This window comes from Molothrus ater, chromosome 14 (genome assembly GCF_012460135.2).
Source record: "Molothrus ater isolate BHLD 08-10-18 breed brown headed cowbird chromosome 14, BPBGC_Mater_1.1, whole genome shotgun sequence".
Taxonomy (NCBI): Eukaryota; Metazoa; Chordata; class Aves; order Passeriformes; family Icteridae; genus Molothrus; species Molothrus ater.
Window position 1 is genome coordinate 10,434,676 of NC_050491.2, and position 144,179 is coordinate 10,578,854.

Genomic DNA, 144,179 nt, shown 5'->3' on the forward strand with positions numbered 1-144,179 from the left:
GAAGCTTTGCTTTGACTCTCACACCTGTCCTTTGATCTCCCCCTGCGAGGTGCTGCCTTCTCTGTCAGGAGCAGCGTTCCAAGGCTCACATGACCACTGAGAAGCAGGAAAATGCTGCTCCCCTGGAGCTTTGAGCTCTCCCAGGTGAGCCTCTCAGGACTGTGCCTCTGCTTCTCATTTTGTACACAGCCAAGAGCTATGGTAGCTCAGGCAGGATCCCTTCCAGGGTCAAGGGCATGGCTTCACTAGGAAGGATTTCCATTCTTGCAAATTGCTGTTGTTTTCTACATTGCATATCTATTTTAAATACATTTTCATTTTTTCCATCACAGTTTTATGCAGTCTTTTATACAAGAAGGACAGACAAATGTTACTGAAGGAATACCTGCACAAGCAATCTGGTTTTTATAGTAAAATGAACCTGCAGATTGGCTCTGGAGGCTAAGAATGGAATATCTCTCCCATGCCAATCTCTCTGACACAGCTTGTGACAGATTCTGCCCAATGATTTTTAGGTGTTTACTTACTCTCAAGGAATTCATTTCCCATGACTCGGTGCTTACATTAGACACAGAAATACTGTATTTTTATTTAGGGAAGTTGAATTTTTCAACCTGAAAAGAGGCCAAACCATGTTTACAAATGTGCTAAAATCTTCTTTCAAAGGGTGTTATCCACTTTTGAAAACAGGCTTCTTCAGTTAGAAATATATTTGTATTTAAAAGAAAACAAAGCCTGAAAAATTTTAACTTGAAGGCCCACAATTCTGATATTGTCAGAAAAAGAGCAAGACTTGATCAAAGGCATGAATTGAAGGAGTCCCTGGTTCTCTCTCTTTAGGAAGACAATCAAGGAAACAAAAGTAAATACAGCAGAGCAGCACACACTCTCACTTTCAGTCAAATGGAATACTTAAATGAAGCAAATGGGGGAAAAGTGTTAAAAAAGCATTATTCTGCATTTTTTAGCCCCCCCCCCTTCCAAATATTACATTTAATAAAATCTTCAACAAATGGATTTTTTTTTAAAAAAGAAAATCCCCTTGAAACAAGAGGTGTGTAACCAAATCTTCTACTCAAAAAGCATTTTTGGTAATGTTCAAATGCTCACTTCTTCCTTGGGTAACGGCAGGCATACTAACAAGCTTTTTCACTCATTCCTCTGAATTTCTGTTTGTCAGCTCAGTTCTGGACTTATGCTGACAACAGCAATATTGTTACATTTCTACCTAGTGTAGGTTCAAGCTGCAAACATCAAACGAATATTGATTTTCTTTTTACAACTGAGAAAGCTTTAACAGACACAGCAGTAGTAATTCCTGGTAGATAAATCTGAATTTGGGACCAAAAGTACTGTTGTATTATCATTGTCAGCAGTGCTGGGAATGAGAACTGCAGAAAAGCTGAATAGGCAAGTGATTCACAGTATTCTTTCATGTGCATACATGGATTGAAATCATTTGGGTGGCAACTAAAGTGAAATCTTTTCCAGAGAGTTCCCACATCTCAAAACCACCAAAATGATGCTTGGCAGGCAGATCTATCTAGTAGGAGCAAATGAGAACTGGAATTAGGGTGCAGACCAGAGGAAGGCATTTTCATTGACTGATTATCTCCATCTCAAAACAAATTAAGTCATTCTAAACAGACCCAGAAATTCTGATCGTACCAGGACTTCATAAAAAAAAGTTTTTATTCATTGTGGTTTGCGAAAGAAAGTCAGAATTCCCACATAACCTTACCTTTGTTTTGTATCTAAAGGAATTCTAAAAATCAAATGAAAGAAACCCCCAGCTAGAAGCACTCCAAAACTTTTATTTCATCCCAGCCATAGACATTGTTTAAGGGAACTGCAGGAAGATTTATGCAAATGTTTTAGGCAGTACAGCTCCACTGTGCACCAGGCCTCCACAGACATCTTATTCAACTCCTTGGGGATGTGTGTTCTTTTGTACCATCTGGTCCAGGCTCCAGAGAGGAGCTAAACAAGAACTCTTTGGTTCTGAACTTACCCAGCTCCTGCAGGGAGCACAGGAGAAGAAAAAATCAGAAAACTTGTGCTGAGATTAGAGAGAGAAAAAGAAATAGAGGTGGGTGGGGGAACAAGGATACATATGCTTGAAAATATTGTAGCTTTACTGATTTAAAAAGGAATCGTAATTGTTGCTAATGACTTGATGTGACACGCTGAAACAAAATATGTGAAATGTCCTCTGATGTCACATAACCAAATTGCCATTTAGTCACACAAGCAGCCTTGTTTTCAGAGCAACTGTGCAATTTCGTTCCTCACTCATATCAGTTGCATTTACAGGTACTGAGTCATACAAATAATGACATGAAACACATATTTTTATCACTCTTACTATAAAGCTGTAGACTGATGTTGGAAAGTGAACAAATAAAATGTAATAAAGAGTATATGTGCAAAACTGTGCAAATTAGTCCCCTAGTACTTATCTATAGCACTTCACAAATATTTGAGATACTGGAATGGAATACTTTTATTATTAAAATTTTAGGATAAATAACAGTGAAAATGTATACTATAAAACCGTATCTCTGTGACTGAAGCACTGTCTGGCACTGAAACAATCTGGGATTGCACTGTAGCACTGCTCCTGCTCCAACCAGGTACAGAGCACCAGGCTGGACCTTCTGCATTGTGTTTTACATGCAGAAATACTGTTTTCTGACTGGCACACATCTCTGCATCTGTCTAACTTACTGTAGTTTTAGTAGATTTACAAATCTCGAGTTTTTCTCTTACTTTATTGTTCATAAGCACAGTTTGGGTCTGTACTATCTTTAACTGAGAGTCTTTTAACATGGGTAGAGTATACCCATCCATCCAGAGAGTGTTGGTGATTTAAAGCTTGTTTTACTTTGCTGTTAGAGTATGGGAAATCCAGGAGAGGAACAAAAAACAAGGAAGCTCCCTCAGTATTTGACTGTCACTGACCTGTACAACACAAGTGCGTCAAGACACATTCTGTAAATTTAGCCATATATATATATATCCTTGTTGGCACTACATTTGTCACTCTGCCCATTCAATAATGAATAGAATAGTGCTGTGATAATAACATATTTGTTACTGAAGTACAGGGAAGGTTTCAATGGCTGCAAACAACAGCCCCCATTGCTGACTTCAGCACAAACCAATGACCTTCGACAGTTTCAGCAGAGTCAGGATGAGATTTTGACCATACCATAATATTCAACACCAAACAGTAATATTTCCTAAGCAATGATTTTTACCCATAAATTTAGTGTCTTTCCTACTCACAGGAATAATCCATGAGTTTCACACAATCTGTTTTTCTGAGGATGTGATGGTAGGACCAAGCCTCAGTGCTTTAGGAGGTCACTGCTTTTCTCCACCAGCAGCACTGCTGAGAATAGCCCAGATCACCAACTGCAGGGCCAGCAAGTGGCTGAGAGTGAATGAGAAACCTCTTCTGTCTCTTGTCTCTTCCCTAAGTACCAGAAAATAACCCCAACACAGATGCTCCTAACAAAAATCTGTGGTTTGGGATTTAGCTGTTGCTGTTCCATCAAAGAAAAGGTGTTCAAATATTTAGTGGTCTCTGACATAGCAACACCTCAACACACAGGCATTATTGCAAATTACTTGGGAAAAAATTAATTATCTTTCTAATAAAAAATTAAACTGTAATTACTACTCATTTTCATTTAAGGAACCAACTGTTCTTATTTGCAGTAAGATTGCATTATTGTAATTTTGAAATTATATTGGAAGGTCAAATGTGAGAATTTAAACTGTAATCTTGCAGATGCTCCCACAGATGTCAAAACAACCCTTCATTGTTCAAATTCTCATGAAACCTATGAACCCCATCATCTTCAGATCCCATCCAGAATTCCAGAAATTACTTCCTTCTTTATGTTTCCTCCATAAAAAGGTACTAAATCTTAAAAGCACCGAAATCTGATTTAGGCAAAATGAAGAAAAACATACAAATGAACCTTGGCTCATCTCTTCCCGAAGCGGGAGTTCAGTATCTGATGGTTAATTTCCACTGGAGTTTCAAGCAGTAGAAATTGGGTAGAAAAAAATTACTTCTAATATAGAAGGGCCTCCAAAAGTCCAGAAAACACTGAGCAACTGCCACTCAGGAAATCTGAGTATTATTATGTGACACTATAGACAAATAATCTTTCTGTATATTTAGACAAGTTTTAGTACTACAGGAGGTGCCAGATGTGTATATTTATGTATACAGTAGGCAGGATTTTGGCCAATGAAATTTTTAGTCTGCAAGGAATTTCAGGATGTGAACTTTTGGGGGATCCAAAATGGAGTGAATATAAGTAATGAAGAAAGATTCAAAAATAATAGTCAATAATACCAAAAAAAGTTACCCAAATTTTAGTGAAAACACTTCATTTTAAGCTGCTGACATTCTTAATTTCAAAATACTGCTTTTGAGACGGAGCTGTTCACTTTGTATGCATCTAATGAAGAAATAAAAAGGTCAGTATCAGAATGGTATTTTAATAACTTAGATTTTGACAAAATGCCAAATTTTCTCCTGGGCTTTTGTGTTCATTGACACTGGTGATGCACTTCAAACATCTACTGCATATTCCAGTGTTCTCAAAATTTTTTTTCCACCTATAATTTTGAGCATGTCAATTGCATATTTTAGTTGCTTAATTATTCCTTAGGAGCAGGAACAAAGGCTTGTAGGGCAACATCCCAGTTCTGTAAAGCAGCAGAACTATTCTAATGACAAAGGTTTCCCTGTCATTAACTGTGTAGAGTGGGAGATGCCCTCCAATACTTGACCTAAAACCAGAACTTCCCTTCCTTAAATCAAAAATTCCAAACAATATGTCAGTCCCCAGGTGCAGGTCAGTCAGCCTGACATTAATCTAGCAACTGCTTCATCCATTTTCTGCAGACTCGGATGTATTCTGGCAATGCCATTGCTTTACCAGGCAGAGTACAAGTGGAAAACAACCAGCATATGTTGGCAGTTATTGTTTAATGTAATACTTAGAGAATAATTTACTCTATTCCCACTTGATAACTTTTTTCCTGTCATCTGACATTAAATGTCCCAGGGCCCTGGTCTTTAGCCACTCAAAGAGAATGTGGTTTGTGTGCCTCTGCATTCTTACCCGTGAGTCTTCTGTGAACTGTGTTATCAATAGCAACAGTACTAATAAAAGTCATTTAAAAAAAATTGGAAAACTGGTTATTTGAAGAACAGACTTTAAAGGCTGATCTCAAAGAGCAGCAGTAAAGTTCGGGCAGCAGTCTCCAGAGTCAAAGTAGTAAAGGCAGAATTTAACTCCTGAAAGGTTATTTACTCGTAGCTGCATTTCTTTCTCCTATAAATCCATATGATGTTGGTCATAGTCCAATCCAAGCTTGTCACTATTTCTTTGTCTCATGAATTCTTTAATTTGGATTAATGCTAAGCATTGCTCCCAGCACAGAGGATAGTAATGACATAGTTAATGTACACAGCAAACAGAATTTAGGCAAAGAAGGAAGTTTTACTGGTCTGTCTGTTTCCAGTTTATCACATTAGTAAGCTGTAAAAGGTTGCCCTAAGCAGTAGACACTCTAGTTCTAATTAAATCAGTAGAAGCACTATCACACAATTTCTTTTGCTCCCATTATCCCTTATATGATAAAAATAAGACCAAAAGAAAAGGAGAAACAAAGGAAAAAACAAATTCATTATGTAGAGATGAGGTAACTAGGAGTTGAAAAGACTGAAAAGGAAAAAAAAAATCTTAGGGAATATAAATTAGTTTATTAAAGGTCAAAGGCAGACCCAACAAATGCTGGTAGCATGCCCTGGGAAGAAAGAAGTGAGGGGATTTGACTGAGGAAAAACTGGTGTGCAAGAGAATCCCAGCTAAGTCAAATCATCATTTTCTAATGACACTGAAATTTTGGTCAAAAAATTAATGGCCAGACATGGTCAAAGAAGGAAACAATATCTCTATAATGACAACAAAGGCTCCAATATTTAGGTCAAATCACTGTCCTGAGTAAAGGAAACCCTGTGAAACCTGTACTTCTAGACTAATACTCAAAATTGAAAAGAAAACATTTTAAATGCTTCATCAGAAGAAGCAGTAAACTGATGTTATACAAGTCAAATCACAGGAAAATTACTAATATGAGGAAATTGTAATAATATAATTAAGAGAATGCTTAATTAGTGCATTTCATGAGTAACAAGGCATGTCTGCAATGACAGCCCAAGGCAAAAGACATCTCCTGACATGAGGGTGGCCACTGCTCACTGATGCATGGATGGCCATGTGCTATATGGGGCAAAACCCACAGAAGGGGCTTAGGTGAGTGACAGCTTCTCTCCCACCATTATTATCTTCCAGCCCTCAGCAGCACAGCAAGACCACCCTGTTATCAAAAATCAGAGGAAAAAGGTACCATCTTCCCAATGAGAGCTGAGCACTGTCCTTACCTACAGCTATGCAGGACTGGTAAGGTGCAGCCACAGGCTATGGCCAGATGTAAATTCAAGCACAAAAAGGAGGCTATAAGATCATGTATATACAGCATGCACATGGTCTTTGATACAACTCTCCTGTAACCTTTATTGCCCTGATGAGGCACAGCATGACCTGTGCAGTGTCTCTGGAGGTGTTAAAAGATTAATTACATCAATATGCTACATTAATGTGGTTTGTGATGGAAGGAGACTAATACATGAGAAGTAGCAATGTGCACTTTGATGAATCAGTTGATGGGAATGAGACTCATATTTTTCAGTGGACAAGTAATTTTATTCCATTTTAAGAAGATGTAGAAATAAATGATGGAAAAGACCTTCTTCTTTGATGAGAGGCAAAGGATGGACATTGCTGACCAGCAAAACTGAAATGAGCTGAAGCATTTGTTTCTAGATCAGCTGAAATGGACAGGTAAACTTAATTCTGAAATTTTGTTTGTAGAACCTTAGCCTCCAAAACATACCAGTGACTGATTACAATATAACCCAGTACTTTATTTCTCAGGAGCTGCCAAACTGAAAATAGGATACTATGATAAAAACTTTACATCAGTTTTATCCCTCTCTGAGGGCAGAAGTGTTCATTTGAGTTTTAAATTATTTTCTAAAGATAGACAAAAAAGCCACCTACCAGAACAAAAGCCACAGTCACAGTTAGATCAAGAATTTCATTGTTATCCCACCAGAAATCTCCTGAAATTGAGCTTTTCACTGGACCTTGATGATAACAGGAACACATGTGATAAACTAAGACAAGCATAAAATCCAGACATCTTCTGTGACTAAAATCAAATTAATTACTAGATTTTGACCATTCAGAGTTCATGTCTCTTGGGAAAACTTTCCTGACCACCTTAAAGTAATCAGTCATTGCATATCTATACATTTAAGTAGTCTAGAGTACAGGAAAATGAGTGATGAAGGGACATGCAAAGTTCAACTTCACACTACTGAAGTTATGTCTCAAACCCTAATTCAGGCTCATCCAGGGAAGGATTTCACAATTCATGCCATTTGAGGCTACTCATTGATAGTAAAGGAATAAAACCACACACACTTAGGAGAGGTTATGTTTAATATTTTGGTATATGCCCCAACCAGTCAGAAATCATTAACTCATTTGCTCATGAATACTTCTCTGCTGTGAGCTCTATTTTAAACTTGTCTGCATTAGGACTTATTTTTAGTTCTATTTTATTTCTGTGGAGAGTATAAGAAGCAGAACATTTTATCTTCTGTTCATAAAGGAGATATAAATCATCCTATTCTAAAAAGGTGGAGCACTTTTAGCTCTTGTTCTTTTGCAATCAATTTGATCTAGCCTAAAAAGAGGCCTTATCCTGCTCCTAAACTGGCTTTCCTTATCTAACTCAGAGCATCACAAACATTCAGCAATCTGCTTGCAGTAGAAGAAATTAGGTTATTTTTCTACTCTGATTAATGCTTTGCTGTAGAAAATGGGAGAAATATATACAAAAAGGCAGGATTGGCATTGTATTTGAATAACCCACTTGCAAAGGGATCAGCTGTCACTCCTCACTCCCAAGCCATGGAACTAGATGGGCCTTAGGGTCCCTTCCAACCCAGACAATTCCATGATTCTCTGTGTCCCAGCTTACTACAACAGATCCCTCAGGCTCGGTTTTTCTCCAGGCCTTATGCCCATCTGCTCCTACAAGCATTCAAGTGACACCAGGAAATTACTCTGGACATTCAAAGTAGAGCTCCTTGCTGAACTTGGAGCTGCAGAGCCTGAGACTGACCGATAAATATCAGTCATGGTAGTTTCATGAGAAAATATCATTCTCCTTTGAATGTGACTGGAATATTTAATCTGGCCTTCAGTGCTTTCAAGATGAGGCTAATCAATGACTTATTGCTATCAACAACAAAAAATCATCTTGTGGCAGCCAGTGCCTACATCAGAGATAAATTCTGAGATTTACATTTGTTTTTATTTTGACACTGATTGCACTTACACATGCTAATTATCAGAATAACAAATTTTTTCATGTAAAAGAAGGTAGAAGTATCAAGATTTGTGGGGAGAAAAAACTCTGTAAGAAGCAATAACCATTTGACAGAATGCACAATTTTTTCAGAAAAATTACTGAAGTAGAGGGCTCCCTTTATATAATTATAAAATTATTGTTGGTATGACTGATTTAATTTGAATAGCATTCCCTGGGGAAATACACTGTGCTATGAACTTGAAATGATTATGATTATTTGGCCTTCAGCAGTAGTGGGCTAAGTCAGCAGCAGAGCTGGATGGCAGTATGCCCACAGCTACACCTAATGAAATGAAGCACATCTGTGGCTCTGACAGGAGGAAATACCAGGGAACGAGCTCATCTCAGAGCAACTCACTCCATGCCTGATGCCAGCAGTCTCCAAGCACCCACAGGCAATACCCCAAGGTCCTTACTCAGCTTTTACTCAGAATTGAGGGAATTTTGATGATAGAGTTAAAACCAAGAGGGGCAGATGTTATTCTAAAAAATATTAATATAAAGAGGTGGCTAACTCTTCACCTTTTTCATTTTGGCAGAAGATTCTGAGAGGTGTCTTCTGTGAGCTAGGTGCAAGAGCATGAGGTGGTCCTCAGTAAATCATTTCTCTTAACAGAAATTGTCAAATATGAAAGCTGGTATTTTTGTGATAAGTTAAACAGAGTGGAACTTCAACAAACTGGCAATAACTGCTTTATTTCGAGCAGTTTTCCTAAGATCAGCGGGCTAATTTTATACCCTGCAACATTTGTGGGGGAAGCCTCAGCAATGTCTTCCTCTGACGTGAGAGGAGAACAGCCCCAGAGAACTGGTTCTTGGAGGAGTTCTGCTCCACTGAACAAGCCCTCTGTGGCAACTTAGAATAATATGTTTTTTTTAAACTGCATTGACAGGTTGCACAGTGTTTCTCTGCTGCTCTTGACTAACAACCTAGCAGGCACATGAAAAGGCAAACCTCTGCCTTTGTCAGCTTTGCTGGCACTCTGCTGAGGGAGATCAAAGCAGGCGCTTTGAAGGAAGGAGAGTGAGGATGTAGCCAAATGGTGGTTTGAGACAAAGGAGCAGCCTGCTTGAGGTCATAGATGGAAGGAAAAAGCCTGATAGAGAAAGGAAAAAATAATCTCTAAACATATGTTGTGCAAGAATACACAATTTGCCATCCTTCTCCATGGAGACTAAGCTAGACTCCCCTTTCACAATTCATTTGGACTGCAAGAGCGAAGAGCTGCCTGTTCAGAGGCTCTGAACCATTACTGCCCTTGATTTTGTTAATGGCAGCAAACTGGGGAGCAGCATGGCCTCCTTGTTGACTGCTGTCTCTATAAAATGCAAGTTCCTCAGAGGAAAAGGAAATAATGCCAGAAAAAGTGAATAGCTTGCTTTCCATGTAAAGGCAGACTAGTGTTCTGACCACAGTAAGCAGTTTTTCCTCCTTCCATGCAAGGCAAAAGAGGTCTGTGCAAAAATAATCCCCTCTGTCATAGGATGAAAGCTATACATAGTCTAAGAATGACTTAAGCTTCCTGGGGCCCTTAGCCTGGGACATAAAATGTTGTATTCAACTTCTGCTGGACCTGTGCTGTGGCCAGCTTCCCAGGGGCTCCTAGGAAGCATCAGACCCAATACATTAGCTGCTTATTGTTCAGCTTTTCCATTTTCAGATATCTGGTTCCTAGTTATCTTCTCCTGGAATGAGGTGCTAAGACACACAATGCAAAGCACAAAACATAATTGGGATGAGTAGAGCAATCCGATTAAAATGAGAAATCTGCCTGAGCGGGAGCAAAAGCCAAGAAATGAAAAAAATATATTAAAAAGGTAGTAACCTAAATAATTCTCATGAAATCATTTTGATTTTTCTGTAATCCCCTGATTCCAATAGCACCAAAACCAGAAAAACACCTTTTGCAATAATCTTCTGGTTGGAAAGGGGGTAAAACCAATCCAACATTAATAATAATTAACTTTACAGAGGCCCATAAATGGTTCTGAGAACACACAAAAACCAGATAAAATATACCATCTGTCCTCAAGCTCTGCAGAAGCTGGTGCCAGCAGCTCAGGCAAAGGTGGGTGTAGTACAGTACCCACTGGAAAGGAAACTCTGCAGGGAAGACTGAAAAAATAATGTTTTATTGGAGGTAATGAGAAGTATGAAGTAGCAAGTATTTCTTTTCCAGAAGGGAATAACAAAAAAAGCTCTGAAGGCAGAAGTTGGAGAAGGATTAAGTAGGGAAGATCAGCATTTCTCCAAAAGTTCTTATCCATAGCTAATATAAACAGACATATCATTAAATCTGCTGGAGTAAAAACCTATAGAACTAAACAAATTCATCAAGGTGTGACATTTTAAACCCCTGCCCATTGTTCATATGTGGTTCCAGTCCAATCTTGTTTTCTGCATGACCTGTCTTTTTTAGTACCCAGGACATCAATGTTGCTCCCAGCAGGACACAAATGTGCATTTCACAGCACAGGCATAATGCCATGGCATGACTTAGCCAAGACCTAGCCCACCTCAGAAATGATAAGACTATCTTGAAATATCTGAGGGGAAAATCCAAGAACTCCCTTTATTCTCCAGAGAAGTATTGAGGATGTATTTCCTTGACTTGTCAAATCAGCATGTTCTGACTGTGGCTGTTCCACAAATCCCACAGGTTAAAAAGCGGCAAAAGAAGCTACTGGAACACCCAAACCCCCTTCTGATAGGGTATATGAACTGCACTTCTACATACATACAGTGCTGCAGCCCAGAAAAACACCTTACTCTGTTCAGGTGAAAATTCCCTGACCCAACATTCCTCTTTTCATATGAATAAAAAATTTCAAAGGATCTTGCGAACTTTTGCTTTCTTTGCTACAGAGAATTCTGGAAGACTTTCCACTGAAACACTAGATGCTCTTGTTTGGAGTTAAATAGAATCTTTAATGTAATATTAGACTGCTTTAAGTATTTTTAGACAGATTTATTTAGCTTAATGTAGTGCTGTTTCTTCTAGACTTTGTTTTCAAAAATTCCTCTCAAAGCAATTTATTTTATTTTAAAGGAAGTAGTAACATTGTTATGGAGGAAAAAATGTAGATAGTTTTCTTATTAAGAACTGTTTTTAACTGCAAATTTAAGGATATATTTATAAAGGCTTGTACACTTAGGTGGTGAAAGCTTGGCTAAAATCTAAAATCCTTTTAAGCAGCTTGGCTTTTATAGCATGCTACAAATTCATGAAGAAAGGCATACAGGAGATTGTAAAATTTCATGCCTGACACTTGCATGTTATCTTTGGGAATCCAGCCTGAATAAGGAAAGCATAAAGGGAAAATATAAGCTTGCATAGCTCTAATGCAGTGTCATAAATCAGAAATTCTGGACTGAAGGAAACCAAGATCAGTAAGACAGGTGTCTCAGCATTTGACATGTGTCCATATAAAAACAAGGTAATTATTTCAGATGTGGTATTTATTGCAAAGAATACAACTGGGGATTAAAACTAAATTCAATAGTACATATATGGTGATCAGTAACGTTCATATGCATGTCTAAATACAGACATAGAAAAGATAATTAAGATTTAACTTCTCTATTTATAGAACAAAGGTGAAGCAGATTCATTGTTTTTAAATGTGAAGGTTGGAGTAAACATGGGTGGTATTAGGTGCTTGTGAAAGCAGCACTCATTACAAAGGTGTGTTCTTTTTCAATAAAATTAATATGTGAGATACAAGAAAAACTAACTGATAAAACAAAAGGACAGAAGCTACAATGTAGGAAGCTAAGAATTAAAAAAAAAAGTTCTAAGCCATTGGGATATGTATTTTTGCTAAAGAAGTAAATGAAAATGATTGAAGAGATAAAAAAATCTACAGAGACCCAAGACAAAATAACAGGAGTTTTGGTAATACAAGTGTTTTTTCTTTAAATGAACTACTTGCAATAAAACTATGAGCCACTCTTTCATTGCAAAACAATGCAACAGCTACCATTATTTCACAGCTGTTGAGGCAGTCTGTAATGTTCAGGAAGGTCCACTTTTTACTATTGATAATTAAAGATATTTAAAGTAACACATATTCTGAAAGAAACAGCTATTCTGAAAGAAAGAGGTAAAGAATTCAATTGTCAATTTTCTAAAATTCCTTATTATAATATTAGTAATCAGATAAAGTTAAATTATTTCAATGACTCAATTTACATTTCAAAACATTAAAACTGTAGAGCAGAGCTTTTTCAATCTGATATTAGGATTAGCTTTTTGAAATACCCCTGGGGAAAACTTGTACGCTTTTTTTTTTTTCCAGCATGGCACAGTCATATCCAGTTTTCTATAGAACAGTGAGGAAAGATGTGGCAAAAATACCTCAAGATATTTTAGAACTGAGAGATTAGGCTGCTTTCTACTTTTAATTGATTTACAAAGAGCTGTAGAATAGCAGTGAAAACTCCTTATTGCAGCTTGCTCAGAGTGTCTCCACTGCACTACTTGGAATTCTGTTTTCAAGAAGGTTGCTGCTGGGCTGACAGAGAGCATTCAGCACTCCCTCTTTGACAATCCATGCCTTCTCTTTAGAGAAGTTTCCTTCTTCAAATATGAGTGTGTTTTGCATACCACAGAAGTTCCATTTGGACTTTTTGTCACTTGGTCACAAACTTGATATGAATATCACCGATCAGCAAGAATTAAAGTGCTGGGTTTATGTGCTGAGGTTAAGAAGGATGCTTTTAGTATGAACTTGCAGCTGGGGAGGAAAAGGTGGGCAGAGCAAGCTATCACAGATTGTTTAATATTTGCTAACAGAGACAAATAGCCTTCAGGTTAGATCTAACTCCAAGAAAACACATTAAATATGACTATGAAGTGATGCATCAACAGCAATTTTGTCATTTAGATGCAAAACACAAAAAAGAATTGAAATGCTCTGTTAATATTCCTTGCTCTAGAGAGCTGACCTTCTGCATATTGGTGATACAGTTCATACATGGAAAAGAGATGCATTGAAATTGAATCAGTCAATGCTGCTGGAAGGAGGAAGATTTTGCTGACTTCAAACTACAGACACCCACAAGAAACCGCAATGGGAAATTTGTTCCAGCCTTCCATCTAACCATGAAGCAACTGTGTGTAAGAGCTTTATGATAAGGTGAAATAAAAATATGAGATTGCATAAAATGTAAATAAAACAGAAAAATAGAGATACAAAGGATAAAAATATGCAAAATGTGACTCAGAAGATTTTTTAAGTCTCCTTTTGGACATACCAAATTGGTTGGGTAGCTTGATTTTTTCACATTTCTTTGATGGATTTCCAGGCTAGCTGCCATTTTACAGCATGTGAAGTTGTATCATCATCACACACCACCATATATGCTACTCCTGCTTGAGCAATGGGACTGCATTGCAGAATGAATGAAAAAAGGGGTTGTGTTTCTCTTCTTCCAAAAAATAAACATCAGAAAAGCTAGAAATTTATTTTATATCACTGCCCTTCCTCTCTCATTTTCTAAGAGATTTGGAGAAGTCAGCAACGGACACTTAAATTACTTTTATGCCATTTATATCATACTTGCCATCAACAGAAAGGTACTTGATCTAAAAATCTGAATTCTGAAACTGGTTTTCCCCTACTTCTCTCCTCTCAGTACTTTCCTTTATCAAAAGAAGCTGTTTATACAGCCAGGATATCCTCTGTCCTTTCATTGAAATAGACCTCCAGTTCAGAAATGTCTCTTTTTAGGACCAATGTGCATCTGTGGAAAATTTCCATTGATGCTTTTAGGCTCTGCATATAGAGCTGATAGAGTAGTTCAGATTTTCCAGTATCTGAGACACTATTTATGAAAAAATGACAAGTTGTAGCTTTCAGATAGCTCAGCCTTACAAAGTGCTGTGACACACTGTGCAAATATGATTTTAAGGCTTCCAGGACTAGCAGAACTGGCAGCCAGCTCCTTTTGCAAACACAGAACTTAAACAAACAAAAGTGCAAAACAGGCCCTGATGAAAAGTGAAATCTTTTGAGTTCAAGCAATTTGAGATACTGAACTAATTGGAAGGAGGTTTGCAAGCCTTGTTGAGCTTCTTAAATAACACTATTAGCAAAGATCATTGAACGTGATGATTTTCAACTTCAAGATGCTCAAAAAATCCATTCATTATAGTTTTATGTTTTTCTCTCTAGCTACTGATGACTGTTTAAATTATCATGCAACAATTTAGACACTGGAATTGTGTGGTTAACTCCAAAAGAGGAAGAATCATTGAATTTTTGCATTATGGCATCTTTGTTTATATTTAATGCATAACATAGATGAGGTATTTTGATAAGGAAGCTGGAGAACAGACTTGGGAGAGAAAAAACAACAATCAAAGATACAGATGGACAACAGAAAATATTAGGAACTACTGAAAGTAAGAGACGGGGAATAGGCCCAGATAACCGGCCCTGAACAAGGGGATGTAACCAGGGCACTGCTGAGTGATGGCTCTGTCAGTACATATGTGGCACAGAACTGGGCTACCCATTTCTGAGTAGATAGATGGTGTCTTCACTGTATTATTGAATCATATTACAATAACATTTAATAAAATTACAATAATAAAAGATGCCAAAATGTGCAAATGGAGATAGAGATTAAAAGTAAAAATTAATTTACTCAAACAGTAAAAAAACCTAAGAATACAAAGGTCTGCAAAATGAAGGCAGAATAATTGACAGTGGTTGTCAAATCACAAGAAAGGACATCACAGAAATACACAAGGTAGAGCTTGGGAGGTTGCAGGTGGGCAAGCTGAAGAGGAACTTCAAGTTCTTAGTGAAGCAGGAAGGTTAAAGAAACTGAGAAATCAATGCTCCCAATGGCATAGCAGGGATTTACACATTTCAGTTTTATTAATGCTAATGGGATTTATGTTCACCACTACCCCATACATCAAGAGAAGAATTAGCAGCCAGGTCTATCTTGTTTAGAAAAGGAGGGGATTAGCTCTATGTTTCTGCCTCGCAGTACAAGACTTACAAGCCTCCCATCTTGGGAAATTACCCACAGCTATAAAACTATGGAGATTACTGCTCCAGAAAGAGTCCAGGGGAAATTCAAAATGACCAAAGTCAATTTTAGAGGCCTGGGGTATCTGTGGGAAGAATACAGATTTCCACAGTCAACTTCTGTTGTAGGAAAGTAGGAAATCCTCACTTTTCAGGAGAGTGAGACAGTAACCTGAGTATGGCTGGGAGCTGCAGCCCACACTGGGAACAGTTCCCTGCATCACACGCACCCAGCCAGGCCGAGCTCACCTAGCAGGGCATCAGCAAGAAGCAGGAACTCAGCTGGTAGGACACAGCTGCAGGAGCTGTATTTCAGCAGATGTTCAAAGCCTAATTAGCTCCCCTTTAGGCTGCACTAACACAGAAGGGATTAAAAATTGCTTTGAATCCCTCAGTGCATAGGAAGAAGCTCAGGGAAAAGGGTGATTGGGTGACAGAAGAATACACACCCACCAGCAGTCCAGAGTGACTGAACCCAGATGGAAACTGAGTACCAAGTACCACACAACCACTCAATCACTCACCAGGTACTGAGAAGAAAATTTACTCTGTCCCAGACCAAACCAGGACACAGTGAAAGGTGAAACATTTGCAAGAATGGTCCAAAGTTAGAACAAAAGTCTTTCACTAGGCATCATCAAAATACTATTACTTGAGCTGTCAAAGAGATCCATATTGTTCAGAGAACACAGGACCAAAAGGATCAGGAGTCAGGAACTTTGCCTTTTCTGACAGCCTTGAGTAAGAGACAGAAATGTGCCTTGTCTGGAACTGCTCCCATAGTGAGGAAAAACCTCCATTCCTGTAAAAACTAACTCAAGGAATACCTTTGAATACTCTAAATACAAATAAAAAATCCAGATAAGAAGACTCATTGACAACTATTTCCACATTGTATCTGTACAGAATTTTCTCCTTTCCTGTATCCAGGAACACATACACTGCAGTGAAGATGATCATTCAAGATTTGCAAATGCAGAAATTCGTATAGTTCTGAAATAACATTTTTCCACTTGTTTTTAATTTATCTGCAAAAACAGTATGTGCATATATTGATGACAAAAATAGAAGAGCACAAGAGAAAAGATGTTGTTTCAGCTCCAAATTCTTTTATTCCCCTCCAGTTCTCTTTGATATTCACAGAGCCCTTTCTTCATTTAAACCTCCACACACAAACTGCAAGCCACTCCTTCATATTTTCTGAGTGTAGTTAGGGAATACTAACAACTGCTCTTTGTTGGCACCAGTGCAAGATGATGAAGGCACTGGCACTCATTTATTAAAAGATATTAAGAAATGCACACAAACTCTGCAAATGTTTGAAATGCAAACTTCAATTAAGAGCTAGATTTCATGGAGTAAATTTTAAACAGCTTGAACTGAAAGTCAAGATTCAAGAGCAGTGAGATATTGAGGGTTTGGATCCCAGTCCTGTAGAATGAAGCACTTTGCAGTAACAAAGTGACTGTAGGAAAGAAAAAAAAAATCTATTGTGCGATTTTCTGTTATTTTAATGAACATAGGTCATCCTTAGCTAAATGACTTCACTGAAATCAATGGAGTCCCTCTGGCTTTGGTCTATTAACATCAGGAACAGTGAGCATGTATTATTTGACCAGTAGTAGGTCTGGAGTGCTGCCCATGCACCTAAATTCTGGAGGTAAGTTTTTAACACTTTTCTGATTCTCTAGAAATTAAAAGCAGTTTATAGCGTTCTGTAGGACACTAAATCTGCAAGATGAAAACAATTGCAAGGAATAACAGTTGCTGTTTCATCTGCAGCTCTCAACACTGCATTGTTAGAATAATGGTTGAGAATTAAAATATAGGAATTGATGAACTCCAGTTTTAAGTACTGATAGTTGTAAGACCTCCCAAAAACTGACATAACTCTCAAAGCAAATGTGCATGGGGAGACTCAGCTTGTATAAATCAGTGTAGATCCTTCACTAACTCCTGGAGAAGCCCTTGAAGGAATCAGCAGAACTTCTAAGGATGAACAACCTATCACCAAACAAAGTTGTGCATTACAATTTTTCAGACATGCAAGCCAGGATCCATTAAATAAAGATCTGGAGTAACACAGAGGTAATCAGACAGGTGAGTTCTATGATACTTCTCTCTTCTCAGGAAGTAAATGTTAATTTCTGTGTCCATTAAATCCATCCTGCATGAGCACAAAGAGTCTATTAAAGTGAGGAGCAGCAGCCATGGACAGAGGTGTTGGGGGAATGAGTTTCAGAACCCAAAAGCATATTTCAGTTTGAAATCTGTGTTAGGAATCAATTCTAAATCTATCTTCTTAGTTTAAAAGACCTTAAGATTCCCACCCTCAACCATTGCCCTGATCTCTGTCTTGACATTCCAATCAGTGAAGGTGGTGGAAAATCAGAAGCAACTTGGATAATATCTACTGAGCTTTCTGACTCTCCATGTTCCTACAGGCCACTATAAATGTTTCACATGCTTGCTGTTTCTTTCTTTTAAGACCCTTCTATCTGAAAAATCCATTCCATAACTCTTTACTTCATTTAGTCAATCCTGCAAACAGGAAAAATTGTCTCCTCTGTCTTTACTTCTCAGATGAATAGTGTTGAGCAGCAGAAATTTATCGAGTCCTAAAGCTCTTAGATTTTTTCAAAAATTAACCCAGGGCTCAGGTATTTTCTTACTGAAGCTGGGGTTCATACCTCAAGATACATTCAGCTCTATTTGTGGATTTAAGAAAACAACAGAATGTACTGTGGTATGTGCAGAAAGGAATTTTACTGCACCCACCATCCTCTTACACATTAGTAACCCAGCATTTTATTATAGCAAGTTAATTTTTTAATAACTACGTTTATTCCAAAAAATGTAAAAAAACAAGTTATATAATACAGTGAAATTACTTCAAGTGTTTAAATAACAACCTAATTAGTTTAATTTAGAATTGGAAATCAGAACTTCAATTAATATTCACATTTTCAGATCTTAATTTCTGCTAAACTAACTGCATTACTTCAGTTAATAGCCTTTCCTTCCTGCAGTACACAGCTTAACATCCCTAAACATTTCTATATCAATTACTAAATCTAAATTAAATGTTTATTGGAGTTATTTACTTCTCAGCATTCTCAAGCATGGCCATAGTCCATGACTCACAAGCTGAGTTTTGAAGGTTTCTTATGGTACAATGACTATTAATTACATGTAGAAGGTTTGAAAATGAGTGCACAGTTTAAAAAGACTTTGGATACAACTTAATTTTACCTATTAGCAGCAGAACAACTCTGATGAGGAAACGTGCACTGAAGATTAATTGCACTGATGTTGCTGTCAATTTAAGATGGCTAACACCTGGTAAGAAAATTATTCTCCTGAATTTCTGTTACAAGCCATGTTTGGATGTAAGAAAATTAAAGGAACAGAGTAACCAAAACTGGTAATTTCATACAGTACAACTTCTGTTGGTCAGTTTAATTCAAGAATTGTGTATGGACTTGATCCCTTGATCCTTTAAAATTATTTTTCCCTTATTGTGTTTTCATGGGGGTTTGAATCAATTTCCAGTGACTAAGAGGTTTCTCTCTCAATATACAAGGAGGAAGGGCTACAAGGAGCTTCAGGCAAAGCCAAATGAGTTCTTCCATTATTACGCATAATGAGAGAGATGCATTTTACAGAGATGCACACTGATCACAATAGCACATGGCAAAGAACAAACACCTTTTGCCTTGTGGGTAAATTGCACATAAACCACCAAGATGTTAAAGTCATAATTATTTTTACCATATTTGGTATCAACTTTTACCAGTAAAACCACTCTTACTACTAGTTTGGACCTCACCCTGCTAAGTGCTAATGCCTGCTGGAATTGGACTATAGGAATCTCACATTCCTCACCAGACTTTGGTAAAGTCCTCTATTTTAAGACAAAAGCATTTATTATTTCATTTTTAACATCTCCCCCAGTGCATCATGCCCTGCTTAATGTGGTGATTGCTGGGATGATCGACATAAGCCACCAATACCAACGGGGCACAACACAGTGAATGTATCAGTGGAAACATGTCATTTTGCAGAGCTATAATTTTGAAGTCTTAACCTTTAATTTCAGAAAAAGATCTTCCAGTAATAAAGCCATTACTGCATGTTATACTGTTTACAAGCTGAAATTTCTATATTAAATTAAATAATTGCCCATGACTGACAATGCTTAGATTCATAACGCTAGTACACAGAACATATTTACTGTTTCTCCTTGCTCTAAATTTCTGAAATATCTTAAAAGTTTAATATGATCCCATGTGAATTTTCATTTTAATTCCCATTAAAACTCTTTTATTCTGACCCCAGAAACATCCAGTCTCAGTCCAGAGAACCTGTTGGACATCAGAGTCTGAGCTGAGTTCTCAACCCACTGCTCAGGGCAGTCCTCATACACATTTCCCAGCTCTTCTTCCATCCTCCCTAGACAAGCCACTCATGAAGGGACTCAGCCCATTCATTTGATTTGCTCCTTCAGGTGACCACCTGTCTTCTATTTTGTTTCAATAGGTTGAGTCAATGAAAAAGCAGTTCAAATGCTAATTAAACTTTGTTATTTTCAGTGTAGAATTCAGCTTGAAGGAACACAGTCTTTTAAAGCAACTGAAAAGTCAAAAAAGGAATAAATTTAAAAAGCCTCTCTTGCTGCATTGTTAAAGACTGCATTGAATTGCATACCCAATATAATCAAGGAAGGGGACTTTGATATCCAAATCCTGAAATTAGCCCAGTTCACTGCTTTTGTACTTGCAAGCTCAGTAAGGAAATAGCCTGAGAGGAAGAAAGCTTTTGGAAAGGCTTTACTGGCTAGGTCAACAGCAGGGGCTTGTCAGCCAAAGGCCTCCTGTTATAAATTTCAGTATTTCTAAGCAAAGCACAGGGCCTGAAAATGTGGTACCCGGACAAATAATTTTTTGACAGGTTGATAAAATTTTGAGGTGAAGTCCTTCCCAGAATTTTCTGGAAATTTCCTCCAGATTTACAATGTTGTGGAATATAACTCTTTTCCTTCAAGATTTACTGCATGGGGTTAATTGCATAGCTTAAGTTGAAATGACTGTAGGAGGATGTCAGAAAGAGAGAGAGAGAGAGAGAGAGACATAATTGAAAGGAAACTGAGATAGATTTTTTTAATTTTTGGAGAAAGCCTGGATAAAAGCTTTAGGAGAGATCCGACAGGAAGGCTTCCTCAAAGACACATTTTCTGCAATTCAGTACAGAGGGTACTGCCTGAAGAACGCAGAATTGGCAGGTGTATGGTATAGACAACATGAAAAGCTATTCTTCAAAAGGAATGAAGTTCCGAGCAGCAAAAGGTAATCAGCTACATTCACAGGTGATTGTTTAGGTTTCTAAGCTTTCTTACTATTTCTGATCAGGCACTTCAAACCTGGCCTCAAAAAACAACTGTCTGTTTTCCTGTAACTTTCTAAAACCAAAATTGGGAATGAAAGTAGCTCTAACAGTGTCTTTAAAAAAAAAGTTTTTGAAGCTATTGTAGTGCTAAGACAGATGTAAATGTAGACAATTAGAAGAACACTGCTATGGAAACAACCAGAAACCATTAGGGAATTATCTACAGTTTCTCATATAAGTCTGCTGACTGTAAAAGGAAATTGAACAATGTTGTATTTCAAGATTTACCCTGAAGTGATACAACTTTAATTAAAAGACTTCTATGGACACCAACTGTAAACTAGCTGCTCTTTCAACCAAAAACTGTTAAGAACTTGAATGAAAATGGAATATTTTCTATGTGGTCTCCAATGTAAAAAACTTTTCAAGATTTTTTAAACGGTTTCTACTATTACAAACTTAATATGAGCATAAGCCACTGTGGATTATGAGATATATAGTACAGAAATTTCAACAATATAATGTAAACACAGAGATCACATGGTGTAAGCTGTGATGCTATGAAATAATTTGCAGAAAGCTCAGTACTTTAATCTTGGGGGGAGCACTGCTCTGTGACCAAATCCAGGAGAAAGGAGAGTAGCAAAGTGGATGGACCCCCATCCCTGCTCTGCAGCCTGCTCACCAAAGACATGTGTGGAGCACCTTTGCTAAGGACGACAGAGGAAATTTAACATTGATTTTACTGGCTGTTTGTGCTCTGGAGAAGACAATTAATGGAGATAATCAGCATTGAATGCAGCTCAGATCAAACTGAGCCAAATGCCTTCCAGGATATGTCTCCTGTTTAGACAGGAGATGGGGCACAGTAAGGAAGGTGCTATTACAATTAGAGATATTCCAAATCTGCCAAGCTCTGCAAAGGTCCTGCTTGCTCCATCTACACTCCTGATGTGTTTGATCCATATCCTTGATGTGTGAGCCAATGGTGCAGCTAGGCAGAAATACCAGTAATTCTCACTGGAGTAAAGCACAGAGTGTTTGCCTCCTCCTGCCACCCTGGAGGAAACAAGATGCAAAAATTTGGTACAATTACCAAAACTTAAAAGAAATCCATGACAAACCCTTCCTGCTTTGATAAAGTACATTAGGTCATTATGTGCCTCAAATCATATGGAGAACAGGAATGGGAGGAAAGAACAAGCTGCTGAAATGCTAAGCTTAGCTGAGTCAGACAGGTTCCCTGGTAACAAAAGCAGTTACATTTATAAATATGCTGCAGCCCCCACAATATGGATTATTTCCCATTGTTTTTTAAAAATGCCTTCTTTAAAAATACAGATAAAAAGAGAAAGAACTTTTGCCAAGATATAAGAGAAATTATTTTTTGCCCCTTTTTGCACACTGAATTATCCCAGGACTATTGACTCTGAGAAATTAATTTCTCACTGTGACTATAAAGGGAGCAAAATCTCCTTACTATCATTAAAATGAAGATATCCAGCTCCCACTCTCACCTTTAGGTTCCTTTTAAACTAAGCATTTCTAATAGAAATATTCTGCTTATTTAGTGCAGTACATAAAAAAGCAATAAAGTCCAAGGTTGTAGGTGTTTTTACATAATTTTAATTTATAATAAAATAAAAATACACAATACCTAAACTACTGCTAAAAATGAACTTTCCTCCTCTCTACCTTAAAGTAAGTCTTAAGAACCCTATTCACATTTGGATAACTCTGTATTTATTTAACTTCATTATAAAACAGCTATCAGACTAAACTATATCAAAATCTTTTGTTTGCACAAAGCCCAATCTATTTTTGATACTACTATTCCTTCATATCTGAGTCACATCAGTCACGACAGCTGTCAGCATAAAACTGCAACTCACTTTTATATCCTAAAATGTATATAAACTTTATTACTTGGCTTAGATCCCTACACTGGAACCCCAGCTAATACTAAATCTACATTTTACATAGCAACTTTTAGGACTAAGAATCCAAGTACTAGTTATCTACCAAGGTAATAACAGAAATTAAGGGAAATTTCATACAAACATCACTGATAGGTCTAGTTTGCAGGATTCCCCAACATTGGACACTTCAGATTTGGCTGGACAAGATACTGAACCATTTTCTCTGGGCTGTGCTTTTGCCAAGTATGGTTGGACCAGATGACCCTAAATCCCTTCCAATCTGGGATTCTAAGATTCAGTCATTCTGTGATATGAATTACCAAGCCTGGTGCTAAAACAAATCCACAACAGGAATACACAAATCCAGCAGAGTAACCTACAAGTTAAATTTCCAAGTCCTGTTTCTTTCTAAAATTAAATTACTGGCAAAAAACCACAAGAATCAACAAGCCAGATCCAGGCAAGCTTATTCCCCACCTACACAATCCTTTCCTATGAAGAAGAGATGCATCTGTTTAGAGCTTTTCCCTTCTACCTCACTCCCTGACTTTCCTCACTGCATCTCTCACTGCTCTCTTAACTCACTGAGCAAAGCAACATGTCCCTGCTGCAAAAGCTCTCACTGACTACCCAGTGTTGTCCTTCTTAAGGACTCTATAAAATATGAAGTGGTCTAAAGTAACGTGTAGGATGCTCCAAACTGGGATTAGCTAAATCCTGGGCACCAATAGAGGTTCAATTTTAGGATTACAGGAAACTCCCAGAGCTGGACCCAGCTGGGCCTGCAGCACAGACTTGGTGAGAGCAGCTAGAGACTGTCAAGGAAACCCAGAACAGTCCAGCCACTTGCTTATTACAGAGCCCATCACAGTACATACTTTAGTTCAAATTAAATATTACACCTTGAAACTTGGGATTTAAAGCTCTAAAATGGTTCTAAAAATTTTTATGTAAAGTTAGAAGGATGGAATTTGCATATACAAGCCCTAATTCTTTGCTATGGAGCAGAAGACCATATTGCAGAAATCAAGGCAATTACAAAAGTAGGTCCCCAGAGCATTTTAAAGGGTCCCCAGCACGTTCTTAGAGTTCCCCTCTTGTTTGCACATTTTGTTCTAAAGCTGAGGTGTTTGACAGCAGATCAAGGGCACGGAGGGCTGGCAGCCCAGGCAGAGAGGGACTGGGCAGAGCTGAGCAGGAGGAGCTTGCCTGGGGGAGGACAGCCTAGCACGATGGCAGCAGAGCTGCACAGCCAGACATAGGCAGAGGAAGCCAAAGGCTTTCCCAGCTTCATGCCTAGAGACAAGAGTGTTGCTTAGGCACAGGATAAAGTGATTACACAACCACAGGAGAGACATGCTGAAAGCTGTGGCGGGTAGGGAGCAGCCCAGCTTGCTCCATCAAACCCCACACATGCAAGACCATTCCAGGTGGGGAAGCAGCATGTCTTTACAAAACTGGGATTGAGAGACACTGGCTTGAAGTCAGGGCTGTCAGTTTGAAGGAACTTGGGAAGGGGAGGCTGAGTACCAGCAGGAGCACTGCTGAGCAGTCTCATCTCAAGGCAGGTAACAAGACTGCTCCTGGAGGAGAAAGACAAGAGGAAGATAGAGATGTTCAGGCACTGGTTTCAGGAGCAATACACAGCAGGACTCATACGGAAGAGCAGCCCTAATTTCAAGGCAAAAGGCATCAGCACAGTTAGTGGGATACCAGTGACTGGTCTACCTCACCAGGAGTCTTGTGCCTCCTCACACTGAGGAAACAGGGGCCCTGGCTACCAGGGGAAAACATGACATGATGGAGGGGGACTGCAAATCAGAGGGTTATCTTACAGGGTCATAAAGGTGGTTAAGTATTGGAACAGGCTGCCCATGGAAATAATGGAATCACATCCATGGAAGTGTTCAAAAAGCATGCATATGTAGCACTAAGTGGTGGACTTGGCAGTGCTGGGTTAATGGCTGGACTTGATAATCTTAGAGGTCTTTTTCAGCCTAAACAGTTCTATGATTCTAAGGGAAACCAAAATCCATCAGTAGCATCTGCTGTCATGGCAAAGCTGGGTTTTGTATTGTCTACATTCATTCAACTTTTCTTTTTCCTCTCCAAACAGTCACTCCAGTGAGTTAAGTGGTGGTGGTAAACATGAAAAAATTGCTACTTTGCACAGCAATTTGTCATAAACAGCTTGTAATTATTGCAGGAAGAACATGAAGATTGAGTGAGAACAGATTGAGTGAGAAAACACTGTGGATGGTTCAGAAGAAGTACCTGAGAAACCGACACAAAATATGACAAACTGGAACAAACCGTCACGACTTCTAAATTCCATCCATCTCGTCAGTGATCAGAAGGGATCATGGGAATGGTCCTGGGAACCTTTCTTTCAGACTTGAATTTGGCTTGTTAAATATAAGACCAGCAATTTATTAAAGTCCTACTGTTGAGAGATGACCTCTAACAAAAACATTACTCTAGACTTTAGAGGAATTTGAAAAATCTTGCAAAATGTTCATTAAAATAGTTATATTTCTGAGAAATCTCCCACTCCCAACTGAGTTACTAAAGCAATGCTAGTGTGGAGCAGCAGCAGTTTTGCATTAAGATGTTTTAGCACTTTACATCTTGGTGCTTTCTTCAAGATTTATTCATCTTTCTGCTTTATGTATGAGCCTGACAATTTTTTAAAACCTGTTTCACGTACTAATGATGAAACAAGAGAAAAATTGAAAGATCTTTCCTGGGAAGGGTTTTTGCTAGACTTTGTCCCTTTCAGAAATATCCTAGCAAAAATGCTCACTCTATCAGGCAACAAAACTCTGAACTCTCTGGCAAAGGCAGTGAGCCCTCAGTAGCTGGATCTGGCTGGAGGCAAGGGAGGCACAGTCAGCCCATAAGAGGAAAACCTGGCAGAGTTCTGAAAGACCTTCATTTATCACATCTAATCAGAAAATTGCAAATGAATGAATGGTAGTTAATCAAAATGCTCCTGCCCATCCACTCCAACCGGAAATTTGCAACCCAAAGCCCAGCAGCAGCTCCCACACTCAGCAGGAGAGTGGACAGGGAGGGTAAGCCCTGCCCACGTTTTTGGAGACCAGTGCAAACTGGTACTTCCCTTCACTGATTCCTCACAACCCAGACTCGTGGTGTGGTTACTGTGGGAGGGGATGTGAGCCAGACTCTTACTCATTTCTATTTGCAAGCATGGGTGCATGCGAGTCCAAAACTGCTTCACAGTGAGCTATTTAGAAGAATGAGAAATATGTTTAAGAAAAATGACATTTGAGAAAGTCACAATCTGTCTGCCAGTTTTTCCTTTTCCTCTATCAATTCACAGCAAGTGTCTTATTCATTGCCCATTCTCTGCCTTCCTTTTCTTCTGTGTGAGTTTTCCTGGTTTTTTCAGTCTTTAGGGCATTTAAGGGACTCATTGATTTTTCTATATAACAATAATCTTTGGATTGCTTTAATATTTGCATCACTGTCAAGAGAAGAACTTCCTTAGCTGAAGGTTTTGGTAGTGCCAGAAAAAAATTTAAATTTAGCTCAGTATATATACATGTATGTTTCCTACATCCCACACACACAAAAGCAGCACACTCCAGTTGGAAGTCCCTTTAAACTCTTTAATTATACAGGTTATTTAGTCTGGCTCTTTTCTTTCCGATTACTTTTTAACTAAATTAAATGTCTGCCTCTTGCTGTCCTTTCTACATTAGCAGACCCATTATTGATTTTTATTATCTTTCCAAAGAGAAGGTTTTGCAGCTGATTGCCATTTACACTGTAAGCAGTTCACTTCTGCTGAGGATTCCTGCTGCCACTGAGACTACTGAACTCTGTTCTCTTGCAGCTCAGCCATGCCCAGCACTGCAACAGGGATTACTGCAAACATTACACAGATTTGCATGGCAAGCAAAGACAAATGCACAAATGCTTCTAACACAATGATATTGCTTATTTATGAAGCATTTTTGTACCAAAATTGCTCCTTGTGGAGGTTTATCGTTTACCAGCCAGCTCCCTAAAGAGGTTCCTATTTGCTCTCCTGTCTGCAGTGATGTTTGGAGAAGAAAACATGTTACTTCTTTTTCTTCACTTGCAATCAATGTAGGGGAAAAGCAGATAAAAGGACAGGAGACAATGAGGAAAACAAAAGTAGTAAATATTTTACAAACTGTTTGGCCTTTTGACAGCCCCAGAGATGATCATGAAGGGACTGACAGAGTATGCTCAAGTCCAGAAGTGTCAGGCTGGTTGGTCATCAATGCACTGGCTGGAATTACCTGAAAACAACAGAAGGAACAATTCCACAGAGCAGGTTTTCTTATTCTCTGTGGGGTACATCTGAACAGCAGAGCAAGTTGCCCCAGTGATAGCTCTTGTTTATGCCATGTTCCTAACTGAATGCATCAGAGGCCTGATTTCTCATTGATTATGCTACTTTCCACTCCCAGTAGCAGCATCAGAGCAAAGGTATCAGAGACTCAAACAAGAACAAAAAAGCCTGAAGTGGCAACACTGATTTGTTTTGCTTTTACACTACACTTTTCCTCAGCTACAGTTCTGAATTCCCAAGGCACTGCATAAGTGGTCAAAAACAGATGAAAATGAAAACATAAATCGATGATTCAGAAAGAGAGCTGGAGAGAAGCACACTTCAAACAATAATTGTTTAGAGTGGATTGAGAAAATAACTATCATTAAAATAAATGCAAAGCCTCCTGACAAGCCTAAAGAAAAAAAAAAAAGGGAAGAATGCAAGCTAGTATAGGAATTATAAATATAATTACTGAGAATATACAACATTTTACATTAAAATCTTCGCATTTCTCCCATGTATCTACGCAGTTGGATAAAAACACTTCTCAGCAATAACTTCAATTATTTTGCAATTTAAACCTTTACAACCTATGGTATTTATACAATGGGATGCAAACTTCTCTCTCTTGCCACTCTGCAGGAGTAGAATCTCTTTTAATCAGGGTTGGGGATCCCTTTTGAGGGTCGCAGAAATAACTGCAGTGGAGTACAAACATACTGGGTAGGAACAGTAACTACTACAGGGTGTGAACTGAGTATGAACATTGTAACTACATTTGTAGTTACAAATGAACCAGCCCGGTAGTGACTGTAGAGTGAATTCAATGGTATTTGCCAAAATCCCACTGCAATGTCCACAGGCTCTAGGCTTCCAGCGGAGCAGCACCCAGCCTGTGGCTACAAATGGGCAGTGTTTGGCAGCCCAGCCAGTGCCACTTCTGAACTAGTGACACACAAAGGACCACAAGGCACACAAATCACAATGATTACAAGATAAAAAGGAAATAATTTTTTTTTCTTCTTCTGGAATATATATGTGACATCTATAAAGTCACCCTCTCAAACACATGGCCTGCAAGTCCATTAGCTCCCACGGAGCTAAAAGACCCAACTAATATTTCTTATTCCTGCAGAATTTCTGGAGTGAAAACAAGCTCAAATAAACTTCTTTTACTGTTCCCTGAGTCACACAGATCATCCTCCCTTGTATCACATTGATGTTTTTCTTCCCTAGCAACTGTACCTTCGGTGACACAGTGCTCGGGCTGTGCTCTGAACTGCACCTCAGCATGGAACAACTGCAGCAAACACCGGTGGCTGAGCCCATTCATTACAGCACAACCTTCAGGGAAACTGCAGAATTAATAGCTTCACAGCACCCCCAAAACATATCTGATTAATGAAAGAAACTTTGCAGTCTGTCAGCCTGCTCTCTGTATCCGCTTCTGTTCCATTATTGGTCGTTTCTTTCCACCATATTCACATCTTTCCTGGATTTTATTGCCAGGTTGGACAATTTTCCTCTTTTCCTAGTAACTGAAAATTAGAGTTCACCTAACTCAGTGGAGTTTTGCGGTGTAGCCCAGATGACAATTCACATATTTAAGAATCATAATGTCAAAAGGTAAAAAGCATCTCTTTTCACATACCAACCTTTTAGTTAATTTCATCTGACTGGGGGACTGGGATGTATCCCTGGGTGATTTCATAGCAGACCTTCCTTAATTCTCTCACCCCTACCCAAATTCATCTCAGTGCCTCTAGTCAGACCAGCACATTTTTCCCTGAGACCTCACAAGGTCTATTTGATCTTCAGGCCAGAGGGACAAAACCAAAAGGAAGGTACAAGTTTCAAGGGTGGCCTTGAAAATGTGGAAGACTTTAAAGAAATTTATTTCACTTGGTACTTGAAATCAGTTAGAATAAACTAATCTTCACATTTTGAGTCAGAAGCATTTTAATGCCTTCTGAACCACTATGGGGAAGAGGTCATATTCCACAGGCAGGTTTTCCTCTGCTAGGAGAATTTGCAGTGTTGCAAGTTAAAATTGTTTGCCACCTAGCTCTTACTATTTCATAGAACTTGATTCACAATACGCTGTTAGTAACCTTTATTAAAATTGCATCAGTCATTTCCCTTCAAAAGAGACGATGTCTGCAGTTTTTCATGCTACACCAAACACTGGAAGAACAAGATAGAGAGACACATTTGAATTTACATAAAGATTGCAAGCTGTTGTTCCAAAGTAATTCTGGTGTGCCCTGTGAATAGGCTTTTGATCTGATCAGATTTCTGCATATTGAGTGTAACATGTACAAAATCTATAATTGGAGTCTGTTTTCTGAGAAGAGATAAATTGCTTCTCTCTGTTAACGGAGAAAATGGTACATTTCTGGACAACCTCTTCCAGGACATGTTTTTTCAGGTAAATTTAATCCAATAGATACTTAGAACTGATAAAAATTTTTTTAAGAAATGCTTTAATACTTTTTTCTATTTCAGAAAGGTCACACTTTATTAAGTATATCTTTTTCTTTATTATTTTCCCCTGAAGTGTAAATGCTGTATATCATTGCTTATTTAAGGAGCATTTATATGTTGGGATAAATGTGTTATTCCAGACCTGCCTGCATCAATTTTCTACTTCTGAATAACACCCCTATTTCTGGATTTCTGGGGAATTCTGGCTAGGTTCCGTTTTTCTTAGCACTAGCTTATACTGTTGCTATCTATATTCTTAAAAGACATTTCAGATGGGATCATAAGAAAATGCTTCTTGTACAATACTGAACTACCCAATCAATCAATCAATCAATCTCCAGTGTTCTCTAGTTTCCACAAGCACTGAAATTCCAGAAGAAAAATAAAGAAAAAAATTTGATGGATTTTGTTTGTTTTAAGTTTTAGTGTCAGTTTTCTCAGGCTGGACAGATCAATTTTTCTCATGAATTGTTCATGTCCTTTAAGTCCATTTTATTCTAGAGTGCCTACTTCACAACGAACAACCCACTCAAAGCATTTCAGTATTTCTTCTACACCCAAAGTAAGTTGAAGATTTCTCAGGTTTGCTGCATTTTCATGAAAACCGTAGGAATGAGAATCTGAAAGCAGACCTCATGTTCCCACTCTAAAATTATAAATCACAAGTGCTGTACTTCTCCAAACTCTAAACCCAACAAACACTAAATAGAAGACAAAGAGCCACAACAATACAATAACACACAAAAGTGTGGAACAACAGGAACAGGAGTCTGATGTATGAACCCTTTCTGCTGCAGTCTGTAGCAAGAAGGGAGTTTGCAGCAGGTCCTGAAATGGTCACTCTTCCATGCCCATTAAAAAAAACCAAAAACCAAGCAACCAGCAAAAAAACCCCAACAAAATAAAGGAGAGGGGGGGAAAAGGACTAGACTGAGATGATTCCCCTATGAGATGGCTGTGGAGGAAAGACTACAACATCCAAAAGCTAAGCTAAGTAAACAAGGACATGAATGTAAACTAGGTAAAAACAGGAGTAGAAAGAAGCCAGCCATTAATGAATCTCTCTGAACTAAGAAAACCCCAGCAAGCACTGAGACATTAAATTTGCAATTTTACTAATCTCTAAGTATAACTGTGTGTCAAAATTCCATGTAAATCATACATGAGCACAGAAAATGTGTGCTGTGTGGGTAGAGGAGCAATACATCAGAGCAGATGCTTCTCTGCATTAGCACTTTCTGGAAACAGCAAATGTTTGCAGATGTTCACAAAGGTGAGGTCTAGCTCCAAGTTGACCCCAACACTGACGTCTACACCCCTGGTGCTGAAAGCAACCCATGCACGTGCTCAGGACCCCACTGGTGCCCATCAGTCAGAAGCAGTCTTGTTCAGGAGTTGCAGGTTACTGGCCCCAGCAGCCTCTGCTTTAGCCACCACTAACTGCCTGAATCACAGCAAACCCCATCAAACAGAGGGCCCCACTCCATGCAGCACCATGTCAAACCATGCTGACCTTTGGCATCCTTCTCTGAAACTTTCAGATGTTTCTGGGCAGCCCAACTCTGCAGCTCCTTGTCCTCTGAACCATGACCTGACCTAAAGTAACCCTTCAGGGCAAGACTGCACATACAGAAGCAGAAAGGAACTGGAGCCTAATGGAAATGCTGTCAGCAGCCAGCCTTCAGTGTCTTCATATGTCTATTATGTTCAGAACACTCTTACCTTCTAAGAAAATAAAATGACTGAATACACTGTCCAAGGACTGTTAACAACTACAGACAAAATGGAGATGGAGAGAACAGTCACCAGGCTCATGGATCTCTGATGTTGTTCCACTAGGGACAGCTGCTTTGTTCCTGTAAATCACAGCACCCACACGGCACTGCCTGCTGCTCTTCTACACCAGTGCAGACAGTGAATTCCAGAAAAAAGACACTGTCTGTTCCTCTTAATCACTACAAACAGCCTCTTCATTTCTCTGTCTGTCCTTTGAAACTGTTGTGCTCTCTTGGAAATTAGGGGATTTTCCTGCCTTTATTTTTCTAAGAGTAGCACAGTTCTCACTCTGACATGCAGTGAGCCAGCTGTTCCCCATTGCCTTATGTCATGGCCCATCTTTAAAATGTTTTGTTCTCAGACCTCTTGGAGTCACAATATTGAATAACAAGATGCATAAAAGTGCATGGATAAATGAAAGATAATCAGTATAACTTTGAAAGAGTAGTATTGACATAAGTCACCTGTATGTGTTTGTGTATTTTGATGGATACATACAAATGCATACACACATACACTAAATGGAGAAATAAAATAACAGTTACTATGTCAAAGGATCTATTGACATATTTTATATTTGCCCTTAAATACTGGCCTTTTTAATGAATTATTTAAAAGTCAAAGTATACATGTTCACAAAGGAAGCAGCTGAAAACCAGCAGCTCCTCTTACCCACACTAGTACAAAAAAATTTCCTGAATTTTCCCAGTTCTGTCAGAGAGTCTATGTAAAATAACCCAACCTTGTGCTCTTGCTCTTTTACAATGTCTGGAGGTTTTCTTGCTGAAATAAGTTGAGTTAGGAGGCAAGAACAGCTTTAGCTCATTGGGCTCATTGGCATATCTGGCACATCTGCCTGTGTGATCAGCTGCAGAAGATACCCTTAAACACAAGACGTGTAAGTTTGTCTTTTTGCTGGCCTTAGAGGTGTGGGAGAGCAAAAAACAGTATTATTTGGCCTAACTCATGAGTTATAGGCAATAGAATTTTAATAGATCTAAGCTACTTAAGCTATGAAAGCAACTGAACTCAGACACAACTTCAATAAAGAAATATTTAAAATTAGAGAAAAAGCAGTCATTTTTGTGCTTCTCAATTAAGTTGGTATTTGAATATGGGCCTTTATTAAATTCTGTTTCCATTTTTCTGAGTGTTAAAAAGGTCTTTGTTGGCATTGGGACCGTGATATATGAACCTTAGCTGCTGTTCACACTTGGTATCCTGTAAATGTCATTCTAACTAATAGGGGAAGCATGAAAATCAATATGTCTCTACTAAGAACTAAAACTATCTAAATTGACCTATGACATACAGCAAAATAAACATTTCTCATCATTTTCTAAAATGGATTCTGCATTTTTCAGCTCCACAGTAGTTTGCACACCGAAAATATCTAATATTTAGCTTTTCCATTTGTAGTGAATAGTAGAATAAATGAACTATGTCCACTTTAGTACATTTTAATATTAGATATAAATTTATATTTTCAAGAAAAACAAAGAAATAAAGCTACCAGGAACTCAATTTTGGTTGTTTCACATGTTTTAAAAAACTCAGACCTCTGGGAACTCACACTTCATAGCTGAAGTTGATGAGCCATCACAAAAAGACAGCAGACACTTCTGAAGTTATGGGCTGCTAGCTACAAATTGCCATATTATAACTTCTGAATTCCTTTGTATTTATACGATAGACAAAGGTCTTTCTAGCACAATAATCTAATAATAATTGATACAATTGCTTTCTGCATATTTGTCCTTGCATGGCTAAAATTAGTCTTTGTCTTCCCACATGCAGAAGATTTCCCTTGTCTTGAATTGGAGAGTGTCTGCTGCATTCCTAATTCTCATGAAAACTGAAGAATTTTAGCAGTTCATAATGCAGAAATTTGACACCCAGTAGCTTCATACTATTGCCAGAGCACTGAAACTCTGATATGAAACAGTACCTTCCACCTCCCAACCCCACTGAAATATTTCTTTCTCTGAACAAGACAGACCTGTGGCTTCTTGCTGATGGACAGCAAACCTTAGATTAGAATCTGTTTGCCAAACAGGTTTCACAAACTTCATGCCTGTTTCTAGCATTTCATGTGGAGACCACGCCACATGACATCTCCTGAATGTTTTCAAAGGTTTCACAGTTGATGTGTCACTTGGGGATATGGTTTAGGAGAGATCATTGGGGTGCTAGGTTCAGTGTGGACTGGATGATCTTGAAGGTCTCCTCCAACCTTAATGTTTCTGTGATTATCAGCTGGACACCTATATCCCAAAAATATCTTCCCAGAAAGAACTCTGGACTACTAAAAAAATCTTTAAAAAAACAAGAAAAAATTCTGGTAGCTCACATTTTGCATAGATAACAAGCTAGAAGACGATTTAAGATGCCCAGAAATCAAATCATATTGTATATACATAGGAAGAAGACAATTTTTCTAGGTTCTACATTTCAGCACAAAAGAACAAATGAAAAACCATTTGCCAACAATTTGTATGCCAAAAATGAGAAGCCATAATTACAGGATTGCAAAGTTACACTCTTATATTAAAGGGAAGAAGAAAAAGGTAAATCTTCAGCTTTCTTAATATATTAGTTTTTCAATAAATGTACTTAGTTAAAGAACATCGTTGTTCAGTTTTGCAGAGAAAAAGCAGTTAATTGCTTTCTATAATTACAACTAAAGAAAAATTTTATACCACATTTCAGAAGAAAAGCTATATGAAAAGCAATAAGTTCCTGAAAGAAATCTTCCCTGTGAGTTCTTCCAAAGGCATAGGCCAAAGATGAGCATTTTTATGAAGATGCACAGGCATTTTTATCTGAGTATTGCAGGTCAAAATCTTACTAATAAACATGCTCTTAACACACTGTGTGTCTTGCAATCTTCCTTCCACCCAACACTGCAGCCCTCATTTTACATTTCTGTTGATTCATATAGACTGGAAGGAAATTGAAATCCTTTGCTTCATTCTTAAAAAGCTTCTAATTCCATATTTCAGCCAAAATCCTTTCTGCTCTATGTACTGCTACAATAAACATTGCTCCCCACTCTTCTCCTCACATCTCTGACTCCTCCATTTGTGACAATCCTATGCTGGAACTAAATTAAGAACTTAGAAAATGTAAATGAAGTAGGCAGAAAATGATTTATTGCAGCACCAAGAATTAAAAGTAATAGAACAATACAGGCCTTTTTGATCAATCTACAATACCCCACAGGCAGTTTCATTTAAGTCAAAGTGTTATCTAAAATAAGATGAAGAAAAAGCAATTCAAAAGTATATTCTAGAAATATCTTAAACTGGCTTTGTAGAGACACGAGGGTACTTGCTTTCTGCTGCATTAACACTGATGTGCTGATATGGTATCTGCAGAAGCCAGGCAATTAGAGCTCTGTGGGAGAGTGCTCAAAGCACTCCTTGAACTGCAGCACAGTTAAAAATACAATGTAAAATAGATGTAGATGAGAGAAGTTAAAATAGTCAAAATACATACAGAATGATTGTTGACAGTTGTAATCAAGATTTCTAAAGACTTTACTAATTAGAAGTCTAAATAATTGAATACATGCTAATTCACTTTAAAAAATTTAAAAATACAGACTGCTTTTTCTGGAATAAGGTTTTTTAGCCTCTACTTCTTTTCCAGATGCCTCAATATTGTTCAAAAATTGCCAGAAATCAGAAGATATTTGGTCAGATATTGTGTTAACTTATTAATACCAAAAGATGAAGAAGCTCAAAAGAGAGACATTTGACAGATGACAACCTACATTTATATGCACTTCATCCTATTATTAGCACACTTTAGACCTTAAAACACCCATGAAGAAACCTTAAATCAGGACTTTAAATTTAAACACCTGTAGAGGTGAGTTCTGATGTAAAAATTTGTTCCCTGGCTCTTCCTTATTCTCCTGAGCCATAGGCAGACCCCCACAGGGAAGGGTACAGTGAACATCCTTTTCTCTCCTCACTCCAAAAAACACAAGTTGAGCCCAGGAAATTTTCACCTGGTGCAGAATTTCAGAAAGTCAACACTTGTATTCAACTCCCTTTTACCAGGACTTTTCTTTATCAGCTATCACATGTCAAATACGTGTCATGAAGATACTGCTGCCACTTATTTTTTTCCCCAAATGTAACATCATTTAAATATTTATGTACCATCTTTCTTTGAAACTTGGTTTGTAATTGTATAGTATTTTTCAAAATAATGCATCCACTCATGGAATACAGTCAATTGGGATAGGAGATCAATAATGTAAAAAATGTCATATTTTGTGCAAAGCTTTTATTCTTCAATTAAATGAATTTGGGCTGTCTTTAGGCTAGAAATTACTGAAGTGCTAATCTGGTGATTCTTCACTTCTCTGAAACAAAGCAGTAGCTTTAAGTATCACTCTCCTTGGAGAACAGTTTATGTTATAGAATTTAGCATCCCACCTAACATCACCTAAGGAGATCGATCTGGAGAGGCAAAGACTGAAAAACCTTTACTGCCTGGAAGAAATCATCCCTCCTAAAAAAGAATATGAGATTTTATCAGGAACATAGGCAAGATATAGGGAAGTCTGACACTCTTCATGATATATTTGTTCTATTTTTCTTCCATAAAGCACCAAATTCACTGAAAAAGTCAGCTCCTTTCCAGATACCTGATAACACATTCACCACTAAATTCTAAATTTTATTTGAAAAAAGAAACCCTTAAAACCTGTTTCCTAAAGCAGGAAACTTCCACAATAAGGTAAAAAAAATCTTCAGTCAACTGAAATAATGCAGCTTGAAAGGAAAACTTGGCAATTTTTCCTTGCCTTCCTCATTTCCAATAAAATATTTACCCTTATAATCAAAATTCAAATATTCCCTTGAGAAAAAATGCAGGTGATTGATAAAACAAACAGATGGTACACAAACTTCTGAGGAAATTTCTTTTCGTAAAATATGATAGAAATTATCTAGCTTCATAATTGAGTATGTAACATGAGTGCAAGGAAGCACTGACTAAATTTATGCACTGGCCTTTTATCAAATACTTTTTTTCCCCTTGAGACAGCATAGTTTGCTCTTTTAAATATCTTTTGTTTTATCAATTGTCTTCCCATAGGCTAATTCTTTCTCAGGGCTGTAATGTCAGTAAGTCATCTAGATGCTGAAAGTGCAAGAAAATTTTGACATTTAGAAGCAAGCTAATTAATTTGCTTTAGAAATGCTCTAAAAGGCTACAGAAATTAGCATCTTTCTGAAGGAAGTCAATGGCCTGAACAAGGAATAGAAACATAGTAAACTATAAACAAAGGCAAATAAACTATAAACAAATTTTACTTAGAAATTTGTAATTTTTTAAGGAGGTCTTCTATCGCACTAATTTTTGTTTTTAAAAATTTCTCTACTTTGTAATGGGATAATTTATTTTCAGAAATTTCCTAAATAGGAAAAGAAATATCCCATTACTTCATTTTTATGGAAGAGCTTTATGGTCTAAGCCCTGTTCTCCTGATAGTGCCACACACAAATTTTGACTCTGCTTGGTTCAGAAAGAGCACTGAAGTCACTTCCCCAGGTAATTATTTAGTCTTGTGTTTCTTGTCACTGCTTTATCCAGCTCTGCTGCTCCATCTGACACCTTTCTTGTGCCTGTGCTGAAAACAGCAGAATTCAGGATCTATGAAGAGCAGCTACTCAGCAAAAAATGGCATGGAGCCTGAACAGACTATCCAAAGCACACTTTATATTCATTCTGAAACCAGGCCTGGAAAAAGAGGCACACAAATCTCTTCTTTCAGTGTTCCCTGTCCTGTAGGGACTAATGCCTATCCCTAGGGCTTTTCCTTCCAGAGTTACTGACACACCTATGACAAGTCTTCCTAGTCATACAGATCACAAAAATACCATTAATGAACACAAGCAGCAGTTTTTTCTCTAAAGTAGGACAGAAAACCTTGTTAGATTCTGTACAGTAACATCACAATGTCCATAACATTGCATTAAATTATAGAGTCACCAACTCAAGCTTGGGTGTTTTCCACAAATTAATGTAGCAAACTCATTCCAACATTTTAATCAGTTCCACTGTCCAAATGCCCCTTCAGTTGTTTTGACATTGTGGAACAAATGGCTACTCTGAGAATTTGATTGCCAAGGAATTTCATTTAGTGAGGTTCACCAACCTGGTTCAATGTTAAAAAATAAGTTCCAGCCCAAAACCTGCAATGTTTAAATTGGTGGTATTTAATATTACTACAATATCAGTAAGAAGCACTGAGGCAGCTACTGCTACATATGAAAGTTATATAATTCCAACCTAAATCACAATGCTGCATCTGATTGTACTACTACCACACAACCATGTTAGACCAAACTAAAATTATTTCATACATAGGGAAATCCATACATTAGCATGGGATTTTAAGACAATCCTTTGTTTTGATTTTTATTTTCAAGTAGAAGTGTTCTAAATGCTGTGGGACTTTCTCCAAAGAAAAATTGACTTTCTTCTTGGTATTAAAATTGATTTGCATCAGGCAGATTCTAGAATTTTACATTTCATTTCTACAGGCTTGATGCTGTGATATACATACAAAATGATTGATTCAGTGGATTTCTGTGCCTTAAAAATCTTACAAATTGCTGAATTAAGCTAATATTCATGTCAGGCCCAGTAAGAAAAGTGAAATAAATGCATACACTCTAAGCTATAGAGAATGTTGAAACAAAGCAAAATAAATGGAGGAGACCAATACAAATGTCTCCTTGCAGGAGCAATGCCTATTAAAACCTCAAAGCAAGAAAGAAATATCCCTGAATATAACTTTACACATTTGTCAGAAGTTTTACAATTGTTAACCTATAACAAAGCAGTTAGATCTCTAGGCATCTTTTGCCTAATTTCCCTTTTTGGGCCAGCACTTGTCAGCCTCTGTATTTTGGCTTTCAAGTCAAGAGTATTCTCTACATAAAAGAAGTGCAAGCATTCCTAAATCATAACTGTAAAGCATATTCTCTGTTTCAGGAGAGGTTACATTCTACATTTTTAAAGAAAATGTTAAAGCCCATAAGAAGATGGTCTTATTAGTATAATTTATACATCAGATTATTTATGAACTCATATTTGTAGGACTCTGATTTTTCATTGTCTAATCATGACAGAGGCTTTATTATCACACAGACACATGCAAAGCAAACTGGCCAAAAACCCAACCTTGAGTTTGAAGAAAGGAACAGCTCTACCTTCTCCACTGGGTAATTTTTATCAGTGAAGGAAAAAAATAAAAATAACAAAATCACCTCCATGACCTCTTAGACTTTTACCCATAGTTGTTAGGTTACAGCAAGAAATCACTGTCACACACTGTGCTTAACTAAGAAATGTAGTTTCTCTTCATTTGCTTCCATCAGAACAAGTACCAAAAGTCTGGTTGATGACTGCAAATCTAATGTAAGGAACTAAAAGTTCAGCTGGTTATGCCCAGTCAGTGGAGAGAGATGCCTAAAACAGCTGCAGTGAGTCAGCCCTGAGCACAGGGACCCTGGACAGCTGCCTAGATGCTGAAACACCGCACCAAGGAAGCACTAGAAGCAACATGGACACCACATGCAACTGCAGCTCTCTGGCAGCAAAGGCATGGCTGACCTTCAAGTTCACCTTCCCTGCTCTCATATAACCTGAACTCACCAGAGCTGATGTACCCACTGCAACCAGAACCATGATAAGAAGAATTCTAAATTCAAGTGTGGGCACTAGTTCATTCAGGAATTTTATGGTCCTTTGTGGTGAAATGTTCCAGCCTGTAAGTGTTTTAGGAAGCAATGGGAGCCAGGTAACAAGGCAGTGAGCATTCTCTAACCAAACTGGGAAACAGCTGAAGCAGAACTATTTTGAAATGTGAGTATTCCCTACTGACTTCCCTTTCTAAAGCTGAGACTTGAATCAAGATCATAGCAATTCACATAGAAAGAATTTAAATATTGCTCGTCTGACTTTACCTTGGCCAAAAAACCCAAAACCACAAAAATCCCCAAACTCTGAGAGACTGAACTGATTTTTGCCATCTGCATCAATTCAAGGGCAAAGCTGCCTTTCTGGAATTGTAGTCATTGTATCAAGGTAGGACTAAGATTTGGCTACTTCACAGAGCATATCAAATAGCAGGTTCTATATGGGCTCTAACAGCAATCATTAACTCTTACCACATAAGAAAAAAGACATTTCCTGAAAGAAAGGGCCTGCTTTCAGGAAAAACAAGACCTTAGCTAACACAGTGCATGAAGAGGAATATCACCAATGACATTTTTTTTCTGTTTTGCCTCTCTAAGGGTTGCAATCCTTATTTCAATGCTCTTACTCAACCTTACTCAAATCGTACCCCAAATTTGCAGCATTACACAGTGTCACAAAGCTGCGAATTCAGTGCCTCTGGTGATGAACGAGGTACAGAAAATCTCTAGTGTATACACATATTTAAGACCTTGTCTAGAGATGTTTGCAGGTGACTCCACATGAAGCTTATGTATGCAGGCCCTGTACCTGTACCAGCATGTCTAGAGTAAGATTTTCACATGAGCACTTGGACTGTGTGAAGACTAAAAAGCTTCAGTCTTCAATCACTCTGATTAGACAATAGAAATGAAGCCTGAAATTCTCCAATGGAAATGCTAGCAATAGAGTTAAATTAAATGTAAAGTATAGAACAGTCTATTATAGAGTTTTCTGTTGATTTATAATTTGGGGGGATAGCAGCAGATAAGCACTCAGTCACCCCAGGGCATAGCTGTCTGTTTTAGAAACCCTTTGTTCTAGAATTCCAGTGGGAGATTTTTGCTGAGATGAGGCATTTAGGTATGACAGCAGTGCTTCCTACTTTCACTTGAGTCAGAAAAGCTAATATGCAAATAGTCAGAAATTAAATCCAAATCATTGAAAAATGACTGTTTCTGAGACTTGAAGTGAGTTAATTTTCCAAAAAAATAAGCTGCCGAGTGCTAATCTAATGCTTTAAAAGACCAGCCTACCCAGGCAATGTAGGAGGATGTCATTAATAAAACACTAGCATTTAGATTTTTCTTTAAAGAACATGCTGAGAACTGAAGAACATGTCTTTAAATCTCTATTGCAGAGGTGGGTCATAGAATCCCACTTGCCTGTAAAGAACACAAGAGTTTCCTACTTTCTTAACTCAGAGAAGATAGAAGCTATAGGAGGACAGCATAACATAATGCAGAAATCTCCCCAAGACCTAACCAATACAAAGGTACACGTGAGAAAAAAAAAAAAGGAAATAAGCAAAAAAGTGATGCTCTCTTCCACAGTTATTCATATTTAGCATTCACTTAAAGAAAGCATTTCTAGATGTTCATAAAAGTAAATGCATTCAGGGAAAGCTTATCTGACACATATGACAAATTATCTGTAGAGTAGGTCCAGTTTAAGTGTTATATGGCTGTAAGACTGCATTTGACAAACCACTAAAAGCATGGAATCCAGGGTTACTAAATTCTAACTCAGTCTTATGGATGTGCTACCTACCCTCTGGTACATAGGTTCTTTAAGTCAGCCTCGAAAATGAAAAAGATGAAAACATCTTATTTACTTGTCTTTAAGCGTGCAGTGAAAATGAGGGCTGACTGAAGAGCTGCATTAAGGCCACATTCAAATGGCAAGGGAAAAAATGTAGAAAAATGCAGCAAGACATATGCAGGAAAACAGGCCAAAGGTCATGTGTAGAATGAGGACTGCAAAGTTAAATGTGCCTACTCAGAAAGTGGGTCTGGAGGTTAAAATGAAAAATTACATGACATAATTATATAATGTGTGCAATTCTGGTCCCCTCTCACTCCCATATCATTTCAGAAATTATATAGAAGATCTAGAAGCAGCTCAGGAAATTATGACAGCAATGGGCAAAGTTAGGAACAGCTGCTAAACCTGTCAGAGAGGAAGGGACAGAGAAAGCTGAGCTGCAAGATCATTAATGGCACAGAGGAGATTTCGATGTCCATCAAAAAAGAAAAAAAAGCTTAGGAACTTCAGACAAAAACCAGCAGGAAAAGACAAACACAAAGTTCATATGGGATTTGATTTTGCAAGCCTTACTGCAGAAGATAAAGATGCTGAAAATGGATCTGACCTCAAGGGAAATTGGGACAAGCTCATGAAAGAGCAGGCTTTTAAAGCTATTGAGTACAATGTCACCACTCTCTTGCATAGAAGATTCTTTCACTCAAAAGTGTTGGAGGCTGGGGAGATATTTAGTGAGATATCACAGTATGTTTGCTCTGTTGGGTGCTTTTCTCCTAGTCATTCACTTTGGCTGCTGCCACAAACAGGATACCAGGCAAAATAAAAATAAACCATAGTGAAATTATGCATAAGCTTTGTCCTGCTTTTAAATAAATACAGCTGGTGGATATTGCCATTGTGACTATTTTGTGGTAAGTCTGGAGTAGCCAAGTCCTTTGGGCACTGCTCCTAGTTTTCTTTCAGCTCAGAATACTTGACATAACTTTCTTGACTCCTTTTAGCCAACACATTTCAACTGTGTACTGGATTATTCCACTTCAACTGGAGCCTGGCTGCCGAGTCATAATGTATTAAAAAGACCAAAGATCTTATAAAAAAACATGAAAAATGAATAATCCTCTCCCAACAAACTTCTAACAAGGTGCTTTGAGGCAAGAGCTTTTCATTAAATTCAGGACTTTAAAGCTGGCATTCAATTAAGTATTTCTAATGAGCAAAAGCAGAAGTATAACCAGCAAAAGTGTTGTCAAGAGCTTTTTCATTCAATCAACTGGCTGTGAGTCAAGTAAAAAGACAGGAATATTCAACATTTTTCCACAAATGGGAATGTGAAATTGCAGGTTATATATAGTCTTCTCCAGAGCAGATGCTGCTATTCACACACACCAAGTGCACTGAGCAATGGGCTGTTACCACCCCTCAGAGCTTCCAAACACAAAACAGGTAACCTTGAACAACAATTTAGGTTAAAATAAGTTCTGAACTGTGAAAATAGCTTTGGAAGTGTAAATAACCAAAACATTTCAGTACAGTCCTCATGTACTTCAAGACACTTTTCAGAACTCAAATTTCTGTGAGATCCCCAGTACCAATATGCCATGCATGTAAAAGAATTAACACAACAGAGGGTGAATATTTTTCACCTTTATTTCAAAGCCAAGTTCCTGTGTTGAGCAGTGTTCATGTGTGTGCTTATCAGTTTACCTCCCTAACTGTAACTGGGAGGTTACAGAAATAATTTCTGTATTCTGTATGCAATGGTCTAAAATTCAGACAGGATCTGTATAAATATTTGTAAATAAATAGTCTGTTGGAAAACAGGAAAGTTCAGAAACTTTGGAAAAATTGAATAATTTTTGCTGTCAGTCAAGTTACTAGTTTTAACTTCTTTGTTGCTCCAGTTTTCCCATTACAAAATACATACTGGCAAATCCTAAGCAGCTGTAAATTCATATTAATTACAAAACTAATGTTACAAACCTTTTTTTTTGCAATTGGAAAAATTTGTAAATCCCTTCTGAAAAATATCTAAAAAGAAATAATTTTATATTATTTCTATTTTTATTCTTTCAATTTATATTTTTTATACCCATCCTTGTATTTATTTTCTTATAAAACCAAAACTTACTGCAATTGAATATTCTAATTAAAACTTCATTGGCATTTTTTCAAAATTCTCCTCAGCTGCTTAAAAATCAACTGTTGCTTGTTTTGATGTCTACCCCAAAATAAAGATATGGAATTTTTCACAAAGGAAACTTTCTTAGATTTGAGCAGCCGGAGTATGAACTAAACACACAACATAAATAGTGGAAGAGTATGGATGAATATTAATTCAAAATCTTTATTCTAATCTGCAGGAATCAAAAGAAAAAACAAATGCTCCCAGAGTATTATGAAAATCTCCATCTCTTTTCAATAGAGTCCTTCATCAAGAGTTTAAACATAACTCTCATAAGAGGCACTGATCCCTTACTTCTGCTGTTAGCACCTGGTCCTGGCAGCTTTGAGAGGTTCAAAACTTGAGCACGTGAATTTGCCTACACCTAACATTAAACAAAGGATCAGAAAACCCCTGCATGTCCCCAGGAAGTGATTTTGTGTTACACTGTGCAGCACCACACTGTGTTTAACACCTTGGCACAGGTAAGCCTAGAGGTTAGTGAGGATTAAATGATGCTGCTATTAGAAATCTATCACTCAACTAAAACACTTTGCTGCAATGTTTGTGCTCAAGTTAAATGTCAGGTGTAAAACTTTCTCTGGTTCAAACGTTTGGGCACAGAGAGAGCAGGAATAAAGTGCTCCTGAGTTACCAACTCAGGCCTCTGGCTCCAGTTTGCTCTGCTTCTCATACTCCAGTTGGCTCCCAGGGCTAGAGAACGTTTTAGGAGTAGCCTTTCACAATCTCTCCTACTGGAAATGAAACATTTGAAAGAGTAATTCCTGATGAGAAGAGGGAATCCAATCCCAATCTCTTCTGTATTTGAGTGCACTAGATTATTTTGGGTTATGGTTCACTCTTTTTTCTTGTCAGAAACCCCTCTGTCCCACCTAGAACTGTATCTGACCAATCAGCAGGGGGTGTGAGCCCAGAAGAGAGAGTTGCTTTCATGGGAAGCAAAAACCAGCAAAATGCATCCAGTGTTAGAAACAAAATCCCTGACAAACCCGTCTGACACTTACATAAAGCTGAAATCCTGAGCACAGTTACTGAATGCTCTACTTACAACAAGTACAGAATCCTAACTAGAAAAATAAACCTTTGTGTGGGATGAAACTTAGAAAGGATTTTTTTCTGGCAGGTAAACCATGTCAAGGCAAGACTGCTAGTAAATTTTCTTTTGTTTTGTTTCAGAGTTTGAAGTTATATATGTTAGTCAGTCTTTACCTAAGAAGCACAGTTGACTAAGTGTGGGAAGCTTTTGCATTCTTATAAAATAGTAGAAGAAAAGAAAATTTTAATACTTATGCTGCACAACAATAATAATAATTATAATTTAGCATTTCTCCAAGGAGATTTATGATGAATATGCAACTCATCATTTTCAAAAGCAATAAAAAAACACTCTAAGTAACAAAACAACTATTCCTGTACTTTCCAATTAATATCAATTTATAAATTTCCAAATAACATAGCCAAACATATTTTTAGTTATTTATTTTTCATCTAAATATCACAGATCATCTCTGCTTCTAGGTGTCCTAATATAACAATAAAAAATCATTAGCCTAAACCCAGCACAATAGCCTAATAAAATAAAACTACCAGATAATAAATCTGACCAAACAGTCTTATCCCTTCTGATAGCTGCAGAAAAAAACTCACTCTACACATTCTGGGTTCTTTTCAAGAAGCTGAACTTGGCACTTTGTTTTGAAGCCTAGTCTCACCAAGCTCAATTTTATGGATGAAGGACATCCCAAACTATGAAGGAGAAATTGATGTAACCATTTCTGGTACTGAAACTGTAACCATGCCAGAGGCTGTATCTAAGCAATAATTTCAAGAAACACACATCTTTTTACGAAACCCTTACATTTCTACTGGCAAATATCTCAGAGCACTCACAGAGAATAATTTCACCAATTGAACAGGTCACCCTGTTGTTTTAGTGCCTGTTTGCACATGGACTTTTGAGACACATTTCACAGCACAAAACAACCCCTACTTTTAGGCAACAAAAATAAGGTCAGAAGCAATGAAATGTAGCACAAATGGTTGTGCCTCTCAAGAGACTGGCATGTGTCCACACAACCAGAAAAGTAAGCACTGTTCATTCACAGATTTCTAGCTTTAAAAGAGGAAACCCAGGTACCAGTGGCATAATCCTGGTGGCAAGGATTACAGCAAGGGGTGGAAACCCCTCTTGGGTGCCAGGAGAATCTTCAGACCATTCTTTATCTATTTTGTCACCATTAACTTCACTCTGTAATACTGAAGCCAGCCAGACTATCCCTATTTCTGTGGTGTCAATGCAGATCTATTCAAACAAGAAAATGAAATAAAAAGACCCCACAATTAGTAATTTGCTCTGTTTAAGAACCTACAGCAGGCTGGGAACTGGTAAGCATCTCAGTTACCAGCTGTGCAACAGCAGCTGCCATTTGCTACTGTTCAAATTCTTGGCAGCTTCTCCAGCCCACCAGTTTAAGTGGCCAGAGATTGGACTGCTGAGATGCAGAGGAGCCTTCCTCAGCACAGCCTGGCTGAGCCAGTGACACCCGTGCACCTTGCATAGGCAGGGGCAAACATCTGAGGAAATGAATATTTTATCTCTTCATCTTCTCACTTCAATCCCTTACACACTTGTAAAGCAAGAACAGCAACAGTACTGGGACTCCAGAGTACCCTAGGCACAGATTTGTACCTGGGACCACTGTGAAGCAACTTAACCACCAGACAGCATCAACAATGCACTTCCAACATACAGACAACACCTAAGCACAATCTGCTCTAGAGAACACTGACTAGCAGATGGCCATTGATTAAAGATGAGTGCCATAGCTAATGACAAAAACTAAAGAAAAAGGTGAAAGAAATACAAGCAGACTGAGAATCACATAAATACCACAGCTGCCTATTGTCCAACTCAACATGGGACATTAAGGTCACAGTAAATCACAGGACACTTTAAAGCAGGAGCTGAATGTTACATCACGTGCACTTCTGCTAGCCAAAAAAAAAAAGCCAATTTCCCCCTGCAAAGGACTCTTGGGATTTCTCCAGCCAAAACAGGTGAGGCTTTAAAGAGCAACCCAAACTTCACAGAGGAGGAGAAGGTATCTCTTTCCTGTGAAAATAAAAAAGAAGTGTGTAAACAGTGGCTATTCCAGAGTATAGACAGATAGGATCACTGTCCTTTTCCACACATAAGCTTTCAAAGATTCCCACTTTATACTTGCATTATATAAGAAGGAAAGAAAATCTTTGCACAGCATTTTGGATAATCCTCTCTTCTCTTTGGGTTAAGTCTGGGCACAGTACTTTGGTGGGCTTTCAAACTCTTCCAAAAGATATGGGGAGGTTTGCGAAAATGTCCAGTTTTCTATCAAGAGATGACTCAGAAGATTTTCTAAAAGTCTCCAGCTGTAGAGTTGTGTGTGTGCTCACTGTGCACAGAGTTGTTGACTGACCTTCAACAATAAATGTCAGGTGTTTAAAATCACTAAAACAGCCAACAAATAATTTTACGGGTCAAGAATCATTGAGTTTTAATAAAAAGATTATCATAGCTACCATACTCTATCTTTAAATTAATTTCTTTAATTTCTAAAGTAAATTACTACTTCGCTATCACTAAATGGGAAAAAAAATATTTTAAATTCTAAAGGAGTAAATAATGTTATGTAAGAGCATCATTTTATTCCAACGGGCATTTTTAAACTAAAACTTGGCATATAATGTTGAAGCTACCCATGAATACCGTATTTTTTTAATTTCAGACACTAATGTTCAATGGTTTGAAAATTTTTAATGAGAACTTCCATCTCAGTCAATTGAAGACCCTGGAAAACAGAATTAAGAGCTGAAGTCATGTTCAGCATTTGAGAAAGTAACTCTGCCTTTAAACATTTTAAAATTCTCATATAAACTTAATCCCTATTCATTTGGCCGCTGCATATTTCTATAAGCTGTCCTGCCTAAAATCAAGTAGTACTGTGCAGACATGGAGGGTTGCCCTCCTTTATGGAACAAAAAGACTTGTTAAATCTCTTAGAGAAAAATATGCCTTAAATTTCAGACTGAAGGTGAAGCTCTTGTCTGCCATCAAATGGATCTTCCCTCCTGATCAACAGAACCAGCAACACTGACTGAAAGTCAAGTTCTTGTCATTACTTCTCAGGTAACTGCAAGGAATGCTTTTTCTATATTACCAAAAACTACATGATTCCCACACTCCCTCACAGAAGAAATGCATCATTAGAGAGGTTAAAGTGAGTGTTTAAGGGATAACAAAAAAGCCTTTAAATTTTATCAGATGTCAGATTTGAGCAGATTTCTCACAGCTAATTCCACACTTCAAGTGTTGGAAACAAGCTTGTGGGACAGGAGCTGAATGCTCATTCAAGCATTATTTTCTCCCCTCATTAGCTGTGAAGGTTCCTGTGAGGTTTAGTGGATGATTGCTGGACTGAAAAAATAGTACTGGCCATGAAAAATCACCCCATACATGTATACGTTCTTAAATAAAGTTTATGTTCTTAAACAGATTTCTAAAAATAGGAGTTTGGTTTTGTTTTCATGCCTCTATTCCTAACAGAATCCTGATATTGAAGAAGTTGTAAATTGGAAGCCCAGAGAGTCCACATCTGAGTGCACTCTGGTCCGAGCTATCTTCATTTCTACAAAATAGAATTTTAAAACCTTAGAGAGTCATGAAAACAAAAATAACGATTTCTAAATGCACTCATAGAAGTTATAATAAAAACACACATTTCAGCAGTTTGTCAGGCTGTCTTGCTACCTATAATCACAGTGATTGAAGTTTCTGTATTTCAAAGGCAATAATAGCAGTGGTATAATAAGGAAAACCTATTGCACTTCATTAGTCATGGTACATTAGAAGAAGAGATTCTTTGGCGTTTTATGGCTATTTTAAAAATAGTGCCTTCCCAAAAGAGAAAGTCTTAAGAGATTCATACTTCACTTGTTTTTCAGAGGCTGGGTAAAGCACATCTAGAAAAACAGTGAATTCAAGCAGGCCGTGCAGAGGAAGGAAGAAGTGCTTGGGAGCTGCAGAACCAGCACGCAGAGTCGGCATCTTGTTTATTTGTAGTGCCTGACCTACATCTGACTATCCAAACACAGAGGAGAGGATAGTTCAAAAACTTGTTCTGCATTTGAAAGATGTGATACAGTCCTCTCTGGAGAACAGTAAACAAGCAAGATAGGGTAGAAAAGCTGCAGATTTCTTTCCTCAACAAAGCAGTGTTACATCCTGTAGGAAGCCTTTGTGACTTACACTGACAATTTTATCCCACAATGAAAACAGTCTATGGCTGAACTACAGTTGTGAGTAAAATGATAAACCCTGCATTCTTAAACAACAGAATCTCTGTGTAATAAACAAAAATGTGATTAACCTGATTCTTTGTCATTTTCCTCAATGAAATCCTTGTGGAAAGAACCAAGCAAGGAGAGACTGAGAATGAGAGGGGACAGTTCTCTGATATGAACATCAGTTAAATATTGTTGCATATGTATCCAGTCTTCAAGAGAATATGTTGATTGCAGACAGGTATGTTAAGCTCAATATTATTCCTCATGGACAGCTTTTACAGTCATGTAAAGTGATGCACAGTGGACAGGGAGGGAACAACACTGAGTTCCAATCTAATTTCCTTTATAAAATTATCCTAACTTGCAAACAACTCCTCAGTGTTAGAAAAGATAATTTTATTAAAACCTCATCTCAGTTCACAGGTCAAAGAAGAAAGCAAATGTTAGGAATTACTAGGACAGGAGTAAAAATTGAAACAGTACCAAGATGCAGTTTTATGAATCTACAATGTGACCATATCTTGACTGCTCTAAACACTTTCAGTTGCCCTTCTTAAAAATTAATGGAGGAGAAATAGGAAACATGCAGAGAACGAAAGAGAAGATCATCAAAAATATGTAATCCTTTCCATATTGACTACTATTTAATCATCCTACAAAACGAAAAGAGTGGGGATATGGCACAGACTAATAAAATCATGAGTAAATACCACAAACAGGAAGAGGGAATGGCTTTTGAGCATTGCTTCCAGTCTGACAGACTTAGGCTACCTTTTGCTGCTAACTTCAAAATACAGCTATTAAAAAATACAATGATAATTTATTATATTCAATTTAAGCATTGCAACTTAAAGCATTAAAATTGAAAGGCTGAATAAACTGAGCTGAACACCAATGTAAGTACATGCCTTTGGAGAACAATAAGGCTTAGTTCTCTTTTCAACTGGTTTGTGATACAAGATAAAGCAAAATAATTCTCACAAAGCTTTAAATTATGAATGATTCAGTAAATTATTAATGTTAAAGGTACATTAGTGTTTACTCTGAGCTTCTACTGCTCTTTTTCTCTGTTTAACTATTCTTAGATAACACAGACAGCTTTATTGAAGGTAAGAAATAATGAGCTCCTTTTATATTATAATTCAATGCACTGACATCTAACGCGGGAGTTCTTCAGTCTCCAGGGGGGGCTGTACATGATGACCACCTCTAGATACAAATGTTTCATCCAGAGTCAGTGATCTCACCACTGGCCAAGATCTTTACAAGCTACAGTGAATCACACTGAAGGCAAAGGCAACACACAAATGAAGGGCGAGGTCTTTCAAATTCCTGACATCTATGCTAGAACTCCTTTCTGTCCTCAGTTGCTCTGGAAGCAATCAGGTGGGCATCATTGCAATTGCATCATTACAACTCCCCACTGTCTTTCTCAGCTTTACCACTTTCAGCAGTGGCTCCCCACACTGTGTTACCCCCCTCCTGCTGAGCTGCAGGCAACAGCTTGCTTTTGTGAGAAAAACCAGTTTGTACCACACTTGGGATTGCTGAGTACATTTTCTTATAAGAGAGGAATTCCATCTGGGGAAACTGTAAACTGTGAGAGTCTTGTGTGAGAGAGAACAGAAGAATTGGGAAAGAAGAGGAATTAGGTCCTCTTTAACCTGCCCAGTTCCCTTATCACTAGCAACCACCTCAAGCTGAAGCATTTAATTTTGCCTGGTATATGAGCTCTTTCTGATAGTAAACAGTTATTCAGAAGTAGAGAGCTAAGAAATCATGGACCATGAAGAATCCAGCCACTTTTCACTCAAGTTAATCAAAGCTGTGGCACTAAAGTTAATGAGAGCAGAATGAAATAAAATCTAGACATTTTTCTATTCCTCTATTATGCAAATTAACTGTGACATGCTCTGTTCTATTGCTTATTTCAACAACAGCAGGAAACCCAGGTAAGCTAACGCATTTTTCTATTACAATTTACACTTCAGATTATATGATCACCCCCAGCACACTGCACTGCAAAATATTGCAGGCTGACAAAACACAAGATGAGGATTTCATGGCTTGAAAGAAGCATTTCAGGGCTGGGAAGAAAATGACTGGCAAAGTTTCTAAATACAAAATACTGTCACATTATGGTAAATAGTCAGTGGGTTTTCTTCTTGAGGATAGCTCTAAAATGTCTCCAACACCCAGTAAAACATTTTTATATATGTCATTATGAACTGCATACAATAACCTACTTCTGAAAGGTTTAGAGACACATTTAAGCTTTTGTAATCAAACATGGAAATGAAATAACCTTGTGGCATTTACAATTTTGATTAAATGAAACTGCTCTGTTCTAGTAGTCACCCAGAACTACATCATAAACTGCTTTCAGACAGTCTAAGCAGCTTTTCCATCGTTGCTGGTAAAGATGCCAAAGACTGCAAAGAGCACACTCCACTCTTCCTTCAGCCTTTCCTCCACAGGCAGCTCCAACCTGAAAGGATAGCACCACTGCAAAAGAGCCCTGCATTTCCCAGGACTTCTTTCATTTAGCATATGGCACAGGGAAAACAATAGCAGGAGGCTAAGAATTGGCACCTGAATTGCCAATGCCAGCAGAAGGAAAAATCAGGACTGGAGGCATTCATTTACATCCTTAAATTCACATGCAGTCCCCTCCCCATTGCACATGGTCCTTCTGTTTCCCAGACTCATTACAGCACAAGAGAGAAAAACACCAGTCTTTGAACAAGAGCAAAAGGGATTTCCTATGAAAAATAATGTAACAAAACCACAGCAGAAGAGTATACATTTCTTATTGGCAATAATTCAAGCTTAGGGGATTTTTTTATGTGAAAGGTACCTTAACAAAACTAAAAATATTTCAGTGGGAGATTAGATCCTATCACAATTAGACCTGACCTAAAATTATTAATTTTCAGTGTTTTCATACACTGTAATCCCATGTGTCATATGCAATGCATCCCTTTTGATTCAGGTGCATAGAAAATTATAGAAGTTTGCAGCAGTTTCCAGACAGAGAAAAACTTAGTTCAAGCTGTAAAGTTAATTGGAGAGGATGAGAGAGAGTGGCTTTTGCTGAAAACTCCTCATACACGGTCACTATTGCTGATCTAAGACTGTTGTTTCATAGATTTTGAAAATTTGATACAGAGTGCATTTTGGTTCACTGGAGCTAGTGAGGGAGCTTGTGTTGCATCAAAGAACAACAGCCTGTTGCTTTGAATCCACCTTGCCAGGAATAATAATTAATTGTACAATAAATAAATCACACTACAAGTCACAACTGTCGGTGCTCCAGCCACCCTACCTCTGAAACCTGAAATAACCATTTAAGAAAATTGTCCTCGAGTTTACTTACAATATCACTTCTGCAAAATAAAGTATCCACAGACTTACTTTGCTTCAAGGAAACACATGACAAGCAGAGCCCAGCTTTGAATGCTTCTGAATGCAGAAAAGATCTGATACTTTGAAATGTGTTTTTATTTACTGAATCTTGCCTGCTTCTGTATGATTCCACAAAAAGGATTAAGGGACCATTATACATGTTTCACATACAATCAACCCTCCCTGGACCATGATTGATTTTTAAATGCATGGCCAGTTAAACTATTTATACTTGTAGATTAGCAATTTCATTTTGAAAAACAGCTTTTTATGATTTTTGTTTAGTCCTGTTTCCTAACATGTTGAAAACTTATCACTATCATTACACTTTAGCAATAAACTGTAATCATTTCTGGTGCCAGGGATCTCCCATTATTCTGCAACAGTGGTAGTGTAGGTACTAAAACAAGAAAATAGGCAAAGTTTTGTATTATTTCTTTGTAAATGATCAAAGGTTGTCATATACCTCCACCAAAGTTCCTCTTTATGCTCACAGATTCTAGGTCATCTGACATTTTCTAGATATCTGAAACACCACAAAGTATATGCAAGTCTTAGGAAACTGGTAATTTTTTGTGGCCTGAGGAGGTGTGGCTTTGGAATGACATAACAGCAGCTTCTGCCCCCTGTGAGGGGCATTAGGGAGACGTAGCCAGGCTTTTCATAGAGGTGGTGTGGTGGGAGAACAGGAGTGGAATAAATTGGCAGGAGAAAAAAAAGGGTGGGGACAAGGTCACAAAAGATTTAAGGAAAGACTTTTTCCCTGTGAAGAGAGTCAAGCAGTGGAACAGAGCCCAGGGAGGCTGTGCTGCCTCTATCCCAGTTTTCAAGACCCAGCTGGATAAAGCCCTGAATAACCCAGGCTGTTCTTTTGCCTGACCTTGCTTTCTGCAGGAGGCTGGACTAGAGACCAGCTACATCAAAATCCACCAGGAAATCTCCAAACTCTTCCTCTCCCTTTTCAAAAGTATGAAAAAAACAACTGACTTTTATTAAGAATGAGAGATTGACAAATATCCTTGCCCTAATTTCATCTTCCTGGTTTTTTATCAGACAAAATACTTCACCAGTGTCCTTCATTTTAAGGTGATTTTCAGATATGTAGGGAAATGCTATTTAAATAACAGCCATATTGCATATTACATTACATATCTGACAAGCATTGCACTCAACTGGCTCTACATGTTTCACAGATCAAAGAAACTGGTTGACTATACGTTCTTCTTAAAGATAGCAGGCATGTATAAACATAAAACAATCATGATGCAGGCAGTTAAAAAAATGTACAGAAGAATCAATATGTTACTATATGATGGTTTTCCAAGGATTTTCCTTTTGTTTTCCACTGGTTTTAAGTTTTCTGTTGATACTGGATTTCTAAGACAAGGACTAAATCCATGGCTGAACATGAAGAAACATTCTCAGCTGTATGCAAGGCCATCAAATAGAGATTCCTCTGCCAGAATGCAGAGAAAGAGGAGGACTCTGATGAATGTGTAGTGCTCCTCTTAAGCCTCACAAGCTGATTGGAGATTTTATTTATAAAATAGGCTTCTGAATGTCTCAGGAAGTCTCACTCAGCCACTCTGGTTGGTAAAGAAAAGGTCACTGACTGAAGATGGAAAACGAAGCCCTAGACTGCTACAGAATCATTTTCCTAATGATGTAACAGACACTGATGACAGAGTAAATTTTGTATCCATGCTATCCACATTTGGAATTTATTTATATTTCTTCCACAAAGCCAGTCTTGATTCTTTTAACCTCATTTTTGCTATCCCCTGCTTCCCTGAAGAGACAGCAATTTGGAAAAAGAGTAAAAGAGAAATTATTTGTATGTGCTGAGAATAGAGGCAAGTCCTTAAGAGGTTTTATTTTAGTAGTGGGGTTTTATCCTGACAATGACACCTGCAGAACTAAATTTAGGTATTTATCAGCTTGTGGATATGTCAGAGTACTTCAGGTAGACTTAGTCCATAGAAATCATAGTCCAGGGCTGCTCAAAGTCAGACATGGAAGGAAAGAGCTCATTTATCAACCAGGACTAATAATAATGGTACACAGTATGTTCAAATATCACAGAATTAATATATCAGGAAAATAAGGAAATTATAACTTTAAATTATTAGGGACAATTTTTTTCCTCCAGCAGGAAAAAGGAGAACAGGAATTTTTTGTCTATTTTATTGAAATAAAGAAATATTGTGGAAACACTCTTATAAATGTCTAGAACATCACCAGTAACACTTTCCAAATACCATCCATACACAGTTCTATTTTTATGTTGGACTGTTCTTGAAAGGTGCTAAAAAAATTTATTCATAACACATAAAGCTATATCCTGACTATACATTCCCCTCCATTTGGGAGAGAATTCCAAATGTTGGCAAAAATTTTAGAACTATTTTCAAAATGTTAAGAGAACCCAAGTCCTATCTTTTCATTTTCTTCCAAAAGTAACATTTAAGGATCAAATCCTGTAAACTTGATCTCACAAGTAATTCAGCAGAATGCAAATAAATCCTTTCAATTCTGCAAACAGGCTCAATAAATACACACTCTCTAATGATTAAAGGTTTCCATTGAAACATCACATTTTATTTTGTGTACAATGTTAACAGGAACAGTTTTGAATCAGCCCATTTCCTTAAGTCTATTTTCAGGAATGCAGGAAAGTCCTTGTCTGAAATTCTGGGTAAATATATTATGTTTTTACACATTTAACAAATGTTTTATTAGCTCTTAGAAGCAGAATTACTGACTATGGAGAATCTTCTGTTGCAGAAGACTTGAATCTGGTAATCCACCATTTCCAAACCAGAACATGTGCCATCCTGCCTCACAAGTTATCCAAGGTTCTATGGCTTTGTTTTCTCAGAGTATACACACATCTCTCACCTGTAGGAAGAAACTCCACAGAATTGCCTTTCTAAAGCCTGGCACAGCTTTAAAACTCTGCAGTTTCTTGTACAGTTATTTTACCTGTCACATGGACCTTGATCAGCATCTAGAACCCTGGCTTGGAGAGCTGTGCCATTGAGAACAGCCACTTGCGCATCACTTAGGGAAAAGATTGGTTATACTTTCTTTTTCTCTTCACTCAAATTCATTAAAACACATTTTTGATTGCTCCTTTATGTACTCTGGTCTATGCTGATTCTTCAAAGTTTGCTATTGTTTTAGTTATTAAACTTATACCATCAAAATACTGAAATTTGGGAATTCTGTACTTAGTTATACCCAGAATAGCACTGAAAATCTGCTTCACTAATTTTGCTCCCCAATTTCCACAAATGCAATAAATAGTGCTATAAAAATCAGCTCTGCAGTAACTTTCATAAAAGAACATCACGCACACACAAAAATAGAATAAGCCCAGGAACTGCAGTCCTGTGTCAGAAGAAATTCCTGATAACTATCAACACTTTTAAGTTTAAGAAAAATGGCACTAACTTTTTTTGCTGACTGTTTTTCACCTCTACACCATCACAGACCTGAGGTGACTGTGTATGTTTTTCTGTTTCCTGTAGAGATGACACACTTGCAGGATGCATTATCATGCAGTGACTTTTTGTTTCAGCTCTGTTTCAAGGCTGAGAGAAAAACTTGGATTGGTGCTGACATGGCACCCCAGCCAAGCGGTTACAAGAAGTAATTGGGCAGCAAGCCTGAATGGTCTTTTCATTGTTTTTATTTAAAATTATATTGGTGAGGGATTATTTCCCTCCTGTTTTAACCTGGTACACAATTTTAAGTGACTCATCTCTTTAGCAAGTAGTAACAAAATACTGAGTTTCCAAGGGAACCAAGAGGGAGCATTGCCACAGGGCCTGAGGCAAGGTGAGCGTGCTGTGGCTGCAGTCACCAACACCACTTCCAAGGGCTGGTGATGTTCAGGCACTATCTCAGCTCCAAAGAGGCACACAGAAGAGAAAATAGCAGAGGATACCATTACTGAGACTTCTGCCCTGTGACACAACTCATAGCAGGTCCAGGAGCTCCAGGAGAAGCAGCAGGGGCAGATTTCAGATAGTTTTGACCTCACTCTGCACCACCCTCACTCCCAGCCTGAGCCCTTCCCAAGCTCTGTAAGGACACAGCCAGGGTAAGTTGGGTATAGATCAAAACTTTCCCTTATAAGAGGAATATACCTTTTTTGTTTAAAGTAATATCTTGAAAAATAAAAGTTTTGCCAGTCTGGCCTTCCCCTCTTCTTCCATCTATACATTCATAAGCAATACATTACATTTTGGTCACCAATGCCAAAGTATATTTTAGCTAATATTTGTAAACCCCTTCATGATTATCATTGTAAAGGCATTAGATATCCAGACATTAATTAGAAAAATTTGACACACTGATTAATAAAAACAAAACCAAAACAAACAAACACCACCCCCCCCCAAAAAACACACAAGAAACCCAATGTTAGCAGGAAAAGGAAGCCCATTTGAGCTGGGTTTCGCTCAACTTAAGACCTTGTGAATTTTGAATTAATATCTTTATCCTACTGCTCAAAAAATGCATTTCTCCCAAGCTTCCCAACTCTTTTCTATTCAAAAGATTAAGCTTCACCATCAGTGTGATGTTCAAATGTAGTTTTCTACTTCATTTGAACAAGTGTATTGCATCAGTCTGTTAAACCCCAAATTGTATGAAATACAGAGAATCAGGGGTTTAATGCCAATCCAGCTCATAAGAGATACTGCTACTCAACAAATCATGCACAAGGAATTTCTCTTGTATGAAGTAAAGTACATTTTTTCATTAATCTACTAAATAAAATTAATGGAAATCTGTGGAAGTAAGTTTTTCAAATAAAATCACTTTAATGAAAACAGAAATAAGAAAAACAGACTCTGGATGATGCTTTTGGCAGGTGGATCTCCAATTAAATAGTTGTCCATGACAAAGATGGCTTTAAAAATACCACTGATTTTTTCTCTATCAAAGATGCATCTATTAACAAAACTGTTCCTCAACAAATTTAGTTCCTGTATATCAATTTCTTTCCACACAAATACAGTAGTGAGTCCCATATCAGTAAAGCATAAGAAGAAGCTTAACTTTAAGCACGTGTGGAATCCATTTTAAACTCCATGTTTAATTGGTTTTCTTTAACAGAGCTCTAATTCACCGAAATCAATAGATTTATTGCAAACATGCTGAAGGCTGAAGGCAGAGATTAACCAAAATATGTAGGTTATTTCTAAAGACCAAGCATACATTCTGCATGTGCATACATTAGGGGATAAAATCCTGAGCAAACGCTCTCCACAGGTACCAGAGGGAAAAAGTCCTGATATTATTCCTACCTGCCTGTAATCAAGTTCTTATGTCTGATCTGCCCTTCCAATTTCAAAGCAATCCTACAAGAGCCTTCCTTCTAATTTATTATAGCAGTTTCCTTTGAGAAACCGTGTGAGGTCTTTGTTAATTTTTTTCCCTCTCCTCTGCCAACTGTAGTAAGAGAGTGAGCGATCAGCTTTCACGGGTACCTGGCACTTGGCCAGGGTCAAACCACAACAGAGGGACAGGATTCTATTGCATTCCAAGCACTGCTCAAGGATGCAGCTTTTGGGAAGAAGATAAAAAATAGTGAACGCACATCTCAAATTCAAATCTCAACCAAACATCCCAAAAGGACACCATTCCTGAATCGTTGCTTAATAGTCCTACCACTCTTACCTTCTCTACTTGTCTCTAATCCTCCAAAATTCACCATGCTCATGGAAGTAAACCACTGTAAGGAGCACCATTTATTTTAGGAGGATGCTGCACTGTAACATGGAGGCATGTCTTGAGATTCAGTTTCACCCCACATACTGCATTCACAGCCTTTTTAGAAGTTCATACATAGAATGTATTAAATACAGGTACGCCTGTAAGAACATACTCATGGAATGTGGTCTGAATAAAATTGAATAAAATTCAATGCAAGAATGTTCAAAGATATAAATATGCAAGTAGTACAAGCTGCAATTCCTAGCTTTTCTAGTTAAACTCATTTTTCTTCAGATCCTCACTCAAATATCACTTTCATCATCAGGCATTCAGGACGTGATGAGAAGATCAGGGAACATGAATCTTTAACTGACATTCTTCACTGATTTGGTAGAATCAGCTCATGCAAATTGCTGGTCTCTGTAATAACTGTTTTTACCAGTATCACCTTTTGTCTACCTTGGTCTTTTTGTGTAAAGATTATGCCATCCCACCCTGCATGAAAAGGAGTACCTAAACTGATCTACCAACACCAATCAATTTTAAAACTATCAGTATAAGTAAAATTTTTCATTTTCTATTAAAACTAAATTAGTATTTATTTCTTGACCACACTTCAAAGGATCTCTGCTATCATGTCTTATATAGTGTAACATTTTTGACAAAAGCTCTACTACATTTTAACATGATCTAGAAGTTCAACAAAGCTTTCTGACAAATAATTTTTAAAAAAAGAATATTTTGTTCAAATTCATTAGCTGCAGCAAAATTTCTTCAGTAAAAAGCTTCCAGGTAAGGAACAAAATTTTCAACATTTGAGGTAACCTGGAATAGCAGGCAGTTTAGAGAAACAGATCTTCACCTGAATCAAAGACTGTCTCAAATCTCTTCTGTTTCAAAACAGAGATGAGAGTGCATTTGACATACCCCCTGCCCATTTCATAGGCACTGTCCAGAAGGAAACATTCTATGAGCAGTTGTTTTATTTTGTTCTTAAACTCTTGTATTTATCCTGACATAGAAAGGAGCTGCTTGAAATTCTTAAAAAATTTTAAAGACAGATTTTTTTCCCATCTTCACCCAGTCCTAATTAAATCAGATCCCTGGAATGAATAGATTTTGTAAATGTATATTTTTAGTTTAGAAGGATGCTTTGCTGATGCATACTGCAGTGTTGATTCTTTTCTATAAATTAGAGTGTGCCCACTGCAACCTCATTTAGTTCCCTTGGCTTTTATTTGAAGTAGTTGAATGAAGAAAATGGTAGTTCCCCAGCATCCAGTGACAGATAGGTTTTGAATTATGAGAAGCAGCTCAATCTGGAACACTGCTACAATTGTCAGAAATGTACCCAAAGGTCTTCCCTGAGAGCATAAGAGTGGTTCAGGAAGTAGGTGGTTAAAGTAGGAAAACTGATAAGCCTTTAGGGCATGCAGAGTTATCTGCATCCAAAAAGAATGTAAAATGTCAAATTCTGGCAGTTCCTATGCAGAGTATAAGAAAGAGTTTTGTGCTGTAAATTTGCTTGGCCATGCTGTACAGGATGCTGTAACAATGTCTGTATGCCTGTTTTAATAAGGTTCCTCATTGCAGAGAAAAACACAGGAATGCTCAAGACACAAGGTAAGGAAGTACATATATTTTCATTCTTCAGATATTCAAGGTCTGATTAGTGAATCATAAAAAATTAGGCACATCTCAACTGTATCATAAGCCTGAACTGTTTAGGCTGAATGGGCTCTGAGGCAGCTTTATAAAACCTCAACAAAATCTGACTTCTTATCTGGAAAATGACTGCTAAGTGTTCACTTACTGCAGCTGACCTTATTTTGGCCAGTAAGATGACTCCAAATGCTAACACTACATAGTGTCCTTAGGATACAAGAGTATAAATGGTCTTTTCATCACCACCAAGAATGAAAACACAGCCCATGCAACTTCAGCATCTGCAATTTATATTCTCCATTAAGAATGTAATCCCCATGTAACTGTTAAGTTTAACATAGCATTTGACAGTAAATCTGAAACCCATTACTGGGAGCCCTAGGAGAGAAACCATTAATTGGACCAGGTTTTCATACCCTCTGTTTACTCACTTGAGTAAAATGTATCCCAAGGAAATCTTGCATTAAATAGAGCCTTATTTCTTTCCAGGAATGGTATCTCAACAGAGAGATAGGGAGAAATAGACTGGGAGGAAGATTAACACCAGTTAAAATTTCTCAAGCTTTTGAAATTTTTACTTCTTCCATAAAGAAATTGCTGTAGCTTTTGAGCTCACCAGTTCAGTACAGAATGGTCATCAGAATCACTGAACCAGTCCTACCAAATACTTCTGCTCAGTGCTTAAGTGCTCTTTTGATCACCTCTTGCAATGAGGCTGGACTCTGCAAGCACAGGTCCAGGTTCCTGTTATTTTTTCTGATCAATTATACACTTACAGAACCACAAAGACAAGATTACTCTAAGTTTAGATTAACAAAAGGATAAGGGGCCTTAAACCCCAAACCCAACCACCTCCAACTCAGAGGCACCATTTCCACACTTTTGACAGTTTATCTGTAAGAAAACCTGCCTTTAACTGAACTGGATGTCACACAGTCTTGAAATACTTGCAGGTATGTTTAATGTCTTTGCTTCTCATAAAGGGTTTCAGGGGCTTTTTCCTCATAAAGAGTTTCAGGCCTGGAGTGAGAGAGGGGACTGGATGTCCCCTTTCCTCCCCCCAGGATCTGGGGCTGCTATAGGTAAGCTACCTTCCACAGGCAGTTCAAATAAATGTTTGTACAAACACTGGCTGTGTTCAGCAGCATTTAAGTATTAAAAATGGTCTGAAGTCCCTTCAAGTTGATTAAAAGCTGTGGAACATTTCTGATCAATTGAGTGCTTACACAAGCTTATTGTATGGCAAATCTGACACCCACCCAAGCTGTCCTTAAACGAACCAGGACACTTCATCAAGAACATTTCTTAGCCACTTTCTTTTCTTATTCCCACAGAAAGTAATATCATTTGTAGAGAAAGTCATCATGTATAATTTTGTGCAATAGCAGCTTATAAAAGTTAATTATAAGAGTTCCTTCTACCCCTGGCACAATGAATGCCTTTTAATAAGCAACACTGTAACTGAGTGCAATTGTCCACCACAAACCCATTCTATGCACCCAGAGACAATTATATTACTACTTGAAATACAGAAGGAAGCTCAAGTATCACATAAATTAAGCTCTAGGACAAAAAGGCCTTTTACAGACTAGGAGTGCTACAAAATAGCAGTAAACATGAAGGTGTTCCCTTCAGAAGCTCACTGTAAGTGCCATTGAGCTACTCACATTTAGAATTTCTTTACTGCTCACTGCTGTAGCATTTAAATTTTCACACATTAAACAAAAACACCATATGCATCAAAGATGAGCCGGAGGCCATTTTATGAACATTAAATTGTTTCTTGCCATTTCTTTCCCTCCATTCTAAATGGCAAACATCTCATCTGCTATTATAAGACCAGAGCAGCACCAGGAAATACAGGTTCTTTGGGAACCAATATAAAGGCCACATTCAGATACCACCCACTGTCCTTAAAGCAAAATTGCCTCCTATTTGAGATGTAACTATTGATCAAATATTATCTGCATATGTAAGAATATCTACCTCAGCATTTTTCTACAGTTTTGAATGAAACCAGGCAATCTCTACTGATAGGTAGAATGGCATCAAGCCAGCTTTAGTTTCCACTCCAGACAACATTCCTTCATCTCCTACACGATCACCTCAGCAAGCACACAGAAAACATCTCAGTGGAGCTGAATGTGTAAAGAACATATACCATATGTATCCTCCTTATATGATACAACATAAATAGTGTACAAGCCTGATGAAAACAGATGATATGAGATTAACTTGCTTTGCCTTGTGAGGACACCGTCATTTTCCTGACATTTGGCATTTTGAAGAAACTTCACATAAAGAGCACAACTGTTCAATAGCCCAGTTACAAAAGATAGAGGAAAAGATGGTTGTGTGATCTTCTGGTTTCAGGTAAAATGAATTGGAACAGTATTTACAATTCTTCACCAGAAAACAAGTAAGGTATCACATACAGAAACTGGAAGAAATGTGGCACATATCAAGAGCTTATCTCCACCACAATAAACAGAGGGTAGCTTAAGGGCATTCATTTAGAAAGTGAGATGGTCCATAGAATTGTGTTACTACTTCACAAGGGAAAAATGGAGTAAAAAAAACCCCAAACCCTCCCCCTGTCCCCACAAACCCTTTCTCATATTATAAGACTCTGGGTTTGTTAGGATGACCATTGTGACTGGCCATATTTTAATACCTCAGACTTAGTCAAGGAATTCTATAAATAAAAGTTAAAAAAAATTACCCACAGTGTTTTTTCAGTTCAATTCATCATAGGCCCCTAACTTCAAAAACTGCAATAATTTGCAAGAATGTCCATGTCAAGAGGATTTTAAAGCACCCAAAGCTGCTGAAGAATCTTCTAATGGAGGTCTATAGAATGCTATAGATTGCAATGCCAAGTTATGCCATAGCAAAGGTAAGAAATTTTATGCATTGGGGGATGTGCTTTGAAGAAAATCCAGGAAACCTGCATGACAATACCTGATCTACAGAACTACAAATGAAATGTTTCATGTTTCCCCAGCATCCCTTCAGAACGTTAATACAGTCAGTAAAAAGCAGCTTTATCTTTGACCTTTGCAGTGTTTTATATTTTGAGCAAATAAATGGGCATTCCATTCCTTCCCAGAGGCTACTGAGACTGTAAACAGGAAGAAACGAGGAATTGCAGCCAATCTAATTACAGAATATTGAAAAGGTCAAGGAAGTGCACCAAGATAGTTTAATTTTCAAAATTAAAATTATTAAGAGCCCTTGGTTGGGAAAAGAAAAAAAAGGTAATAGAAATAAAGTGTGCAATCAGTTATGAACCAGTTGTCTGGACAGACAGAGGGAAACCCACAGAACATGTGTATCAGGAACTGGAAAATGCACACCTGTTTCAATGTTGCATGCTTCAAAATGCCAAGCAACCTTCTGTTTTTTCAACATTTCCTTTAAGTTGCTTGAAAACTGTTTTCCATGAAGGTCAGTAAAAGTGTGGGGCAAGAGGGTATTATGATTCCCAAAGGTTTCCTCAGACCTTACTTTACTTCTTGAATATGAAGTTGAGATTCTGCTTTGCTGCTCAAACCCTCTCTTGGCCTTCGTTTTGTCTATGAAACACATCTGTCCAACCAAGTGACTCCTCCAAGTAACATCAATGACATTTTCGGTTCCACGCTGAGCCTCCTGCATTTGTTGCATGAGCAGAGCTTAGAGCTCTGAGCAGAGCGACTCTACCAACCTGAAAAGGGTTCCAGTGCATAACTGGAGTGATGAGCTATGAACAATAGTCTCAAGAAATTTACATTTATATCTTGGAACTAGTCCAATTGCTGGGTTTTTTTTAAATAATATATATGAATTTAAAGAAAATCAAATAGGAGGAAAATTATGAAAAGGGTCTTAAACACTGAGGAAATAAGTAATGCTGAAGCAGAAACCATCTCAAATTGTAAAGCATTAACAAAAGGAAAAAGAAAAATCTTCAATCACTCCTAAATCCCCAGATTTTTGGAGTAAAAGGTCACTTTATATCATGATTGTAATATGCAACACCAGGAACAAAAAGCCCTTTTCTTCAATACTGGTGTTCCCTCCTCATGCAAATCCAATGCTGAAATTTATTTCTTAAGGTAATGTTTTGGACATGGGGACAAATTTTTCTTGCTCTTTCTGGCAAGGATAGTCCCACCCTACATATATTAAGTGATCTGTCAGAAGAACAGCAGTAATCATCAATGATCACAAAGATCAACCAAACTAACTTACTGAAGAGGAAGAAATGTATTTGCATGTGCTCTCTCAATTTTTATTAACATTTTCTTGTTTATCACATCACAGAGCTCATTACTGATGTAATTTAAGAGCACTCTGTCATTAAGGAACCACAGGGAAACTATTTACTGGTCATATAGGTAAATTATGTAAAGAAAGAGTAGGATAATTGTGCCAGTGAAACTGTTTCCCAATAAATTCCTTTGAAAAGAAAACTGGACCAAAATTGAACAGATGTATGAAGAAGAACGAAGCTCCACAAACCAATACTAATCTCTAAAATAACTGGACACAAATATGTTGCACACATGTTTGTGTAATGTATTTAAACTAACGAAAATAAAGAAATCAAAGCTATGAAAAGAGAAGATGGGAGGAGAAAGAGAGCAAGGAAAGTAAAAGAACAAAGCCTGTATTTCCTTTTGAAGAGTACTGTTCTAAAAAGGCTCTGGAAAGCACAGACCAACCCAAAAGGCTTGGGGCAGCCAGGAATGATCTTGAAACATGGCAAGAGATGATTTTACTGGCCAAACTACTGTCCAAGAAGGAAGAAGGGGAAGAAGAGACACATGCCTGGCATGATGCACTCTGCTGCCATTCCAGCCCTGTCCTTGATCACAGTTTTGGGGAAGGAAGTGGGAATGGGCCCTGCCAGAGCAGGCATGTGAGCCATGCAAGGCTCTGGGCTACAACAACCCAACCAGTGCTCTGCACTCATAACCCCACAGAGGGTGTGCATTTTAAGAAATATTCGGCTGATACTAGAACATAACCTGGTCAATTTCTATGAAATAAAGAGATGTCAACTTCAAGGCTGCATTTTACTCCCTTTTGTTACCTAGAGCCATGACAGGCATGTGCTATTTGACAATGCATGTGCTATTTACAGCTGGGCTTCACAAATATGCAAAGAGAATCCACAGGATTCTAGCAGTGACAGGGGAAAGACATGACAAAAGCCATCTAGTCTCCAGACCAAAATGGTGCTGGGTCCTGTGCCTCACCTCACTTGCTCACTGTCATTGTCCAGTATAAGCATGAGAGTGTCAATTCACTGAAAATCACAAAAATGTCAGATCTTACCCTGAGTTTATTCAAACCATTGGGGAATGTGTACAAGTTATTCTAACTATAGTCATTGCTGTGTTGCTGTTACTTGCAAACAGGAGGAATTTTTTAGTAAATGTTGCCTAAGATCAGGATTGATCCATGCCACACACACTGAAAATTTCAGTGAAAACACATACATTATGAGTTATCACTAACTACACTCCTATCCTCTGCTATTTGTCAGTTCTCAAAATATCTGTCATTCAGATCTCAGGAGCCATAAGGAGAAAACTCATCCATCTTTATTACTTCAAAGGGAATATATTATCATCTAAAGTGCCACCTAATTTTCAATACCAACTATGTATTTTCTGGTGAACATTTTACATGGAAACCACATCCACATCACACAACATGACAGTTAGTGTCCAATCAAACATAACAGAGGTCCATCCTAACAAATATTTTGTTATCATCAGTCACTATGATTTATTGTGATCTATAAAGACTGTGTTCTCTCCCTCTTTCAAAAGAGGGAAGTACTGACGTTCCCTCCCACCCAAATTCAAAGGCACAACATATTGCTTTGGGAAGGGGGACAAATTGCTTTTACTCTCTTTTTAAAAATAAATATATAAACAAGAAAAAAGAAAAAACTCAAAGATATTCTCTTTATAAAATGAATCTGTGTTCCCCATAGGAAAATTCAATTTTTGATAATTTTTAAAATAGATGAAAATAGTATTATGAAATGTCACAAATCACTCCTTCCTAATAGAAATCCTGGTCTGCAGCAGGCTCTGATATGGCCCATGTGAAATGGCTCACAGTTATGGTTCCCATTTGTCTCTGCTTCCTTTTCAGCTCAGTTGCAGAGGAAAATTCTACTGCAATTATAAATCCCAGGCCAAACCCTCAGGAAGTGCAGAGCAGCACAGCTCCATTAGCTGGCCCTTTCTCTCCCACAGCATTTCCCTGGACAGCACTCAGGACATGGAATAGTGGGAAGCTCCCACACAACAGCACTGGGCTCAAGCCTCTTGGTCTCCCCCATTGACAACAGCCCCAGAACCCAACCGGGGAACCCTTGGGGTCAGGGACCACAGGGGAAAAAGGGCAACAACAGCACCAGTCCCTGCCATGTAGATAAAGTTAGACACTAAAATCCTGCCACTCACCCCTCTGCCCCGCCCATTCCCCAGGCAATGTTCAGGAATGGTCCATGTCTCAGGTTAAATCACAAACACAGTGATTTCAAGTGCAGCTCCCTCTTTTGGTGGGTGAGAGCTCAGTTAAATGGACATGGTCATTGCACACCACGTGCTGAAGGGCTGGGCAGGTCCAAATAGATGTAACAGGTTCTTTACCCTGGCAGTTCACCCCTGTATTTTTCAACTTTTCCCCTTGCAAGAAAAGAAAGGTAAATTTTCTTCTACTTTATTAAAATGGTTTGAGACCTTTAAGTGAAGATTGCTGTACAGTTGCAAGCTCTATTAATAAAGAGAAGGATAACATCTTTGTAGTACATCACCAACAAATTTTGATTTCTAAAGGGAGAGCTGACTACTGAATTATTGATTCAGATTTACCAGCTTATAAACTAGCATAAATTGCTCTAGACTCAACGAGAATGCATGGAGTACTGGTTCTTCTAAAAGTAAATGAAGTCCAATTTTACTGTCTCTGATTTATTTTAAAATGCAGCAAAAAATAAGGGTTATAACTACTAAGCAACGTTTCAAAACTAAACATAGAGGAAAACACAAATTTCAATCGTCATTCTGTCTCTGCACAATAGAAGTATATATTTTTTCTTTATATAAAAAAAACAAAAATCACTTGTAATGATCATGGTTTTAAATAGGAATTCTAACATACAGTGCCTATAAATTTTTCAAGGTAATGCAGCACACAAAATATTATAAGAAAAAGCACCTATCCTGAAAACTTTATTTCTTGGCCTTAAAAATGCACTCTCTGCAAGAATAACAATTTTATAAAAAAAAATTTCCATAAATAAAAGTAATTTACATTATCTGGCAAAAGAGGCAAGAGATTAATGAGCCAAGGCTATTTAAAAGAATAATTATGGTGAAGAGGAAACAAAACACTTTCCATACAGCAAAACAAAAGCTACTCCCAATAAAATGGAAGCCAGCAGTACCAGGTACACCATATTTCTTCCCTGCAGAGTTTTTTAAAGGAAATACCAAGTTCTTAGAGCAGGCTGTGACACATTCACCTGCTGAGCAGCTGTGGCAGCCCAAAGCACTGCCAGCCTCCTGCTGCCAGCCCAGGCTCGCCCCAGGAGGGACACACCAAGGGCAAAGCTGGGCTCAGCTGCCACCCCTTGGGCTGAGGGAGGTCAACCAGCACACTCCACTTCCCTGGGAGCAAGGAGTGGGCATTTGCTTTTTTGCCTCATCTGTTCAAGGTAGCCTGGGAACTGCTGGCAGCATGGTGGCATTGAAAGAGAAGAGTCAGCTGTACTGACACATTAAGGCACCACAGCAAGACTGATGAGGGTGTGTCTAAACTCTCACTTTTGAGCAATGCCATCTTACTTATAGTGATCTCCACTTTCTCCCCCAAGAAGTATTTCTATTTGAAAAGACCAATAGCTGCTCTTTTGCTGAAGGATTTTTACCAGAACAGCATGAGACACTGATAGTTTGGAGTCACAGGTTTGCAGAACTAGCATGAAAGGAAAAGAAGCGACTTTATTCCTATTTTTTGAAGCTTTTAGACTTTTCTGCACACATCCTGAAATCTAAACTAATGCTGCACTTACAAAGTAGTACTTCTAAGAGTGGAGTTAAAATAAACATTTACTTAATGACATAATTCCCAGAAAAAGACCTTCTGCAGTAAGTATCTACAGGAATTAATATAAAAAAAAAAATGAAAGCTTTCCTCAGGATAATGGACCTGACTGAAAAACCATTTTCTCCCAGCTGCGGAGGTGGCTACTCAAAGGAAGGACAAGCACCAGTGCAGCTGTGCACAAGGCAGTTGATATTCCAGTTAATGTATGCAATGGCAGAACACTTTTGCTTTTCTAGGTTATTTTATTTCCCACTTTGAATCAAAGCTTTCTCACAATACCATTTTTTCATACAAAACCTGACATAATTTGCACATGGATCACTGGCAGAGTCTTTATTCTACCTTTCCTCTTCCCTCCCCAGCCCAGTGGCTGATCCAGCCAGGCACTTCCCTGCCTGGTGCTGGCAGAGCCCCACAAGAGTCAGTGGTGATGCTAAGTTGGCTCAGGAACCAGTCCCCTGCTTCTGCTGAAATTTGTCAGGAAATCAAAAAGTGTTTAAAATAAAAATAAGACAAAATCAACACAGCTGGAACACCTCTATTGAAAAATCTATTTAAATAGGGGCAGAAAGCTTATTTAATTTGAGATACAGAAACAAAAAGGAATCTGTCTTATAAGCAAGGACCAAGATGGGGAGCTGTGGAAGCTGCTGGGCTGATACTCTGCAGCTGCAGGTCTGCTGTCAGCACTGCAGCTTCCAGGCAAACCAGGCACCACCTTCCTTTCTCTGAGATTTGTATTCTGCCATGCAAGGCAGGTGCTATCAAGCCATTCATGACTCCAAACTTGTACTTAAAAATAGAATCTCAAAAGCTGAGACTAAAGTTCACAGCCCTGAAGGCACGAACAACAGCAAAAATGAGCAATGCTATAAAAGATGCTGTGGTGCAAAAGGGTCTTCTCAAAATTGCTGGACTTTATTTTCACTTCATCATTGGCAGATTCAACTTTCCCCCCACTTTTCTCTGCTAAACATACAATAATGAATGCCCAAAGATTAATGTAACCATGACATAGGTCTTCAATCAGAGTCTGTTTCTAACGAAATTAAAATCCCATCACCCCTGTAGTTTCTGTTAGCTGACCTAGACTTCCAGGCAGCAGATGTCCCATGGATGTTATCTGAATTATTTTTATTTGCACAGGATAGATCCTGAATTCTAAACACATTACACAATTTATACTTGAAGTGATTCACCTTCACTGTAGTCTTCCTGGCTCTCTTCATTTTCAAAAGCAGTTATTTTGCTGACATGCTAAAATTTCCCTAACCTTAGAAGAAATCATCTTGTCTGCTGTAGTGTCTCATTCTACCAATACAAGTACAAAATGACCGAGGTGAGATGATCTGTAAAGCTAGTTATTTTGTGATTTCTATTTAATTTAATCTGATGAAAGTGGGTTAGATCAGAGTGCCTCGAATGCTTAGTTAATGATCCATGTATGAACAGTACCCTCTCCAAGAACATTTCTGGACAGAGTGTGCTACAGAGAAAGAAGCAAGCAATTTCTATTACAGAATTATATTTTTCATTTCAGAATATCCAATTATGATAAATTACAAAGACATCTTAAAAATCCTTTTCTGATAAAGAAACAAGGTAGTGTTTCAAAGTTTTTTCTTCAGAAAGTACTTCTCTCTCCAGAGGAGCTCTACTTATTCTGAAAGTGCCAAATTGAAAATCCAGTTTAGGTGCAATCAATGACTGGCCAACTGGCTACAGCTTCCCCACCTGTAAAACAATTTTCTGTAGTTCCTTTTCATCACTCATGTTTCTCTTGGCTTTTTAAATTTTTATTGAGTCTGTACTGCAGCTGCACCAGAAAAGCTCTGATCTCTGCTGCACGTCCAAACACGATTCTATCACATACAAGATGATTCAGAAACAGCTCTCCTGTAATTAAAGCATCTCTCTGAAGCACCTGTAAGCTTTACAACCAGGCAGGTATTTTAGTCCCATGATGCTCCAGTTGTGTTTACAGGTATTATCTGCATTCTGCTTTATTTAAGGTCACAAGCCTAAGCTTCCAAAGATCTGTCTCACTCCACGTGACATTATACCTCAGTAGATACACAGATCTTGAAAGATCACTTTATACACTAGGAAAACACATTCTAGCACAGCAAGAAAGGCTGGAGTACCACCTAACTAACATCTGGTCACAAAGGTCAGTTAGAAGAAAGATATAATAAAGTGATACAGATGGTAAATTACTTCATCTCTGGAGATTTTCTACTGAACAGAATTACAGTCATGCTACTAGTGATAACTGCATACTAAAAAGATTTTTTTTCCGGATTTAAAGTTGATTAAAAGACACTTTTTTTTAAAGTACACTAAATGTATTGCAGACCAAGTTGCTCTAAAGGAACTGAGCTCTGCAAGTAAATTAGTTATACTTCTTCTAAGACTATATTAAATAAGGCCAAAATCGCTTGTGACTGGCAATGCATCTTTCATAAGGCTCTATTCTGCTGAAATACTCTGCTTTCTAGGCAATGAGCCGAGGAAGGCCAGAGCCTGTAAGAGGGTCCACTCCAGAAAAATGCAGCTCAAATCATTTATCCAGCAGCCCTCTGCCACCACACATAGTGGAGTCACCTGATAAGTGAAGAGCTCATACAAATAATCTTTGCTTTTCTGTTAAGCAACATGCATTTTCAGTTTTTCCTTCAGTATCCACAGCTGTGCAGCCAATGCAGGGCACTTAATTTATCAGAAGACAACAGTGCTGACAGAGGTAGTATCACCAGGCAGCCTCTTCCATCTGTTAGATATATCCCTCTCTCTTCCCCCAGCTTTCTTCTTCCTTCTGCAGAGAGGAGGAGCACAAGTAGCCTTATGCTAAACATTTTGGCCATGTATACAAGTTTTGCCTTATTCTTCTCTGACTGACAATTCAAATTCCCCACGTTAGACCAGCACAGTCATTTATGCCATCATTGTTTGCTCACAAAACTATCTATTGAGAATATAATGCAGTATTGTCAGATCAGAATGACAGCTGATGATAATGCAAGTTCCTCTGTATTCTGGTTACAATTTTACAGTTTTAAGTCTTACTGAGGCTTAATACTCATGGAAAAAGAGAGCAGAGTTCTGACTTCAGATTTCAGCTAGTTCAAGTTTAGGAAGAGCATAGCTCAATAACAGTAAGTGAAATAAATTCAAAAGGACAAAGTTTGAAAGAAATTATGAAACAAAAAGATTTATAATACATTCTGAAGATCAATGACTGAAAGTCTCAATATGCACCAGCATCTTTCAAACAATCTGTTATTTTACTGGTACTGATACACAGGAAGAAAAACAAATTGTTCCTCAGTACCATTTCAGAACCCTCATTTGGTCTACAAATGTAGCTCAAATTTGTGGCTAGTGCCACCATAAGGTAAAAAAGAACAAGATTTATCATACAATGTACAATAAATTCAGACCAGAATATGATCCTTTCTCAGAAGTATAGGATTTTTGTGGAGGACTAGAACCTTCTTAGCTCTTGAATTTACTGCCAATTGCTCTGTAGGAAAAAGGAAATCCCAGTAAGAAGAACCAGATCAAGACAGTTGGCTTCTGCAGTGGCCGAGCTGTCCCAATGCCTTCACTCAAAGCTTTCTCTGCCCTTCTCTTCACAGCCTGCGCTTACTCCTCTGGCAAATACAACAAAAGCCAGTTCTCTCACAAACTGAACACATTTAAAGGGAACAAAGTGGGAAGTGAGTAACAAGCATATGGGTAGACTACAAACACTTCTAAAAGCAAGAAGTGTCAACAGTTTCTCCTCCTATCTTCCTTTCCACCCTCTTGAATATGAGTACCCAATCCTTCGAAATTTTGGAAGGATGAGCCTCAGAAAACCAACTCCCTAAGGAATTCTTCCTGGATACTAAAACTGTTTGATTCTTTAATAGCAGACAGAAGCAGTGTGCTTGGGAGATATTACCACCTGCAGATTAAAGCATTTCAGGAATCCTTACAGTAAACCAGAGGAAGAAATACTGGGATTGGAAAAACACTCATAAAATGTGATATTAAGAATTAAGAATAATTCATAGAATCACAGAATTGCTTGGGTTGAAAGGGACTTCTAAGGTCATCTGATCCCAACACCCCTGCCATGGGCAGGAATACCTTCCAGCCCATCATCAGGTTGCTCAGGGCTGCATTCAATCTCATCTTGAACATTTCCAGGGATGGGGCAACCACAGCTTCTCTGGGCAACCTGTTCCAGTGCCTCACAACCCTCAAAGTAAAGAATCTAATCTAATCTAATCTAATCTAATCTGTCAATTTAAAGACATTATCCCTTGCCCTGTTACTACATGTCCCTATAAGAAATTCCTCCAGATTTCTAGTAACTCCTTTAGATACTGGAAGGTGCTCTAAAGTTTCCCTGGAGCCTTCTCTTCTCCAGGCTGAACAATCCCAACTCTCCCAGCCTGTCTTCATTGGGTAGGTGCTCCAGCCCTTTGAAAATTACACCATTAAGAACATTATCATCACATTATTTCAGTGTGTTCTGAGATATTCTGGGGGAATTTAGAAGGGGATCCATCTGCTGGTATGCAAAAGAATAAAAATAAAATTATATATGTAATATCAATTTCAATTTCATGGGCCATATTCAATAGTGTGTTTATTCATTCCATTTTTTCCCATAGAAAATTTCTGTCCTTATCTCCTTACTAACACAATAAAGAGAAGAATCCTAAAACATAACTCAAAGATAAAGTTTAAGGCATGCAAAATTTTCTCTCTCTCTCTGTCTTTGAGGAAGGCTACTCAGACAAGTCAGTCCCTGATACAAAGTGATTAGCTTGGGCAAAGTGCATGGTTATAATGGAAATTTTCTAGTTGTTCTGCACAGTAGGGGGAAAACAGCTTACTCCCAAGGAAAATTTTCAGAGACCGCCCCACTTTGCTGCAATTTTATGCTAAAATTTCTTGCTATCAGAAGAGATTCAATACCCATGGGATTAGTTGCCCTTTTCCATTAGCACATCTTAAAGATTTGTACAGTAAATAAGCAATAAACTGTGACATATTATAGCCAAGCCTCTCCATCCCCTTGGTTCATTTTGGTTTTCTCTGTTGCACCTCCTGGCAGTGCACTGACTTCCTGGCTGCAGGACCTCTCTGCTGGGAAAGCAGCAGCTCCAAAAGCTCACAACAACATCTGGGCAGCAGCCAAAATGGATCCTGTGGTTCCCCAGTTCCCCTTCTGTGCATTCTGTGCCACAGCAGTGATTGAAAATTGAAAATATCAAAACCCAGTTTAGTCAGTTTAGTGACAAAATGGTTGACTTTTGTAAGCAGTTATAAACCAGGAAATACTCTCAGAATAGAAATTTATGAACTTTGTCTGTGTCTGACAGATGGAATGGGGCTAATTTTTCTCCTCGGGGGGAAGAAGAAAGCATGGAAGACAAATCTCAGAATTAAGCCAGAACAATCAGTTATGTCCATCAATACATTTTAACTACCAGGAGTACCACAAGATTGCAGTCATCCCTCCAGAAGTTAGAGCTTCTAATGTGCCATACTCTTAAACATGCATGCACAATTTCTTCTTTGAAAATGAAACAATGCTATTTATATGTATGGTTTCACAGGTACCTCAGAAGCTTGGCACCAGACAGCCAGGCACAGGCTTCATGCAGCACTTTCCCATTGCCTCAGTAAATCACAGACCATCACCAGGACACAATGCTCCCAGTTACATGCTTTTGCTTTAGAAATGACAGTGCTAATAAATGTTCTCTAATACTACCATGAGCGTGTCTAACATCAGGCTTTTGATAAGCTAGGAAGCACACACATTGCAAAATTGCTGTCTGCAGAAACTCAAGCCAAGAATGGTTTTGTGATTAAAGGAAAGCTGATGTATCTCAGGGAACTTTTAGCAACAATCTAAATTTGAGGAATGCAACAAGATGTTGCAAGAGTTTAATAAATACTTTTTTGGTTAGCACAAACATTAGCTTGTCTTATTATATGACATTACTAACTCTAACTGTGGGTAATTTTTATGCCTTAAGCATTCAGCTTTAAGCAGTTCTTCCTGTGAATTGTTCAGCTTGACCAGCTATAAAATAGGAGAAATGTGTACATGCAGGCCCAATTTAGCATGGAATTAATTTCTTTTGCACTAATAGGTCTTAATTTCCCTCTGAACATACATATACAGTGAGGTCTGAAGGAAAAGACAGATTTCAGAAATTTGATTTCTTCTTAAGATAATTAGAGCCCGTGGGACACAGCTAGTCATACTCTCATCCATAGGCCCCTTCTCATTTACAGTCCTGCCAAATTAATGAGAGCTTTTATGTACTCAAATATCATCAAGAGATAAAGTTTCAGGTAGTTTTCTTCATTACTGGATATGGTCACACTTTCCCACCCCTCATCACTCCCCAGCATTTGTCTTGATTCATATTTTATGTCCCCTTGTGGTGTACCCAGAAACAGTCTCCTGGCTGTTGGTGGCTGCACAGACACCCTTCCACAGCCTTTGGAGAAGCACAGGGAGAAAAGCAGCACAGCACTGATAACCTCTCATCCCTCAGCACAGCCAGGCAGAGCCTCTGCTGGGCTGTGTGCTGACCATCATGGCCCACTGCACTCATACATCATCTACCAGCATATGAACTGCCTCCAGTTAATGGTGCTTCTGACATTTTTCATCTACAACCTTACTGTCTGAGAAGTTCAACATTATAAAAATTTCCCCAAATAGACTTTCAGAAAATAGAAGTACTTTTGCCAACAGGAATTTAAATGGTCAATGCATTTTTAGTTTTTTGTTTATTAAATAGCTTTGATTGATAAAGTTTGACATGTCTTAAGGCACACTGTTTTTTTTCAGTCTAGGGTAATCACTTGATTCTTCTCTGTCATACCCAGAAAGATCTCCTAAAGCATAAGATTTCCAGTGTGCTCTGAACCTCACACAAAATTGATTTCAGCACATACAGTACTACTGGTGTCTGATACTGATGAATTACCCTGCTAGTGAAACACAATTTCTACTAAATCAACAAACAGTTTGCTATAGAGGCCATAAGATTCACTCAGTTTCTACAACAAAAGCTCCCATTTCCTCTTCATTAATCCTTGTAAGTGAGATTCAATAGACAATAGAAAATTCCTGCTAGCTAGCCTTATGGTGTTCTTAACCATTTTGAAGATTAAAGAAAACCCAACTATCAAACCAACGAAGATAATTTAAAATTTGAGTGACCCAGGGGAGTCTGAGGCCACTCTTCAAAACTCTTGTCTCCTATGATTATGGAAAATTATGTGTTCACTGACTAATCTCCCAACACAGATTACTGAAAAGCAATCTTTTAAGCACTGAGAAGAATGCAGAGCTCCTGAAAATCTCCTTCAGAACAAAAGAGAAGTACCAAGTTTGAAGATAGCATTTTAACTGAGTTTTGAACAGTTATTCTATTATATACTATTTTCTCATATTTTAAAACCTACAATAGCCCAGTTTGTAAACTTTACTATGCTTTCATAAAAAATCCAAAGCAAACAAACATTGAGACTTGGGATGGGGAAATTCTTTTTGATGCATCCATTTTGCTTTGGAGTGAAATGCAGAGGGGAACTACATTCCTGTGGTATTTCAGCCAATATTGAAAAGCAGTTCTGTATTCTCTCAGTTTCTGCTACGAAAATTTCCATTCCTCTGAAAGATTAGGTAAATATTATTGCAAACCCTAATTTTTGGCTGTTATATGAAGCAGAGATACTACACGGCATTTATCAAAATAAGACAGAAAAAATGCAGACAGTCACAGTTTGAGTCATTCTGCCAAATTACTCCTCCATTAATAAGTTTAAATTCTTTATCTAATGCTGTGTTATCTAAGGCCAAGGTTGGTGTAGTAGGAGGATATTTAACTAGCATATTCTGTCTGCACTTTATTCAGCTTCTCTGCACCTCCACACTCATCCCCAGCCACCAGGAGTTACTTGACCAAAATGGATCAAGCCAGGTGTAGTGTGAACACAATACACATGTGTTGATCACACACATGTGCATTGTGCCAGGATGGGGAAGTCCACCAGAGCTCCACACCTCAGAGGTGTTAGCAATCCCATTTCTACAGCCTGAAGCCCAGCTCAATTTATCCTATAATCCCTACCTCGCTGCAATTGTAGAGAATGTACACACTGCCGGTGCAAGCAAAAAATGTGCCACTGCTTTTTACCATTTTATATACCCTGTCACAACCAAAACAATCTCCAATCCCTACTAAGAGTATTCTCCCATTTGCTTTATTTTCCCTCATAGCAGATAGTTTCATACTCAACAGAATATCAGTCCAGACAGACTTTATTTAGGCTATGTCATCCAGAACCTTGCATCCATTTGCTTAGGAGCTCTCTGATACTTTTAGTGACATACACTGCAGGATCAAGTCATCTGGAAAACTACTTTCTCCTCTCAGCTTTTGATAATCTGCTCAGTGAAACATTTCTTCCTCTATCTCCACATACTGCTGTACTTGTATTGGTAAGAAGCAGCATTTATGAACACGGCAGTACAAATAGTATTAGAAACACATTCTACTATCTCCAAAAAAGTCAGAAGTCTAGATGCATACAGAATGCTGATTAGTAGAAGCCAGTGAATTTAAAGTTCACGTTTGTAACATCTGGATCAATAAAGCAGCCTTCCAAATATTAACAAAGACCCATCTATGTCATGTGAAACATCAGATTCTGGCATATCTTAAAATAAGGACCCAAACACAAAGAACAAAAAACCCCCAACACTACACTGACTTCTGTGTTTCACCAGTGGCTTTACAGTACAGGCAAAAAAAAAGCACCACTCTGACTGCAGACCATTGACCATGTCTTTTTATGTGTCAGAACCACGGAAATTCAGTTCATCTACCACGTGCTACAGAGATATTGTGCTTCCCAAGCCAACGCCATGTTGTGCTTCCTAAGTCACTCTTAGGTTTTTAATATGAAGGAGTTACATTTACTGAGAGCCAGTAAACTTTTTTATTTATAAAATCAAGCAAGTAATTACTCATCATGGAGCTGGACCTGATTTTAATTGGAGCCAAGTCCATGAGCCATTCCAACAGCAAGGTCACAGAGAGTCTGATTCCATGAAAAGCCATCAGCAGCCTCCAGCACTGTTCATTCCCCCTCTCAACTCATAGTTATGTAGATAAGGTCAACAAGCAGACCCACATGCTGTAAGCAATATTGTTAGACATAGGCTTACACATGATACAAAGCAATTCTAGTTTCTTAATTAAGAAAGGGGTCTTGAAAAAAGGGCATATAGTCCCACCAAGTCTCTAAATATGGTTAAATCGGTGGTTCCATGAAGCAGGTCACAGAACCTCCAAAGAGCAGAGACATGTAAACTCTTCTGACACACTGTATCAGGCTGAAATAATTTCTTCAAACAAGCTTTTGTTGTGGCTAATTATAATTTCTATTAGAGTTGCAGAGATTTGTTATCACCATGGAAAAAGGATAGCTATTAACAAAATAGTGCAGCTATCGCCTGCTCTGGAGAAACCATAATCCACGTTCTTCAGATATAAGGTCAATAGTACTTACCCCAGCTACCACCCCCATTTGCTATCAGCCTGTCATTTCTCTTTGATCCTCTCTGCTGCTGCTGTTTTTTCAGCTGCTGTTAAATGCCTGTGAATATTTTCCACTTAGAGGAATAATTACAACATCATGACAAAAGCTGCTCCCAAATGACTACATTCAAGGGCCATCTTCCATTATGCACTTATAGTCCTTGGCCCTCCTCACATTTGAACATCTTCTGCTTCTCATCCCTTACAGGAGCAAAGTTTCACACTATCCTTAAGAGGGAACAGCTTTCATACTGTTTGATGCAAGTCATTCTCAACATGGTACTACAGGGGCAAGCCTCATTTCACACTGCAAACACTATGAGCACAGCTCCCCTGCTAACAGGCATCCTTTTGTTTCTCTAAGGGAATTTGCTCCCATTTTTGCTGCTAAGAAACAAGAACAACCAGTACTTAAGAGGTACAACAGTAGTAACCACAGAGCAGAAGGAGTGCAGCTGGCTGTACTGTGATAGCTGAGGGGCGTTCTCCTGGGAAGGGCAGAGATATCCTGAGATTTGGGCTGGGGGAAGGAGCTGGGCACAGCTCCTGGTTTTGGAAGAGGCTGGTGGTATTGCTGCTTACTGGGAGGGGAATTTGCTACTGCTGCTGGAGCCCAGTCCGGACCTGCTTCTTCTGCCATGGGTGAGCCAACAGCTCTCTCAGTTTTGGAAGAGGCTGGTGGTATTGCTGCTTACTGGGAGGGGAATTTGCTACTGCTGCTGGAGCCCAGTCCGGACCTGCTTCTTCTGCCATGGGTGAGCCTTTGCTCATGAGAGCAGTCACTGAACTGGGACCTCATTAACACCTCACCTCACTAAAAAAGGGACTTCACCATTTGCTTGGGTGCCTCAGGGGTAACCCTGGGATCCCAAGCCCTTTCCCCCTTCCAGGGAGCCTCTCCCTGCCATGTTCAGGAGCCCAGCTGCTGCTAGCCAAGCCCCCACATTTTATTTGTGACTGCCCTGGGTTTTTGCTGCCCTATAGCTCCACACTCTTTGCCGGCCCAGATACCTGGAAGTTCCAGCTACAGCTGTGGCCTTTCTGATACATCTCCTCTACCTCTCTGGGATTTTGCTTGCCTCTGCCATTCCCGCTTGCTGCTTCTGAAGTCCCTGTTACAGCTCCTTTCACCATCCAGAGGGGCACCGAAACCGACTGTGTGCTGTGAGATTGTAAATGAAGCTGCTTTCCCATCCCGTCTACCGGCCCGCCCGCCATTAGCACGTGAGGGAGACGCGGCCAAGCTCGGCCACAGCGCCCCCTGCAGGCCCAGGGGAATGCCCCCTGCCCGGCCGGGAGCCAGCAGCGCCCCTGCTGGCCATGCCCGGAACTGCACCGAGGGGAGGCTGGGCTGGGTCTGTGCTCTGCTCGCTGGGGCTGCCGGCGCTGCTGTTTGGCTTGATCTACATAGACATTCTAGTAAAGAACTGTCATCCCCGTATCTTTGCATAAAAGCCCCTTAATTTCAAAGTTTTAATAATTCAGAAGGAAGGGAGTCACAGAATCACAGAATGAACTAGTTTGGAAAAGACCTATGAGATCAAGTCCAACATATGACCTAACCTAACACTTCCTCACCAACTAAACCATGGCACTGAGTGCCACATCCAGTCTTTTTTTAAACAGGTCCAGGGATGGTGATTCCACCACCTCCCTGGGCAGATTATTCCATCACCCAATCACTCTTTCAGTGAAGAATTTCCTTCTGACATCTAACCTAAACTTCTCCTGACGCAGCTTAAGACTGTGTCCTCTCGTTCTGTCAGTTGTTGCCTGTGAGAAGAGACCAACCCCATCTGACTACAGCCACTTTCAGGTAGTTGTAGAGTATGACAAGGTCACCTCAGAGTCTCCTTTTTTCCAGGCTGAACAACCTCAGTTCCCTCAGCCATTCCTCACAGGGCTTGTGTTCCAAGCCTTCACCAGCCTTCTTGCCCTCCTCTTGACACATTTGAGCATCTCAATGTCCTTCCTAAACTGAGAGCCCAGAACTGGACACAGCACTCAAGGTGTAGCTTTGCTAGTGCAGAGAACAAGGGGAAAATGACCTCCCTGGTTCTGCTGGCCACACTATTCCTGATACAGGACATTGGCCTTTTTGGCCACCAGGGCACAAAGCTGGCTCATGTTCACTCAGCTGTCAGTCAGTACCCCCAGGTCCCTTTCTGCCATCTTTTCCAGAAGCATGCTCTGGGATACAGTGTCAAAGACCTTGCTGAAGTCCAGGTACACAACATCCACAGCCTTTCCTACATCTGCCAGGCAGGTGACCTGGTTGTAAAAGGAGATCAGGTTGGTCAAGCACAACCTGCCCCTCCTAAACCTGTGCTGGCTGGGTCTGATACCCTGGCCATCCTGCAGGTGCAGTGTGATGGCACATAATTCCCTTGGAATGGAGACTTCCTGCCTTCCTTGGCAGACACCTGTCTTTCAAACCAAGACAACAGGGTGGCCCAAGCTTTCTGTGGAGGTGCCATGCACAGCTCTGCACTGCAGCTAGATGTACCCACATAGGAGCTTTACACTAAAGACATCCTGCTTATATTAACAGCCACACATGTATTCGGCAGGAAAAAAGGCCAAGTGTCCCTCTTAAGACTTGTGTCTAAACACTAGAAATTGCCAGAGAAATGAGTTACTTCTACTAATCAACTTCAAAAGTCTATTTGAAACTATTAGTTTTAACTTTCTAATTCAAAAGGTGTTTACTGCTCCCAGCTAATTGTAGGTTGGGGTGGGCATTCTTCTGTAATATTGATGGACTAAAAGATTATTTGTTACATCCAATTAAACGAACATTATAGAGAAATGCCTCCCTCTTATCATTGAATCATTTCAGGAAAGCTGTATGTTCTGCTATATGGAAGGACAGGCAAGAGGATCACAAGGATTATTTAGCCTTGGAGTAATTCATTAGAAGAATCAGGTGCACATCAAAGAGTCTGACACGCACAGTTGAGCTGGTGACAGAAACTGGTAACACTAATGGAAAAGGAACTAGTGGAATAAATCCAACATTCAAGCAAGAAGGGGAAGGCAGCAGGAGTAGGCCTGTGGTAAAGGACACTGTGCCCCCTAAGATCCTTAGTCATCCATTTCACAAGCACCATCTTATTGGTGCTAAGGTGCTAAAGGTCCCTCTACAGTCAGCTCCTCTACACAGGTGGGCCCTTCCACCCTTAGGGTTCCGCAGAAACTTATAAAGTAGGATAAATTCAACTACTGGAGCACCCTAAACTTCAGAAATCATCATCCATAGCCTCTAATCAACACCTCTGACAACCAGGCTCTTCAAGGGGAAATTCCTTCTATCCCTCCCACTGAGAGGTGACTTGAGTCTGTCTTTGCTAAAGCTGCTGCACCATGAGACAAAATTGGCCAGTTTTCCTAAGGCAATGAGCCTTAGAATGAATAAAGATAATTTTTGCAGAACTTGCAAGAATGCAATTCACTGGAGTGCAGAGTGGCCCACGCTACTGACACCGACCAAAACGGGCTGAATTGAACTGTTACACACTCTCTCTGCTCTCAGCCTGGCTCTGTACTTCCCAGTGAGCAGCAGCACTGAGCATTGTCAGAGCTGCAATTACATCCGTAAACAGAGAAAGCTATGGGACAGAAAGGAAAGCTAAAGAAACACACAGCTCAATTTCATTCTAAATGGAACATGCATTGCTAAAGCAGCATCTATTTCAGTGTATTCACACAGGGAAAGTTGTTAATGTAGCAATTTTTGTGGGTACAGAATTTCACAATCAGGACATTTGAGTCCTTTTTAAAAATTATGAGTATGTTATTCCATTAGAGAAGATAACACAGGGATCAGATTTCATTTACAAGATACGTTTTAATTTAGTCCTGTGGTGATTTAGAGTCAAAAGTATCTTAAAATGCATCTGAGACTCCATTTGCAAACCTCACAGAGTTCAAATAGCTTTCCTTTAATAAACTGGTCATTGCTCTTCTTTAAATGTCATTATATTTAATATTTCTGCTTTGTTTCCTGTAGTATTAATCTCAGTTATTGACAGTCAGCAGCCAAACTCAAGATGAAAGAAATTTTCTTGCCATGAGTTAATGCATTTCACATCCTGATAATTCTTTCTTTATTCCTGCTGTTTTAAACAAAACTAGATAGAAGCACCATTTTTGCCTTTTCTTTATAACTGCTGGGTGATTAAACAGAAACACATCCTAGGAGTACTTCATTATGTTATCTGCCCCCAGTTGTTTTTAAGACGATTAATGATTTGTTCACCAAAGCTACATAATGACTACAAAAGTTCTTTGATATTCCCAAACAACAACAATCTCCCTAATTTCTTAAAGTCTACTGTACAGACATGGCTATGCAGACTGCTGTAAAATTGCTTACAGTCAAATGCTTAATAAAGGACTACTGAAGAACCACAGATTTGTATTTTATCTCACTTGCATTTGGCTCCATTACTTCTTGTTTGTTTAAAAGAAATATTTTTAATTGATGGCTGCAACCCCTAAAGCTCTGATTAATGAATCTTAACTTTAACATATTCAAAGGCACATTTAATACAGCATTTGCTAGTGTTGGCTGTTTGAGCCTCCAGCTTCCTTCCTTTGTTCCTTCTATCATCTCAGATCATGGTAAATCAGTAGACAGCAGCATTTTATGAAGCATGTTAGAATTTCTTAAAATACAGCTACATTTTCCTATTTACTGTGCACAAGCTTCCCATCACTCCCCACTTCATGATTTGGCAGCAGTGCAGATTGCACTGAAGAGGAGGGACTAGACCTCATTTTTCCCTACAAGATCCACAGACTCTGATCTTCCATACCTTCTTTCACCTTCTCAATACTCCCTCTGCTTCAGCCTCAGACTTCCGGCAAGTTGCCAGAGCGATTGCTATGAGTGAATGGTGTGAGATGCAGGTTGCAGGCAGGTAAGCATGGCCATCCCTTGCACTGCTGTGTGCTGCAGCAGCCTGATGCTCAAGGAACTGGCTTGGCTGAGGAGATGGTGTAGCAGCAGCCAGCAGAGGCTAAATCATACTGCAGAGAAGTTGTGCACCAGAGAGCATTGCACCAAGCAAAAAGAGAAAAACCAGATCTCACCCCAAACAGTTTATTTCTGTAACACAAGAGGTGGATACAAACAGATGGGGAAGGAGGAGGGAATGAGAAGACACTCCGATCAGATCATCAGCACCCAAAGTGCTGTCAAGACTCTGGGAGGCAACCTGCCAAAAACAAACTTTAATGATATTTTTAAGGGGGTGGATGCTCATTAATTTTAGACAAAAAATGTAAACATTAAGGGCTTACAAATCCTGTTCAGTTCAGAGAAGAAAATGCCATGGTACTGACTAAGAGGAACAGGATTGCCTCTCTGAAGTGGGCACCAAGCAGCACCTGTTGGCTGAATGCTGCAGAGTTACCAGGACAGGGCACCCTGCAAAGCCAGTGCCCACATGCCTGTGCTGGCCTTCTCTAAAGGACTCTGGACAACCCTGATACTCCTCACCCTCACAACCACATCTCTGGAAACAAAACTGCCCAGGCCAGGGGGACACTGACAGCAGAGCTGCTTGATTTCCTGAGTGTACCATGGACAGCTCCCTGATAGCTTCCCTTTGTTCGCGTTGCTGTTATTGGCCAGTTCAAGAAGCTCCAGGGAGGAGAGTGCGGTTTTGTCACATGACTTTGGGAGTCAAATTTTCCAGATATATCACTGCCCTGGGTGCCAGCTCCCAGTTTGAAAAGTGATGCTTAAAAACTTGATTCCCTTCAAAGACTGGAGGCAGAACTGATGCCTAGATCTCCCTCAGAAAATGAGATCTGGGGTTTCCACTACGCTCTCAGAATATCAGGACTTTATAGAATCTCAGGTCCTTCAAATATAGAATCTGTTGATTTAGAATATGAATAATTGTTAAGATTCTTTTTCAATTGCAATTTTCAAATATAATTAAGAGAATTTTTATTATAAATCTAGAGACATAGCTATTTTTTTTTCTTTCCTGTTCAATACAAGGTCACTGCTACACATAAAGAAGGAAGATAGATTTGGGGCACTGTTTGCTTAAGGGCTAATTCTCATTCCAGATAATGATTAACAAGAGATAAAAAACCGGTGAGATTGAAGGGAGTAAAGCAATTGCATGATAAAATACAAATGGAAAACAAAAAGCATTTGTAGCCAAATAAACATACACCAAGTGGCCAATGGTTTCAGGGGATTAGACACTCATACTAATTATTACATATTAGTAATCAGTAATGGCATATATTCAATATTCAGCTGAAATGAAATAAGACAACACACAGCTCTCCCACAATGGACATTCAGTTTAGATAAATTGCACTATGCAAAAATTTGGTACTAATGAATGCCTATTTGCAAGGTGGTTTTGCTGCCTTACTAGCCTGAACATAATTTTTGACACAGTTAGGATCAAGCATGGTTTGACCTGAGAATTTTGCAGCTCTGAAAATTCTTGGGAAAAGAGATCTTATTAGAAGTGGACACAGATACCTTTTCTTCATGCAAATTAATTCCTTGTCAAGCCTAGCACACATGCTTAGGTTTACACAGTACAGCTCAGAGCAATCAGCTCCATCTTAGCTTCCTAAGGCTCTCATTTCAACAGAACCGCCCTGGAATTTGCTTTAGAAGCCTGTTCCACACCATCACTAATCAGAAGGTGCTGCAGTTGTGCAACCATGGATTGACATGGTGTACTCTGTGACTGACACTTGCAATTCTAGATTGATCACAAACAGAGGGATGTTTTCTTCCTTAAACTAAAGATAAACTGCATCCTTACCATACTATTCATTCATCCTCTTGACAGCTATGCTCTAGAAAGAAGTGCTGCAGTCAGCTCAGCTGTATCTATTTCACTGGCAACTCCTTCAGGGAAACACCCACACACACACAGCTCCAAGCTTCACTGGACCTCACAGAATAAATAAATAAATAAATAAATAAATAAATAAATTTGGATGTTAGAAGTTTAAGGGAAAAAAAAAGTGCTACAGAAAGTGGTATAAGTGGTTCATTAGACAAACTCACTCCTCTTGTGTCAGAAAAGAATGGGAGGCATCTTTTCATTTGTATTTGGGGGGAAGTTCAACTAAGACTGCTAAGACTGTCACTGAACACCAGAAATACTCCAATTCTACCTGGACAGGAGACTGTGTTGAACATGGCATTAGTACATCCTGCTTTGAGCAGGAACTAGAGGCATTGCTCCATACTTGGGATGAGACCTGAAATACATCAACATGAGAGATAAAATTGGAAATCTCAAAAAAGCCTCTCAGTGCCTCTCACTCCCTACTGACAGATGTTTCTTGATGCAGCTCCAGCTCACTGGGTACCTTGTGGTGCACAGCAAAGAACAAAACACCACCGAGAACCCAGGGGGAGAATGAGGGCATCAGGAAGGTACAAACTACAGCTCTTCTGAGCACAGTTTCTGAACCCAGAATTGACTTTTTTCTTAATAAACTATTCTTTTATGGAAAAAAATTATTAACCTAAAAGTCAAAGCTTTTTATCAAAATGCTACTTTCATAAAAAAATTTCAGTCACTTTCCAGGGTGAGAGAAGATAGTAAGAGCCTATTCACATCATGACTTTCAATTTAGTGCCCTCCAGCCTGTGGCTTAAGCACTCTCAGCTGAAGCAAGGCTATAATTAGTCTGTACTGCAGCTAAGCAGGAGAGTCCACATAACTACAATCTGAGGGAAAGTAACATCCAAATGCCCCCAGAACGACAGACTGCATTTTGTGAGCAAACACTGAGAACCTACAGATGGTTTATGGTACAACAGAGTAAGCAGCTCACACCCAATGAGATCAACCCCCCTGCTCATTCATTCTAGTAGAAAACAGAAAATACATTTAGTGGTTGAAGGTAGAAACAGAAGCAGGAACCTACTGCCACTGTCTGCTGTCAGCAGCAGGAAGAGGCTGGAGCAGGAGCTTGGCAATGAATGCTCCAGGCAGGAGAAATGGCAGCAAGGAAAGGGTGGCAGAACCATCAGTAGCAGACATAGGTATGAGAAATGCTGTCTTAATCAAACCCAAAATAATTCCCTTACTTTTCATGTAAGAACACCATCAAATATAAAATTTAAAAATGTATAATTGTCATTCTTCTGATGTTCTATGACATCCTGCCCTGTTCCTGGCACTTGTTTGCATATGTCTCATCAGAGCAGACTGGGGCATGACACTCTGATGCATCATTAGAAAGGACAAAGTCTCCTGAGTACAAAAATGTCACCAGCACAAGATATGTCCTCTCTTCTCTCTTCTTGATCAAATGAGAGCAAAACTGGGGCTTTGGTTTTTTCATCAAATTGGGCCAAGAGAAGGAAAACTATAGACACCATCCATTACATCATTAAAAGTCATTTTACAGGAACATAATATAACACAGGAAGTGTTACAAAAGAGTGCAGATTTTGGGAAAGACTGAGGAGTGTGTGGAGGAGTACAAGAGGTGTATACATTCAGCCATTCAGGTAAGTTACCTGTGGTGCCATTTCTTCACACAGAATCTCCTCTCTTTCCCTCCAAGTCAAACTATACACATGCCATCTCACCCCCGAGCTTGCCCCTTCTCTTCCCCTCAGTCAGTCCTCCCAGCCCTCTCCAGAGAGGTGCTCATAGTGCTTACTTAGCTCATAACAACTTCTATTTTCTACCCCTTGTTTGCTCTTTCCTTGCAGTTCCTTTCAGCTGTTTTTGGCAGTTTCTAGCCTCTCTTCCTAGAACACTAGCATGATTCAGTCGTTCCCATTTTAAAGCACCTAATCTTCAACTATAATTGGATCTCCCACTTCATTTCCTAATACACTTCTTGCCTATTTCTATCCCTCATTGGCATTTTTCTGACTTTGTTCTAATAAAGATGAATGACAGTCTTACTGAGGTCACAGAAACACAACTCTGTTCCCCCTGTTCTGTCCAGTATTTGCATCATGCATGACCATGCTGATACTCTTGAAGTTTCATCTTTTAGCAATCCTTCTTCTCCTCTCACTTTTTGAGGTAAAACTTTGACATTATCTCAGGTAGATTATCCTCACAAATTCTGGCAAGGATCCACGGACATGATGACTTTGGCCTTTATTTTTCCCTCTCATTGCACTTTCCCAGCTGCAAGCTCACAGTTTGTCAGCAGAGAGGGGATCTGAGTCAGAGATCCATCCCTCCACTCTTTGGTTCAACAAAATAAATTTATCTGCATTCACAAGTCTTTGGCCAACTTTGGCTCTTGTCTGAACACTCTGGCATAATTTATTCAGATCAGCACAGGGTGATTATCTTCAGAAATACAAAACAAGGCTCTTAACTATAGATAAATGGTATGATAGTAACTTCACAAGAATTAAAAAAATACCAATAAAAATTTGTTGATGGAATAAGCAGTAGTGTGAATCAGCACCTGAGTGACAGCAAAATTTCAAAAAATCTTCAGTGCTTCTTCCTGCTATGAATAACAGCTAGTAGGAGGGTGCAAGGAAGGACTATTCTCAACATCTCAATTCCAGCCTTAGCAGCAGACAAAATTATCCAGTGTCTCAATGTACAATTTCCTCTGCATCATCATATAAAATCATTGAACAAAATCTTCCCTACTTGACTGTCACTTTAATAAAAAGTAAAACTTCAGAAAAACCCAGCATCTTAAGTTGTGCAGAAAACAAGTCTTAAGACATGTTTCAGTGGCTTTAACTGAAATAGCAAAAGCAAAACAAAAAGCATCATGACAGAGTTAAAAACTGCTCAGGCTGTGAAGCCTCCTGCAATGAGTGTCTCACCCTCACCTGGAGCAGAAGTTGTCCATTCTCGGGAATAAGCCACAAAATGATTGATAACACATCCCTAAGCATGGAATGACAGAAAAATAATTTAAGACACAGCTTCTCTGACTCTGCAAAGTAAAGGAAATTCTCTTCATTAGACTTAGAGGAAAATGCAGATACCTGTACTTTTGTTAAGCACTCCTATATCAAAACCAAGATGGAATATGTTTTGTGAAGATTTACAGTGATGGAAAACCCTTGTAATTTACTGATGTTATCAGAAAAAATGGATAACTGAAACTGCATCTCTAGATGGTCTAGAAAACATCAAGAACTAAAATGTTTGGAACTGTAGAGTAATATTCTCAAAAAAATCAGGTTGTAACTCCAAATGAATTCATGGCAAGGTACTGGCCAGCTATTATGGGGAGGCTGTTCTTCAAAGGGCCTTCCAGAATCCAGTGTATAGGACAAAAATAACACCCATCTGCATCTTTTGTACATCAAAATGAAATGGTCATCACAATTTCTGCAAGAGATAGAATGTGACAGTTGTACAGGACTGCAAAATAAGCACCTTCAGACTCCGATCCATGGGCAGATAGTTTTTTGCAATTTTACCTGGAAATGTACTGTGCACTTTGGGAATGACACCCTGTCAGAACCAGCCTTTGCTACACTAGCACACCTCCTGTAGCTAAATATGAGCTCAGAGAGGCTGCACTTTAGCTACTTGAAAGCTCACAACAAAGCAATGGCAATGAAAAATAAATTATTTGTTGAATTTTCTTTTCACTTGCTAGTGCTACAGCTGGCAATCATTCCAAGCTTGGAAATATTCCTCACTTGCAATTTTAGACCAGCTTCACTACTGACATAACAGAGCACTGCTTGCATTTTGGTCTTTTTGGTTAACAGCACATCTTCATTTTCCTCCAAGATATCCCCAAAATTCTTCATGCTTTCTTGCCAATGAAAATAAAAATAACTTTGACTTGGGTTCAACAATACTCCAGATGCAAAATAAGCCAGGAACTTGCATGAGACAAATACAAAATGATCAATTTAATTCAGCCACACAACAGAATACCTAGGTATCATTTATGACACATTTAATTGGTACCCACATTATATGAAGCACTAAAGATATTTATAACAGTCACAGATTCACTCCATTCCTTTTAGATTCAATGACTAAGATCACGAGAGGTTTGAAAGAGATGCAACCATCAAGATTTTTGGCTTCTTTAGGAATTTATTTTGCTAGAGAGTAGGCTATGTAAGCCTACACATTCAATAGAAACTCCCACAAGTCAGGCTTGCGTGCAGACTCCAGAAGTCATGGTTTAAGAGAACCTGAATAAACTCTGGAGCAGTCACACAACCTCTCATGCTCCATTCATTACTTCATTAGTATCATAGCCACAGTCTAATAACTCATGTAAAGAAGCTGTCAAAGGAATTTGTGTCAATTATCCCTTCCTTTCTTTTGCCAGCACTAGGACTCCAGGAGAAAGGCCTGAACCATATCTGTGATACATTTCCTGAGAGCTCATTCCTGTTCCCATTTCACGAGTGAGGTATTTTTAGTTGTCTTCATGGAAGCTGAGCTAGATTCAGTCCACTCCTATTTTCCTCTCCCCCTTGGTCATTTGGCAGCTCATTTAACCTCTCAGAAGCCCCCAGCACATGCTGCAGGTGAAGGGGCAATGTTGCTTTTCTGAGTAAAGTCTCTCAACACAACACTCTGGTGGGCCTGTGAAAACCTGTCTCATCACTAATGGCTCGTTCTGTCATGTGCCAGGGTAGCATCTCACACTTCAGAATAGAACAGACTGTTGCATATGGAAGAGACCTCTGGTGATCATCCAGTCTGACCAGTTTAGGGCTGACCAAAAGTTAAAGCATGGTCCATATGCCTCTTAAACACTGACAGGCTTGGAGAATCAACCACCTCTCCAGGAAGCCTGTTTCAATTCTTGATTACCCTCTCAGTAAAGAAATGCTTACTTATCTTGACTGAACTGTATAAATTTAGTGCTGTTTAGAGATTTAAATGTTCTGATATGCTTACACATCTGCTAGGTCTAAAATACATTTTTGAAGACATCTCAGAACACCCCTTCAAAATGCAAGAGATTTAAAGAGATCATAGCAAATTCCAAAATATATTAACACAGAAATGCCACATGCCAGAACACAGTCATGTCCTCAGCTGCTTATCTAGGACTTCCTAACAGCAGGAGAAAGTCAATTCAGAAGTGTAGCAATGCTTCAGCACGTGAGGAGCTGAGATGCCTCTCCCTCTGTACCCGGCTTACACTAACAGGACTGTTTGAACACCAAAGGTGGCTCAGATGTACAACATTCTGAAAGTGATCTGAGCCCTCTAGTGATGGAGAAAAATAGTGAACTGGCCACTCCTTCGAGTGAGAAAAATTCCTCATTAGACTTAAAGATGAAGCAATGGTAACACTTCTCCAGCTCCTTACACAAGTTACATCCTGGCATTTTCCTTATATTAAAACATAAGGTAACAGTACAGCTGAGCCATACATGAATACTGCAGAATTTATTAAGTACTCTTCACTCATTTTATTTTGATCTTGGACATTTTTTCCTTTATGGGAAGTGCTATGACCCTAATACTACACTAACTTTGAAATCCACTAATAGATTATGAATAGTTAGCTCGTTTCCAATTATATTCTATGTCATCTCCCACTACTGAACAAAAGTTTTATAAAAGGAATAAACTAACTGAAGATGAGAGCTGACCACAAAGACTTAGAAACATTGTTAACACATAGATTAACAACCAGATATTTTCTTCTCACCCCATTTTCCAGCTCATATAACTGACCTTACACTGCCAGTATTGATCTCAGCCAAAATGAAGCAGGTTTGGTTGCCTTTTGAACGTTTTGAGCAAACAACCCTCCATCCACAAGCTTCTATCAATCTTCAGCATTATACATCACCTCAGATAAAAACATATGGCAAATTCTGCTCTGTAGGAATAATTGTTGGTTTAGGGTGGCCCAGTCAGCATCCATGGGCCCAAATCAACCTTGGGAGCCCAGCAACCCAGAGGGGCACAGCTGGACACCCAGCCTGGCCACACTGAGCCACTGCAAGCTGTGCCTGCCATGGAGGCACCTCTGCAGCATCCCACTCCCAGTTACATTTGCAAGTCTGTGCAAGGGTTCTTCAAAAAGATCTTCTAATGCTTGTTAAGTGGTCTCATTTATCAGGGCAACCACCTCACCAGGCTTCTGAGAACCATATCTTAAAGCTGATGTACAACTTGAGGCCATGATTTTTCCAAAAGTAAGAGAATCCATCTTTTACTGTAGAGAACCCAGGCCATGAATACTCTCTTTAGAAAACCTACTTCTTGAAAACAAGTTTTAAGGTACAGCTCCTTGGTAAAAAAACCTGCTCCAAGCCTGGGAAAAGGGTCTCACACCCAGGCCCCACTGTGTGCCTCCAAGATTAGTGTTAGCTGAAGGATTTTTAGCAACTCAGTTTTGGAGTCAAGTACCTACTGCTGAAGTCTCACTTAATCATTCCTTTTAATCCATCCCAAAGTGATTAGCAGCACACATTTGAAGAGAAGTCAGCAGACTCCCACTGCAGAGAATTCTGAAAACCTCTGTGTGAGTCCTCAAAAAGAGACAAAATAAAAATATTTGAGGTAAGGGGGAAAAAATTTTGGATGAACGAACATTGCTAGCAACAACTTAATTAATACAGGAGTAACAATTAAGATTAAATTTAGATACACAGATGTAGAGCTTGTGGTGATATTCTTAGTTAATTCACAGAATACAAATAAACTAGGTGTGCCCCAGAAATACTGACCCTTTGAACCATTTTCAATTATTTGAAGACTAACCTATGTAAAACAGGCTTTGGTTAGACACTCAAAAATGTCATTTTGCATTCTTTTTAGAGCACCCCAGAGGACAACTTCATGTGTGTAAACAAACACTCTTGGATAGTCCTTTCTGATTCTAATAGGAGCCCCCATTAACCACCTGGAAAAAGATAATGATTACCTATTTAGACTAGGCCTCATTAATTAGCAGCACTGCTAATATAAACAGTTAAATGCTAAGCACTAAAACCAAAACAAAAAAAAAAGGCAAACAAAAAAAAGAAGGTGGCCAGCATGTGAGAGGGACTGTAAGCTGTGCCTGTTACCACAAAGAAAAGCTGCAACAAAATAGGACGTTAAATTAGTTTCAAGAGACTGCAGTGGTGCATGAAATTATTTCTTATGGTGTGCTGCATAGATCCATCCCCTGTGGGAATGCAAACCTCAAACAGAGATAGCCACAGAAAAAGGAGTGTTCACAGGGGTTGCTTGAATCAAGATGCCTGAAGACACAGGGCATGGGAATTTCACTAACTGCTTTATTCCTGAAACACCAGTTTAAAATACTAATAGTGGGCCAGTTTAGATCACCCTCCATGAATAACTGTCTCCACTTCTTTTCTGCAGAACTGAGTTCATGGCTAGATTTCCAATATTATTAGAACTTTAAACCTTTTTCCATAGTGCTATTGCACTGATGGGTCAGGCAAAACAGTATTTTCTTCACAGCCATAAAAGCAGTAGCAAAATGAAAGCCCATCAAGAGGAAAAGAACATATTAAACCCACCTCCCAGCAAGCATTATGAATGGAGTTTGAAAACCTGCATCCATGCCCTCTTCTGGATGCCAGCTGCTCCCTCTGCAAGGCGATATCCTTTGGGGAGAAGTAGGCAGCTGCTTACAGAACAGTCCCTGCTGAGGTTCAAGCAGTGACCACCACCACCATCTTTGGCAACAGCCACACTACAACTTACAGGACAGGTAAAGCTGCAAGGCCCCAGGGGTGACTGCAGTGACAGGGAAAGCAATTCAGGCCAGGGAACACAGGAGTTCCACTCCCCATCCTTCCACAACATTCAGCCTCACCCACAGCCTGAGGTTTCTTCTTACTCTCTACTCTTAGGACAGCAAAAAGTCCCAAACACAAAGCTGGCAGGAGAGATGGGGTTGGCCGGGGGGCAGCACCCCCCCACCTTGAAAACACAAGTGAGTGCAGGCAGCAGCACAGGGCAGAGCTGTGCAGGTACCTTTGATGGCACAGGGCTGTGCTCCAGCTTGCACACACCCCAACACCTGCATGCCTGGTACAAGCACACGCTTGCCTCTACTGCTGCCCTGAACCCTCAGTGTGCCAACATATAGTTCTCTACAATTCCCAGTATTGGGATTGCCAGGCAGTAATTGATAGCATTCTCCTCATTAGAGCCATTTTCAGCAGTGCCATGTACTGTCCTTTTTCACTGCCATCTCCAGATATGAACACCTTTTTGACACATGCAAACATAACATCCCAAATAGCCAGATATTAATAACTACTATTTCTAGGATTGGTTGTCAACATTTAACAAGAAATGTGACTCATCAGATAGAGCAGGAAAAGACAGTTTAAGCTTTTCTCCAAACAAAGTGGACTATGCTGGCAGATAACTCAAGATACCCTTCCTTTTTTCCTAATTTTCCAATTCAATAGAAGGTTAAAAGTGCCTGCAGGACAGTTGTTGATAAAATTTAAGTCAAAGCATCAAATGAGATATAGAGAAGAACAACATCACACAGGCCCAGCACACCAGGAGCTCAAACTTCACATTCTCCCTTGAGGCCTCACATAAATTCTGGCCAGTTCTTAACTACTGGTGGAGTAATGGTCCCAGCTGTCCTGAGGTCACTTTTCTGTGTAGAAATTGTATTATCTCAGTGAAGCTAAGGCCACTCCAAGGAGGAAAACATTCAAATGGGATCTCTAGTAGAGTAAAAGCTAGATTGAGGGCAGCCCTAAGGCCAAGCTTAAATAGTAGACGTTTTGATGCCTCATCTTCTTGCATGGCTGAGTAGAAGTAGGACACAGCAGGAGGCTTGGGGAGGTTCAGTCCAGGAAATCCTTTGGGTGAGAAACCTGTTTGAATGGATTAGGGAAAAAGCCAGCAGAGCTTTACTGTCCTCTCACTGTCAGAAATTGTCCAACAGCAAATAGAGTCCAGGGAAAAAGACTTCACAAACGTGAAACCAACTACAGGAAGAGTGGAAGTCTCTTTGTAGCACCACAGATACACATAGGATGGTCTGAAATGTTATGCACAGTTTGGGAAACATGTTCAGTCTGATGAAGACTCAGGATTTGGGCCATATAGAACTGCTTTCCGAAATCTACAAAAACTGAGTGCTAAAAGATAAATTCAGAATTAAATCCACCTGTTAATGCAGATAAAGCTGATGACTCAAACCACAGGATTGTAAAGTGATGAAATAGAGGCACCAGTTGCTCTCATCTTTTTGCAGCCTCTAATCTGTTTAGATTGATGTATGAAAACACAACAATCTCCAGCAAGGCTAGACCTTGAGAGGCCTTTCACCATTACATTTAATTTAAAAGCTTTATAATGCTAATTAATAAACTCATCCAGTCAATTACACTATATAATTATTACTGAGATAAACCTGTTGTTTGCAAAGGAAGGTCTAGGAAGATAGCAGTATTAAGTAACAAGCATGAGAGATTAATTTCTAAAATATTCCTTAAAGTCTGACAAACTTTTAGACACTAAGACTTGCTAGACAGTGACTCAGATTGATCTCACCTTGGATATTTGCCAGGTAAAGGCTACGTATTATTAAACAGCCCTTTTTCCAAATTGGAACTAGATATGATTCAATTCTTTTTCCAGTGAAGCACAGAAAACTTTTGCTGAGCATGGTTGATTAAATAAGCTTTTCTAAATAGTTTTGTATTCTGAATAGTTTCTTCCTATGCATGTGGCCAATGGCTTACAGAAGAGTAAGCAGATGTTATCTTGCCAGGAATGTGGGAAGGAGACAGCTTGTGATAGGGCCCAAACCTACCTGCATTTAAATCTATTGCAAAACTCAAAAACTCAGAGGAAAGGTTTAGACTAATCAATCTCCCATTCACCACAAACACAGATGAACACAAAGGATTCTGGCACAAAATTATTTGTATTTTACTACTGCCCCCAGGAACTCAATGCTGTTAATGCTGGATGTCCTACAGCACACACACAAAGCTCAAAAAATGCATAACAAAGCACATTAAATTACTCCACGGATGGCTCTGCCTCTGAACAGTCTCACAATTTATTTTTTAAATTCAAACCAACTGTTGAAGTTGTCCACACAGATGTAATTCAGAGGACCTAGAAGAGATTTCATTTTTGCTATTGCTAAAGAGAAATCTTCTGAGCCTCTCAGTGACATTGGAGAGGAAAGTAGAATCATTCTAGTGGTAATAAAGTATTTCACAAAAAGTTAAAATTTGATGGCATTCTTCAAGAAAAAAGTGGGAAAGTATTTACTAACATATTTTTAATTGGGAATTTGATCAAAGTTATAAACAGCATATAATATTAGTCTACAATAATTATTTTTTCATTACATCAGGTTGTTTTCTAAGATGCTTAATTTACAGCATTTTTGACAGCACTGAGAGCAGGTGTAGTACCAAAAATGGCAATGCTTATGTTGGAAGCAAATTATCAACTGCAGATTTTGTTTGTTTTAAAATATGTGCTTCCAGGCAAAAGTAAATCCTCTACATCTTACATTGCTCCTTGCAAGAATGGATGGCAATACTTCTCCTTCCATAACTGAGTCTGCATATAAGAACTTAATCCTGGAAGGTCTGAAACCACCTCTCAGGTTTTCACCTTGGAAAACGACTCTTTGCATTTATTTTTTTTGAAACAAACAACCAAAACCTCAGGAAGCAAAGCAAAAAAGCTGGCAAAATGTAACATGATGAAACCTAATGAAAAAATACCTGCTTATAAAATTGTTTCCACAATTTTTTATACAATTCTGTTAAAGATAACTATTAATGTTATTTAGAAATGTATGTTGAGACAGAGGGATGCTGAGCAAGTTCATACAACAGGGAAGCATTAGGATTTGGATAATCAATAAACATCAGGCTCCTTTTAAAATCTAGGTTAGCATCCTCAAAGACCAAGCAAACCTTTTCATTAATACTGTTATGCAAGATGTGATGTATCCCTCAAGAAATCATGGATTTTTGTTCTTCCTGACAAGCTCTATTCTTCTGAGGTGAAGGTGATAAATTAGTTAAAAGCACAAAGCAGCCAGAGAATATAAGTTTCTTCAAGAAGCTGTGAATCTTCAAGAAGCTGTGTTAGAGCCTGTGCCAGCAGCTCTTGCCAAACACAAGCACAATTAACCAAAGTGAGTCTGCAAAAGTCTGCAGGGAAAACAAAAAGGGGCAGGAAGATAAGGAGATGGGAAATGCTCATCAGAACTCATGTCTGATCTATGAGACAGCACAAAATAGGGTGGTCATGTAGCAGAAAGGAAAAAGCAAGACTATTGAGCAAAATAGAACATGAGAAAAGATGGTAAATGGATAGAGAAACATTGAAAGAAAAAACAGATTGGTGAAGGTACAGATCTCTTTGCAAAACCCTGAGGAGGTATCACACAGAATATCAGGAAACAAGGCAGCTTTGTGATTGCATGCCCAAGAGGAAAGCAAAGCTGTAAGGAGGAGTTAACTGGTGAAGGGACAACAGCAGATGTTCTCCCTTCAGGATAGTCACGACAGAGTTTGCATGTCACTGAAAACACTGTTGGGAGGGCTCTGGTTTGGTTGCAGGGGCAGGTGGGTGTGTGTGTGTTGTGTGTGTGCTGACAGGCTTAGCCTCCCCTTGCTGATCATATCCTGGTATCAAGAATGAATGGTAGGAGCAACAACAGCTATCTGCATATCCCTGAGTTATTACTGCAAAGAGAGAACTTTGCAGAGCTCAGGAGTAATTACTTGGCACAAAGGGGGAAAGAATCATGCAGCTGTAAAAAATCCCAAACCCACAAAACAAAAACCAAGCCCACAGCACTAAACAGCCTTCCAACTAGCAAGACTACAACCCCTTGGTAGTGCTGATCTTAGGAGTGGCAACACTCAAACACAGGCTGAGGGAAATACATTATTAGAAAGAACTTTATCAGAAAGGTGCAGCATAAATTAGGAACAAAAGAAATAGAAGAGCACTGAAAACATGCAACTTCACAAGCATCTATCAGTGCTGGTGCCCTCATGGCCCACCCCATGACCCTCTGCTTTCCTTCTGGTGGATCTTTTAAGCCAACACCTTCTCCACAAAAAGCACAAGAAACAAGCCCATGCAAGAAACCCCCCAGATTGCAGTTTGCATTACCAAAGCCAGAATATTTGTGCACAGCTTTACTCTTCTCCTCCCAGGCAGAGGAGACTCCAGCTGCCATTGAGGTCCCTTGTCACCACAGCATTGCAGGACCTGCAGGATCCCTAGGAGGGAGCAAACAGCTTCGGGTTAGCTGCACCTGGTGTTCCCAGCTGCTCTGGGACTCTGCTGCACCCTCTGTGGGCACCCTGTATTGGCTGCACCCCATGTGGTCATGCAGCAGGTCAGAGAGGGTTACACGGCTTGTGGCTGGGTACATTTCACCATGTTCCTTAAACAAACCTTGTCTGGTGAAATCCTGCTCCCACAAACTAAAACAACTTTAGTTTTTGTGTTAAACAGCTGCCTATGCTTAAAACTCTGCCTGTTTATGGTAATTATGCAAATGGTTAACCAAGGTGAAAGGGGTAAATTACAAAAGCCAACTAAACACCAGCTGTTTGCTCCTTCATTACTAACCTCCCCTCTTGCTGCAGCCCCTGAGCCTGGGGACTCACCACGGGTCCATGCTCTAAACATGCAAGATGCCAGTGCTATGGCAATACAGAACACAAGATGATGGCTAAAGCTTGCAAGGTTCACATAGACAGAGCAGGGTTTGATCATCCAAAGAAGGCCAGGAAGCTCCCCCAGTAGGTGAAGTGAGACTAAGTCACAACACAAAATCAAAAACAAACACTGAAGGAACCCAAGACCATTTGTTCTGAGCTTGAGATAATGCAACAGATTCTGGAAACTTTCCTGAGAAAGATCAGGAGTCACTTTTTGCCTGCAAGCAGCCAGTCCTCAACCCTTGTACATCTTGGAAAGCCGAGCAGAGGCCATTAGGGCCTTCAGCCCAAACCCAGCACTAGAAGTAGCAACAAATAAGTAATCCTAAATGGATGGACAGATAGCAGAGGGAAAGAGAGATGCATCTATGTGGGCCTTCTCTGTTGCCCTTTAGTCTCCTTCATTTTCAAAGGACAGGATTTTCAAAGCAGTGCTATTTTAAAAAGCAAGTTACTAGAGAGTCTGCACTAATTGGATGATGTCTCTTCAGAGGTTTTCCAACACTGACATGGTGTTAGTATTCCTCTTAACCTTTTAATATCATAAAGCAAGCTTAAGCTTTAAAGTGAGATAAAGTAAAATACACATGATATTAGTAGTTTCATCTAGTGCACTGCAGTGCACTACCAATACTGCAGTATGTTTTTCCCTGACAAAGAAATCATTATCAAATATCAAGGGCTTTACCAAGAAACAGAACAAAAGTAAAGCAAATAAGGATGAGAGGGAAGAGGATGGTAGAGAAAATTTTTAGAGTGCTGCTGACCCTCCTCTATGCAGGGTATCATGCTCCCCCCAGCATCCCTCTGTCAGTTCTGAGTGTGCTCTGCAGACAGGTCACAGCATGAGTCCATCATCTAGCAGGCAGCCTTGTGATCTTCTGCTATCCAGAGGCAAAATTTTAGATCTAAATCAGCATTGCCTATCTTGCAGAAATAATGAGAAAGAGTATGCCCATTCCATAACTGAATGTCATTCTGCAGTAGCTTCATTGGTCAATCTTATCTTCAGAATTATAAATCAGAGAGACAGATGTATAGCCTGAGAATTTTTCCATTTTCCTCAAAGAAAAAATGGCAAAACAAAGACTACTCAGCAGCGCCTGCTCTCAGAAGCCAGAACTATAAAAATGCTACCAGCAGCACTGAAGACGATCTGAGTTTACTTTGTATAGGGAGCAACTGCAGCAGAGAACAGTTTGCTGGAGTTCTAGGAGCAGCCAGCTTCTTGATAACCAATAAATTAAACAGTCCTTTCTGACAGCCATTGCGCAGACTTCTCAGCAGGGAAATGTTTGCTTTAACTGAATTTATTTCCTAGGCTCACAGGGGAAGGAGAAAGAGAACTTCTAGCTTCGAATGTACTGTATAGTATGCTGGTAAATTTATATTGACTGGTAGAAATGCATTATGGCCAGTGTTCCTCCACTGTTAGTTGCAGGTGTCTTCACATCTACAAACATTCTGTCACATGTCTTTCCCAGTGGCTCAGAAAAGGAGAATGTTACCCTAAACTACATTGCTCCATTAAATACAAGGACACATTTCTAGCACTCAAGTTAACTCAAGAAATCCAATATTATCTGCGCCTATATATTTCACAGGGTCATTTTAGTGTTGGACAAGTGTGTTATGGGTTTTTTAAAAAACTAAAGCACCAAAACAACAACAACCTCTCATCAGTTTATAATAAAGCTATTACTCATCAATTACCTACTAGAGCACTACTCTGCAGCAAATTTTCTGAACAAGAGTACAAATAGGTCTCGAATTTTTCTTGAGTTTATAGTTATAGAATTATCAGAATGCCTGAAGCGAACAAAAAATAATACACCAGCTAAGAAAGCTTTTCTTGTTTTAGAAAGAAAAGATGGGTCATGGAGACAATACAGAGCTTTTTTGCAGGGCTCATCAAAGCTGCACAACGAATGAGCAGACCCAAGAGCCACAAAAGCATCGTCACCATGAATGCCCTTCAGATCCCCCAGTGAACAGGACCTCCACAGGCAAGGAGATGTATTTCTGCTCACTGAAATAGATCTACGGCCTTTTCAGTAAAATATAATTTAAACAGGCATAAGTTCATCATTTCTTTTTCAATTCTGCATGTCAAGGGATCAAACATTGGATTATTTTGTGGAAACTCTTACCTCAGTCTACAATCCAGCCTGTCAGTCTCTTCAGGTGCTCTCTTTAGGATTCACCTAATCTAATACAGGCATGTGGAAATTTGTTGTCTATGTATAAGCTTATCACCTTAGGCTATCTTTATCGTCATGAGGGAGAACCAGGCATCTTCAGAAGGAAATTCACCTTACCTGTACCTAAGTTAGAACTTATATACGAACCAAAGCTTCAGGTATACAACATTTCCTAAGTATGGTTTTTCCCCAAGCTCAGAGTATACCAGCCAGAAAGTAGTTATGGTCAGAGGTGAAAGCAAAGGCACATAACATTAGAAGAAAACAATTTTAAGAAGGTGATGATTTTGAATTTAATAGGTCCTTGAAACTCACACAGCTCTTGGGTCAAAATGATTTAACAACACTGCTAGGTCCTTAACCTTCTCAAGCAAAGAGAAGTTAGGGAGTGAGTCATCATTTAGCACCAGTTGGAATTAGGTTATTCTACCCTGAGATATTAGTTCCTTATCCTGTGAAAACAAACATATTCATGTTTGGAGTTCACCATCATATTCTGCCTCCCTGTGAAACTTCACAAGTAGCAATTCTAAAACAGTATTTCCCTACATGACTGCAAATTGGTTTCTCTGCACATTTCAATGATGTGAATTTTCCCTTCATGATGGTTCCTTCAGTTCTCATTCAGAATAAGTAGCATCTGGTGTGGTACTTACTGGGGAACTGATGTCCTTTTTTAATGAGTACCAGAAGAGACAGATACACAAAGCATGAGGAAATAATGATTAACTTTCTGCTGCCCATGGTATCCCAGAGCTTAGCTGTATTTCATTTAATGATTATACACTCAAGTAAAGAGAACAGTGTATTGTTTATGTAAGGACTTTTCCCCCTCTTAAACATGAGATGAGACACTTGATGTTATATCCCAAGGTAAAACGAGAGGCAGAGAACTGATTAATCACTGTAAAGGAAATATCCTTCTTGGAAAAAAAAATTGCTCCATGGCTCACTGTCACTTGCCATGCCTAGCCAGGAAAAGCTGGCAGGAATAAAACAGCTATCAAATAAGCCAGATCAGCCTGAGCAAGCACTGAAGATACACAACAACCATCATAGCTTTTCAGACTGGGCAGAGGCAGCAGAGATGCTGCTGGCCCTTGTGAAACTCTGGTCTGGTGAGAAGAGCATAAACTTCTCAGGAGAAATGCCCAAGCTTCAGACCCTGTTCACACTTCACACTTGGGTAGCAGGGGCTGCTTTCCCACCCCAGAAGCTCCACATACAGCTCACACTCAGAGTTCACTGCACCAATGAGGCCACACCACTCACTGGATACTCTCAGGGGTATCTAAAGAGAATACTCACCAGAACAGACATACTCATATAGTTGCAGTGTCATTCAACAAGGCTTGAGATCTCAGCCCCCAAGAATTCTCTCTTAATGATTTCCAAAACATCAATCTCCAAAAGTCTTTGTTTTTTTCTTGTAGAGAGCAAAGAATGTCTTTATGTCTTGACCAAGAGCAGAAAAGGTTTGCAGGAATGAACAAATGAGCCCCGGCACCTCACCTCTTCAAAGTGGGACTGTTCCTTACTGCACACCAGGAGCAGAGGATTAGCATCAACATTAACAGCCAACACTTTGACTAGAAGTGACTGTACCAACCTAACAGTACTGAAATGAAACCATTTACCAGCAGCCAAGCTAACTCAGATATCTTTATGTCACATTCCTGTTTCTGCAGAGCAAAGGAAAGCATGCAGAAATGTGAGAACTAATGACACCAAAGTTGTACCTGCTCATACTGTATTATCTCAGCCTTCTGGAATTTCATCCAGCTGTAAAAAAAGAACTCAAAAAAAATAATGGCTCATTGAACCAGCTACAGAGGAAGGAGAATGAATGGACCCTTCCCCACTCAATCCTGACTATTTGCAGAGGAAACTGTGCTGAAATAGGGGTTTATCAGATGCCTCCAGCTGGGGAAGCCCCTGCTGCATGCATCCTCTGAAACAGGCACCCACTGGCATGTAGCTGATGCAGAAAATCCTTTCCCTGACTCTGCCAATAGCATCTGTTCTCTTTCCCCTTTGGTTTCTAGACTCACTCTAATCTCTCTTGCCTCAAGCTGGTTTGGCCTATCTACTGGCAGCCTCCTGGGAAGCAGCTGAATGTGGTGACAAGTTCTGGAGCTCCTCCTTGGGTCCACACTCCTCAGACCAGAGGCTCTGGGCTGTGGTACATTCTCCCATGGTGTCTCTGTCTATCTTCAGCATCTTCTTTTACAATCTTCTGTGGTTAGCACAGATTATGCTCTTCTGAGTGACTCCTGTTCCATCCACTCCTCTGTATTTAACACCTAGTTAGTCTCTAGAGTGTTAGCTCTCATATGTACAGCTCAGGCTTTTGTGTAGCTGCTTCCTTTCTCTTCCATAAATTTATTTTTTCATTGCTGTAATTTTGTTAATTTTTCCTACAAACTTTCACTCTCACTTACAATTTAATTTAGGCTTTAAGTCAATGAAGTGTGTTCAGTTTCTGAAAAGCCTTTTTTGGTTACATATAACTTCTGTTGACCAGAAAAAATTAAACTACTTGCTGATTGAACTCTTCTGTGCCAAGACTGTGTTAAATAAAGGATTTCACCCCAGCCTATCCCACTGGTTTAATATTTGACATCAGCCCAAGTCAGCTCTCCAGTCTGTGTCAATGCAGTTCACCTCCTCAGCTCACATGCTTTCCTACCTGCTTGTATGACCCATGCTGAGCATAATTATATAATGGCTAAGAAGCAGCAAAGCACAAGTGGCTTGAATGTCACAATCCCTAAAAAAGCAGTTTTGTATAAGCTTTAAAAATGTCAGTTGGTTAGTCAAGCACAAAATTTAAAAAATAAGGGCTTTGAGTAATTTATTGCTTTACAAAAGAATCTCTGCCTTTAAAGAGGCTTTGCTCACACACGTCCTCTCTTAGGAACCTGAGCTCTTCCGGGCAAGAACAACATTAAACTTTGTTCAGAATATTTAATTTTGTTTTCATTAATAAATACATGTGAATAAGAAAAATGCTGTTGCAGAAGTGCACTTACTTTGAATGTGCCATTTGTTCCATCTAACACCTTGACATTAATGCTAAAGCATTTTTTTTTCTTCATTAAAATAATTATTCCAAGAAAGGCTGTCACAAACAGAGTACATCTTTACTCTAACTTGAACTGGAAAGAGTAAAATTGGATGGACAGAAGCAAAGGAAGTGACAGTTATTTACTGCTGTGGCTTTCAGCACAAGCCTCCATCCATATCTTTCATTGGAACAAAAGAGGGATATTTTCTGTTCACCTGAATTCATTTCATTGCAACATGCAGCAGAAAACTACTAAGTTTTATGACACATATGAAAAACAGAGAGATAATTGATGAAAATAGTCTGTTTAATAAGTATTCTGCTGCCAAATGATGTGACTAATGCAGTGCAAGAAAAAAAACCCCACAACCTGGCACACTGAGAACATTCCGTTCACACAAGGCCTAGAAAATCTCTTGAAGTGATCTGTTCTATGCTCCAAAATTAGGCTTTAGTTTTTGAGGTGCCATGCTAGAAAGAAAGATTAAGCATTTGTACCATCATATTACAGCAGCACAAAGACAGCACAACAGTGGACATGCTGAGGAGTCCGTGACAATTCTCCTTTGCTACAGTTGGTCTGATTCAAAATTAAGCTGATCCAAAGTAAAGCAAAGTACAAGCAGAAAGGGGAGCCCTTCTCCAAGTCATTAAAAGCACAATTTCTTCAAACTTAGAAATATACCATTTTAGAATTCAAAAAACATTGTTTTTTGTCATTAGGAAAGTATATCTCCTGCCTGAAGCAGAAAGCCTATCTTTAAAACAGAAATGTCCTATTTCACACTGGGAAAAAATTTGTTGTTTACTTTCAAAAAACCCTAGAGGAATGTGTGATTCATTGGTGTTTACTTTAAAAAACTTAAGCCACTAGAGATTCATCTATTGCTAATTCAAAAGTTGGCACAATTAATGCAAACACTTGTTCCACAGTAGTATAGATTAATGGGAAGAGGGGAGAGGAGGGAAGTCAAGGGATTATGAAGAAACAAATATTTTCTGATAATCTGACACTTAACTGTCCTTATTTTTGAAGTGCATTTTCATAACATTTGAAAGCTAACAGAAATCACCACTTTTGTGTAGGCAGTGGGTTTAGGCAGAAGGATGTGATTTGGGAAATTTTTTAAGGCAAGAGAATTTTTTTTTACTTAGAAATAAGAGTTTTATATGTGCACAACAGATTTTTGAATTGCCTGATAAATCATACCATTCCTCTTAATAGGGAAATAATCACACCTTTTTCAGTCTCTGCAAAGGGTAGGTTTCACCACTGAGTTCTAAGGACCAGGCTTTCCTCTTCATAGGGGGTTTAGAACCTTATTACTACATCATTTGGACTCATGACACCCACTTGTAAAGATTCAGAGTCACCACAACTCATCCTCAACTCTGCTGCTCTAAGATACTGCCTGCTCTGCCTACAAACAAGAAAACTTCTGTTTCTGGCTGGGGTACTGCATGGCCACTGAAAAGAGCACATCCAACACAGCTTCACTGGGAAAGGCCCCCCTAGCCCAGATCCCCCCTTGGGCACTGAGGTGGGATGTGGTGGGTCACTGTGACATGGCCAGGACACAGCACTGACCCGCCCTTCACAGCCCAGGCTCTGCAGTCCAATGCCTGACCCTTTCCCAGTCAGCTGCTGTGAATTAACTGTATCTTCTCCTTCGCTGCACAGAAATAAATGCCAACTGACAAAGAAATCCTGGCTTTGTTGATGGCTGTGTTGCCATTCAGGAGAGAAAACAGTGAGGAATCTGAGATTTTTTTAGCTCAGATCTCCTCCTTGGGCCAGGGAATGACCAACGTAAGCAGCCATTTATAATTTTCAAGAAATCTTTATAAGATTTTATAAGGAGCTGCACGTCTTTACAAAGACTTTATGAAGACCAACCAAGTTGAAAATAAACATGCCATACCAAAAGTATTAATCGAAACACCAGGGAGCAAGAAGAAAAACTTTACAAAAAAGATACAGGGGTCAGAGAAGAATCTGAAATAAATTTGGAAGTATAGCTGGCAGTGTTAGATATCAAGAAGATTTTTCTCCAAGTATAGAAGTGGATTCAGCCAAGGATGAAGAAAGATCATTTCAGAAAGGAATGAGAAATACAGCCACAAAGGATGGTAAAGCAATCCAAGCATTAAATGAATACTTACATGTTTACAACAAAGATGCCTAAAAGTCTGTCAGATGACACTGGCTATATATCTGCTATCATGAAAGAATTCAGAAGCAGTTAAGGAAAAGCATTAAGCTAACTGGAGCAGTGGAAATGAAGGACAAGACCACTGGAGAGCCTCAGCTGCATGACAGCCCAAGCAGGCTCAGATTGAATTTGCCAGGCTCATCAGTGCACAGCAGACAGACTCAGCCTGGTGACTGCAAAGCAGCCCTTGGAGACAGTGCCCAGCAGTGGCACCACTCTGCCCACTGCAGTCTGAGGAAGGAGAAGCCTGACCCTCACAGAAACTTATGACAAAGTGAGATCAATGATCCTGCTTAAAAAATTAAAATAAAATTAAATTAAATTAGCTCCCCGCAGCTTCAGTTGGTTTGATCATGCATACAAACACCCAGGTGGGCAAGACTCATGTTGATGTGAATAGTACAATTTTAAAATGGAAAATTCCACACAGTTCAGCCTCTTAGCAGTTGCAGGGGGTTTCATGTGTGTTCATGCAGACAGGTGATGCTCCTTAAGAGCTTTAACTTTACAGTAAGTCTGTTATTGCCTTCACACTAATGACTCAAACATTACAGTATGGAAAACAAGAAAAAAATGTTTAATAAAAAACAACAAAACTGGTTCTCAGCTCCAACAGGCCTTAAAGCTCAGAAGGAAGACTGAGCTAATATGTAGTGAATCACTTAATGAGTTTAGCCTCCTCCTGTTTGCAGATTGTCCAACAATACTTGGCAGTTTTCACATGCACTTCTTATTCAGAGTTATTTGCAAAACATCTCTTTCAAATAATTCTGATATTCCAGATTGCTCACAAGTAATTCTTTGTGATTACATAAGATTAAAATAAATAAATAGGCCTGTCTGATTTGCCTAGTGTTGCTCACACAGCCCACTTTTCACTTCCCAGATTGGACAGCACTTAGTCTCAGTACCGGGCAGGTCTGTGTCCACTGGCTGAAAGTTCAGTTTTCATGCATTTCTCTAAATGCAGATTTAAAATCTGTATTTTCCTGCACACATCCTACATAAAATGATCCTGAAATTAGGTTAACTGGTTAGAGTAAGGTTGTGAGCTTGATCCCTGTATGTGCTATTCATTTAAGAGCTAGACTCAATGATCCTTCTGGGTCCCTTCCAGCTGTGACTATTCTGTGGTTGTAGAGCTGAAAATCATTTAACAAGTGTCTAAATGACAAAGGAAAAAATATACAAAGGTGTTTTTTCTTTAACACTGAGACTATGATTTTAACTGCTTTCACATTTTAAATTACTCTCTTGGACTGTACAGTTTCTCATGGCATAGCATCCTGAAGGCTGACTACTGAATGTGATTAATTTTTTCCCCCATCCAAGCACAGCATCACCCCTGAAGCCACAGGATTGTTACTGGGAATGCAGGCACCTCACCTGTGGCTACTGCTATGTTAAAATTTACTGTATTGTTAACTTTAGAGACTTCTTTTGTATACAATAAATGATATTTATACGAATAGTAAGTATCAGAGCAAAGACAAGAATCTCTGAAATACACCTTCAGATGAAAGCCTGCAAATATTTCAATGTACTATATAAAGTAGAACTATGTGGAGGCTAAAAGCCCACCAGAAACCACAATCTGATGCTGTGGACCCTTGATCCCCCTTGAGATGAGACCTTCATCAGTCATACTGACAGCTGACCCCATCAACCTAACTTTGGAAAGCAAACCTGTTGAACAGGTATCTCTTCTTTCCCTTTAAGCAGGTTAAAAGAATGAGATGGAGAAAAATTATTTGTTAAATCATGCAAGATTCAGCCTGAATCATCCCCATGTGTTTCACAAAATTATTCCTGAAAAGATCTTGGTCTTTGTAGAGAAGAATAAAGGTGTTTCATGTAATCCTCAGATTCATGGGGCAACTAAATATTTGTTTTTTCACTGTAAGCTATTTATGTACAAGATTCTTCATGTTTTGGATATAATCACTTTTACAGTTTCTGTGGGAGAAACTAAGTTGGAATTCCAGGCATGTCCTATAAATATCTCAGGCAGCTCACTCCAACTCATGCATTATTTTTACTCTTATGGTGCCCTCTCCTTAGTACCAAGTTAGACTTCCTCAAAAAAAAAAAAAAAGAATTCCTCTTTACAATTTCAGACTTCTTATTTCTGACAGAAAGGAGGCAGAAGGGTTCTGCATTTGCTGAGAATATAAGAATCAAGCTAGGCACAACTTCTCTAAATTACAATCTGCTTTGTCAAATATCTAGGCATCCTCAGCTGATCATGTTTTAAATAGGGCTGGCTCCTTTTAAACAAATCACTCGAAAGCCTAGTTCAGAGTTATTTAAAGTGGCTGGTATTTTATGACACCACAAATGCTGCACAATGCAACTGCTGAGCTTTAAAAACACAGAAACTCGAAAGTGGGTACAAGAAACTACCATCTGTCTCTCGAAACAATTATCATCCTGCCATCTGTCTATACACTAGATAATGTTTTTGCTGTCAATAATATTTGATTGAAAAAGCTCTTTATGGATACTAAGAAGAGGAAACCATTTTAAGAAAAACAAAAATACATTGCTGATCATTCATGTTTCTCTTTTCCACAAGAAAACCTGCCATTGCACTATGCTCTCTGTGAGACAAAACATGAAGGGTACATTGCAATGATATTGGTTCCCTTTGTAAATGAGGTGGTGACTCTTTACCATTATTCCATTCCTTATGAACTCCTGAACTCATGTAAAAGATGCACGAAAAGTCCAAAACCTAATTCAAACTGGGGATAGAAGTTAATGCATTGTTTTTCCCCATCTATAAAAATTAAATCTTTTAAATGTGGAAAAATAGTTTTGTGATCTAACTCTAATCCTTTATGACAAACAAGTAGATGAAAATATTTCAGTCAATGAGTAAAGGTCCAGTGACAGATGAGACACATTTAAATTAAGGACAGATGAAAGGCAGGGACAGCTGCAGGTATGGGATTGTACCTTTTATTTGAATTTCATTTGAGGAGGTTATGGGTTTGGGTGATGGTGGTAGTGGGTTTTTCAGTGAGCATCATGTTTCATGCAACATTTGAAGAGAATTAATAGTATTTTAACAAGTTATAAAAAATTTTCCAAAATGCACTGTGTACTGAGAATGGAAGTTGGCAATGCATTAAAAGAAAGTTCACTTGTCCAGCAGCAGCACCCACCATTATGGTGGAGGGGCACAGGCAGCTTATGTCAAGTGAGCTCTGTAACGTATAGAAAGCAAGTGCAGAAATCCCTTACTTAGAAAATCATAGTTATTAGTGAAAAGCTGAATAAGCATGGCTGTATTTCAAATGGGCTTGAGTATAGCAGATGTTCCCTGGACTCTTATGACTAAATCACAAAACTTGTCCTAGCCTAGAAATGCAGAAAACATGAATGTAGACTTAATTTTAGGGGAGGAGAGGAGAAGAGAAGACAGCATAACAGCACAGAGCAGCTGGATTTCCTGAGGCACGTATTTTATTCATAAGTGTAAGCTGGTGAATAATTCACAGGCAGCAGCACGGAGCAGAAGCCAGTTAAAGAACCCTACTGGGGTCATTCCTGGACTTGGCTTTGCAAGTTGTTGTGGTGAGTAACTCAAGCTCTTTTTGCAAACATTCCTCCAGTGGAACTGAAAGCAGAGAGCTCAGCTGTTTTTATTCCAGATCCATCAAGTGGTGATACTCTTTGGGAGAGTTACTGGGAATTAATAAATCAGAGTAGCAAAGAAAGGTCTTCAGATAGTTTTCAACCAAATTTCTTGGAAAAGCACAAACACATGTTATCAGAAAACTTTCACCAGCATGCTCCAACTTCTTTGCATCCATGGAGCTGAAAACTGACCAAATAGGCCAACAAAACTACTGAAGGCAACCAGTGTGTTAAACCATATGGATCTGATTGAGTGGTTTAATCTGCACACTCCTGAACTGAGCTGGAGAAAACCACATAGTGATCTGGAGCTGGCTCAGTTGCTAGAGCTATCTGTGAATCAGTGCAAGAGAAGATCATCAAGCCATTCCACAGCAAGCTGCACTCACCAAAGGCATGAAGGTGGAAGAGTAAAATGTTAAAATGAAGAAGAATATCATTTGTAGATATTTAACCTTTTTTCATCACTAAATGGAAACTAATCACACTGGATATTTTTTGATAATAACAGCAAATGATAGCTAAGTAGTTCAAATGAAACACTTTCCCTACATTTTGAGTATTAAATCACTGGCTAGTTTATGATATTTACCCTCTAGGCCACAGCCTATCATTTTCTTACTTCTTCACTCCAAGGCAATAAAAAGAAGAAGGATTTATGCAAATAAACTCTGTCCAACCTCATCACAGCACAGGTTCCAAATTCAAAATCTACACACCCCTCACATATGGCACTTATCTCACCACACCATGAGTAAGCATGCTGTGTGGTAGATAAACTTTCATAAGATTATAAGATCTTAACATTTTGTCTTAGTGAAAATAACAGTGAAGCTTACTGCAATGGTCCAGTGAGCAGAGCATTCATCTTCCCCTTCACTTTGGAACTGAGGAGAAGGACAAAGTCTTCTCAGCTCCTTAATCCTTCTCACAAGCCCCAGTTTTCCTTCATACTCATACCTATAATTCCTCTTGAGTTGAAAACTAATCAAGCCAGTCCGTACAGAAAAGGGCAGCTTGATAACAGAGAGGAATTAGACTGAGCTAATAGCACAACGAAGAGAGCAAGATAAAACCAGCCTTTCTGGTATGGAAACAGGAATGGAAAAGGGATAAAGAATGCTTTTCACCTGATACTTTTCTTCAAACTCATAATTCTGAAAATCTCTCAGAAATGAAGGTGGAATAGTGGCAACAGCTGTAGGAATGCTGGTCTGTACAGCCTGTGACACAAGACCAAATACCACAGCACTTCACATGTGACAGGCAGGCTGGAATGTCCCCATGCAGCACTCACAGAAAGAGCTAGAGGCCTTTATTTCAGTTTAGCACCACTGCCCACAGGAGATTCACTCTGCCAAGACAGCTTCACTATAACTCTTCCTTGCCCAGGAAAATCAGCTCCTAGAATTCATGACTGCGAAAACAAGTTTCCAGTGTGCTTTGTGCACTCTTTCATTGCTCGGTTCAAGTAGCCAACATGATTGCCATCAGCACTAGGAGAGTATGGAATGAAAGGGAAGGTTAACTTTGATGCTTTCTCACAGCCATAAACCTCTAATAATCCTGAAACAGAGGATAGTTTGTTTTTTTCCTCATTGACATTTGTGCTAGAAAACATGAAGTATTCAGGAGTGCCATAATGCAATAGTGAGGTTTCTGACTCCACTCTGTCCCTGTGCAGACTGGAGTCAGCCAGCAGCTTATGGGAAACACTGAGCTTCCCATAAAGGTCATCTCCATCTTCTCTCCTGTCCAGCAAGCAGTGGGGACAACACAACAAGATTTCCTGATTTCCTGTGCACTTCTCTAGGTACAGGATTCAGTGATGTGTCTGCTACAGAGCACCTTGTATCCACTAGATAACCACCCTGGTTCCAAAAGATTCAACCCATAAGTGCAATTGACTCACAAATGAAAGTAGAAGAGGGCTAGGACAAGTAATAGGAATTTTCCCCTTCCTTTCCTTTATCATTCCATGCTAATTATGAAGTTCAGATAAGCTAAGGATTTTATGATGTTATAACAGGAGGGATTTAAAGTCCTAATTTTTTATTCCAATCTCTCTCAGAAGTAGAAAATGAGAAATCAAAAAGCCAGTTATTTTAAGAATTCATAAGTTATTGCACTCTACTGCCCAGTACAATGAACTATTCTCAGTTCATGTCAGTTGTTAATAAGACTTTACCATAATATAGCAACTCAGCATGATTAAAAATACACCACAAAGGACATTCACCTCTAAAAATAGCTATTAAAAAAATTGACAAAGTCAATCTGAAAATAGATAGGGGGGAAGGAAGAGAAGCAAAATAGATTAAGTAGGGCAAATTGTACTGGATGCCAGGAATGAGTGCATTATTTCAAGTTCATAAAATATTTTTAAATAAATGTATAAGTAAAGCATGCAATAGCATATTAATCCAGTCAGAGTCATACACACTTATTTTGAACCAAAAATAGCAGAGGTTCCAGCTCACTTCTTAGGGATCCTCACAATGGGTTCATTCATGCAAGATAGTGAGAACTGTGGCATTAACAAATTAAGGGTGTCTGTGTGCATTAAAGACATGAGTAGTCTTGCCCACTGATTTTAGCTTTTGAAGTTCACATACACAAAAAACACAACAAAACAAACTGACTAACAAAAAACCCAAACAAGCAAAAGCTGAAAACACACAAAACACCAAATAAACAAAAAAAACACACACACCCCCCCAAAACCCCCCAAAAAATCTGAAAACAAACACCACCACACAAACCCTGCAGCTTTACTGGGATAATTCAAACCAGTTCCAAAATTGCAGATTTCATTAAAAAAAAACCCCAAGTGCATCTTTCCTGAACTTTAGCAGGCACCCAAATACTCTGTTGATTCAGTGCCAGAGCGCTCAGAACTTGGGCTGTTCACCCATAATATAAATGCACTATTGCACCTATTAATTGGGATTGCTAGCATACCACAAAGAGCTAATTGCAGGGCAAGTATTTAATGGGTTTAGCACTATTCTAAGGTTTCAGAGGAAATACTGGAACATGCACTTCTTCAGAAAACATCTGTACAAATCCCAAAGCTATCTAAAAAGTAATTTTTTTCTTCTTCTTCTTTGGAATTCATGTACCAAAAGATACAGAGCGTCTAAATCTATCTGGACTCATCCTGTCTTAAAAAAAGAGCCTTATTCAACATACAGCTGTGAGTATTTCCATGAAATGTACTTTCCCTTATGGCTTCCTTCCTGAAACCAAGTCACTTGAAAATCAAGTTTAGAATAAAGATTTTTTTTTGGTTCACAGTGATTAAAACCAGCAAGAACAGTTAAATTGTTTTAATGCCAAGTGTGTGCAATTTTCTTGCAAAATCCTTAGGTCTCCAAGTCAGAGGGATTTAACTTTCACAGAGGCTGCACAGCCGATTCCAGGTTTATTCTGTGCCACAGCTCAGCTCCACTGGGGGGAAAGAGGAGCCAAGAGGAGAGGAGGTAAAATTCCTCCAATGCAGATACTAAACAGAGATTCAGTGATTCCCTCCTACAGGCAACCTTCTCAGATATATAGTGAAATAAAGAAAAAAACCCACATTTTGGACAGCTCCAGTGAGTCTAACCCCTGTAACGTTACCAGTGTGAGAGCACACGAACTATGAAGTGACAAGTATTTCAATAATTTGCCTACCTTGAATATTTAAAAAAAAAACTTTTATGGGATACAGGAATATATTTAACTAGACCTACAGACATCCATTGGCTGTGATGGACAAAGTATGAAACAAAACCCACCCCAAACAGCATACCCCTGTCACCCCAATGTATTTTGACATCCAAAAGAAAGGTTAAGCTTTGGAAAGATCTTCTCGAATCTTGTAAATACTACTCTTACCTCAACAGTGCAAAACTCATTTTCTCTTCTCTACTGATATGGATCTATTGAGGCAATTGACTGGATTGAAGTCTAGTCATTTAAACTGAGCAAACAGTTTAGTGAAAATGCTGATAGGTCCTGCAAGATCTTTTGGCCTTTGCAGAGTGAAGTAGTCTGGACTTAGGTGAATGAGTATGTTACTATTTAAGCATCTTAAAAGGGCACATGTTGGTAGAAAATTGGACTGTCTCAAGTTTGGTGCATTTCTTGAATTGTAGCAATGGGGAACAAAGACACACAGACCTCCTTATTGCTTGCTCCAAAGATCATGTATTGCAACAAGCCAGGCCTTTCTTAGCTCTGAACTGAACCAAACCAAGCAGGCCCTGGCTGCCTGCCAGCACGGTGTCCCTGCTCACGTGTCCCTCTGCCCAAGCAGCTTTCTCACCTCGCGGTGTCCACGCGTCTGCCTCGCACACAGGGTGACCACACCCCAGCTGTGCAGCCTGTCCTCTATTACAGAACCCACCTTTCACCTCACTGTTAGCTGAACCTTCCCTGAGTGCTTTTGGTGAGCCAGGCTGAATTGAATTCTACAGGATTTCTTATCTCACACACTGCATAAAACGTCTGAGCTACAATATTAATAATTTGTGCACCAGAGCATAATCCAAAAGCCCATTCAAGACACAAGAAAGGTACTCACAGATCTGAGTCAATTGCAGATCAGGTATTAATTTGTATATTAAGTTTGATTTTTCTCACACAGAAACAAACAGCAAATATGCACCTCTGCCATTACTCTTATCTTTGCTTAAAACCAGAATTCAACTACTTCAGCATCAGAGGCTGGAAACGTTTATTTCTGTGCATACCATAGCAAACATCTTCACAATTACAAGCTGATAGAAATTTTACAAAAATGAGGAGGTTAATTAAGATATTTTGATGTGAAAACCGTTCCTATTAAATCCTTGAGAAAATATTTTTGGTTTAAATTATGCATCTCAGGGTTTAGGCATTAGCAAAGGGGATAGGTGGGTGACAAAAGAATTACCAAGAGTATCAAAAGGATCGCATGAAGGTTTGTGAGTTAAACAATGATATGTTACCAGTAACTACCTCAAGAACTTCACCTTTCAGGAGACCTCTGATAAGGACATAGAGTTCACCAAGCAGGCTAGATGAGATCAGTCCACCAGCAAGATCTCACACAGGCTGGGTATATTTGCTGGCTATCTGATGGTTCAAGAAAAAATCCAGAAATGGCTTCCTTGCCTGAGAAAGTCTCTGTACTCCTGGAGTAATGCTGCCACAATGAAGAGAGAAAAGCAAATTCATGTAGCAAGCAGAAGAGGACACAAGGAAAATGAAAGGAAGTAAGAAAAATGCCTCCTGCTTCTACCTGTGAGCACAGGCTTTTCCACCGCCCTCCACCTGCACCCCTCCCATATCACCACATATGTCAAAAACAAAATCCCAGTCAGATGGGATGTCAAAATGGTGTCAGAAAAAATAAATAGAAAAGCATGTTCTGTAATCATCACTAAACAATCATTCCTGACTGGTGTGATTACAAACCACCATCTTTAACAAGTTGGGGTCCTTTTTTAATAAGTTACTGAAACTTCTCACTACGCTTGGTAACAGTCCCCTCATCTGGGTGAAAAGGTACAAGAGATGGAGACATCCTGCCATGCTTGTTTACACAGGGGTGTAGCCCTTGCAGCCATGTGAAAGAAAAGTTAATGCATTCTTTCAGATCAATAAAGTTGTTATTTAAGAATTCAGAGTTCAGGACTGATGAAGTTCAAGTTGCCAATATGAAAGACAAAACCACTATGAAGTAAAGAACATGTAATCATATGTGTATATTCCCCCCCACCCTTTAATCTCATCTCTTTCTTGTAATATGAGAAATTTTAGGAACCTCTGCACAAAAAGGAAACATTTCCCTCAAAGGATTATTTCCTTTTTTCAGCAATATAAATATATCTATTTGCACAAATACAATATTCTTATGTCTGAGCAAAACATACAACTGATGAAGCTAAAAGAGAAAAAGTGAGATCTTGGCTATCAGCATTGTCACTCTAATCAAGAGTTCCAAATCCACCCCCATCCCCCTATACCACAGTGGAAAGATGTTCTGTTTATTTTCTTAATGCAGGCTTACATGCCCCCTGGCTATTGGAATACAAACACAAAAGCAGATGCAGTGTTAATTTAATTCTGTAGCAAGTTTTCAGTGGTGCAGGAGCAACATCAAAGACAGACTACGAATATCAAATTAAAGCCATCCATCATTCTTCTTGCACCACATTGTCCAAATGCTTAACCAATATCAATGAGGATTTAACTGTCACCAGCAAGTGGAAACGCTGGTAATACAAGCCTAAAATTAGAGTAGATTTGAGTAAATTGAATGATTATTAGAGGGGGGACATGAACACAAGCTTCAATCCAGCAAATTTAAAGCCTGTAATCAATCTTCACCAGGTAATCACCACCCATTTGTCACTGAAAATATTGATGCTTTGCTAGATTTCAGGAGAATACCAAAAAGCTCCTAACTTCATTAACATGAAACTACTAAGCAGATCAAGTCTAATTCAGGATAGCACCTACCCCAGCTACATACTTGCTGTCTCATTTTATCTGCAAGCCTCAGCTTCCCCAGATGTCTAATGTATGATATAATATACCTGCCCTTTCTGGAAAGCTGTCACCACTCTGTAGCCTGCAATCTGTGCTTTCTGTGTATCTTCATTTTTATAAATACATAGACAAGTTTTTGGGAAAGATTTATAGATAGAGATTAAGAGCAATTAACAACTCAAAAATAATAGCAGGCTAAAAGTCTTGAAGCCACTGAAAGAAACCAGTGTTGAGTATTGTCCTTTCTTTCCCACAGCGCAAAGGATGCACTGAATTGCACACTTGTCTTTATAGCTGGTGATTGTTCACATTTGAGACTTAGCCCATTAAAATACTGCATGTTATCCCTAGCATATAAGGGGGTACAGATGTATTTTTGCAAACCTCCTGTTAGTTTCACAGCTTGTGAAGAAAATCAAGACAGGCTTCATAAAACCCCGTGCAACAGTCTGACCCTCTGCAACAAAAGTGGAGGAGGACCTGGTGCCAGGGACCAGCACTGGAAACAGGAGCTAACTGTGTCAGTCAAAGACATCTTCCAGGGTATAGTCACAGAGAAAATCAGTGGGGAAGTTTTGTTTTAAAAAAAGGGGAAAAAAAAGTATCAACTACTGTCCAAGTTTGCACATGCCCCATTGCTGGCCCTGGGGCTGCAAAAGCCACACAGTGGAGAGCAGGAGGTGCTCTCTGTGGTGATGCCTTAGGCAAAGTGTATTTAATAAAGGGGAAAATGCCACTGGTTAATGAGGTAAAAAGTGTGAGAAAAGCCCTGCAGCAACCAAGGAAGATGGAGGAGTTGTCCCAGGCCCCAGCAGAGCCTGCCCTGCAGCACAGCCTCCCCATTCCCAGTGCTCCTGTGCCTCCCAGGTCTGGGGACAGAGAGGTTGGGAGTGAGGGGCTGAGATCAGTCTGGGACAAACTGGAAAGGGAAAGTGCTCAATGATTTTTGTCTTTACTTCTACCACTCTACTCTAGTTTTGGCTGACAATAAATTAAATTAATCTGCCCCAAGTCAGGTATGTTTTGCCTGTTGCAAGAATTGATAAGTTATGTATCTGCCTTTATCTCAACCTGCAAGATTTCTTATCTGATTTTGTCCCCCATCTCGTTGGTGTGGGTCAGGGGGAGATGTAACAGAGCAGCTGGAAGGGGTCTGGCAGCCAGACAAGGTCAGCCAAATCTGACAGCACAGCTGTCTTGTAAAAATCCTCACACCTCCTGCCTGAGGATGAAGACTCTGAAAGCAGGAGAGAACTGGGAGGGAGGGAAGCACATATTCTGATTATTCACCACCATCCAGAGAGGGACTTCAGGCTTATTTCAAAATTTTGATAAAATGAAACTACAGCCTCAGAAATTATGCAAAATCACTCACACACACACACACTTCAGACACTTAGGATGTGTTTCAAAGACAACAAACACAAACCAAACCCCACAACCTAAACTGTATGCAGACAACAGACCAAAATCCATATTGAATTCTTCAGCCTTTGTCACTGGAAAATAAAGTTCTGATACCAAGTATTTATCAAGCACTAAAGTATCTGGGAAGTGTTATCCCAGTGTACATAAACAATGCAAAGCAAACTGCAATCACAATTTAAAGTTCAATTTAAATTTCACTTATATTTGAAGTTGGCTAAGCTACACCACTGCACAAATCACAATTGTTACAGTGGCTGCAAAAGTAACATTTCATCAGACAAGCCTACCATCTTCAAAAGAAAGAAGATGAATTACAAAGATCCATTTTCCACTCATTACAGAAAGTGTAAGGATCACTAAAGATTGCCATGACTGCCATAGTGCTTTCTCTAATTTATACAACAATTTCTCGGTGTTTCATGGTGGACTGTCACCTATAAGACAGCATGCAAATGAAGAACATAAAAATAATTCAAGCAACTCTTCTGAGAACAAAACTGTTGCAGGGAAAAAAAAAAGCAATTCTTGGAAAGAGATGTGAAAATGCAGACAAAAACCCATAGGTGGTTGCTACAGAAACAGCCAAAGTGTATCACACTATCATCTGCAGTTATTCATACAGATCCCTTAACTGAGACAGCAAATTAAATAGACCCCCTTCTCCACAAGAGAACAAAAATGATAGATTGCAGTAAAAAAAATCTTTGTGTACTGCCAGCAATACATCAGTTACTCTTTTAAATGAGAAAACAATTATAGACTTGGCTGAGAAGTAAACTTTTTAGCCCTTTGTGGCTCCTAATACTTCAAATCCTGGAAGCATTGATATGATTTTCATACATATTTGTCACTAAACAGCTGAAAACCAGTAAAGCTCTTTAGAAATATTTGAAGCATAAAAGTGCAACTAAATCAAATTACTTAAACTTTTGAAAATATCAGTTACAGGAGGTACTTCCAGCAGTATATTTCAGAGACAGCCCTCTAACAGTAAATAAACACAAAAACAGCATAAACACTTGCTTCAAACTACTCAGTTAATTTTCTTGATGGTGTAGTAAATTGTGGTACAGAAAAATCATCAGTTCGGAAGATGAGAAACATTTTTAGTACCTTTCATAGTTTACAAAAATAATTTCACAATTAGAGGACATAATTTTATCAGTCCTGAATGCATAAAGAATTAAGGCATATACCCTAAGAATAATTATTTCTTCACCTTACTATCCTATTATTTCTATATTTTGCAGCAAAAAAAGCCCCAGAGTTCTCTGAGTGATAGAAATTATTTTTGAACAAACACTGCAAGGAAGGACTATACGGACAGCATTTTTCTGTGATTATATTATAGTGGTTACATTTATTTTCTTTCATAATATCATTCAGTGACCTTCTTCTAATGAAATAGGAACTGTTGACTTTTCAAAAATTGTAAGCAATCCTGAGAAGCTGCAGTTTGCAACAATTACAGAAGGATCATCTGCATGGGAATTATCATGCAGAGCCGGAAATGTGCTCCTAAGACTTATATTGAAACATGGTCACATGCTTCACCTTCAAACTCTAGTTCTCAATCATAAGATACATAATTTATCTTAGTCTATGTTAAGTGCAGGATGAAAAGCTTTTTCTTGGTACACAGATAGCAAAACCTTTTGATGTGTTGATTTTTTTAAGGAATAATTTTGATCATAATTAGTTTCAGTTGTACCTACATTGAATTTTATTATCAAAAGAGCAAAGACAAAGCCATACGAAAATACATTAAATGACTCTTTAAAGAGTAAGTTTAAATTTACCACAGTTGAATACAAAGGTACACATAAGATAATATATTATATATTAATGGGCACCAAAGAGAACTCATCACTCTCCACAGGTACCTGAAAGGAGGTGGTAGCACGATGGAAGTTGGTCTCTTTCCCTGAGTATCAAGTGCTAGGACAAAAGGAAATAGCCTCAGGTTCCATCAGGGGAGGTATAGATTGGATACTAGGAAAAATTTCTTCCTTGGAACAGCCTGCTCAGGGAAGTGGTGGAATCACCATCCCTGGAGGCATTTAAAATAGTGTAGATGTGTCACCTGGGCCATGGTTTAGTGGTGAACTTGGTAGTTCTGGATGAATGGCTGGACTTGATGATCTTAAAAGTATTTTCCCAAATTATTCTGTGATTCAGTGATCAAATTTCCCTGAAAATGCCCTCAAAATGTGATACTGCCCCTTATTTTTCAATGTGGTTGCTCCTTTTCACAAGATAAATGAGCCACTATTTCATGATAATGCATAGCATCCAGTGGAAATAAGATTTGAGCCCAATACAAATGTAATACTGGTCTTTGTGGTCAGCATTCATAATACCATTTGTACTTAACCCATAAAAGGGCTCAGGCTTTTCAATGTCACTTAAAGCCAGGTCACAATCTGACACAGTGAAAGGAGCCCTAGTGACAGTCTGACATATTTAAGCAGAACCAGACTTAGCCTTTTTCTTATCCTCTCTCTCCCTTCATCAAAAGATGACAGTAAGGCCTCTGCAAGGCTCAGACCCCAAAAGAACAGAGGGTCAACCCTTTCCTTAGCAGTGGCATTCCAACCTAAAAATTTAAATGGAAAAATCCTTTCAATAGACAGAATTAGCAACTCTGAGTTTTTTTAAACATGCATGTTTAACTGGACATCAGGGAACCTATTTGGCACAAACTTGGCTGGGGCTCAAATTCTATTAACAGCCTTTGTCTGGAGGGTCTTGCTGTACCAAATCAGAGAATCCCTGAGCCTTGCCCAGAGCTAAGCTGTACTTGCCTTGTTCCACAACTGCATAGATGGAGCAGAGCAGATGAGAACAGGTGTACTGGTATTTCATCTTCCTGCAGCAACATATTTTCCTCAAGGACTCCTGTTTCTTTTCCTTTGGCACTCAGTCTCTGTGCTCATTTTTCAGTTTTCCAGGCCAGCCCATCATCCTGGTTTGCCAGGCTGGCAGTGCTTTACCAGAAACAGCAAGCACATAAAAACAGTGTCTGCCTGCTGGTTCCCTGAGCAGGCTGACACTGAGAAGGGGCAGTGGTAAAGGAAGTTCAGAGATTTATCATAAAGAAGGAGGTAAGAGATCAGTATATAGAGAACAAAAATTGCTCACAAGGGAACTTTTATCACATGCTAATCATGCCTCTGAGATGCAACAAAGCAGAAAATGTAGCCAAGTCCCTCCAATGTCTTCAAAATGTGATTCTGTGGGAAACACTATTACCTGAAAGTGCTTAAAATATTTTTTATTTCCTAAGATTCCAGAGAAAGTAATAATAATACATTTGTACTTATAGGAGAAAAAAAGTTGTCTGTGAAAATCAGAAAGATATGCTCAAACAGTCAGCAGTGAACCACACAGTTCTGAAAGCAAATCCTACATTGAATACAGCTGATGTACTGGCCTCACTCTGGGTAAACATTAATTATTTTCAAAGGTGAAGTGATTTTCATTTATGCAGAACAAGACCTTTTTCCCCAAAAGCAGACAGTAAGTGATAACTGACAAGAATCTGAAAGATTTGCTCAGAATTATGATCTTTGGCTCTGGTAATTAGCTTGTTCCACCCACCAGCACATCTTGAGAATTCTGCTCTTAGGACAGGGTGTGATGCCTTTTGTGCTAAGGATTTACATATTCATCTGAATGAACTTATTGTCTGTTTCCTTTGTGCTTCTGTTTCTAATATTCTTGTCAGATTTAGCATGAATGACCAACACAAAAAATATTACTCTATATCCCTCACTGAAAAAAACAGTGATATACAGTAACTACCATGAGCACAATCAAGTTATAGCTGTGAAAGAAAAAAGCAGAACATTGACTGACCCAGCATTATCCTTCCTAACAATCACTAGTAAGTGACACAGAATAAAATCACAGAAAATATCTGTTATCTGTTCTGAGGAGCAGATTACACAAAGCAAATCTTCCTTGATAGTCTGCCCTTCCAGCTATGGAGAGACCAAGTGATGCCAACCACTTCTGAGCTCTGTAGTTCCTCCACTGAGCTGAACCTGAGCATGCAGGACACCTGGTCTCCATGGAGAGAGAACCTGAAGTGCACAGCTTGAAAGGGAGCTCAGATATCTCCCTAGCATGTCTCCAAACTTAATGTTACAGAAACCACAACCCCCAACTCATAAGTGGCAGACTCCAGGTATGGTTCACATGTGCTCCTGACAATCACACTCCTTCACCTCTCACCACAATAGCTGTGCCACTATCTGCCTCTCAAATATATCATCTTCCTTCTGCATCTTTTTCCTCCACAAAAGAAATTAGCAGGCAAACAAATTTTATCTCACATAAATGAAGCTGGATGCACTCTGAACTCAGAGACAGCTGTCCCAAGTATCAGCCACCCAGCAGATATAAAAAACTAATTTTTCTCCATCTTGTTGCCCAAGTGTTTGGAGTAAAACAGCAGCAACCTCTTTTGCTAATCTCCTATTAAGGGTTCTCAATTACATTTGTAGAGAAAAAAAAAAGAGTGCTTTAAAATTAACCTGCCATGATCCCAGCAGGAGAAACTTGACAGCTAATAAGAGAAGATATTTCAAGACACATGAAAACCTGTCCCAGTGCGGTTCCTGCAGAAGTTTGCTCTTTTCATAAACCTTAAACTCAAAAAAAAAAGTCTGATAGCAAACATTATCTTTTAAAGAGACCATTTGGAGCCATCTTCTGAATAAAAAATAAATCTGTGAAGAAGGTTCTGAAACACCACACACACACACACTTTAAACACTTTTCACCCTTCCTTGCTGTTTGAAGGTGACTTGCACACACTTTTAGACTCTGGGGAACCCCAAAAGAAAGGATATAAGCAGAAGAGCTGAGGCTACAGCCAGAAATTGAGCAGTTGCTGGGAAGGTTGAGAGAAGGCAAAGCTACATCTCAGCTCTGCTCCAGTCCTGCCAGCACCTCCCCAGCCACCCCCGCTGCTAAAGGAGGGTGCAGAGAGGTTTTGCTGCAGAGCCATGGCAGAAAGCTGTCTCTAGTCAATGAAGGTACATCACTGCATTTCAGGAGACAAATTCCTACTGAGTCACAGCACACCAGCCTTCTCTGCTGCTGCTAGCACAGCCATTAATATTGCCAGTGCTGCTGTCAGTCTTGCACAACTCAGAGGTTTCTGATTTTATTGTTCATGGGGCAGGCAGTGACACTTTGAGGGCAGCAGCTCCTCTCTACTATCTCTTTTCTGGCCACCTAACTTTGAAGATTACGTCTATCACAGACCCTTCCTTGCCTGCTGCAAATTTCTTTACTGTAGCAGCACTAACTAAAATTAATCTGAGTGCAAGAGGTGCTTTACATTTGTGGCTAGATGAGAATCCCTCAGAGAGAGGCGTTAAAAATCAAAGTGCTGCCAAAATTCCCCCATCTTAGTGAGAAAAGGAGTAGCTTTTACAGAGGTACTTAGTAGCAGATAAGGGACAGTTGGACATTTTTTCTTCCTGAAGGAGAAACACAAGTCAGGGAAACTAGAAAATGCCTGACTGTGAGATTTATGGGATAAGACTTGGGAAAAGTATGAGTGGGCCAAAACGGCCTCATCTCAAAGTGTCTGAAGATACCATGACAGATGTCCCATATCTAAGGTACTGGACACTTAAGGCTGACCATCCTGTTGACAGAGGCTACTGAGAAAAAATTAGTACCAGGAGCAGGCCAGTGTAAAAAGGACAATCTAGTTTCTCTACTGGACAAGCACAACAGCAAGAGAATTTCTCTGCTTCTAAATGCAGGGTACAGAGAGAGTAGACAGCCCAAAGCTCTGCTCCAAATACCAAAATGAGTTTGCTAGTAATTTTTTTCCAAGTTCTCTAAACAGACACTAAGTAAATGCAAAAAACACTTGGCAAAGTAGCCAGAGTACACATCACAGAGAACTCAAACTACTGTCTGAAAAAAGGGATTTCTTGATAGCCATTTATTTTACTACAAAAATTTCATTGTTCTCTACAGTCAGCAGCACCCACAAAGCTTGTTTTACTAACAAGCTTCTACTGTCACACATCCAGCCTGGAAATTCCTGGCAAGATGCAGCAGCTTTGCCTGTGCAAAGCATGACAGGCAGCCCCCAATGCCAGAGCCCACCAGGGCATGCAGGGTGGAACAGCACATTACAACTGGCAGATTATTATGACTTTTACTGCCTGCTATAACAGAAGCTTCTACAATGTGCAAGTTAAACTGTGTGCAATATGCCAGCAGATGGAGAAGGGGAGTTTAAGGGACCCCCTGCCCAAGTTGCTTGGTTATTGCTGGCTTCAAAAAGATAACTCATTGATGGACTTTTCAAAGCTCATAGCTAGACAGGCACAGGAGGTCAGCAGACCCACCACAAAGACATAAGCATGCACACAAACCTGTGAGCCAGGACCAAAAAAACCCTTAGCTAAGTGCTTCTGCTGCATTAGTTAACTGCAACTGGAATTAATGAAGCATATATAAAAAAGCCGCAATGCTTACATCAGGCTGATTTTTTAACCACTTTTTAAGGGCTTTGTGACCACTTTTGCCTAAGCTGTGTAACTGCTTTGTGTGATGGTTACCATTATAAAACTTGCTTCAAACAGACAAAAAACAATTTCAAAAATACACAGCCCTCAGCCATTGAGGAATCTGGCTCTCCTTGTGTTAGTTCAACTCAATCTGTCACCCCCAGGCTTCTTTGTACAATCACCACAACAGAAGAATTTGGTAACACTGGAGAATCCATAAATGCAGCTCAGCAGTGGCTTCAGCTTTATGCATTATAGGGGAGAAAACTGATCTTTGCCAGCCTATCTTTTCATATAATAAAACAATCAGACTGTTGTTCAGAGAGAGAAAATTTGTGTGCTACAGCTATGATAACTTTTCACAGTATTTCAAAAAGGCTGGAATGAGACAGCCAAAGCAGGAGTCCTTGATTTCAAGGATGCAATATTGTGAACTCCATTATGCTTCCAGGTTTCAGCAGAGTGTCTGTAGACATCTTACACCTACATCTTCAGAATACATCAATTCAGCCACAAACCAAACTCGCTAGAACAATCCTCCTCTTACTCACTTTACCTGTCTTTATCCTTCTCAGGATGGCAGTCCTGCACAGAAATGGATTTCTTATGGAGAGAATAGTGAGGAGGAGCACTGAGCTGATGAATCTTTTTTTTTCACCAAAACACAAATTATGAAGCCTTTTTACATGGGTTTGGCACTTGATTTCAGATACTGGAGAAAAGTCATGAAGGGGACTGCTGCACAAAAGCATGATACAGTATCTTATAACAGCAAAATCTACAGATCTCTTATCACCAACCACTCAGCAATGCTAAAAAAATCCACCAACCTGACCCTGCAAATAACCCACAGTAAAGTAAAAGAGCAACTTGGGAGAGCCAAACTGGGCATTTACACTGAAGAGGAGAATGTACATAAATACTTTTGTGAGCAGCTGTGGAAAAATGTGACATAATCTATTTTTTCACATTGACACATGCAGGAGAACCCTGTCAAAGTAGTGATTACTTCAATAGTGTCCAGAATGGGACACTAATACAGATGGCATTGCAACTTTTTTCTCCATTACATGTTTGACAAACATTATTTGAAAATATGTTAGCAAGACTGTCATCTGCAGTATCAACATGCCATCTCTGAGTCCACACACTCATTGTCATTTATGCTGGCTGAAAACCTGGCATTGCTAAGGTTGGTAATTCTGTGCATTAATAAGGTTCCTTGTCTTCCCATTATAAGAGCCTGTTTTCTCTTTCCTCATAGGGTTAGCCAAGGTATACAATATTGAATATATTTATAACAGGTCTTATCTTTTATCTGATCTTAATTACACACAAACTTCAGCCAAAATAAATAATCTTCATAGTAAACAAAGCTCATACAGATTTTTTTCTGTGACTCTCAGTCAGAGCTCTGAGATCTGTCAAGATAGTTTTCTCTACTATGAGGTCTCCTAAAACAATCCAAAGTCAAATGTTTATTAGAATAAAGTTGGGATTCTTCACTTAAATAGAGAAAAACTCGAAAAGGCTACAAAAAATGAGATAGAAATGAGTTGTATGCTCAATTCTCCTATTCACCACATCAGCACACTGCCATCAAATTCTTAATTTTTTTTCAGAGCCACAGAGATGACAATTGTGGAATTCAGTAGGCATACAATAGGGCCAGGTCCTCCCTCTCCTCATAAGAGATGATCCAAGTTGGTCAGACTTAGTTTTGAAGAACTATAAATGGATCACATTCAACAAAAGCCCCAGATTTTAGTCTTTAAAATACTGCATAATCTCATAATGCTCCATCTTTTCCTACACATAACCATGACACACACAGCTCTACAGAGCTATGACACCTGAGCCAGCATTGAGCCTCACCTGAGAGAGTAGTGGAGAAGTCCATAGTAAATTAGACCCAGGAGAACAGGAAAAGAAAGGCAATTGAATGGTGCTACCAGGCTGAGAGACTGGCAGGGACAAAGACATAGTTTGCAGAAACTGCACTCAAACAGTTCCAGTGCAATGCTGCCACTACAATATCAGGTGTTACAGATCTTGAATTGAGCGCCACAAGCTGGCAAAAGACTTTTGACCTTTTCTCTTTAGCTTCAGCTTCCCTGAGTTGCTGTCACTGCTTCATCTCACAGGCTTGTTGTGAAGATAAAGTCATCATTAGCCTTGTGAAGCTCCCAGACACTGCAGTGGTGACTGCTGTTAAAAAGCCTGTGAGGAGATTTAGATTTCCTTTTCAGAGCAGAGTTTCAATAGTGTGCCATAAATAAAGCATGGGACCACACACTGAACAATGGAGAAAACATAATAGTGAATAGCTGCTCATTTAGTGAGTGCTATTCATCCTGCTCACTGAATGAGGCAAGAAGAAAAAAATAGTATATGATCCTGTAATTAAAGACTGTATCATGATGCATACACACAAGGGTCTGAATCAGGCTTGCACTGACAACTTTATGTTTGATTGCCTAATTTTGCAACCTCGGTGATGTTTTTTTAATGTAGTTTAACATTACATTTGAGTTCTTTCTTTAAAATCTGTATTAGGCAGCATTTGTCAGTAAATGCAAATAACTCAATGCAGTATGTATATTTGGTTCCCTCCAGGTCTTTCAGTATGATAAGAATGGTTACCAAATATCATGTCTAACAAGGTTTTCCACAAGTTTTTCGGCAAAGTTTTCTCCTGTTTAAATCCTCACAATGGATTTGTTGAAATTTCTCCAACACAAAACTATGAAGCAAAACAAAACTTGTATCATAATTTTGTAAAGAAATTTAAGTCAGAAGCTTTTGCTTTGCCTCTCTATAGAAACAAGACACTTTCCCCTCTATCCTAACTTGATAAAAGGCAGTGAGAATTACTGGCAGCCCTTCAAGAGCACAGTGAAGCCCCTACTAACTGAGGAACCAGAGAGCTGGTGCTAAGTCCCATCTCTTAACTATGAATAAGTGAAAATATTTTCATTGCTAATGTGATTTGCTGAAATATTTGCTATACCAGCATTCTTGTACTCTCCTGTAGGCTAACATTTGAGCAACAATGGCACCTAGTATGGCAGAGCTGTTCCACCTCTCAGCTGCACGTGTACCATTTCTAAGGGACTTGGATGTTACTGTCAGGCACATATTGTCATGGGAGCCCAAACTCCTACATAATGATATTAAAATGTCAGCTTTGGTTTTGAAATCCTGTTCTAAGGCACTTTCTTTTAGTCAGGAGACAGCATGATTTCCTAAAGGTAGAGCCCACACAGACCATCCCAAAGAGAAATGCTCTCCTTCCTTCATTTGCCTTTCACCCTGCTCCCCTCTCCCCTTCTCACTCCCCCATCCCAGAATGAGATTCTGGTATTTACAGCAAAACTATTTCCTCCAAATGGGTGCTCACACAAGGCACAGGGATGAACAAAGTACATCACCTCTTTTTGTGCACACCAACCCCTCAGGTCAGCTGCAATCTGCCAGAACACCCTTGGACACCCACCAGGTCTGACCAAAGGAAACAGCAGTGAGAGGCAGATGGAAGCTACAGCTCTCTGTCAAAACTGATAACCACATTTGAAAACAAATTAACAAAACTCAGAGCATCTCAATACTACACTGGGGGGTGTCTGGGTACAGTCTGTTTGTAGACCAGCCACACATAAGAATGACAACTCTTGGACTTTTCTTTTGAGGGCCAGGCACAAATTTCTGGCATCTCACCCCTTTTGCAGAAAGTCCCTCTTACATTTTAGCTGTTGTAGCACATCTCTTAGTTGATTTTTCTCCTAATTAAGTTAGAGCTTTTATCACAGAATTCACAGATCATTAATTTTTAAGAGAAAGGGAGTCAAGTCTCTCCCCTTTTTTAAATTTTTTTTTCCTTATTTTAATATTGCAAGGTAGAGCCTTGATTTAGAAGTCTGTGTTCCAGTGGAGTCACTAGGACAGCCTTCCAAAATATTTTGGTTGGCTAAGAAAGTGGTTTGCTTTATACCTTTGACCAAAAACAACACTCTAGACAAAAACCTGGATGAAGGCTAGTCAGTAGCTACTTTATCAGAGGCCACCTAGTAAGTGACATAAATATGTTACTGACAGCAGTAACAGAAGCACATATGTACAGACCATCCCCTTAAAAAATCCATCTGCCCCACCTTGTGGATTCTATCAAATATTAATAAATCTTTTTTTTTGTTTGTTTATTATGTAGCACATTGTACAAACAATATGCAAACAGTCACTCTCTGATAGTCACCAAAGGCTGGGTGATATTTAGGTGTCAACTACATCCAGAGAATGTGGATATGAAAAAGACTAACAAATTCTTGCAGCACAGAGTTGTAAGTGCCTCCTATAGGTACAAATCTACAGGTATAAAGCAGAAGCCATTTGAGCTCCAAACAAAGACTGAGTTCTTCTCATCCCACATTTTGCACAGACTGAGCACAAGGTTTCTAGCCAAGGCAGATGACAGTCCCTGGGAAACAACTTTGCTCAGTATTGTCTTAGTTAGAAACATGGAGTATTAGCTTCCTACAGCTGAAATGATGAATGAGAGACCCCAGTAAAGTGAGGGGCAGGAGAGTTAAGTTACTTAAAACCAGGCATGGAGGCAGAACTTCATCCAAAATGTGAAGACATCACCATTGCAGAGGTGTTGAAGCATCACAACACACAGGTGCACTGGTCAGTGTTAAAGCTATGAAGAGTTAATCAAATGCACACTGATATGTGATGCTGCATAGAAAAAGATATTAAAGCATCTGGGCATCTTTGAAGTATTATCATCTTACAGCTACAGCTCAAGAGAGAAGTGAGATCACCTTCCTCTTGCTAATGAGCAATGAGGGGTAAAAAATGCCCTCCTCCTAACACCAGCACAGGAGCTGCTCCCTCTGTGCAGACTGGCTGTGAGACAAGAGTGCTGCAAAGCAGTACTGGAGATGGAGCAAGTGCTTCCCAACATCCAGCTCCAGGGCTCTGGCTGCTGCAGGCAGCTGGTGTTTGAGGGAACCTCTGCAAGCCAGGGCAGAACAAGCACCTCAATTCCTGCTTTTCTTTATTTGTGCCTTGCATTTTCTGCTGTCATTCAAATCTGAACAGTCAACAATAAAACACTGCTTACAAGTACTGCTTCCAGAATGACTGCATTGAATGATTTCCTGACAAATTGTTAAAGAACTGTACATTGCTATTATTATTATTTTCAAATCAATGCTTAAATGAATAATTTGTATGCACCAGCAAGCTTTGCTTGAAATCTAGTGACATATCTAAAAATAAATGTTGTGCCAATGGGTAAATTCTGACAAGTCACTGAATCAAGAGGAGTGTGACAGAGGTGATTGGAAGATGGAAATAATTAAGCAGGGTTTTTTCTCTTTTCATCATGAAAAAGAAATGCTTTGCCAATTGTTCAATTTGAGGTGCTTTGTGGGAAACACCTTTTGTTTTCCTCAAAAATAAGCCAGTTCCAGCACCCAAACAAACCCCTAAAATAATTGCATTACTTCTATGCCTTTTTTTTGGTTAACTTTCATCTTTTTTTTTTTTTAATACAGTTTTCAGAGAGCCTGAAATGTAAAAGAGACTCTTGAAGTTCCCCGAGGAAATTTGCACAACAGATGGTAAGATATTGTAGTTTCAGAGGTTTGATTAGAAGAGTCACTGATGTCTGCTGGGTTGAGCACAGGCTGGAGAGCCAGGAGCTTTCAAACTGTAATCCCCATTTTACCACTCGCTCCCTGCCTGTGGCAAGGGGTGTGGCATTCTCCTCCTGCTTTACTGCAAAATGCAAACAGGGGTGGTTCTCACAGGATTGCTTAGAAGGATTCATCTAAGGTTTTACTCTGCTTAGAAGATCTTAAATGCTAGTCACACTCTGTAAATGAGACACTGCTGTTACACCAAATCAAAATCTGCATTGCTCTACAACCCAAAATAGTATTTCTGAAAAAGTACATTTCTAACACCTTCACTCTAAGCAGATGATCCAGAAAATAACTGGTAATCAACTTGAACAAAACATACTGAGACAAATTCAGTGTGAATTTTTTCATGTGGCACTTATACAAATGTGCTGTTTTAAGGATTAATTTTATAAACAGAATTCTGAACAATGCAGTAAATACCAAAAAAACAAAACAAACAAGCAAACAAACCAACCAAACAAACTTAAAGCAAAGACATCTTTGAAAAGAAGCATATAATCATGGGAAGGACTTTGTTCTTTTACGAGCTCATAAAATATCTTAAAAACATGTCTCCAGTCCTGAAGTCCTGATAGGCACCTGAAATGCTTAATTCTTACAGCAAACATTTGATTTTGCAACATATTCTCTCATACTTTTTTCCCCTCATGAGTTTAGATGTGCAATCCACACTTAACTATTTTTAAGCCAAAAGTTAAATTGATTAATGAAAAAGAGAACATCATAATTCAAGGCTATACCTAAAAAGCTTTTATACAATCGGTCCAGAAACACCAGATGTAAAAACATCTCATTTCAGCAAAACTGAGGACTCCTTCAACAACCAAAAGTTAAATGACTTCCATTAAGAGGCACAGCTTCTAGAAGTAATCTCTTGCATAGACCAAATTCTGCATGCTATAAGAAATTCCTAAGCTTTTTGCTTATGTATTTAAAACCTATAGAACAACAGCTTGGTTAGAGCTGACTGGTCCTTATCAGTGAAATATAATTCACCCCAACACAAGGATTTCTGTCTGGATTTCATTTCCAGAACCCAGTCTGTATGTTTGAGCAAGGAGGTATTTCCTATTGCCTGTGTCAGTGACAGAGCAGAGGGAAGCAGATGTATCACCAAAGGCTTGGATCTCTCCCTTGGCCAACTCCTCTGCTTGCCCTGCTAAGCCAAAGCATAAGCCAGCCTGCTTGACCCACAGGAAGAGCCTGAGAGAACAAGCAGAACATGAATCCTGGGAGTAGCTGAGGACAAGGCTGAACAACTTCTCACTTGTTGGACTGGTCAGTCCATCAACTCATAAATAAGCATTAAACACTGAGGAAAAGAGCATCAAAATAAGTGGCATAGAGGATATAGCAGCAAAATCCTACAGCCTGAAACCATTAAATACAGTAGTTAAAGACTAGCAAATGTGTGTACAACACAAAAACCTCCCCAAAAACTCATACACACACCATAAAGCTTCAACATTTGTTACAGGAATGAAAGGGAGAGAAGTATGTAGGAGGGAGAAGAAACACCCCACAAAGTAAAAAAGTTCAGCCACTTTTCACAGGATTAAAGGTTCCTCCCACATCCATTCAGTAGTAGTTGGTTGCAGGTCTGTTATATTCCCTGGCTCACTATCTGCTACATCATTGCTGAGACATTCTGCACATTCCTCCAACACTTGGCAGCAAAGCCAGAGAGAAATAATGATGACCATATCCACAATGCTCATCTGTCCATACTGTCCAGGGCTAGTGGTAGAAAGGATATAAGGCATATGAAATATTACTTATATAAGGAAATGGAGAAGTGTAAGGCTCAGATTTATGTTAGCAAAGAGTATTTATTCACTCCTGCTTTAATAAAAATGAAACTAAAATGTTTGATGCAGAGAATACTCAGTGCATTCTTACAGGAAAAAAACAGATGGAAAGACATTAATCAGCTCAGGGGCAGATATCTTTTCATTTATACATCCAGAGATCACAGAATTGAAAGAACAGAATTTCCAGGTTTAGAGTGGAATATGAGACTTCATATTTCAAGACTGTATAAATATAAAATCAGTCAAATCCCTAAAACTGTGTGCTATAGTTGTGGTAATGGTCATGCAGTGCTGTACCCAAACCAACACACAAGGTCATTAAAGTGGTATAAGCAATTGTCAGGCTGTCAAAAACATGAATAAGAGACTCTAAAACCCTCACATACCCCCACAGGCCTGAAAACCTTTTTGTATGTTTAGCCCTGACATCACTGTGAGTCATTACTTGGAATCTAATTATTAATGAGTTAGAGGGGCTTGGATGTATTGTAGACACCCACTGAAAGACCTTCATGCAGCACTTTGTGAGCATGGCTGCTTGTTGCCTGCCCTTAGAAACCCAGACATACTGTGCTTCACTGAAAAATTGCTTGCTGTATTTTTAGTTATTTATGTTTCAAAATATTTTTACATTGAGGAATGGAAAAAAATGAAGGAACATGAGAAATCAAGTTCCGATGCTGTATTTGTCAGATGTCTGAAAAAGTACAATCTTGCCCCGAACCAGAAACTGAATTTAGATGCAGCTTTGACCTTATACCTCTTACATATAATTGTACGTAAACAATGCTATTATTTCCAAGTGCCTTATCATCCATTCTGGATCCATCTGTGTCCATAGAGAGGAGCTGCATTTTGATTTTAAATTTTGGAGCAAAAGGTCAATCTGCATCTGTATCATGAGAGAAAATTAGAAAAGAACTAAGACTGAATAGGATCCCATTTGTTTGGAAAGCAAATACACAGCTATACAACAACTGCCTTTTCATTTTATTTCTGTAAAGCAGAAGTATGAAATGCAGATCTATTTTCCCATAATAAAATAATTTCAGTGATGCATTTTCTCATGCTTAGAATAATGCCTCATACTTCTTTATTCCATCTTTAACATTAATTCAGAGAAATCATCTCTCATCAGCTTCATGCAGTCATGTGGTTACATTTGTTTTGTATTACCCTGCTAAGTTAGGATTTACATCACCTACATCCAGAAAAAAATCACATTGTATTTTCTTACAATCTTAAGAAGAAAATAATTCAAATAACTACAGTTACTAAAATAAAAATTCCTCTAGTGGAGAAAAATTCCTTCTCCTGTGAGTTTCAGGATTCCAGGAGCTATTTCAGGTATTCTCAACTGTGGCATCAGTAAGGCCGTTTCACTAATTGCACAGAAAGTAATTGTAAGCTTAGAAGTAACCAACAATTTTTGTAACAGGGCTCAGAGCTGAAAAATTACAAGTGTTCTGGATAAATCTGGGCATCATTTACACTGCAGAAAAACAGAAGCAAAAACCTTCATCAGGGCAGTCCTAGATATTGAAACTATTGCAAGGGATGCAGTTACTTCTTTAGCATTGCACCGCTACAGTCACAGTTTTGGTCACTCAGGGCAATTCATCTATAGCAATAATGTGCAATTCCCCTGCCTTTTCTAACAGCCTGTCCTGTTCATGTTTCCTTCAACTACCTGAGTGAAGAAATATATATCAATTAATTCCATTCATACCCATACTGAATATGAAATGGTTACACTCTTTTGATGATTGGAAAGCACTTTTTCTTTTCCACTGACAGCAATAAAGGCTTTCAACTAGTTATCTTCAGGTATGCTATTACCTTTGAGAATGCCATTTTTTTATAGATAGCCCTTCATATATGTTTAAAATCACTTTAGTGATGAAAATATCTCAGACAAAAAGTTTTCTGTTACAAAGTTAATGAAAAACAGAAACCAGATATGCAGTCACTAGTGCAAGGATTTACTCAGGAAAGATAGCTCAGTGCCCTTCATGATCAGAGCTGCTCGGAATTCACTGAAAATCTTTAGGTAATAATTCAGTATGTCTGTTTTGGGGCAAGTAAGATGACTGCACTACTGAGCAACTCCTCAAGAAGATGTTTATTGAATTCAATGATCACTCACTGGACTAAGCTTTTCTCAGGACTCAAGAATTACTGAGAATCATTAAAATCTTTCTTAACTCAGGCCTCTGTTGGATGGAGGCCTTTAGGGTAAATTAGTTTGGGTTGATCATTTTCCACAGACATTACCTTAACTAGAAAAGTGGTTCAATTCTTCTTTCCCATTTACCCACCTCTTACTCTTGTTTGGTTCAAGGCCCTGGCTGCAAGGCTTGGAGATGTTCACCACAATTACTGAGGAGTGGATTATTTTTAACAGTTCCGTCCCTTTCATTTCCAAGGATACATTGCTTCCTATTACTTGACTGTAATAATTTATGAGAGCAACTGGGAGAAAAACAGCATGGTTTTTTTCCTAATCTAAAATAATAACAGTAATTTAGGCCACTTCTAGACATTCTGATATAACAGGAGGGTGGAGCATGCAAGTCTGTGGTACTGGGAATGGAGGATATTAGACAACTCTGAAAATGTCATATAAAAGCTAATGCAGATAATCTCAAAGTGAGAAAAATCATGACAGTCCTGGAAACTTATGGTGAATTGATAAGAAAGGTCTGCAGGTTTTTCTATCATTCCTCCTGAAAACTGGATCAACATTATATTCTAAGCATTGGCTGTTGGTAACCCACAGGACAGTCAGCAATAGTTTCCCTGTGTTCTAACTACAAGGAATTAACTCTGGGGCAATTTGCTGCATTTCCTTGTGCTGCAAAAAAAAGCCACAGAAATGTGCATCAGACTGTAGACAATAATTTGCAAATGCTCTCTACATCTGCTTCAACTTGCTGTCCCCTTCCTGCCTGGATCATTTTCCTAGATGCAACCTCTGTTCCTGTACAAAAACATGCTTAAAGAAGTAACTTGATGGGACCTAAAGATCTGTGCCTCATACCTCTGGATCTATTTTTTTTTTTTACCTAACTTACTGCCCAGCTCCACACATACCTTCTCATACTCTTGAAAGACCTATTTTGGGATTTTTTTAAACCTGGATTCTGAAAGATCAAAATTTGCCATCATAAACTTCACTCTGAGAACATGACATTGCACCTAGGTTTTGAACCCCGTATGCACAGCCTTGATACAGGCAGAATTTAATCAGCTTCACTGCCAAGCACAGGTTTCAGAAATCCAACTGATTGAGCCCCTAAGGGATTGACTTAAAAGCAAAGTATGCAGCCCTTTTTATTTTAGAATGGCCTCAGGACCATGGGCAGTAATTGCAGCAACACAATATCAGTATCAAAGGCTTCTAGACTCTCTTACAAACTAAATTTATGGCCACTGAGAAAGGTGTCAAGTTAGATTTAACTTTGAAAGAGACATTGAAGGGAAGTTCATAAAAGCAGCTGGATATACTGCACAAGACATTTTCAATGATCTTACATATATGCAGAAAGAATATGGTAAAGAATATGGTACTTGATTTCCTGTACTATTATTCAAAAACAGAGAGAGAAAATGTAGTCCTTCTTATTATTTCCTATCCCTTATTTTCCCCTTTCTTAAGAGTCAAGTTTCCACAACTATTGCATTAGTGAAACTGAGCTCTGTAAATGGGGGTTTGTTTGTTTGTTGTTTTGTGTTAGTGGCTGCTGAAATTCAGCTAACTGATAACTCATTGTGGCTCGTGTCTTTTCCTGCTCTTCTAGAGACAATGTGGGAGATTAATTCTAGCACAAAAAAGGCAAGAGAGGGGGTGACTGTAGAAAGGCAGCACCAGGACAACTGCAGTGATGTTATGCTGAAGTGCTTCCCCCTTCCTAATACAGGCAGGATTTAGATCTTTTAATATTGACCTTTGACTAAAAGCCAGGAAGAAGCTGCCTTTAAATGCAAACTCATCAGTTGTGAGTCTTTGCAGAATGCCAGTTGATACTTCCCCTTGGAGCACATAACACCTCCATATTGACTGTGCATTTGTTACATAAAGACACCTTATTTTAACCCATGAGTTTCAAAATTCTTCTTCAAAATAAAATTTACATTCCAAAATAAAAGCACAGAATGCTTCTCATCCAAAACCAAAACAAACAACAACAAATTCCCCAAAAACAAACAAACAAAACCAAAAACACCACCAACAACACAACAACAACCAAGGCATTTACAAAACTCTGCAGGCTCAGAGATGACTGGCTTTTGCCTTCATAAATATTTTGGCACCTCAAAGGTACAAGCTAAGAACCTGCTTTCCTCTAATATCCACCAGGCTGAAGTCCTACTGGTGGGTAGGCAGACTTGGTTGTTTATCCTCTGCTATGCTTTGAGAACGAACTTATCATCTAAAATCCTAGTACCTGACTAGTTAAAAATTTTGATCTAATAAGATGCTGTGATTTAAACCCAGTCAGCAACTCAATACCACAGAGCCACTCAGATACCTGCCCTCAGTGGGATGGGGAGGGGATTTCACAATATAAACCCCATGGACTGAGCTAAGAACCCTTTAACAATTGAAATAAAGTAAAATACAATGATAATGAGGAGGAAAAGTAGATTGAGAGACAGAAATACAACCCAAGAAATGCAAGTGAAGCGCAATACAGTTGCTCATCACCTGCTGGCCAATAGCAACCCTGAGCAGGAATTGGTGGCGTCTGAGCAACTCCCCCAGTTTATAAACTGGGCAGACTTTCTGTGGTGGGGCAAATACTTTGGCCAGGTTGGGTCAGCTCTCCTGGCCATGCTCTCACCTGGCTCCCTGCAGAGCATGAGGCACTGAGAAGTCCTTGACTGAGTGAGCACTACTGAGCAACAGCTAAAGCATCAGTGTGTTACCAACATTATTCTCATACTAAATTCAAAACATGTCACAGTACCAGCTACTAAAAATAAAATTAACTCTATCCCAGCTGAAACCAGGACTTAAAGCTAAATCAGAAGATAAAAATCAGTGTGAAAGTAGCTTGTGGTATTAGTCATTACCATTCAGGTGGAGAGAAAGTTACATTTCTAGTATTTGTTAAATTATCACCTCCAACTTTTACACTCTAGCTGAGAATTTTCAAGTTGAGATCAAGTCATACAGGCATTTCTCTAATTTCCTTGTCTTTGAGCTGAAGCTTTGATTGAGGATGACAACTCTTGCAAGGACAATTTAAAACTGACCCTCGGGCCAGCGATTGCCAATCACCCCTTCATGTGCACTAGTCAAGCATTCTGCAGAGCTGTAGGGTTTTGACTTAACCTTATTTCACTTCTGACAATCTTTACAAAGGAATTATTTGCAGTTGATACAATGTGTGATGGATTTGAACTTAGGTCAGGGAGATTAAATTAAAGCAGAGGGCATCCTCGTGATGAAATCACAACAACTTTTCCAAATAAAATTACTTATCCACACACACCAAAGGATTGAATAATTTAAGGTGTCCTTTTGTGATGGGGATTTTCTTCTCATGAGAACAGGTTATGCTCTACTGTCAAAAATATTTAAAGGTCAGGGACATCACAACCTACAGCAATTCATTTCAATCTGTGGAAAATGGTTTACATCTCCCCCCACTCAGCTGATTTGGCAGCTTGAATTCAGCAGTTAGATTTTCAGCTCAGCTGCTCACCTCTCAGACTGTCTGTGTTTTGTGGTGCACCCCATGGTGTTGCACTACACGGCCCCAGGGTCATTTCCATACTGTTGGGTTGTGAATACCAAGTTTAGATTGCCACAAAGATGTGCTTTCTGAAGGGTTGCATTTAACATGCTGCTCCACTGCTACCCTGTACACACAGTGATCATCATTAGCACTGGAGCAACTCTGCTTCTTTATGAGGGAACTGGCTGTCATAAAAAGAATCATCAAAACTAACTACATCCTATTAGATAAATTAAGCATTATTAAGTTAGAAGAGTTCAGTCTCAGTAGGAACGGGGGGTGTCACAGTCCATAATTGGTGAAGGCAACAGAGACACAACCCACAATGGGATCCTGTCATCAGCCCTGACACCAAAAGTAAGGCACACTGGAAACCTCATTAAAGAGGGTGCAAGGCAGCAGATCTGTTCCCTGCTTTGGGCTGACGATCATATCTGAAAGAGCAGAGCTGAACAGTGGAACTGCTGCACCTGAGATTGCTCCCACTGCCTCTCTGACCTGCCAAGGACTGTCCCTGATACATAACCACAACCTATGGGTGTGTGCAAGTCACAGGACTTCTCTCCAGAGTGCTGGATAGGGTTTCATTTCTACCTCAGCACAGCCTGTGCCCTCCTCTTTCCCCACCTGTCCTTGACAAAAGGTACAAAACACAGTTCAGAGCCTTATACAACCCTGCAGATCTGGTGTCATTCTCTGCCACCCTGTCACAACAGAGGCCACAAACACTTAATCCTACAGCACTTTAAATGTACCATTTTCCCCCATTACTCTTTTCTATGTCATAAGGGCAAGTCATAGGTGTTTAACACAGAGATGCCACCCTAACCTGAAGCCAAAGTTACAGAAATAATCCAAGCTTTTCATTAAAGGCAAACAACCCCTTCAACCCAGCCACAAGTACTACAATTTTATAACAGGCTAGAAGGACAGTAAAACACTGACTTCAATAACTTCACTTGCAATGTGCAGGGCAGCATCTAAACAAACCAAACAACCCTTACTGGGTTTCTTCTTTAAAACCACAATGTGTATTTAAAACTCTAACACAAATTCCCAGAGCAGCAGGAAAAAAACAATTCTGGAATCTCAAGTGGAGTGGAGGAAGTGACTTTAAAATGTAACCATGTGCCTTGCTGGTATAAGCTGCTTGGTGGTACACCAAGAGGAATTATTCCTTAGCACTGTCACACACAAAGTGGGTTTTCAGATTTCAGCTGCCTATCCCATACAAAACAGACTTAGGAAAAACATTTTGTCTTTAATTCCCAGTGTGAAAGAAGAAAGGCATTGTCAATGTGACTTTGGGGAGAAAAAAAAAAAAAACAAACCACACTCCACCTGTGCTGCATTACCCAGATTTGTTCTCTTCATGTGTTCAAAGTTAAACAAACATTTCTGCATTTCCCTCCCATTATCTCAAAGTCACAGGAGTGAAATCTGGATTCTTCTCTGCGTCTCCCATAAGTAATAGATGCTCAGCTCTTTATTGCACTCACCTAACAATGAGGAACTTCACTATTTCCAATAATGTGCAAACAAGAGGGGCCCAGCACTCAGTTTATCTGCCTGCCAGTCTTTTTATTTTCCAAAATTAGTATATATTTATTTGCAACCATGTTTTTATAAGACAACTACACAAAGCAAATATAGAAATATGAATTAAAACACAGTTTTCACCTCATTCACATTGCAAATAAGTATTCCAAACTGTAAAGACTCCACTTAATCTAATTAAGTATTAAAAGGGATTGTTCCTCTTTATCCTGCAGAAATTACTAATTCACATGTTCTATTCAGTTTGCTTTCCTGTGAATAACAGAAATATCATTTACACAGACCAGTTCCAGCCCAACTCTAAAAGGCACATTTTCTTCCTGGTATAAAAATAAATCTGACAAAGGAATCCAGTTTTTAAAAATGTCCTTATTCACGTCACTGAAGGATTTATCATTTTGCCTTTTTTTCCCCCACAGCTGGCATGGATTTCTCTCTCTCAAGGTTCATTTCTAGCATTCTATGTAATTAAAGTCTGGGGATTGGTCTGTGGGTTGTTTGGATTTTTTAAACACTAAAGCAGTTTCTTGTAGTAATGTCAGCCTTGAGTGCAGACAAGAATGAATAAAACTTCAAATACTGCATTTGAATGGGAATCAGATTAGACTGGTTTCATGCTAGGTGGTACTTGTCAACATTACACACAGAATGCTCACTGGATGTGTTGACAATTTACCTTTTTTCCTTCCTCTGTCCACAAGGAAAGGTCTGTCTAAATCCCCTAACAAAGCAGGGAGGCTCTGTCTGCCCAGGAAAGAATTTGTGAACAAATTTTCAACTCCTCTCATCGACAGCTGAAACACTGACAAGTGTTTTACCTGTCATTCTGTAAAACTGTTAAAACATGTTTCCATGCTGCTTATAAATACAGATCTACATATACAGACTAAATTAACATAGCCTATAATAAGCTTCATTAATCCATCAACTAAGAACAGATTGACATTTAAAACTGTCAAGGAAACTTAATGTCTGAAAAGGATTAATCTGCAGAAGCCCAAACCTTTTCAGTGCTCAGGATTGTAATAGAAGGCTATAAAATAGAAACAGAGATTTGGGAAACCTGGTCTCAGCTGAAGGCAGTAACAGAAGTACAAAACCCTCAGAGGAGCTATGAGTTCATTCCCAGAACTCAGGGCTGTGCCCAGAGCCAGTGAGCACAAGAAGTTCACAATCCTCTGCTCTCTGCCCTTCTCTCCTCTGCTGACTTGCTGTTTCACAGCAGCCTGAGTCACATGCCTGCACTTAGACATTCAGCCTTTTGGCTTCCAGGGGCCATTCACCTGTTTAACTACAGCAGGCACAGAGGTATTTTGCTCACTTGAGGACTCTGTCCCCTCAAACCCACATCTCACTCTACATTCACACAACATCCCACTGAGACCATGGAAACCCTCACAAAGACCAGTAACAAATGGCACACAAAAAATACCAGTCTGGTTTCCCTTCCCTGAAGAGTTCTTTAGTGCAAGGACTGCCTTTGAATTGTGTTTGAATACCCTGAGCCAGGCCTCTACATGAGGCTACAATAGAAATCATTTTAAATTCTATGCAAGGCTAATTAGTACAGTGCTGTTATTCCCAGCAAGTAGAGCTAATCTTGTGTGATCTGAGAACACCCCAACTCTTCATATTTCTTTCACATGTGGGGTTTCCCCACTCTCTCCTATCCACCCTCCCATCCCCTCTCACTTGATTTATTTCTGGAAAACAGTTCTCTCCATACACAGTTCAGATGCTAGAACTTACTAGAGAAATTTAATTTCCCAGTTAAACCTACACCACTGTAAGAAGCTTCCTCTTGTTTTTTGAAGTAAAATTAAGCTCCTTGGTACTACTGTGCTACACATAACCTTAGATTAATGTCTTTTCTACTTTTTCACTGATGAAGGAGTTGTCAAATAAACATGCCCTTTAGCTAGCTGTCAGGGAAAAATCAAGCCTCCTGTGGCATTCAGAAAAATAGCACAGAGCAGAAAGCAGGATTTTGTACCCCAAAGTGGATAAATCTATATAAGCTGAAAGCTGGCTTCCACTTGAAGCAAAAGAAAAAAAAAGCAGTTCCCCACTGAAAATCTCAAATCTTTTACAAATGCACTATTATTCACAGAAAGTCCCCCTATCCAGCAGTACAAACCTTCACTTTTCTGCTGCCTCCAGATGCTTTACAATTCCTGTACCCTCTGCAAGACACAGCCCAGCCTCCAACAAAAAGCAGGAGATATTTCCATCCTGAGCAGTCCCACTGCAGAGCCATGGGCTCCACGCTCCCTTCAGCACGGAGCAGAAATGGCAGCGTGAGCCGTGCTGGCTCCTCACAGCTCAGCTTTGGTTCCTCATCAGGTCCAACGAGCCCCAGGTGCACAGCCAAGGGTACCCAAGAGGCACCAGGGATGACACCAAACTGAGCTGTTCTGAATTGATATTTCATACAGAAGAGAAGCAGCAAAATTCATCTTTTGGTGCTCACTGAAGTATAGGAGAAGCCACAGTGCAGAGCCTGCAAGTTCTGCAGGAGCTGCCTAAGAATGATAAATTTTGGGAAAGAGAGCACAGGGGAGCATTACCCCATGGGTCCCCTGCTCCTTGAGGCTTGAGGCCCAGGCCCCAACCACTACACAGCCATTTCTTTGTAAAATTTCCATATCCTGACTGATCTATGTAACACTGCAATCTTCTCCCTCATTTTCCTTTGAGGATGAAAACAGCAGGAGAGCCAGGGAATTTGCTCCTGCAAATGCAGCCTGATCCAGCCACACTAGAGATCCCTAATGCTGCAGAAACAGACTGTTCACCCAGAAAAGCAGAACTGCACAAGGAAGGGACAAATGAGTTACAAACCCCTGTGGGCTGTCATCAGGAAGTACACAGTCAGATATTTCACACTGGTTCTCACAATCAATAAAATTAGATTAATATTTTTTACAACCGTGTCAATTGAAAACAATTTTGCTGAAATCCAACTTGCACCATCTAGTCCTAACTAAAAAGAAATTCAGCTAACTGCAAATGATGGAGCAACATTTTTTGTGGCGTGAATTCCCCAGTGACCATAAAAATTAACAGATGTTTTCACAGTACTAGTTATTTATCTGTAGCACTACTTCATTGCTGGGGGACATTCAGTAACAATCTGGGCTTTTACCAGATGTCTGCAGAGTAGGAGCTACTCCTTGATCCACTTGACTTCTTTAATGCCCGAGGATACATTCAGCATATATTTGGTAAGAGGCATTTCTATAGGTTCTATGGTTTATGCTGATCATCATCATGCTTGTTGTCATAAATAATAGGGTACTCCCAAAGAGATATGATTCTGGGTAACAGGACCAAGCAACTGGAAAAAATTCTCCCTAGAATAGGTTTTCAGATTCAGAGAGATTGGTTAGACTGTATGTATTTGCAAACCTATTTCTTTAGGCAAAGATTAGAAAGGCAAGGAGAATCACAAAGTCAATTTTAACTGTGAATATGCTCTTTAAAAGCACATGAAATTGCATCTTTGTCTGTGGCTCGTGCATTCCTCCTGTGCCCTCAAACAAGCTCAACAAGACTGAAATCTGGATGAATTATTTTAAAATTTAAAAGAAGATTTTAAGAGTTGGCAGTTTACAGTGAAATTGTTCTCGTGTGCACCTGCACATTTGCAAGGGAGGGAGAGAGAGATGGACTGAAAGAACTCTGCCATTAACTCTGTATCTTGAGCTCTGAACAAAAATATATTCTAAACAGATAGCACAAATGTGACACTAAAGGCTTCTCCCCTGAACTCAGCTCATTTCCAATGCAAAAAACCTTGAGAGCTTCAGTTGACAGCATGCTATGATAAAACCTGAGGAAAAAATGCAAATGGATTGAAACCTCCCAGGTTAACTAAACAATTTTCTGAGACAGAGACCAGTCAAGGGAGTTTTCACTAACTGGAAAAACAACAACAACAACAACAAACCCAAAAAAAAAAACCCAAACAAAAAACAGAAAACAACCAAAAAGAAAGATGCAGCTTTTGAATAACACTGGAAAGTCCAGCCACTTCTTTTCAGAAAATGAAAGCAACATTTGATGACAGCTGTGGAACTCTGCCCAAACCAGCATCTGGCCTTGGGGTGGGGTAGCGTGCCCAGGCAGCCCCCTCGGGTAGCAGGAGCTGGGGCATCAAACACTCAGGGTTCAGGGGCGAGGAAGCTCAGATGGGTTCATCAAGAGCTTCCTTTCACTGCACACCCTGGAAGGCACTTGTCAGTTGTGTCTTACCTCTCCCAGAGAAAGGAGAGGGTAAAAGATCATCCCAAACCCAGAGGAAAGAACCAAAATAGCTGCTTGTGTGGGTAACTCATCCATCAGCCTTTATTTTTATTTTGCAGATGGGGAGGAGGCTGAGACAGAGGTGAGGATATTGAGAGGCCGTCCCTTTGTGCAGCTGCACATTGGAATTGATGGGACAGGCCTCAAAATGACAGATGGATGCCTGCAGCTATTTGATTTATTCACTGGATGAATAATAAATAAAAAGGCAATGCAGTGGCATTTAAAGCACCTCGGACTCTACCATCTCCCAGACAAGCAGGCTACCCAGCTTCAGACACTGCTCAACAGAAAGCTTTACAATTCCCAAGGCCTTATTTTACTGCTGGGAGTGGGCAAAAATCAATGAAGTGGAATTTTAGTTTCTGCTGCCGAGAAAAAGTAATTTTTCCACAGTTTTATCCTCACCAGAGCTCTCAGAGGCTTTATAAGCCTACCAGGAATTGGTACTACTCTGGCTGTAATTAACCCTTGGCTTCACCAAAAGCCTAGTCCACTGCAAGCAGGGGAAGAATTGGAATTAGATTCTTAATACATGCAGGTATTCTTCCACACAGTGTAGAAGAACCATAAATACAGGCATTAAATGGGCTCCTTTCTATTACTAGAGGGACAAACTTATATCAGCAACTTGGATCTATTCAATATACATCATACCAACTATAATAGAGCCTGGTAAATCCTAGCCAAATAAAAGCTCATTGTTCTCCTCCACTTTCCATTCCCTTAATATCAGAGCAAATATCCTCCCAAAGAAGCTGCAGCTGCTACTCCTGAGATGGTTCAGAAAAACTCATAGCAGCCTCCAACTGCAAACACAAATATGGTGCTTAGTTTTGCTGCTGAATTACTCCAATCCCCTTCCCAAGACATTTGCAGTGATGACAAATGCTACTGGCTGATAGCAAAGTCATGGCACAAAACAAAATACAGATGTGACTTGACAATTTAATTTTTAAAAAACCAAAACCCAACAAACCATATTGATACCTGATTTCTTTTTAAGCTATTTAAATGAAATGTTATTAATGAGACCTTATTTAATCTACCTTATTTTGATCACTAAATTGCTGCTAGCTAAGCTTGAGGTAACAGATGTGATACACCACCATGTTCATGTTGTTTCAGTTAAATTCCATTTTTTTCAGAATTGTGTGGTACCTTAGGAACCAAGCTAATGTAGAGCCAGAACACAATCATTTGCCTTTGCAGGTGCTGGGCACTGCCTGGTCCCTGCCTGCTCTTCATTCTGTGACAGAGGACAGGGCACAGCAGCTGCTCCTTGGACATGCAGCACTCTCCCTTCCCTGTGATTTGCACCAGGACAAAGCTCCTCTGAAGCAAGTTCCACTGCTCTCTCTGGGGAAGGCCAGCACTGGGCACTGCCACAAGAGACAGAAAGACTCACATCTGGACTTCAATGATCCTTGTGCATTCCTTCCAAATCAGAATATTCCATGATCATATCATTATAAACGTCCCACCATAACAAAATTCAGCACTGAAGTTATTCAATCTCCTATACAAATTGAAAAGATAAAAACTCATTCTGGGACAAAAATGTTGTCATAATATAAAAATACCTCACAGTTGTATTTTTGGTTGTTTTGTTTGTTTTGGGTTGGTTTTTTTGATTGGTTGGTTTGTTTGGGTTTTTTTGTCTTTTTTTTAAGCATAGCAATATGATGTAAAAATGAAGCATTTGTAATTTTCACATCAGAACTGGTTACTCTAGCATAGCTCCATAGAATGCATAATTAAGTGGAGAAACAGTCATGAAAGTTTCCAACCTCATCAGTGCACAAGAGTGAGTGAGTGAATATCAGTTACCTTCAGCTGTACCAACACTCAGATGCTACTTCAGCTGAAGCTGCTTTTAAGAAAATGTAGCTGGGTGATTTGTTTTGAAGCCATTCCATAGTGGAGTTGAAAAGAGAGCAGTTTCAGATCAAAACCAACCCAAAATTAAAAATTGAAAATCTTATCAGAAAATCTGCAGCATTTTGCACAATTTAAGCTTTTGATGGAGGAAAAAATGCTTACTCTTGCAGCAATGATATTTTTAGAAGGGGCTTTTATTTTTCAGCTGAGTTTCTTCAAGGAAGGGTCCCAGCCATTGCTGCCTTCCAAACATCCAGTCCATGATGCTTTTGCAGCTGCAATAAGTATTAAAACTGTGACTCCCAGGGACTAGCAAAGGTACTGCATCTTCTTGATCTCATTACAAAGTCAAAATAAAGAATAAGAAAAGGTGATTTTAAATTCATAGCCACTTTAAAGGTCACAGAAAGTATTATACTCTTACAAGATTAGCTAATTATATTATTTATGGAAAGCATTTGTTCTAGGAACAGAGATTAGGCATAACTACAATTGGATCTGTCTGTGAAAAATCTAGAAATTAGACAAAGCTCCCCTAAAGTCAAAGCTAAGGGATTTTTTTATACCATAAAGCCACTCTGTACACGCTATTGTGGCAGGAAAACCTCCTTTCCATTATTTATTACTCTGTGAACTGCTACTGGCAGTGCTAATAGCTCTCAGCACTGTGCCCACAGCTGAGCAACTGGTGGGTGCTGGGATTTCAGCTGAGTCGCTGTCCAGTCTGTCAGCACCAGAGAAAGTTTAGCAGCTCTTGAGACTCCACCCAGAGAGCTCTGGGCTCAGCCTGGCACTGCCCTGAGGGGAGGGAAGGCAGCCCTGCCCCTCAGATCTCATTCTGCAAGAGGAAGAAGGCCAGAACAGATGCTCCTCTCCTCTACATGCAGC